We start from the raw sequence: 142,160 nt of genomic DNA, 5'->3' as shown, positions 1-142,160 counted from the left end.
AGAATGACAGGAAGTGAGTGGGAGAAAGAATCAGGGTGGGATCCAGAAAGGACAAGGGCAGGAATCGAACCCGGGTCGCCGGCGTGCGGTGCAGGTGCCCCAGCCAGTTGCGTCACGGCTGGGGCCTGGCAATTTGTTCTTTGGCAGGGTATATGTGACTGTCTTTGTTTGCAGCTCCAGTCCTTCTTCCACAAAGGTCTTGTACTGTAGTGCACCCAAGGACTCCACCCTCCTCACTGCATCTGCTACTGAGACATCCATGATCTCCTTGGAGTTAAGCACGAGAAGATCTTTGCTTTCTTCAAGAAAAGGGTTTCCCATCTCTTCAATCACAGCTGTCAGAGACTTAACATGCTTCAAAAAACGTTCCTGTGCTGCTGGATACTGTTCGTGGTGACTGTTTTTACATTGTGGGGAGTGTTCATTCTCAAACTCTTTAATTATTTGGGCAATTTCAGGACCAGCCACCATCCAGCGTCGCAGTGCACCAGGATTCTCAGTCAGTCCCACTGCTCCACCAGATCCTTTGATTAATGCATTGTTTTGTTCATGGCACTGGTCAATAGCCATAGCTGAGAACTTGTTGCTTGCTGGAAGGTTTGTTGTTCATAAAGAACAACAAACCTTCCAAGCACGGAATTCCTCCAGAATTGCTGGATGTTTTTCTGACAGGACCATCATGTCATGAACATGCACTGATAGCCACCTGGAATAGTGAGTGTGGTCAAGTGCAAAGAACCAAGGCAGCAGCTGTGTGAGAGTTTCTATATACAGCTGAAAGTTGCCTTCCCGAAGTGATCTCATGTACATAAGCATCTCAAGTGATAGGGATTTAAGCCAGTAGTCAAAATGAACACTTTCACTGACTCGCTGCTGGCACCATTTGTCTAATGTTGGAGGATCTTGTTCAAATTTGCAGTTATCATTATAGGCCTGGTTGAGTAGTTTGTACAGGCAAGCAGCTGTAATTTGGTGAGCATGACGGGTCTTCGTCACATGACTGGGCAGACTGGCATTGATGAAAGAATCTGCAGAGCCAGAGGTGGCTATTTCAGCCTCCACCAGAGCATTGGTCCATCCACTGTCTTTAAGCCAGTCCCCGAGCTGTAAGCACAGAGATGGAGTTCATTTTCAAATTACAATGTTACTGACCTACATTGACAAATGTTGTTACCCTTATCAGACATCCCAACCTGCAAAAAAACATTTCAGGGAGGTACCCCCCCCCCCCCCCCCCCCCAAAAATAAATAAATAAATAAATAAATATATAAAAAATTACTTTAGCCTTCTTAGATACTGAAATAGTGATGAATAGCCTATGTTTGTTAATTAATTGTCTCTACTCAGCACACCAAATAAGGAAGGCCTATAGTTAGAAATTGTGAGAATAAAATATGCAGATTTTGGTAGTTTGGTCTTGCCATGGTTTGCCTTGGCAAATATCCATCTAGTAGGCTAGTCTGGAATAATATGCACATAAAATGACACTTGTTAAACTCACCTCAACATGTCTTTTGCAATCATTTAACCCGCCATGGGCAATGCTAAAGTCACTGTTACAAACAGTGCAGCATGCAAGACTATTGTTATTTTGAACACTTATAAGACAAGGGTACACTTTCGTGTAGTCTGATGTGAAATGGGTCCTTTTTGGGGGGCACTCTGCCTCTGCCATGACGCTCCTGTTCCTACTGAACTGAACTGAAACAGGCCAATCAAGATGCTCTCTGTCTTGACAAGGCACACACGCACTACCTCTCTCTCTCTCCATCCCCGTTGTGTGCGCGCTACACTCAGATGCACACACGATTTGAAGTTTCGGTCCTGTGTGCGCGCTCTTGCTTGCTCGCTCTAGATTCCGGGAGATTTTATCTAATTTGCGGGCGTCAGGGAGCCGTTATCAATACGTGGGAGATTCCCGGAACTTCCGGGAGACTTGGGATGTCTGCCTTATATTGATATACATTTAAAGTTCCAATATATTTACCTTCAAGACAGCCATTTCGATGTGCAGCTGATAGCAATTATTTTAGGGTTTCAAAACTACTTTTAGTTAGCCATGTTCTTGGCATTAAACAAAGGCACCCTCCCCTCCCCCAATGAAATGCTAATGTCTGGTTCCAAGGGCTATCAGATCCACAAGACAAAGGAAGTTTACCTTGCTATACTGAATCCATATGTCATGAAATGTAAATATATTCATGTTTGGTATCATTATAATAGTCTCAGTATAAGGATTGTACACTGTAAAAAAAAATATGCCTCTCCAACATAAAAATTTCTAGTGACCCGTTGCACCTAAAATTTTTAGTTAGCCCAACTTAAGTTGCGGAAACCAACTTTTTTTTGTTGTGCTGACTATCCCTGCATGTAGACTGAACTTAAAATAGAATGTTGTGTCAATTAAATATTCTCTGTTGACTGAACATAGCTTGTTGGGCCAACAAGCAGACTCAACTTGAAATAAAATGTTGTATTCATTAAATATTTCATGTTGGCCAAAATGTCTATTTTTCATTATTTCAAATAAATTACACACTATGTTCTGATAAAGTACATTTTATTTATTTATTTAAATCCATATGAACTCATCTGTAAGGCTCAAGTGCAATATTACACACGTATTCAACCAGTGTCCTAGAAACAAGATCTGAGAGTTCAAGAAAGCATGGCATGTCACTCAATAGATGTACTGGAAAAACAAATATCTGCTTTACCAAATGAAACAAAAGTAAAACATGACAGCTTTGCCTGTGAACATCTGATGTAAAATTGGTTCAAAATGATTTGTGACATGTTCCAGAACAGTTACAAAAATCAAACAAAAAAAAGTCACTGCCATTTAACAGAAACATTTGCATGAAACCTTTGATACCTCAAAATACCTCAATGACTGGCAATTAACATGTACTGTAATGACCATTACACCTGTAATAACTCTTTCTTCAAGGACTGTATCCTTGCTGTGCACTTTTCCCCAGATTTAAGAGAATCGTCTGGACTGCCTCGAATGTGTACCTTAAGTCCTTAGGGTACTCCATATTTAGAGCATAAAGCAGACCAAAGAGCATCATGAGGGCATTTGGGAAGTCTCCCAGATTGTCCATGACAACTTCCTCCTCCAGTACTACAGCCACATTGACCACTGTGGGATATGGTCCTGAGTTGGTAGAACTGTCAGTTACTTCCAGGATCCCCATGTTCATGGCTTTTGTGTGTGGCCCCAGTGCTTCAGTCAATATCCTGTGAAAGACAATAAATGACACTTAGTGTCAGACTGAAAACATGTCTTAAGCAATCATTACTGCATCTCAAACAGTAATACCATAAAGTTTTCAAAATAATTACCTTAATAGTCTTTGAAATTGCAGATGGCTCTCTTAAGTACAGGGGAAGACCATGAAGAACAGCAGACCGTCTATAAGTAGTTAGATCTGTGGTCTGCAAAAAAAAGACAGGTCATCAGAAAGACATTATTAAGTCACCTAATGAGGTTACACACATCTACTCTACCATGCAACAGTTTAGGATCACTTACTCCTTTCACCATTGGGCTTCATTACAACCAACTTCATGAAATAGCTACCTGAAATGCATTAAGATTACAATCTGTGACGGATAATCAGCAACAAGTGATAAGTACGCAGATCCCTTAAGACTGTTAGAATAACATTCCCAGAGTTAAGTTAGATACTGAGAGTGGTTTTCTAACAGTCCTAAAATAGTTCTCAAACAATGCTGTGCACTTGTTGGCTGTTTTTTGTTCAGTCATATTATCCAAAAGCATGTCAGGTGACTTTCATGAGGCTGGTCAAGATGAACCAATGGTGAAATTAGTCAGTTTTGCACAGTAGTGTATGGAGGTGCCGGTCAATATGATAGGAGAAAAACAGCTTAATACTACACCAGAATCTTTCTGTGTAATGCATACATGATGTTGATCACAAGGTCTTGATCAGGGAAGTTGACTGCTTTGACCTGTTTTGTCACCCTATACCATCTCGTTCAAACAATAAAATGGCTATAACTTATAAGTATGTGAGGGATTTTTACATGTATTGTAGATCATCAACATCAGGTATACATGGAACCTTTTTTGACACATTCTGATTATATAATGAAATTGTATTGCTCACATAATGAGCAATGGATAAATGTCACAAGACAAAGGTATCAACTCAATTGACAGAGACATTGCAATTAAAATGTGTTGAGTTGAGTGAGATGAGTTTTACAGTAAAGTTTTTGTGGAGCAGTAAGCTGCTCTGAAAGTTGTGTTGTTGCTGCTAAAATCACAGTTGGAGAATGGATGCTCATGGTTTTGCAAATGCCTTTCTAAATGATTCAGAAACTGAGTAAATGAGCAAATATCTGAGAATTCACATAATTCACACTGAGAACTGGCATGGTCGGTGCATGCGCCTGTCTATTTTAGGATGTGCTCTCCATAAATGGGTTTTTTGTATTTTTACAAAAACTCCATAAATGGGTTTTTGTAAAAATACAAACACAGTCTGGATGAATGCAGGGGGGAAAAACATTACCTACTTGGCAATGATGAAGCCTGTAGTGCTTACAGTAAGCAGGATGTCTTGCTGCAGATGTGTACATTTACAATAGCGGCACTGCGTTTAGTTTTAAGCCTGAAACAACATACCTGAAATACAAACAAAACAAATGCATCAATAACTCATAATTCTATAAACAGGACAACCATACTAAACTATGCTTAAGTATTTTAGGGTATTCTTAAACCTAACAATGGGGCATTAGCCATCATGCCTCTTCTAGGTTACGTATAGCTGGGTACCAGGCTAAAAGGGCGTTTGGTGAGACAAATTGATTAGAGCTACGTCCAAATATGTTAAACAGCTTACAACTCTGGTAGCAGCTATTCGTTTTCGTGTTAGCACAACTGGTTATTTTTTTAATCAGACTGAAATGTTATTTCACTCTTGCATAAAGATGCTTTGTGCAGAGTACTAGCTGCTAACACGAGGGCACAAGTGCTTTGAATGCCAGCTAACCGTTAGAACTAGCCGACACTCTGTGATCGCAATAGCGCTAGTTGCCAAGACTAGCTGGCTGCAGCAAAGTCAATAATCATGCATATCATAAGCCAGAATGCAAATGGAGTTTGAAAAACTACTAAACGGTAACATGCCATGCAATATAGCGATACTTAACTGTTAGGGTCAACGTTAAAACCACATGCCAGTTGGAAAGGAATGCTAACTTTTATGAGTTAAAAATGTGATTTGCCAGCACTGCTATCGCTGTAGTAACTGACAATATAGCTATTTCAAACTTTGTTGATAGACAACAGATATTATTAACCTACATTTTCTGATTACCTCACAGCACAAAGATAGAGAGCTAACTTTGAAGCACTCACCACAAACAACGTTGTGACGGTCGTGACTCTTGGTGGGAAATTCCAGAGTAGTAGAACTCATTTGCGCATGCTTGGATGATTGTCGCTGGTCCCTCTTGCTCGGCCAACATAATATTTTTTGTGCAACGTTAAAAGTTCCGTGAACACAATTATACATTTTCTCTTGATGAATATTTTGTAGTAAAGTAATGAAAATCATGCAATCATTGACCAAACATATTTTTCTTTGTTTACACAACCATTATGTTGAGCCAACATGTATTTCCTCATTTGTACAACTTTTTGCATTGATCATTTTTTACAGTGTAATGATTTGATTGTGAGAATGTTTGGAACATTCTATAAGTGATATTTCTGATATATAAGATATCTCTCCTCATGCTATTCAGATAGGTGTGAAGTAGGTGTGAGTAGGTGTGTCTGATGCCATGTGGAGAACCAACCACGTGGGATTGTTTTGCCGCCAATTCTTTCTTTGTTTAACCCATACAAAAGTGGCTAACTTGCATTGTATGTCAGAAGAACTATGGAGAACTGAAGAAGAGAGAGAGAGGTTGATCCAGCAGAGGCCATGGCCTCTGTGCCATGGCCTACATAGACCATAGACCATTTTTTTTAAGCTCTCTGCTTGTAACAAAATAAACCTGATTCCTGAGTGTTCCTGAAGTTTGACAGTCTAAGTTAATATTAAGTAATTATTCACCACAATTACTTTCACAGCCCCTCGAACATGATCACAAAGTGGCTCTCTCCATGGCTGTCTGGCCACGTCCATTGGATTTCCTTGGCTAAGGCATAGAGAGGTTGGTTCATCTTTTGTTTTTGCTGAGATCAGGAGGTCAAGAGTAGAGATGCACCGATTGCAATTTTCTGGGCCGATACCGATTTCCGATTTTTCATAGAGTTTGACCTGCCGATACCGATTTTAGCCGATTCCGATTTCATTTCTTCTAACCATTTTACAGCACACACACAAATAGTTATTTTCTATCTTTTCTTTGATAGAACATGTTAATATAGACGTGTAATCAACTTATCAATGATGAAATGGCTGTTAAAAAAAATGGAACCGGTGAGCAGACAGATTCTTTTTCAAGTCTAACTTCAGATGCAGTATCAAATTATGGATTAAGTTAAGTTATGGAACACCCATTTTATGCTTCTCACATCCAATATCCAACTAAAGATTTAAGAACAATTTTCATGATACATTTGAACATACTACCATGTAACATATTTTCATATGCATTGATGAATTTATGGGAGGGCGAGGGAAAAGTGGTAGCAGCCTAGGCTATCACGCAGGGGAGAAGTGCTAATAGCGATTAGGTGCTCCACCATATGAAAACAGTGCACGTCTGTTTTGCGGTGAAAAAATTAAATCCAAAATCCGGTTAAATGCATCAATTAGGCTATAGAAACTTTCAGAGACGACTGATTCAGTATTCAGAGCATCAGTTTTCTTCATTGTAGGCTACTACGTCAAAAGCAACTTTAACGTTTGTTTGCCTTTCTAATCGTTTGTTCACTTTCACGACATCCACTTCTAGATCTGCTAGACTAGGGTATTTTAAGGCATAGCCCTAGTCTACGTGCAGTAAATAGAGTATTTTGTTTTTCAGTGGAGTAGAACTACTAGGGCTACTGTATGTCGCTGCTGGAACGACTCATCAGGTCAGTGAAAACCTGCCTGAGGAAAAACTCTAGGGCGAGCTTCCCTTAGCTTTGAAGAACTGACCACCATCCTGACAGAGGTGGAGGCCATCTTAAACTCCAGACCACTTACCTTTGTCAACAATGACCTAGATGAGCCACAACCGCTGACACCTGCCCATTTCCTTGTGGGAAAAAGACTAACCTCTCTGCCACCGAAGCAGTTTCCAGCTGGCAGTGGGAATGCAACACTGAACCGAGAGGAGATGTCAAAGAGATGACGCTACAGGCAACGGCTCATGACCAGTTTCTGGAGCAGCTGGCGAAAGGACTACCTCTTGGACCTGAAATCAGCCCATCGCTGTGACACACCGCAACCTACCTCGTTAAAGGTGGGCGACATCGTCCTCCTTGGAGATAGCAACATGCCAAGACAGACTTGGAAGCTGGGAAGAGTTGATGAACTATTTCCAGGTCGTGACGGGAAAGTGAGGTCCTGTGTGGTCCGCACATCATCTGGGACTTTACTGAGAAAACCAGTTCAATTGCTATATCCTTTAGAGACTTGAGTGATGAATTATTATTCATCGGGGGGGAGGATGTTGCAACTTAATGTTTAATGTTGTTGAACAATTTACGATTGAAATTGTATTTGAGTTACACAGTAATACTACATTACCCATAATGCAGTGCGTGTTACGTTAGACGTGAATGACGTATGTTTAGAGTGTTATGAGAGATGCTAAGCCTGTTACACGCGTGATTTCTGCAAGTAAAAAGAATCCTTGTTTGAAGCCGTTTCAGTTTGCCATTTATTTGCTGGCTAGTTAGAAAGACAGAACAGCAATCAGTGGTTAGGTCCCGCCTTGATGGGTGACTGACGTATTTATTATGACCGCCGCTAGCGAAGCGGTCATATAATGATTGTCAAAGTTTTTTTTTTTTTTTTTTTTTTTCCGTCATCTACTTCCTGAATTTTTGGTCAACGATACCCGGGACACCGAAACACCGGTGCACATGAAATTTGGTGGGTATGTAGCCCCACTAGACTTTTACGGATAAATTTCGTTTCATCCCTGGGGCCCCCCGAACCGCAAAAAAAGGCAGTTTTTCCTAAATAACTACCTGAACCGTGGCACTGAGGATGAAGAATCTTTTATGGTATGTTGGTCTCAAGGGCCCACATCAACCTGGCCCATAATCACTCATTTGCGATTTGTACCCCCCCGGTAAAAAATGAAAATGCAATATTATTCTGCTTTAATCGCCCCTATCTTCAGTTAAGATGTTCAGAACTGCACCAAATTTTATGTGTATGATTGACCTGGCATTCTCTGGGGGTATGCCAAGTTTCGTAGAATTTCATCCATGGGGGGGGGGGGCGTCTTAAAAAGTTAGGTTATGTGTACATTTAGTGACTGTACACTCATTGGCCTGTAGATGGAGGTGCACACATATATACACATGCACACACACACAGGCACCCACATACTATCGGTATTAGAACGGCCGATACATAATTACAAATTCAGTAGGATTAAAAGAAAGCCAAATATTCATCATCATCATCATCATGGCTGCATTTCCAGTATTGGCGATAAGTAGTCGTTTGTCCACTAGATGGCGCATCGTTGCAGTGAGACGTAATTTTGTTGGAAGTTAAAAGTGGGTTGGAAAAACAATGGACGCTTCCTACAAGGACTGTAGTTTACCGCAGAGAACGTCTAATAAGGATAGTACGATGTTCACATGAAATGTAATTCCCATTTCTTCTTGAAGCCGAAATAAATCTGAGGATGTTTATCGGACATGCTTGGTTTTTACTGCAGGTACGTTAATCTTATAATATCAATAAGGACCTAGGTAATGTTACCGTTAGCATTGGTTGAGTGATGGAGGCCAATTTGATTGATTGCATTTGAAACTATAAATGCGGTTATACCAAGCAAATTGATAGCAGCACTGTAATTGTATCTTTCGACTGTCATTTGTTGCATGTGCTACAAAAATCATTCTGTGCAATGGAAGATTTACCAACATTACACCGGTATGATAGAGTTTTGCCTATACATGCCTGAGACTGAGACGTCTGTTTATTTGTTTTAAGTGCGTGCAGGGTGTGAGAGGGGAATCGATGTGCTTTGATTCCAGCTTGGTAGTTGTAGTCTGTGAAATTAAAAAGCACGTGTGTGTGAAGTATCCAAACAATGACACCTTCATTTCATTATGGCTGCTTTAGCAACACACCTTAAGCTACTGTGTAGTATGGGGCGCCAAATGTAACATGCCTTATTTCGTGGACAGAATCACTTTCGTGTGACGAAATACATATATTCAATACGAAACCACGTTACATCGTAACGCCTTTTGTCCACGGAATGCACAAATTGGTTTGCATTGTGTCCACGAAACACTGAAGAGAGTACATCATTTCGTGGACGAAATTGACTGGTGGCCATTTCCTTTCGTGGACATAATGCTGAATGCAGTATTCACTGTCGTAGACGAAATGTTTGGTCAAAAGTAATTCTGTCTACGTAAATACGGAATGCACCTACACCATTCTGTGCATCCTTTTTCAATTTCGTCCACAGAAGTATTGTGTTGTTTCACTTGCACAGACACGCATAGACTTTGAATGAGCACTCACAGCCTAGCACTACCACCTCGGCTAATATTATGCCTCTATATTTGATGAATTAAGAAGTAGGCGTATGCATTGATCAGGGAAACATTTAGTTTCTTTTTCTTTCTGTCCACGGTTCCAGCAGTTGTGCCGCAAAATTAACAGACAGAAGCACCGGGCATAGACCTAATCTAGCCTAAATTCGTGGTCCAGTGGACCAGCAATCTAGGCTACTCGTCGAAGAGGCTCATAGTTTGAAGATCATAGACCATAGATAATTCGGAGAAAGCCTATGCAGTTGCTTTTCGCGGACCTAGGCTATGTCCAGCACGGCCTGGCACCGGTTCGCGGATTGCCAATCACACTGCCGTTGCAAAGCCTCTGAATGCAGCCAGCTGTCCCGTTTACCACGGAATTAAGCTGCCACCTCTTGGCGAAAAGTTGCAATACATTCGCAGCTCTGTGAATAACGGGAGGCAAGAGTGCCACTTCTAAATGGGACCCACTGGCTAATTCATTCCGCAAACTGCTGACTCACAAAATGTATTTTAGCAGGTTACAAAACTGATTTCGTCCACGTAATAAAATTATTGTGACACATAATTCATTTCGTAAACTGCTGACTCACGAAATGTATTGTAGCAGGTCACAAAACTGATTTCGTGATTCTTTTATGCATTTTGTCCACGTATTAATGAAATTATCCTGACACATAATTCATTTCGTAAACTGCTGACTCACGAAATGTATTGTAGCAGGTCACAAAACTGATTTCGTGATTCTTTTATGCATTTCGTCCACATAATGAAATTATCCTGACACATAATTAATTCCGTAAACTGCTGACTCACGAAATGAATTGTAGCAGGTCACAAAACTGATTTTGTGATTCTTTTATGCATTCCACAGAATGAAAGCATATGTCACTGAATGCATTTCGTAAGTTGTTAAGTTACTATTGCGTGGACGGAATGCCTTCTGTAACACAACACAATAATTCTGTGGACGAAATTGAAATAGGATGCACAGAATGATGCGTGTAGGTGCATTCCGTATTTACGTAGACAGAATTACTTTTGACCAAACATTTCGTCTACGACAGTGAATACTGCATTCAGCATAATGTCCAAGAAAGGAAAAGGCCACCAGTCAATTTTGTCCACGAACTGATGTGCTCTCTTCAGTGTTTCGTGGACACAATGCAAACCAATTTGTGCATTCCGTGGACAAAAGGCGTTACGATGTAACATGGTTTCGTAATAAATATATGTATTTCGTCACACGAAAGTCATTCTGTCCACGAAATAAGGCATGTTACATTTGGCGCCCCATAGTGTAGTGGGTCCCATTTAGAAGTGGCTACTTCATTCGCGCTTTCCTTGACTCATGGAGCTGCGTGAATTATATTCAACAACTTTTCGCCACGATATGGCAGTTTAAGTCCGCTTGATAGCCTACTGTGCTGGCTGCTGTACTGTAAGGCGTAAGCCATTGGTTTCCAAAGGAGATTTTATTTGTGTCGCCAGCATAGCCTGTTGACAATTTATGTTGTAAATAGGCCTACCTTATAAGCCTACCTGTAGCTTAGGGAAGCTAACAGCTTTCTTTTAGGATCTAGTTGGTTAGTTACAGTTTTGTCATAACTCCCAGATGCATTTTAGCATTTAGAATAGCCAGAGCATGGATATCTCAATCGGAAAATTAAACAATATCGGGTGCCTATGGACTAGGCTGGGTGAACCCAGCCTGATCTGCCCGCTATTTATTTTTTGATTTCCTAAAAGATTGAGCTTGATCTGGTGAAAGCCAGACTAGCCATGGACCTCAGTTACACAATGCAAGGGAACATGAATCAGCCTATATTTGCACGAACAATAACGGACAACAGCTCTTCAACTTTGGCCCGTTAAAATGTGTATGAACAGTCTAGCGACGCTTTTTAATCAAGGCCCATTTGGACATGTCAGTTATTTACACCACTTAGATGTAAAACAGCATTTCGTTCCAGACTACTGTGACTTAATTTGTGCATTAACAATAACGTTTCAGACTAATGTTACTTAATTTGTGCATTGACAATAAAGTATTACATGAACTAAAGATGACTAAAATCAGAAGTAGCCAGGCTAATGTAGAAGAAGAAACATTCACAAAAAATCCATCCATCCAAAAATGACCTTTGTTTTTGATAGCTGTTGAAAACGGCATGGAACTGACAGAGATGTTTTTGTTTATAAATAAATAAATAAATACATAAATAACATTATGCTGATACCTTTTGCTTTTCCCAAATACAATGTAGCCTACAGGTGTAAGTGACCTTTCATCAATCCAGTTGCAATGGATGAACTGTGATGAACTGCCCTACTTGTGATTGTTTAGAGATTTTAAAGGTTTTATAACAATGCTACATCTTCTTTGGCTATTCTACAATCTATTCACCTTTTCAGCACCAGTAGGCTACTTTCTGTGCAGCCGCACACACACACTCAGGCATGCCAAACAAGCATACACAAAAGTTTCAAGAGTGGGGGATGGAGTAAAATATGGAGACAAATTGAAGTGTGATTTATTTTTGCGGAACGGATGTACAGGACTGAGCGGCGGTCATATTTTGTACTGCTATGCGGTATATCTAGTTATATTTTATATTAGTAAAGCAGTACTCTGATGTGCATGTTTTCACAAACTTTTGTGAACAATCTTAGCACTTTAAACATTGACTGTTTTGAAGTGCATGTATAGCAATATAGTGATATCATTATGATAATTTGATGGGGGGTTGGAGGAGGGGGTGGGTTCATGTAGGTGGGCCCTATGACCCCAAAGTATGCCTTGACTGGGCCTCAGGTCAAAGAAGTTTGAGAAAGGCTGATGTAGACGACAAAGCAGCAAGGAGGCGTCGTATGATTATTTAAACAAGTTTTATGACAAGGTCGGTGAGGATGGGAAAAATCGTACATTTCTGTGCAAACTTTGCCCGCACTTCAGTCACATCCACAGCAAACCTGAAACGGCACATTGAACTGAAGCACCTGGCTAGCCTTTCAAGGTATGTGCAAGCCAATAAAAAATCAAAAGACTGTCAAGACAGATCCTCAACCCTAATTAACTGCATTCTATATGGGCTGTGGCAATAATTTTGAAAAATAATAGCTCGCAGCAACATATGAAAAAAAGAACTATGAACTAGTTCATTTTTGGAAAGTATGAACTTAGTTCAAAATTTTGAATTATAAAACTGAACTAGTTCATTTTAAAATTTGTGAACTGAACTTTGAACTAGTTCACATAGAAAGTGAACTTTCCCAACACTGACTCTAGTAAGAACACTAGGTCAGCCTATAGTAAGTAAAGTATACTTGTGTTACTGCAGTAAGATGTAGTGTTATTTTTTACAGTGTAGGATGCCCAGGCTGTAATCATGCTCTATCCATGCACAACTACACGCTTAACTCGTGTTTCGTAGTCTTTTGTGCATCAATGGAACTGTTACATGTTGGCCTTTGCACTATGTTAACCAGATTTACATTTTTGGATTTAGACAAGGCCCACCTCAAATTGAATAGATCATGGTTTCAGACCTGCACAAGTTCAGGTGCATATTCAGTGTAGCCTAGGCCTATTATTGTTTCTTGTTACAGTTCCAAAATGCTCTCTCTCTCTCTCTCTCTGTCCAGATCTGCTATTGCAGATCGTAATGTTTTGTTTCATGTCTGTGGTTGCAGATTGTAATGTAATATTTTGTTCCTTTATCCACTGATGTTTATGTGGTAAATGTAAACTGTGTTGTCAGATGATTTACCTTGTGTAAAGCAAGTAGGTTAAATGTAGATGTGTTTTACTCTGTAGCTTGAACATTCAAGCTTTACCTGAAGTATGTTCTCCATGTCTAGATTGTGCTGCGTGCAGTTACACCAGTGCAGTTAAATGCTCCTGCTCATGTGCTGCTGGAGAGGCGTTATGCAATCATGTGGTAGCACACCTATTTCTATAGGATTTTCTGACTGCCCCCTTGTTTGCTCTTTAACTAGCCTATTCCGAGGTGACTTCTAAACTCTGCAATTAAAAAATGTGGAGGTAATTGTCATGTGACGTTAATTATGTGATAAACTGTGATGACTTATTCCAGCAACCCTTTCACTTTGATAATAAACTACATTTTGGTACAACAAAATTTGGCTTAAGCATTGATGAGAAATTTTATGCAAAGTGTCAGCCCCTAAAACTGTGTCCCTTGCCTAAATTTGTGGTTGTTTAATGTCGAAGTATGTAGTGATACTCCACAATTTATAAAGGAACGAAGTTTAAAAAAAAAAAAAAAACACAATATATCAGATTATATATTTCATGCCACTAGATGGAGGCATTTCACTGCTCTTCTGGCCTTTTTTGAATGGAAAAGCAAGGAGTGAAATGGCGTCATCTGGTGGCCGTACAGCGCAATAGCGCCATGAAATATTTAATTTACTAGGAAATTACGGGAGGAAATCTTGTTTTTTCTTACTAATTATTCGTGTGATCCCTCTGATATATTGTGTTTTTCTTTTTAAACTTCGTTCATTTATAAATTGTGATGCAATATGAAGGTATTGTAGCGATCTCACCCGCACTGCCTTACAAAGGCTAAGAGCAGTATCTGCACTTAGAAAAAAACTTTTTTGCACAAATACGAAGTACATGGTCTGCTCTTCAATCTGTTAAAATTTCATACGGCTACCTAATATATTTCTTAGCTAAATTTACATTTTTAGTTTGCAGTTTGTATAGAAAAGTAGAGTGAAACCAAAGCAGAGTGCAGTATCTGCCCTTACTGCATTGATTTCACTTGCCATTACTGCATTCTGCCTTTGTTTCACTTGCCCTTGCTCTAATAGTGTGTGTGTGTGTGTGTGTGTGTGCACAGGGATAGACTGGGACTAAAAAAAGCCCTGGACTTTCTTCTAAAAAGGCACACCATTTACACTCACACACACATTAGGTGTCTATCATGATACAGTCTCACAATATTAAATGCCAGTGGAAGTATCATATTCATTCAAAATAGTCAGTCAGATTTTACAAAAAGTAATTAAAATATACTTTGACAAATATAAGCAGCAGTGTGCAAAGGTGTCAAAGGTTAGGTTTTGGTGTGCAGCAATGCAATATTGCTTGACATGAAAGTCTACAAGAATACCCGATTGATTTTGTTCCATTTTTACATAAATGTTTATAAATGACAGAGTTGCCATTGTTAAGGCATCAAGCAGAATATCTTCACTAAAAATGTAGTAAGTACCTCCTCAATTAATATAAAAACTGAGTGATTATGATCACTTGCTACACTTACTGCAAAATGTTATTGTATGGCCATGTAAGTATAAGCAGTAATGCAAAGGCAAAGCGCAGTATAAACTACCAAATTTTGCCTAAATGTCAAAAAACAAAATGTTTAATATTCACCTCACTTTGATCTATCTAATGATACCCCTTGTTGAATATAATTTGATGCTTATACTTGCTGTAAGGAAAACACAAAAAGCTGTTTTTCTCAGTTTGGCATTTTTGCAGATACTGCTCTTTGGCTTTGTAAGGCAGCGCAGACAAGGATCACCTTTGGCCAGGACGGCCATTTATTGGAACAGGCATCAAGGTAAACAGACACTACATAGGGCAACACAGGGGTAGTCTCAGCCGCACATGTAACACACAATAAGGGTTTACCACACACATCAACACGGGGATAAACACATGAGGTACAACCAAAGAGACTAACACGCTAACAAATACACAACATGGTAAACGTAAATTCTGTTATTTTTGCTGTATATATGTTGTACGAAAATGTAGTTTCTTATCAAAGTGGAATGCTTGCTGGCATAAGTCAGCGGCGTTAGTTTTAGCACATAGCCTAATTGACGATCTGTTTTGACCTCACTCTGACCGTCACTACGGTCTAAAAAAGGAATGATCACCTTCGTTCTGCCTATCACCGAGACCATATGTCAACAAAGTCATGCCCATGACCTCCGGAAGCAGAACGACTCGAGCTTGTAAATAGCGGAGATTGCTCCCGGTTCAGTCTCTCACCTTGATCGCCTCATCTGAGACCTGTGATACGTGAGTACGTACTTTCACTGCTTTCTTGCTTTGACTGTGTTTGTTAGTCTGCATGTGGCAGTAACCTGTGTTTTTTTCAGGAAACTTCGTTTAACTTTGTTTAACTTTGTTTAACTTGTTGACGCCTTTCCTGAGTTCACCCCATACCGCACGGCGGAGGGGCTAGTGTGAGCCTGCTGCCTGCGTTCGCACACTGCTGCGGGCTGCCGTTTCAGTGTTATTTTCCTTTTGTGTGTGCCAGGTTTCCGGGTTGTTGTTTGTTAACTACTGTGTACCTTATCTGGCTGTTCGCGGCTAGTTGGGCTTGGTGTGAGCCTGCTGGGTGCGTTTGCGCACCGGCGTGGGCCACCGTTATTATTTCTGTTTACTGCTCTGGCAGCCGGAACCTGTGTGGGCCTGATCAGCGCGTATGTGCTCGGCCGCTTAGGCACTAATGTTACTGTGTGCTTCTTGTTAGCTTTGTTGTTGTGTGCTAGGCTACTTGCAAAAGGTAAGTTTAGCTGTTTGTGTCTGCTAGGTGCAGTCTTGCACGAGGTGTGGGCTGCTGTGTGTCTTTTCTCCAGTTGTCCACTGGTGTACGTCGGCGCGTGCGTTCGCGCACTGGTGGCCGCCTTCTTTGTGTATCTGTTGTGTAACCCGTCGCTGCTGTCCGCATGCTGCTTCAGGCCACCCGTGTACTGTATTACACCACTGCTGTATCTCTTACGGGCTGCTGCTTGCAGACCCAGTGCGTTGTACGGCCAAGGTAAGTGCCTTATTGTATTGTATTGTGTTGTATTGCATTGTGTTTTTCTGTGGTAGGCAATGGCGGCACACTACTGCAGAGTCTGTAGGGCCACGATGGCCCCCAATGACGGGCATAGAGAGTGTCCCGCTTGCCTTGGGGCCGCCCACCTCCTAGAGGATGTCGACAGCCCCTGCAGCGCAGCCTGTGACCTTCCTAGGGAGAAACGGCTCCGCCGGGCTGACCAGGCATGTGGCCACGTGCGCGGACGGGACAGGCGGCGCTCACCCGACCGACCATCCCACTCTCATAGGCATGGCCGTAAGCATACGCACAAGCGTAAACGGCAACATGAGTCCCCTTCCAGGCATGATCAGGTGGAGGTCCCTGGACCTGCTAAGCGCTCGGCTCCAGCTGCCGTGACCGAGGGTAATGGCACGGAGTCGCTTCAGATTCTCTCAGCTCTCCAGGCTCTGGCTAGGAGGATGGACAGGCTGGAGGGTCTCCAGGGCACGTCATCCCCTTCTCTGCCCCCTGGCCAGGAAGGTCTCTCCCCATCCAGGCCTGAGAGCCATGGTGCGGATGTTGATCTGGGTGATGTGGATGTGCTGTCGCTCCATGCCCTTCGTTCTACGATCGATGACGTAAGCGGGGACGGCCTCCTGGATGAGCTACATTCAGACATGGTGCAGCCAACTGATGAATCCACGGTGCCAGGGGAGGTCCCCGTCGGCTCCTTGATGTCACGGGTCTTCAGGCCCCTATGCCAGACATGGCTTCCCTTGGGGGCGTCTGGGAAGGCGTCTCGCACAGCAGCCCACCACCCTGTATACCCGTGGCAGTGGATTACACGAAGGTGCTGCAGACGGCATGGGGTAAGTCGCTACAGCGCCCCCAATTCAATCCAGGTTGCCGTCAGCTGGCAAAGGCTGCCTATCCGGCCGACTCAGGGCTAGGGGATATGCCACCGGTCGAGCAGTCCATCGCCGCCTGGACTTCCCTGGGGCCTGCCAATGCATCTCCCAATCCACGCTGCCCGCGTAAGGAATGTGCCAAGACGGACCGTCTCATCAGTCACTGCTTTGACACATCAGCACGGGCAGCCCGTATGGGCAACGCCCTGGCCATCACTCTGGCGGCTCTGCGAAAAACGATGAGCCCGGAGGACCATGATGCAAGGGCCCTGGTGGATGCCGCACTGTCAGCCCACTCCCAGCTGACGCGTGATGTGGGGAGTGCTATGGCCTCTGCGGTGCTGTGCCGTAGACAGGTGTGGCTTGCCCAAACCTCTCTCCCTGATGCCATCAGGACAGACCTGTTAGGTCTCCCCGTGGTGCCTGGGCATGTGCTCCATCCAGACTCCCAGGGGGTGCTGGACAGAGTGGAACAGGCTGGCGCTTCTAGAGAAACTGGTCAGCGTGTGTGCCACAGGCGGGCTCCGGTTCCCCACAGGGCAGCATCAGGTAAGTATGGGCGGTGGCAGCCCGCCCAAACACCACAGGTAAGTATCAACTATGCTGCCCCACGGGACCGGCGCTTTCGTGCACCAGACCAGAGCTCAGCCCCAACTCCCTGGCCCAGAGGACAGCAAAGACCTCGACGGGGCGCAGGCAGAGGTGCAGGCCACGGTGGCGGTCCTGCCTAGGACTGGGAAGGGCTGCCCGTCGATTGCCCTTCCCAGCTGTCCAGGACCTCCTGGGAAGGGATTGTGCCAGACTCTTGGGTTGTGGCTACGGTGACTCACGGTTACCGCCTACAGTTTCGACGGCGGCCCCCTACGTTTTCAGGGGTCAAGATGACGTCTGTGAAAGACCCCCTTTTAAATTCCGTGCTTGTCAAGGAGGTCCAGGAGTTGCTTCTGAAAGGGGCCATCGCTGCACGCACGGCACACTGGGTTTTATTCCAAATATTTTATTGTGCCCAAAAAAGACGGAGGTTACCGGCCGGTCCTCGACCTCAGGCCCTTGAACCAGTACCTCAAGGTGCTGCCATTCAAAATGGTCCACGTTGGAATAGTGATTCGTTCCATCCAGGAAGGGGAGTGGTTTACGTCTCTGGATCTAAAAGTCGCGTACTTCCACGTCCCTATCTGCCCAGCACACAGGTCCTTCCTCCGCTTCGCCTTCCGAGGCAGGGTGTTCCAGTTTCAGGTCCTCCCATTTGGCCTTTCACTGGCCCCCAGAATTTTTACTCGCGTGGTGGCAGCCGGGCTAGCCCCCCTGCAGGTCCAGGGCCTAAAGATCCTACCGTACCTGGACGACTGGCTAATTTGTGCCCCATCTCAGGTGCAGGTGGTGCACGACACCAACGCGGTTCTGACCCATATCCAGGCCCTGGGTTTCACGGTCAACTGGAAAAAGAGCAACTTGCAGCCCCGCCAGCAGGCGGATTTCCTTGGTGTCCTCCTCGACTCGGTCAGCATGACGGCGTCTCTCACTCCACGGAGGGCAGACAGCTTGACCGAGGCTCTGACAGGCTTTCGGCTGGGCAGACTGGTCACCGCCCACAAAGTCCAGAGGCTGTTGGGCTTAATGGCCGCGGCAGCTGCGGTACTGCCATTGGGCCTGCTGAAGGCACGCCCCCTGCAGGGTTGGTTCAATGCCTTTCAGCTCCACCCGAGAGACGACAGGCATGTGAAGTTGCGGGTGTCTCCTGCTTGCATCCGAGCCCTGCGTCCTTGGACGGACAGGACGTTCTTACTCCAGGGTGTTCCACTGGGGGGCCTTCCTCACAAGAGGCAAGTCATCTCGACAGACGCTTCTCTGACAGGCTGGGGAGCTGTCTGGGAAGGGCTGTCAGCGAGGGGCGTGTGGCCTCCCTCCTGGACGTCAGAGCACATCAACGTCCTTGAGCTGAAGGCCATCCATCTCGCCCTGCAGAGGTTCCTGCCAGGGTTGCGAAGCCAACATGTTCTGGTGAGGTCAGACAGCACCTCGGCGGTGTATCATGTCAATCACCAAGGCGGCACGAGGTCCTGGCGGTGCCTCCAGGTGGCGGAGGAGTTGCTGTAATGGGCATGGCCGCGTCTGGCTTCAGTGAGGGCAGTACACGTTCCAAGTGTGGAGAACAGGGCGGCCGACATTCTCTCCAGGACCAGGCCACTCCCGGGGGAATGCCCTGCGCCTGTGGGTTTGGCCCCTGCAGAGTCAGTGTCATTGAACAGCTAGCTGAGTCTGTGCAGAAGACTCTGCACAGACTCAGCAACGCCAGGGCTCCTTCTACTAGAGCTTGCTATGCACTCAGGTGGAGGATCTTTTCGGATTGGTGTGCCAGCTTGGGTCTTGAGCCAGCGGTTTGCCCTGTGCCACAAGTTTTGCGCTTCTTGCAGTCCTATTTGGATCAAGGCAAGGCGGTCAGTACTGTGAAGGTTTATGCCTCGGCCATTTCAGCCTTTCACCAGGGTGCGGATAACAGGCCCTTGGGTAGGCATCCACTGATTGGTCAGTTTTTAAAAGGGGCCCACCGGTTGCGTCCAGTTCGCACTTTGCGGGCACCAAACTGGGATTTGCCCACCGTTTTAATGTCTCTTACTGAAGGCCCGTATGAGCCCATTTTAGATGCAGATCTGCGATCTTTGTCTCTGAAAACTAGCTTTCTCCTGGCTCTTTGTTCGGCCAGGCGCGTCGGGGAGCTGTGCTAAGTCATTGTCTAAGTCATTGTTACATGCGTAACTTTTTTGTGTTCAATGTAAGTCAATGGGAACCGGAAAACAGCGGTGACCAAAGATTATTTCTCTGGATGACGTGACGGCGGTTAGAGCAACCCGGTGCACTCATAGACAGTAAAAGATATGGACATCACATAGACTTCAGTCGAGACGGGTGAAGCAAATTTCAACCGTTTCCTATTGGTCAACGAGGCTTTCTGCCAGTAGGGGTTAAGTCATTGAGAGACCTCAGAGGAGTCCAGGAAGTGACGTCAATTCCAGAAATAAGTACATAATTTACTTTACTCTTTATGGAGAATACAGCGTACAACAATATACCTTTCTGTGCAGGCTCAGGGGACGTAGATGTAACATAGGCACGTAGTCTGACTCGTGTAACTCTTGTGATAGCTGCACCGAGAGATTGGGTATGTAGCCCCTTACTTCGTTACCACCACGTCCACATTTACTTTTCTTAAATGTCCTAGTTGTTCGTTAAATGTGATTTCATATAAACAGCACTTGCCACATTCATAGCATTTGAGTATGGAAAAAGTATGGAATTTCGAAATGGAAAATGTGTAGGAACCCTGTTTGTAACCTTTCCGGACTTTCATTTTTGGTTTTTATCAAAACCTTTGTTGGAAAAAAAACATAACAAAAAACTTTAAGGTGTCACATTGAGCTTCACAGAATGCTAACTGATAAACTGAATAAAAGCAGTGAAAATTAAAGACTGCAGTGTTTTATATAAAGTACACTAGTGTGTTGCTGCTAATCTGAAAGTGTATTCATATGATACAAGTGTGTATAATTTTGTCATCAGAGTAACATTTTGACAAAGGATTGTTAGGTTTTGATAGCAGAGTTTAGGTTTTAATAGTAGAGTTTCAATTTGACACAGATGTAAACAGTGTTGTGTCATGTTTAGGCCTACTTGTGTGTAGAGTTTTGGCACAATGAGCGAAGTTTTGCAAAATGTGTTCAAGCAACGGGCAAAAACTGTAAGTCCCATTGTACCGAATTTTGGTTGCAGTTCCACCAGAGTTCCTCTGGATGCGATCGCCATGAGTGCAAAATGAATGGGAGTCAATAGGCCTATGTCACAGTTCCGGTTTTCGAACGTTCGAATCAATAGGCTTGTTCGACTTCATGCAGATCTGTGCAGATCTGACTTGATGTGATGCATGCTTGGTTGAACACAATGCATAATGGGATGGACGCAATGCTTGCTGGTTAGAAATCCTGTCCGACTGCTGTCAGCCGGGGAGGGACTTACCACCGTGTCACCATGTCACATGACCTTAAAATATCACGGGAGTCTTAGCCTGCAGACAGATCTTGCAGTTGCCTTCCACGATCTGCACAAGCTGAAACACGCCCTCATGACATCAGTTCAAAGACGTGTTAGGGCCATTTGGGAGGAATCTCCTCATGACGATTTTGACTGGCGTCTCATGCTGCTTCCTTATGTTGGAATATGAGAAAATGATCAGAAATCGAAGGGATACCTTCTTATATGTGATTTCTGCAACAATGGTAGGCTAGCCTACTGAAAACGTTTGGATATTCTGTTATTTTCTGCTGTTAGCTAAATAGATAGACACACATATAGAGAAAACATTTGATATTGAATTTATGTGCTACAATGCAAGCATGTTAACTGTATGACAACAGTGGTTTATTTAAACTACATCATAAGAATTTATTTCGCCAGTCATCATGCTCATTTTAATGAGTAAGAATGAAAGTTCTGCTGTATTTATTGCAAACAAAATTCCGCAATATCTCCCGCGAGTCACGTCAGGCAGACTGTAGCCTGTCTGTCCGGGATGAGCTTCCCTCTGTTGTAGCTCCTCCCGGCTAGCCTCTGAAGATCACGTTGACATAGAAAGCCAGACAAAGTCAGACGCAGTTGATCTCAAACAAGCCTAACGAAGCAGTGTACAGTCGCTTCCTGTTTACATCAGGTGATCAGACGCAACATGGCCGCCTCCTGTCGCAGGTGTTATTGTAGTGTACCTGGCTGCAGTGTTAATTTTGACAGCAAATTCTGATTTAGTCTTAGTATTTAGAATAACACACCATTTAGTTTTAGTCATATTTTAGTCATCTGAAATCTTTTAGTCTTAGTCTAGTTTTAGTCGACTAAATATCATAAGAGTTTTAGTCTTAGTCTAGTCTTAAGTCTTTTAGTCTGTTCTAGAACAAATATTAGAAGATTTTAGTCGACTAAATCTGCAGTGGACTAAATGTTTCTCCAGAATTTCCGGTTATTGGAAATATCCATCAGTCTATATTGCATTAAGGTTTGAATATGCAATACAGACACAGATTTAACGGTTGTAATACAAAAGATGTATTTTATTTTATTCTTAATGTCAAAAACACTAACCGTACATACTCTGTGATGAATTAATCTAAATTAATCACATGCATCCATTTTTGCTATGAACATCTTTAAAACAAGTTTGGAAGATGAGTGAATTAATGAAGAGCCAAACCAACATTATAGACTAAAGTTCAACATCTCTCTTTTATTATAACTTTCTCTTTGGCTCAGGCATAAGCGTAGTGCCTGGTGTCAGATTTTTAGCATGATAAATGCAAATGACTGTAGTTACCAGTCACTGTCTATGACATGTGCAGCGTAGGCTACCCTAACACCAAAGTAATATTTGGAATACCCCCTATGATTTTTCCTTTTTTGGGCATTCAAACATAAATAGAGAAGTTCAAAACAGTAGGAAAACGAGAGAAAGAGCTTACAAGTGCAAACGGAAATGTAGTTTGTGAAAATATTAGAATGGAAATAAATGTAACCACCTTCAACATACTTTTGGAGACATTTTGTTTCAAGCTGCACACATGTAGAACACATGTAGTCAATTTATTAACGGGGTTTGTCTGTTGTTGTCTGTTTGTCTAGTTAAGGTAGGCTCAGCAAAATGTTAGCTAAGTTACCTTTGACAAGGCTGGCGGCTAGCATTATTATCATCCAGAGGTGTGCTAACTAGGCTATAATTATGACCGCCGCTAGCGAAGCGGTCATATAGTGATTCTCAAAGTTTTTGTTCTTCTCTCCCCCCCCCCGTCATCTACTTCCTGAAATTTTGGTCAATGATACCCGAAACACGAAACACCGGGGCACATGAAATTTGGTGGGTAGGTAGCCCCACTACACTTTTACGGAAAAATGTTGTTTGGTCCCCGGGGGCCACTCCCCCGTGCTGGACCCCCCCCCGAAACCCAAAAAATGCAGTTTTTCCTAAATAACTACCTGAACCGTGGCACCGAGGATGAAGAATGTTTTATGGCATGTTGGTCTCAAAAAATGAAAATGCAATATCATTCTGCTTTAATCGCCCCTCTCTTCAGTTAAAATGTTCAGAACTGCACCAAATTTTATGTGTATGATTAACCTGACATTCTCTGGGGGTATGCCAAGTTTCGTAGAATTTTATCCATGGGGGGGGGGTCTAAAAAAATTAAGTTATGTGTACATTTAGTGACTGTACACTCACTCCTGTAGATGGTGGTGCACACATATACACACGCACACACACACACAAGCACGCACATACTATCGGTATTGGCAATTAGAACGGCCAATACATAAAAATAAATCTGAGAATGTTTATCGGACATGCTTGGTTTTTACTGCAGGTATGTTAATCTTATACAAGTTGTATCAATAGCCTACGACCTAGGTAAAATAATGTTAGGCCTACCGTTAGCATTGGTTGAGTGATGGAGGCCAATTTCATTATTGGTGTATTTGTAGAAAACCATAAATGCGGTTACCAAGCAAATTGATATCAGCGCTGTAATTATCTTTCGACTGTCATCTCATTCTTTTGTTACCATAGCCTACAGGAGCTAAGTGAGTTAGCCACAACGCGTTCGCTAACGTGATGGTTTTCTAATGGAAAAGATAACCTGTCTATGAAGCATCCTAAACAGGCTGGGACATTTCTGCTGGCTAAATAGGTTTTTCTGCTGTTGATTCGCTCACAGTCCTTGGTGGCCCTGTTAGTGCTTTGTAAAATGTTGCATTAAGACCACAAAAAGTCTCAAAAAGCATCTCAGCTAACGTTCATTCCCAAACAATTCTCTATTTTCAAAGGTGTTTCAGTAACGTTAAGGAAGAGCATGGCTCAAAGTAAAGTAATAGGGCTGAGACAACGTAATTGACTAGACTACATTAATTCGTCAAAGTGAATCATTAACACAGTGATGATCTAGGCTACATCTCCATTTAAACCAAATTATTTCGAGCGCACTTTGAGAGATGTATCCAGGGCAGGGCTGTTGCACGTGCTACAAAAATCATTCTGTGCGATGGATGATTACCAACGTTACGTCTGATACAGTTTTGCCTATGGCTATACATGCGTGAGACTGAGGCGCTTGTTTGTTTGAAGTGCTTGTTTAGGGTGTGAGGTGAATCGATGTGCTTTGATTCCAGCTTGGTAGTTGTAGTCTATGCCAGTGGTTTTCAAAGTGGGGGCCGTGAGTGGGTGCCAGGGGGTCCTCAGCAAGTTGGAAGGAAAAATAAAAGAATAAATACACAACAAATAAATACATTTATTTTACATTTTTCAAATAAATACATTTGAAAAATGTAAAATACACCTATTACTATGAGGGTTGTTATACAATGCCATTAGAATAATGTGTGGCATATCTGAACATTATATTTTTCATGATAATGACTGGGAATAATAGTAAAGTGATAGCTCTCATATAGCAGAAAGCCCCAAATGCAATTTTTACACACTGTGTGCCCCATTGCAAAGTGCTTGTGGCTAAAATAATTATTAGGATTAGCTTATTGGGGGGGGGGGGGGGGGGGGCGTGTGCTGTAAGTATGTTGGGGATGTGTGTTGGAGAAGCTTCCTGATGAAATAATGTGCTGTGTATATATATCTCAGCTGATAATAAACAAACAATTGAATAATTGACACACAACTGATTTATGTTGGGTAAATTGGGCCAACCACAGCTGATTCCAGTCTGGCTTAGACTCAGTGGCAGGGGTTATTTTTTCTATTACATTAACTTATACAGTAAAAGGAGGACTTTGAGGAAGAAACAGAAAAAGAAAAAGACTAACACTGTAATGTCTGGACGAGGAAGAGGAAGAGCAAGGGGCCCAGGGAGAAGAGCAGGCCCAGTGAGAGGTGCAGTAAGAGATGCAGGAGCAGTGAGAGATGCAGTGAGAGATGCAGGAGCAGTGAGAGGAGCAGGGTCAGGGAGAAGAGCAGGCCCAGTGAGAGGTGCAGGAGCAGTGAGAGATGCAGGAGCAGGGTCAGGTAGAAGAGCAGGCCCAAAGAGAGGGCAAGGTAGAGGTGTAAGAAATGCGTGGTGGTGGCATTCCAAAGGCTGCAAGAACAGTTGCCAGTAATGAAATTCGTGCCACTATCATTGACCATGTAATCAGTGCAATGTTGATGAAAACATGTGGCCTAACCCTGAAGATCGCAGAGAATTAGATACAGTAATTTTGTGCTTTTTTTAGTTCCCCCCCTTTTTATCTGGCTTTTTTGCTGTTTTTTTGTTCAGAATGCTTTTGTGTGTTTCATGAATATTTTGTTCACTGTAAGCAATACTGTAAAACATTTTCTGTTCTATCGTAAACAGTATAAAGGGAAAAAAACTGATTTGCTTTTTACTAGAGTGCTTTTGAATGTGAACATAACATGTAGACATACAGTTCCCAACAAAGAAATTTAGTGTAAAAATGGCATGCAAATACCTGAACTGAAACATAAAAGTCTATGCCGTTTTTGTAATGTCAACAATAGCCAGTATTTTGAAACCTGGTGTGCTTTGATTGACTGCATGTACCTTGTGAAGTGAAAATAAGTGTTATTCTTTGACAGAATAATTTCATTTTGAGTCAGATTTACAGTGTTTTGGTAAAGTTAGTGTGTGCAGAGAAATATGTGTTAGTAATATATTTAACAAAATGTGTTTTTGAGAAGAAAATTATCCATGAGAGGGAGAGGGAAAGTGTTTTGTAGGTGCATTAAGTGTGTTAAGAGTTTACAAAAAGTATCTGGGTATGTGCTTGTTAGCGATTGAAAAAAACTGTAATCTTCATTTCAAGTATCTGCATTGGTTCTGAACATTTCAACCATAATCCTCTAGGAAGGCCTTGGGTTTTGGGACACATTCTTGATATAGACAAGGTCTGAACAAAATCTGAGATGGTGCAGCAACAACCGATTTGACGCAGATTGACCCATGTTTTACATGGACAGATCCCAGGCACTAAACATGCTCATTGATTACATAATCTATATACCAGTTATCTTATTAACCATTAGGTTCTAGTATTGTAAAGATTTCAATCAACCTTAATCATGTCAAATAAAATCCCGTTATATGCTTTTAGAAAATATATAGTTTAGGTAGTTGAACTAGTTGAGGTAGTTGAACCATTTCATGTTAATCAAGTCTAGCAATCACAGTGATTAACTCTGCCAGGTTTTATGAAAATCCTTGAAATTGCTCAGGAGATATCACTCAAGCAATGTAGCATTAGTGAAAACAGGAGGTCTGCTTTTTCATGAATATGAGGTCTACTTAAGAGGCTATAACATCACAAAGCTACAAGATCCAACTTGCTATCATGTAGAAATACACTTTAGACATATGTGTATATATGTATATATACTCTTTTGATCCTGTGAGGGAAATTTGGTCTCTGCATTTATCCCAATCCGTGAACTAGTGAAACACACAGTGAGGTGAAGCACACACTAATCCTGGCACAGTGAGCTGCCTGCAACAACAGCAGCGCTCAGGAAGCAGTGAGGGGTTAGGTGCCTTGCTCAAGGGCACTTCAGCCGTTTCTACTGGTCGGGGTTCGAACCGGCAACCCTCTGGTTACAAGTCTGAAGCGCTAACCAGAAGGCCACGGCTGCCCCTAAAAAATTAGTTTCCACCCAGTTTCTGGGGACCTTTTGCGTGTGAGGCGAACGTGATATAGCCTGACGAGCCAGACCCACATTAAAATAGGGTCTGGGCACACCCTTCGCAATGCTCAATCCGAGGGGCGGGATAATCGGTTGTCTTTCAAATTCTCTCTGCACACAATAGGACAGCGCTATGAGTCCCATGCGTTTCCCACCAGCGGAGCTAGTTGGCTAGTTCAAACTTTTTCCAACTTAATAAAAGCTAAACTCGTGTCACACTGTTCGCCAACAGCAACATTATCTTATTTGTTTTCAAGTAGCAGGGAATCCAAGCCAAACAGTTGCAACTCTGCCATCAATCATTATGTTAAGCCCGCCTAACGACTCTATACACGATTTGATTGGCCTGATAGAAGTTTAATTTTTCGAGCTCACAAGCCAACTGAGAGTTAGACTAGCCGCTAGGGTGCATCTAGATTTCTAGGCTAAACGTGATAACCACTACACTATGGAAACTTGTAAACTGGAAACTTGTAACACATAAGCAATAACACATAAGCGCTTAAACAACTAAGTACAACACATGGGAACTAAACGTGCATTACGAATATAATCAGTGGGAGCCCTGTGCTTGTTTCCCTGCAACAGGTTCCATCTGGGGGTGATGGAAGACAGTGACACCCTCAGTGTGTTTGAAATGTCCAGTCGATTGCGCAATTTGGTCTTAGTCGTAGTCATTGCCGAAACTGCCTCGCATAGATACGTGGTGGGAAATGGTAGCAACGTTTTCAGCGCTTTTACGGCTATCTCGGGATATTCTGCTTTGGTTTTCATCCAAAAACCCGCCAGAGAGGTTTCCTCATAGCCTACACACTCTTAAGACCACCGTCATTTGCAATTTCGATCAACTGCTCTTCCTCCTGCGCTAAGTTAGGACTATTCGGGATATTGACAAATGGGTTGCGGACCCACTCATTGGTTTGCCTTGGATCTTTGGAGGATGGGAAGTAGCCTAACGCTCAAACTCATTTGAAAGCGCAACAAGGTGATCGCGCACCAGCTGCGAGAGAAAGGGCCCTGCCTCAGTCTCTCCCAAAACCCCCACTACTGTTTGGAATATATCAAATAGGCCTACACCCCGATCCACTCGTCGTACCCACAAATCAAGCTTGGCTTTAAATGCAGCGACTTTATCTGCCAGTTTAAAGACAGTCGTCATTCTCCCCTGCAGTGACAGGTTGAGGTCATTAAGCAACCCGAATATGTCACACAGGTAAGCGAGTTTTGACACCCAGCCCTCATCACTACAATATGCAGCTAACGGTGACTTTTTTTCTGTAAGAAATCTCTGCAGCGGCTCTCGCAACTCAAACACTCTGGCCAGTGACCTGCAACCAACCAACTTGGATAGCGTACCACGGTGACCCATTCACCCTCTCTAACAACTGTGCCTCAATATCCTCTGAGATATCATCAATTCGCCTATAGGACAGTGCTTGCAGAAAGCGGTACCTGAGCTATTTTTTTTAGCTGCAGCCTCCCCAAGGAGTTCATTGCACATGCCTTTACCAGCAGGCAGAATTAACTCTTCCCCAATAGTAAAGGGTTTCTACTTATCTCAGTAAGGAAAATAAATCAAGAGCCTATGTTGAGTACAAATATGTCTTCTGAAGGCTTAAACAGAGCCCAGCCAAAAACTCCAATAAAATTTGTATCAACTTTGAGGGACAGCTATGACCATGCAGGATTATCCAGACCAAACGTGACGATTTTGCTACATACTATTCCTATGTATGTACCAGCATGCAAAATTTGAGCCTCCTACATGGTTTAGTTCTTGCGCTGTGGGCTTGTGAACTTTGACAAAAAAAAGAGGCCGAACAAAATCGACACCCCCCTCCCCCTGTAAAATTGGCTGTATCTTGGAAAGTATTGATCTTACATAAGAGTAATTTTACAGTGTGTCTCTCCTCAGAATTTTTTGAGACCTAAGTGCGTGGGCCCTGGTTGAATTGACGTGGAATGACCCTTAGAGTGTATAATTTGTTTTTCCTGGACTGTACATGCCAACATATATCCCCTTTACACTAGATTTGCCTATACAGAATAGAGGGCATTGTATTGTGCATTCATGGAGGAAGATGGGACATGTTTTAAATGGTGCTATATCTTATCTACAGATTATATGCTTTCAGAAAATATGTATTTTAGGGTGTTTCATTTGTTTTCCCTGGACTGTATATGCTAAAATGTATCGGTTTTATACTATATTTGCCTATACAGAATAGAGTATGTATTATGCTTGGTGTGGAGGAAGATGGAAATGTTATTTTGTTGATTAATGTTATATTTCATGTACAGGGTATATGCTTTTACAATATGTAGAGTAGAGTTTGCGAGTATGTGGCTGTTTTATGACTTTAATGAACCATGACCCATGTACTGTATAGGCATGCATTGTATATTTGTGTAGATCAATAATTGTTGGCATCTATCATTAGGGGGGAGCTAATTAAACTGAATCTTAAACTATATGCATAAGTAGATCAGAAATAATTATTATATCATTATTCATCATCCTCTGACTCCTCTGAAAGGAACTTGTGTGGATTGTCACATTGTTCATTTTGACACGTTCCACAGGCAGCAGTGCAAGGTAATCCATCTTCTACATGAACAGCGGAGTGTCTTGCAGAAATGGACACAATTAGGACAGTTGACTGTCTCTGTACTTGGATCTAACATGAAAGAGTATTTGATTGAGGTTGATTCCATTCCATTCGGTAATCAGTATCTGAAAGCTAAACTGAGGGAGCGGTACGGGAATGACATATGTTTCACAGAAGGGAAAGGTTTTGAAGGCATGGTGACACTGAGAGAGAAAACATCATGCATCCTCAGGTCCTACTATAAGAACACTAAAAAAGGTCATCAGTGACCTCTTAATCTGATAAAACATGAAAAACACTTTCCTAGGCTGAATAATGCTTCAGATATAGCCAAAATTAGCCTCTGGTGGCCATCTTGGACGCCATCTTGAAAATGACAAGTCTTTGAAAATGATGAACTGATACTTTAGTCTGACGTATATGAATCAGTGACCTCTAAATCTGATTAAACACGAAAAACACTTTCCTAGGCTGAATAATTCGTCAGATATAGCCAAAATTAGCTTCCGGTGGCCATCTTGGACGCCGTCTTGAAAATTCTAAGTCTTTGAAAATGATGAACTGATATTTTAGTGTGACATATATGAATCAGTGACCTAAATCTTTTTTTTTTTTTTTTTTTTTTTATTTGCAAACATCATTGACATTACAGAAAATGCAACACTACGACATGCACATGAATACTACATACGACAAACAGACGTACATTACATAAACACATACTAACTTAACAAGACATCACATTGACTTGGCTTCCACAAACATAACACAACATAACATTAATAACAGAAAGGCTAAGGATGATTTGCGTCCAGGATGATTACAGATATGATTATCAGGGATGAAATTGATGACCTGATGAAAAGAAGGGGGGATGGGGGTGGGTGCTGATGGTAGCTCTAAGAGTGTGAATGAGGTGGTGTTGGGATGGGGGTGGGGATGGGGGGTGAGGGGTAGTGAGTATGTGAGGATGTATGTGTGTGTGTGTGTGTGCGCATATGTATAAGGCTGGCTTGCTGTTGGGCCAGGAGGAGAGAAGCTGGAACATAGAGAGGGAGGGTTTCAGAGGAGAGGAGTTGTAATTATTCTATTAATGATAAGTATAATAATAGGAATAACTGATTGCCTGGTTGATTGCCTGACTGATTGCCAACCTGGGCACCCATTAATGGCCACAGTTCCACCCAGCCCCTGCAGTTATACTGCGACGAGCTGACAGAGGGGAGGACCTGCGTGCCACCCATCGCCCCAGGCCCCCAGCATATGCACACATCCCCCACTACCACGACCAACCACACCTCGCCCCCAGACCTTCACCCAACAGTGACCTCTAAATCTGATTAAACACGAAAAACACTTTCCTAGGCTGATTAATGCTTCAGATATCCCAAATTAGCTTCTGGTGCCATCTTGGACGCCATCTTGAAAATGACCCCTTTACTGGGGTCAGATTTTACTAGACTTTTAATATGTTATTAAGTACATCTAAAGGTATCATAATCAGTTGAAAAACCTTTTGTATCAATTTTTTTGAGGTTAGGTGTTTTTTTTGTTTCTTTTTTCATAGATTGACCCGCCTACTTCTTGCGGTGGTTACATTGGGACATAGGACTCTTATTTTGGCTGTTGTGGTTGCCAGTTAACCGGAAGTTGTTAACTTCACGGTACTGTATTTCATGTGCCTCATCTGCCGCCACTTCTGTAGCGGTAGCTAACGCGGACACAATCAAATGCGCGTTTTGGTGTTGCCTGAATCATCTGTTCTCCAGCGCTGCACCATTAAAATATCCAGTTTCTAAAAATAATCCAAGAATTGTATACCTGTTCCTGGCATCCTTACAATTGTAAGATAAATAGGGAGGCCTGGGCCCTAACAGGCACAAAGGACATGAAGCTCACGGACAATGTGTTGCGGAGTTTCAGGGTAGCTAAGGTGTTTCGAGAGAATTCGGACAAAATCAACTGTTTTGACTTCAGTTCGAATGGCGAGACGGTGATATCAAGCAGCGACGACGACTCGATAGTCTTATATGACTGTCAGGAGGGAAAGTAAGGGGGATTTTAGCTACATTGTGTTGTGAATCATAATCAGACAGATTAGCGTGAGGGCTAACGTTTGTCCATAGTACATGCAGGCTAACGTTACCAACCTTAGCTAGTAAACGTTAGCTGAGGTTTTCAGCTGGCGGGTAAGATAGCTAGCTAGCAAGCAGCCGTACTGTACATTTGTTTGACCCTAAACATCCTGTACTGTATGAAATTCGACTGACACCCTTTGCCAGTAGTGAGGGTTTTGCTCGAGAAGTGATATTTTATCAGCTAACGTTATTAAATTGGGCGTGTTTTGCCGTGTTCCATAGCTGAACCAGCTAGTGCTAGCTCATGAGCGTAAAGCTAGCTAGCTATTCAAATGAACATTTCCCATGAGCACGAGGATTTTCACAGTAGCTACGCAGTGGCGACCATTGGTAACTTAGCTGCCACACCTCTCTCCATAGTCAACAGTATGGTCCAAAGCATCCCATGGAGTAGTTTTTGACATTTCTCACAATGTACCAGTGGCCAGAAAAGATAGCTGCCCTGTGGGATATGCCCAAACGTTAACGTTTTACTTGTAATAAATACAGTAACGTTACTCAACGATATGATTAGTAATGTTGATTTCAGTGATTGTTCAGACTTGGAGTACTTGTATCTACTTGAGTCACTGATGTTCACTGTTGTCTCTGACTTAGACCAAAGCGAACCCTGTACAGCAAGAAGTATGGAGTGGACCTCATTAGATACACACATGCAGCCAACACAGTTGTCTACAGTTCAAACAAAATTGATGGTATGTCAACCTCTTATGAGAACTTTGACCATTTTTAAACATATCTAATTACTGCTGACTTCTCAAGGATATGTCATCTGATGTCTCCCATGTGTGTAGACAAGTGCTTCTGGAGTAGGCCTTATCATGCAGTATTGATGGTGGAGTGAGTCTGGTCTTACAAAGGTGCGCTGTTGTTGCCTTTGTTGGGAGCCTGTCCGTGCCCACCCTGGTCTGAGGTAGTTGTTTGTACAGTTTGAGGGTCTGTGATTCCGCCCTTTACTGGAGCTAACTGTACATGCTTCTGCCTTGCCCAGGGTGGAGCCATGTCATCTTCCCCTGCTCTGTGTGCTTCTCGCTAAAGTCACCAGGCAATCCAGATGATGCTTTTTGTTCACTGTGGATGTCAATAGTTCATGCTGCCGTAGTATGTGGTGCTGATTGTTTGTGCTAGTGTTTTTGGCCTGTTGTGTGTTGAACACCATTATCCTTTTGCAGACACTATTCGGTACCTTTCTCTACATGACAACAAGTACATCCGGTACTTTCCTGGACACAACAAAAGGTAAGGACTCACCAGATGACTAACTGGAATCTATGGAATGTATGTAAGGAGAATGGAGGATGGTGAATCTGAGGGTCTCTTTCTTCTGGCGGGGTCTTTCAGGGTGGTGGCGCTCTCCATGTCACCTGTGGATGATACCTTCATCTCTGGCTCGCTGGACAAAACAATTAGACTTTGGGACCTCCGCTCCCCGAACTGTCAGGTGAGTCGGTCACAGTCCAGACTGGCAGATCTCTTCATTGAGTGGAGGGCATTCTGCCACCAAGTAAAGTGATTTCAGAGAATTGGGAACCCAGTGATCAGGACATGCTTCCTTTTCTTCTTCCTCCTTTTTTTGTACAAAAAACATCCCAGAGTTTAGATGATCTTGTAGTGTTTGGTGAATGGCACAATTCCTTCTTATTGAAACATCTGCCTTCTGATGGTGAGTGCTCTGAACCTCCTCTGCCTACCCACAGGGCCTGATGCACCTACAGGGGAAGCCAGTGTGTTCCTTCGACCCAGAGGGGCTGATCTTCGCAGCAGGGGTCAACTCCGAGATGGTGAAGCTTTATGACTTGCGTTCATTTGACAAGGTGAGGATGATGGCTGAGGCTTATGGTGGGTCAGTTATGGCCTGACCAGATGCTTTAAGGGGCTAGTGTTAAGTGACTGCTTTATTGTGTTATTGTGTTAGTCTATTTCATACAGAAAAGATAAAACATTGAATACTGCTGACAGTGATCGACACACCAAATTGTCTTATTCTGAAGGTTTTCACAACTAAGTCCTCTTTTCCTGCAGGGTCCCTTTGCCACTTTTAAGTTGCCCTATGAACGCACGTGTGAGTGGACCGGCCTGAAGTTTAGTAATGACGGGAAGCTGATCCTGGTTTCCACCAATGGGGGAACACTGCGCCTCCTGGATGCCTTCAAGGGGGCTGTTCTTCATTCTTTTGGGGTAAGGGATGGAAATAGTATTCCTGGCAAAATTATACAGCTTATTATGAAAAATACATTCATGCTGTTCAACTGTATCAAATTCAGTGTTTTAAATTCCATCTTCATAATATTTGTATTGGTGTTTATTTGTTTCACTTCTGTAGGGCTACAACAACAGCAAAGGGGTGATTCTGGAGGCTTCGTTTACACCGGACTCTCAGTTTATAATGATCGGTGAGTCATCGATTGTTAATCTTTTGATGTGTAGAGCCACCTGGTGGCCAGATAAGCTCAGTGGAATATATGTTTGAGTTGAAGAACACAACGCAGTGAGTGGTTTCCTTTCTGTGCTTACCTTCAAGGCTCTGAGGACGGCAAGATCCACGTTTGGAATGCAGAGAGTGGGATGAAGGTGGCTTTGCTGGATGGCAAACACACAGGACCCGTCACCTGTCTACAGTTTAACCCCAAGTTCATGACTTTTGCCAGCGCCTGCTCCAACATGGTGAGAAATGTACTTTCTCTTGCATGCTCACATGGACTAGTTTATAGTATATCTGCTTCCTTTGCCATAGAAAACAATTTGTGAATAATGTTGTGCTGCGCAATATACGCAAACCACCTGAGTGCAGATGCTGTGGATGTGCGTGCTCAGTGTAGTCAAATCTTTGTATGATGTTAATTGTGTTGAATATAACTGACAGTTTATTCCAATAGCGCCAATTTAGTCCGCTTTTCAGCTTTTTCCTCAAAAAAAAAAACATTTACTAACGCAGCCAGCTGGTTTTTGCAATTTGTAAACCTTGTCACAATCACCTCCGTTTTAGTGAGGGTAAAACAAAATCGCTTAACTTTAACAGAGTAGTTACTGTAGCTGTGCAGCCAGATGATATAATCAAGGGTGATATCCAGGCTTATGCAGAATATACGATTTTATTAGTAGGATGACAATTTTTACTCTGGCTACTCTGTTTAGCGGAAAAACATCTGTCTATGGGACAAGGACATTTCAAATGACACAAGACTCCAATTAAAAATGTTGACGATAAAAATTACGGTACTAATTTCAAATATCATAATTATCACGGTTGATTATCACAGTGTGGAAACCTTGTGTTTAATCCTTCCCAGCTTCATCCGAGCCTGCTTTTGACATACAGTAGGCCTGGTACAATGAAACAAAACTGGTACCTTACTGATTCTGTTGTCTAATGGATTCAACTGCGATTCGGATTAGGCTACACATGATTTTAAAAGGCATTTTCATTTTCACCGCAAAACGTACACTGTATCATGTAGCCACTCTGCGTCTTTTTATGTTCGCGGCCGTCCACATTAAATCCATTCCACTCACGTTATCAGGAGAATACAATAGCCTAAAGTTTTATTTCAAACACTTTGGTCTCACTCATTGAATCCAAATAACAGAAATAGACTTTTTTGAAACCATTTTTTAGCTTGTATAGGCCTATCAGTGCTTTCTGAACATATTGAACACACTTTTAAAAATACCGCGATAATTCCGAAAACCGTGATCATTTAACCTCACGGTTTTAGTGACCAAAATTTTCATACCGTTACATCCCTACCACGTTGAACAGAAATTAATTTCATCCATTTAAAAGTTGCACGTATAGAGTGCAACTTTTAGAATAGAGTATAGAGTAGCAAGCAAAGCCTGAACAGCTCAGTCTGTGTGGAAATGGAAACTCCGAGACAACCATTTAAAGTTGCTCTTTTTTAATTTAACTGCAATTATTCCCATACTTAGGTATCATTATTACTGTAGTGTACTTTTAAGCAGAGGGGTCCTTGGCTCATAAAAGCTTCCAATGTGGGATCTGTCTGAATGTATGTGTCCTCTTCCTGCAGGCTTTCTGGTTACCAACCATTGACGATTAACAGCAGTTCAGACTGCAAAGGAGAACGAGTGCCACCTTACAATGGCTGAATACAGGATGTTCCACTCCAAGACAAGAGGGGGCAGTGTTCATGTGGCTTCTTTCCCCCTGGAGTTGCAATTCTCAGTTGGACTTAAGAATTACTCGCTTAAGGATGTAAATAGGTTATCATCAGGAGATTCATATGTTGTTTGATGTTTGATTATGTTCCTTTTTATATTGTTATCAATAAATCATTTAATCTGAAAGTGTATCAGATTTGTTAAATCCATTCTCTTCCAACTTGCAGATAAAACATTCCTCTAATAACTATAATGCAAGTAACATCATGTGTTCAGTTTACACAGTTTTTAGCAGAACATGTAAAGAACAGTTATAATATTCATTAAAGGATTTCATTCAGCAGAAGATGCACACATGAGCATCAGAGCACTTTAACGTATGAAAAGGAATCCTCCCTTTTCCATACAGCAACCATGCCTGTCATTGTGCTGCACTTCCACTGTAACTGATGGTGTATAAATTCATCCAGCTGTACCAAACACAATGGACTGAACTGAATGTTGAACTGAGGTTGCCAATTTTGAGAATACCTTACGGCAACTACTTCACAAGAGCTGTCCTCAAATATAACGCCTTTGTACTGTCAGTTATATTCAACCCTTTGGTCAGCCTGGCAGGTCCCTTCCGATACATCTCTGACTTCACCTTTTGCTATGGAAACTCATGACCTTCTGTAAGTAATACTATAGCAAAAGAAATGGACCAAGTGAATAGCTGCCGTGTTGTTATTAACCCTTAAAGGACGGGAATGTTGAGAAATGAACGTTCTAAAGAATATCTGGGTTCATTGAATTCAACATAGAATTTTAGAACCTTCAATGCGAATGCGGAATGCGAATTTTGGGCACATTTTCATGATCCTCAAACCCTTCTGACTATTTCAGGTACATTTTTAGCATTTTTGAGCATTCCAGTCTGGAGAAAAGCTTTGGAGTAACCTTTTGGCAGTTTGCAAACGGAGTGCATTACCACCATCTGCTGGACTGAAGTGGGATGGCAAGTGTACCCTGTAACCTCGTTCTGGCCGCCAGGTGAATGAGTCGAATAGCCAGACAATGTTTGACTTGTGCCCGGTGACACCAGTGTGGTCCTGCATTATTACAGTTTTTTCTGATTGCTTAAGCACATTTTTTGTAACTATGGCTTTTTTTGCAAAACTCTACACACAAATAGGAAAACCTTTCACCCAATCAGCAAAACATTGTAGTTCTCTTGCAAAAGCGAACACACCTTGCTTAACTCTTCACACCTTCGTAAAAATGGTGTTTTCGTATCAAACAGTAAACACAAGCCATCACAATAGTAAGCACACAATGTGCCAACTACACACTGATGGTATGAATAAAAAACACATCTGGCTTTTGCTTTCTCTGTGCACAAGGTAGACAATGTCAGTTTGAGGTCATACTTTTGTCATAGTTCTGTAAACATACAGGGATCCAAACTTCAAGTATTGGTGTTTATTTACACACATCAAAACAAACACAAGTATGTTTTTCCAAGTCAAAACACAAAATAGCAATTTCACTGAGACAAAACAAATCAGTCTACATCGTGTCGTTTCTCTCAAAATTTCGTCTACATCACATGCAATGTCCTAGTCCAAGGCACCGGGGAAAATATATTGTGGAATGACGTATCCAGGCCTGACATGACAATATCCCCACATGTAGACTGATTTCTTTGCCTGTAAAAGGGCTATTTCTTGCTCTTCTTACCCTTCCTCTTCCCCCTCCTCATCCTCCTTCTTACTCTTCCCACTCTTCCTGCCCCTCCATTGTACCCATTGTACATTACCTGTGGCTTATTTATAGTGCTTAGGCTGATTGCAAAGTGAACTAATTATCTAAAAAAGTTTTCACATGAGAAAGTGTGCCAGAGAGTTGGCAAAATAGTGAAAATAATAGCCATACATGTGTATAGATTTGCTAGGAGTGTGTTGATCATTTGGAAATTGAGTGTAAAGCATGAGTTGTGTTTACAGTTCTGCAAAAAGAGTGTGGTGCAGTGAATTGTGTCTACAGTTGTGCAAAGTGTGTGTTACAAAATTGCAAACTGAGTGCAAAGCAGTGTTTGTGCTTTTAGTTTTGCGAACTCAGTGAGTTCAGTTTTGCTATATGTATTAATAGTTTTAGAAATTGTGCTATAAGAATCACAGTTGTGTTTAAGCATTCAGAAAAAACTGTAAGCCTGACTCCCCAGGTCTGAGCCAGACACCATCACCTCAAACCAGCAGTGGAAGTGCACTCACTAGGATAAAATGCCACTTCTGAGTCCTGGCCCTCTCTTTCATTATTTATTGTGCTTATACAGAGAATTCAATCTAGTGAGCATTCATTATTCAATTGACACACAGTATTGCCCTGATGCATAGCATCTATTGTACTCTAAGGAGCTTGAGAGTTGAACTAACTCCAGAGATAATTCTGAGAAAGTACTAATTACATCTGTAAGATTACATGCACAAGCCTTTGGTCCAACAATTAATTAGCATACCAAAAACTCAAAACTAGTGTCTGAATAGGACGGATTGTGACCCTCAGCTGAAAGAGCCATGTGCCCCGTATCCGTGCTGTCAGATAGGAGCTTGGCAAGCGTGCTGCAGTGAGAGGTCATGAGTCAAGCTGCTTAGTCATCGTGCGTCCACACTGCTGTGTGGCTCCTCTCTAGCATCGATTACACACCTGCCAGCAATCAGAGCACAGAGGGTGTCTCAGTGATGTCATACACACACACACACACCTGTTTCCACTGCCTATATGGATCGGCCTACAGGGAGTTGTCAGTGACACTTTTTGAAGTATCAATTTCTCCGTTCTCTGTATGGCATGCATACAGTCTACTTCTTTTTCTTCTTCTTCAAAGGGTCTGGTGATGTTTGTGTGTTTTTTTAAATTAAAACTCACTAATACATATTTATAACATGATGACAAGCATTATACTCGGTACTTTAGTCAGGAGTTTTTGGCTTTGCTATTTATTTATGCACAAAGCTACAGAGCATACTCCACTGATGTCATAGATGAATAGATGTGTAGAGGTCATTAAATCAAAATATATTATGCCCTCTGTCTATGTGTATGACCAGACCAGACCCCTGTCTGGGGTTGTTGACATTGTTATGTGGTCAAAAGCAAATGGAAAATTATGGTTAGAATTGCTCTGGTTTCGAGTGAAATAAAATTACTAAGAAAAATCCTTCAATTTGACTGAATAAGTGAAAGCACAAGATTGCAAAAACCCAGAGGTTTTGTAAATTGGATAATCATTCTCAGTAACCATAAAGGAATCTTGTTCTCCTGCCAACATGGAGGGTGCACTGTGCCAAGTAACAATTTCTAGTGTCACATGGGTTTATGTATAGATAGATAGATATAGATCTATTTTATTCATCCCCAAAGGGAAATGACAGTGTTCCAGAAGCCATACAAACACAGTATTCACATATATACACATGCATACTGTACATACAGACACATACATACTGTACATACAGACACATACATACTGTACATATATACACATACATACTGTACATACAGACACATACATACTGTACATATATACACATACATACTATACATAAATTATTATAAAATTATTCCTCTCTCTCTGCACAGGGGGGAGTCATTATAAAGTGCTAGTGCAGTGGGTAAAAAAGTATTTCTCTACCTGTCTTTCTTACAGCTTAGTTGGCGTAGCCTCAAACTGAAAACACTGTTTTATTTGACCAGTAAGTTGTGTAGTGAATGTGAGGTATTGTCCAATATATTTAACAGTTTGTGCAGCATCCCTCTCTCCACCACCAACTCCAGAGCTTGGGCTCCAGAGCTGTTCCCAACACAAAGCCAGCCTTCCTTATGATCGTATTAATGTATGACTAGATCATAGTTAGAATGGTAGGTGATTTTATTATTCACAGTTCTAGAAGTTCTCTTTTTAATTTGCCTCCATACATAAAGCATCTCTGTATATTCCCAGATCCTCTCTTGCTTTTTTATTACATTTTCTCCAGGTGACTTAACACATTTAGCAAGTGGGCTTCTGTCTTGGTGTGGTGCTCGTGGAGGGTGCAGAGTTAGTTGGAGGGGAGGGCGTTATCTGAAGCCAGACAGCAGTCAGTGGCAGCTAAATTTGGGGCAGAGGGGATCGGGTTCCTGCTGCATACACACATGATCCTGTCCTAGTTACAAGACCCCCACCCCCCACCCCAACCACCGTGCCCTCTCTCCCTGTGTAACTGCTCACTCATTTGTGCACATGCTCCCTCAGAGATATCTCCCACACTCCAGTCACTGCTCGCTATCTCATCTGCCGGTGCTCACTTCTTCCCTGCCTCTACAAGACAATTTTTTCTGCCTCTGTTTCCAGAGCCCTCGATCTCGGCCTCTGTAGCGTGGTGCGGCAGCCTCTCCTCTTCCTCTCTCTCTCCCAGGGAGAGCCTCGCTCGACGGGTGGGCACAGGGGCCATTCGGGGGGAAACATGTTCTTGGTACTGGTGGTGACGGATGAGCTGAGGGAGTTCCTGATGCGGGCGCGGAGTGGAACTGCCATTCGGATCATCCAGGTGCAGATCCGAGACGGTGAGTGGAGTCGCCGGGGGGAGGTCCTGACGGGGAACTAAAGATGGGGGGGATTAACACTCGGACACACGGGTGGCAGAGGTTAAATAGCAAGTGAGATAGCAGGTGTACAATGCCAAATAACGTAGAGATAGCGTATTGCTTGCAGTTCCCTTAGAAGTATTTTAAGAACTGTGTATCAACACTGAATATAGTAGGCCTACCTGTTGTGCCATCAACCTATTTTCACAGTACTTTGTTTCAAAGCAAGCAACACACAGAGCAACATTTTTCATTGATAGTGGAATAGAGTTTATAATAGTTTTGAGTTTAAATAATCAGGGTCAAGAAATAATTACAAAAATAATAATAATTTTAATCCGTCCAAATAATTAAAATGTCTTTTAAACATACATACAAATTCTCTCAGCATGGTGTCATTCTCATTCACAGACTAAAAGCTTATAAAACTAAGGTCATAAGATTTCTTCTTTGTGTTGAAAGGTTTTGACTGGATACTGATTAATTGACTTTTCTGCTTGTGCTGACAGTTTAAAACAGAAGTGGGTTGGTTTGGTGCTATCACAGAGTTGCCAACTTTCAAGGCTAGATTGATGGGTGATTGATAAAGACTGACCCAAGTATGAGTATTTGTTGGCATGAGATGCATTGAAGTCAATAGACTTCATTGAAGTCAATAGAGACAGAACATAAACACATGAATCTCACACCAGTAAGAGTTGGCAACCCTGTTACCATCATGGTTTGGAAAAGGAAGTCACATGATGTTGTGTAACTCTGGTGCAATGGTTTTCCAGTAGCAGGAACCAAAACAAATTTCTGTTGTTGTGAAACATCAGGTGTCAACTTGACTTGTTTTTCAATAATCTGACCTGGATCAGCTGATAAAGACTATTAATATCTCAGTTATTTTCAGCTATTATTAATTATTGTGGATTTTGGTCCACAGAGGGATATGAAATGTGTGTGTGTGTGTGTGTGTGTGAGTGTTGGTATAGTGTATAGTGCATGGTGTCCTGTGAAATGTGATCCTACTATCAGTTGACGTGACCTCATTGCTCTGAATGAGGAAAACAGACAATCAGGCCTCAGTCAGGTAATCCAGCTAGCTTTCTTATATGAATCACAACATGCCTGGTACTCACATCTCCAACTATGGTCAACTTTACAATGTAGTGAAGGGTTAGAAACAACTAAACTATATAGGGTGACCAAACAAGCTTCAGATCAGTTCCTTCATAGTGAAAAGCTTGCTAACATGGTAACTGGTGATATAGTTAATGTTCTGCTTTGAAGGCTTTCTCACATTTAGTGCAGTGCTCAAACCCAGACCTCAGAGCAAGATAGCACATATCTGGGGGCAGCTAACGTTAGTGTGAACAACAGGTGTTTATCTGGCTTTTACATGAGCGTACACCATCAAAATAAACATGATACAAAACTTGTAGTAAAACATGCCTCAAAAAGGTGCCTCAAAATTGTTCTAATGTTGCTACAACAATGCCACCATTAGTTCTGCTACTGAACATGACATGGGAAGGGATTTTCGGCTATCCCAGTCTGTTGCTAGGGAGATGACTAGGAGTTGCTTAATGGTCGTGGGAGTTGCTTAATGGGCAGGATAGATAAAAATGTCCTCTCACTAAGCCACAGTGAAGTCAATATTGATTTGCTAACTGGCTCCACTGCAACAACAAATATTTTGATGCGGAAAATGATGTGGGTGTCCAAGCTAATGATGCAACCTGCTATCAGTTTAATCCAGCACCAAGTCAATAAACCCCTTGGACTAGATGATCTCCTCTCAGTGAACTCACTAATCAAAACTCTTTTGAGTCACAGCTCAATAAATAAATCATGGATAAATCATGTGACCTTTGCTGCTTATATACAGCTCTCTCACAAGCTTCCTCGTGTTCCTGTTTGGAATCAAACTGACTGTGTGGCTTCACTTCAAAGCCACACGGGCCATTTGGTCACGGGGTGTCTGCAGAACAGCACCGCATGTGTTTCTGGGCAGTTTCTAGGGGTCACTGAAATGTGCGGGATGTTTTGGGTACCGCCAGAGGTATGCAGACAGGACTGCTTTGGGTGAGTCTCTGGTCCAGTCGGGGGTTGTCTCTGGGCTGGGAAACATCCTGCCGTCTGCTGATATTTTCAGACTGATGTTGAGGGTTGACGTGGGGTAGAGCCACCGTGTGCACAGCGTTTCCTGTGAATGTCTTCATTTCCTGTCATTCACTTGTCTGTCGTCTGATTGGTTGACTACACACAGCACACATGTGTCTCCATTGTCAGGTTTTTGTTGATGACAAGATATCATTCTGTAAACAATGAGCAACGGGTAAGCCCACCCCAAACAACACCTCGCTTTCATCCCTATATTATTACAGGCCTAACAAGAAGAGAATCTGCCAATTGTGTACGTGCCTGTGGTTAGGTTTAGGTTGACATAGTAATTTATGTGCAAGTATATGAGTTTATCTGTGTACATTAGGGCAAGTGTGTGTGAGCATGGGTGTGTGTGGGCATTTGTGTGAGAGTGTGAGGATAGCCAATGGAAAGTATGTGTCTGTGCTGATAGCTGGAATGTGTGGAAGCTGAGAATAGCAGCTGCAGCAAAAGATGGTCAGGAAATCCCCCAGCACCATCCCGTGACATTGGAACTTTTGGAAGAGTAGTTTTGTCTGTGAACCCCATATTTGATTGGATTAGTGTTTTACATGGATGGACTAGTATGTTTGGTGTCATGAACTGAAGTCCTAATTGTCACGTCTGTTTCAGGAGGCTGTATTATGACTGATAATGATCCTATTATACTGAAAGCTATATTTAATTTGCAACAGTACTGAGGCTAATATTTATACCAATGGGCAAAGCTGGACACAACCATAGCCAAGGAGTTTATTCAGAGCCTGTAGCCTCCGCTCCCTGCTCTTTTAACAGGTCAAGCAGGGTTATCTGACGCTTTATAAATGGACTTGTAGGAACACTTCCATTCACATGTCTCACAGCCCAATCATTTCAGACATACATGTGCTCACAACAGCTGCCGTCCCTTTGAGATACTGCACAGAAGCAGTTATGAAATGAATGGGAACAATGGACTTTTAATTTGATGGAAGCCCTCTCGGAGTGACCGCTTAGGAAATTATCTGAAGTACTGTGTCTATTTAGACACATAACAGGATGCATTTAGTATCAGCTACCTGTGAACTACAGAACATCGAGTTCAAATACAGTTCAATGATAACATCACAGAGAAAATGAGATGAATGCAGAGATAGAGAGAAGGACAGAAAGAGGTGCAAATAAAGAATCGAAAGACTGAATGGACATTGGAGGAGAAGGCCGATAGAGAGGTGAATGAAGGCTGATACATAGTTAATGGGCACGTGGTGAAAGAGGGGGATGTCATTTAAGCCCCGTGCTGACAGACAGATGGTCAGAGGGTGCGCAAAGAAAGGAAGGATGAGTTCTGGTTCAAGACTGATTCAAGATTCAAGACTGCAGACAAGGACTGGATCTACAGGGCTGAAAGACAAGAACATACAAAAGTTTCTAGATATGAAGCATGCAAGAACACTATTGGTGGGAAGTGGACCATGAAAATGTGCACGCCTGTGTCCTGTAAGAAGTCTCGAACGTGATATGATCTGTGCATGAGACAGGCAAGGTGATCTGTGCGTCTGTGGCCAGACCAGGTGTGTTACAGAGATGTGGAATCTGAGCAGCCTGTTCTTGTTGAGTGTAATTTGAGGTGGCATGGTGGGTGGTGGCAAGTGTCACTCACATGACGAATGGGATGCAATCTTGATATTCTACTATTTAATCAGTGTTCTCAGGCTGCAGAGCAAGCAGAAGGGTCCCAGGTCAAGTCTGGCCCTCGTGGCAATACAGTCAGAAGGAAAATTCCATGACTTTTCCCTGGCAAAAAAAAAACTGAATTTCCATGACTTATACTATAATGAATGGTATAATATAATGATCAATAATTCCAGAGCAGCCGCAAAGTGTTAAAGAATCTTTTACTTTTTTTGAGCGGGAGATTAATAAATGGTCATTGAATAAACAAAGTTGGTCTACTCAAGCAAACAGTAAAGCTGATAACCAGATATACACCAATTCTGCATGGAAATATTTGTATTAATGTATTTTGGCAAGTAAATGTTAAACTGCTTCAATTCCCTGATATTCCATGACTTTGCCCCCATTTCTTTTTTAAATTTCCTGACTTTCCATGTCTGGAATAGACTTTCCAAAATTCCATGATATTCCAGAAATTCCATGAGCCGTGGGAACCCTGGCAATAACACTCTTTGAGCAAGACACTGAACCCTAGCATGAGCTGCTCCGTGCTCTTGGCAGGCAGATAAGAGACATGACAAAGCCGTTTTATATCAAATGCAGTCCATTTGTCAAATATATGCTGTTGTTACATGCACTCAAAATGTTATAAGAAGCAATTTTAAAGACATTGTGCAAAGGTAAAATTCTGTAAGAGATTTTAGAAATACAGTATATACATTCAACTTGGGCTCACAGAAACCACAACTTCAGTGAAACTGAACCGCAAAATGTGGGATGTGGAGCTATTATGTTATTTTATTGCTGGGAATTTTATTGCTGTCTCTACTTGTAATATGAGGCTTAATATACAGTGTGCAACACTGTATGTGTGGGTGAGTGTGCAACTATGCGCTGTTTGTTGTTATAGGGGATGTTTATGAAGACAGTTAAGGGGTCTGAAATATCAAGCTTACGTCTTTCAATGAAGCTGTGCTATTATAAGACGCATGATTTGTGTGGATGACATTTTTGATCATGTGGATTGTACTGTGTGCACAAGATTATTTTTAGACAGTGGGCTATGGATGGTACTTTGTATGTGTGAGTAAGTCATTGAGATTTTTACATAATGTGTCAAATGTGGTTACTGTTCAATGTGTCATTGTGATTATTATGGGGTGTGTGTGGTATGAGGTTATTATGGTCTGTATTGTAAAGTATAAAAAGCCCATTTTAAAGAGTGTGAGTATGCTATTTCTATAGGGTGTGTGATGGGAGTTATGCTCTGTGTTTCAGAGCAGCTGGTCCTGGGGGCATACAACAAGCCGTCTCAGAGCTGGGACCAAGACTATGACAACTTCCTGTTACCACTTCTAGATGATCAGGAGCCCTGCTACATCCTGTACCGGCTGGACTCTCAGAATGCACAAGGCTATGAGTGGATCTTCATTTCCTGGTCACCTGACCAGTCACCGGTCAGTATGTCCGAGTTCAGACCCAAACACATGAATAGAGAGAGGGATGCACACACAGGTACATGCAAACACTCATGCAGTAGGCACAGATTGGACTAATGTAATATGTTATTCCTCCACTTCCTCATAGGTTAGACTGAAGATGCTCTACGCTGCCACACGTGCCACAGTGAAGAAAGAGTTTGGTGGAGGACAAGTGAAGGATGAGATATTTGGCAATGCGAAGGTACAAAGCACTAATCCAGAGTCCAGTTCATGTGGGGCCTCCTTTTATTCCAGAGTTTTTTTTTCTATGACGGAATGTCTTCTGAATGCAAAGCTCAGAAATATCGCACAAATGGATCACAATCACATTTCTAAGAAATACCATGGATGGGAAAGAGAAAAATAATTGATTGTCATGAAGAGAGAAATGACCACCAGGAGAACTGTTTTCCCCGCTGAGGATTGATGTTCTCGAGCTCAGCAGAAGGGATTTCTGTCGCCTGACAGAATATGGTTTCTGATCTTTCATGTCTATAGGAGGACATCTGTCTTGAGGGATACCAAAGATACCTGAACTTATGCTCTGCCCCAGCTCCACTCACAGCGGCAGAAAAGGAGCTTCAGCAAATCAAAAGGACAGAGGTTAGTTAGGGGGAAGTCCCTGCTCACTATGTGAAAAACCCTTAGTCTGTAGACAAACACCATGATGTGATATCAATGATTTCTCACCTTTCCTTTGCAGGGCAGGGTTAAGCAGGTAAGTTCTTGGATATATATTTATACACATGCTACCTGACTTTTGTACCTTAATTGTTACTACTTTGTGTGTGTATCTACTGTATGTGCAGAGAGAATGACTGTGCATGTTCTAACCAAACGGTGTATGTCTCTCCTCATAGGTAAATGCAGACATGACTGTGGATTTGAGCAAACCACAGACAATCCAGGGTCTGGCTTTCCCATTACAAGATACTGCTAAGCGTGCCCTTCAACAGCTTTCAGAGAAACGCATCAACTACATACAACTGGTAAACGCACACGCACACGCACACACACACGATTTGATCTTGTGTCACTGTTAACAAGGCTGCATCCAGAGGATTCTGACCAATATGTGATAATGGGGCAGCATTAATCTCTTGCAGAAACTGGACACAGAGAAAGAGACCATCGGGCTGGTTCACACCAACCCAACAGAGACGCATGATCTACCCCACCGGGTCCCCACAGACACACCACGTTACCACTTCTTTCTCTACAAGCACTCGCACGAAGGGGAATACCTCGAGTCTGTTGGTCAGTCCACTCGCTCGTCCGTCCACAAGCTTGAAAAAGACACAGCCACAACCCCAAATGTCCATTCTTCTGACTTTCCCCCTCATGTCCTCCTCTAGTGTTCATCTACTCCATGCCAGGCTACAGCTGTAGCGTGAAGGAGCGGATGCTCTACTCGAGCTGTAAGAGTCGTCTACTGGACGAGGTGGAGAGAGACTATCAGCTACAGGTGGCCAAGAAGGTCAGCTCAATGCCGCACATTGGTGTAGACCAACACTGTGTTCAGTCCAGAGGGGTATTTCACAAAACCTAGATAAGGGATTAAGCTGGGATTTTTAGGTTATCCTGGATGAATTTAGCCTTGACTTGGTTTCACAAAAGAGATGGCACATAAGTTACCATGGGGATTTATTCTCTGCACCTAGCCTAGTCCCGACCAGGCTAACAGCCAAGCTAAGTTAATTCTATTGGTAATTATGTGGTCTTATTGGTTCAGCTAGCTGTCATTCACATCAGACCTCCGTGCTAATTTTAAGAAGCTTTATTCCATTTATAAACTATTTGCTAAATGTATTTGCTCGCAAAACAAAACAGATTGTCTGCCTACTACCATATGGTTATTATTTTAATTGTGATAGCCTTATAATTATTAACATAGGCCTAGGTACTCATTGTTTGCTTATTTTATTGATAGACGTTTGATGAATAGCCTACTGTAGTTGATTGGAAGTGGAGGGGCAAGTTCTGGGTAGTAGGTATTTTCAACTATAATATTAAGGTATATCATATGTGCATCTTTGCAGTGGCAAGCGCTTTCTTAATGATGTTGCGTGCCGAGACAAGGAAGCACTCACACGTGGGTGCATACGTAAATTTGCATTCAGTCGGTCTACCACGCCTACTTCTGCTGTTTTACAGAAATATCCATGATTCCCCATTCCAAAAAGGATAACTTTACTTCATTGTTAGTCTATATCAAAAGCGGTTGTTCACTTTGTGTGAATGACTCTATTTTCCGCGTCTTTTTTATTCCAACCGTGGGCACTTTGGAGCAGAAACGAGAACGCGCACACATCCTGAATTACTTACACCTGGCTTGACATAGTCGCTCCTACTCGTCCTGGATTGGCATTAGTGAAACGAGTTGAGCTAGGATGACCAGACAACGCTATGTCAAACCTCGCTTTATCACTTATCTTGGATGTCTTAATTCTGCCTTTGTGAAATACCCCTCAGGTTGCTAGAGGGCACATTAAAGAGCCTGCCTCACAAAATCTTGTTTTTATACTTTGTTTGTATACCTCTTTGTATAAACACTTTTCATACTAGATTATATACTTGCAGTGAAATTTGTATTGGGTCATTTACACTTTATAACCTTTCCACAGAATGTTAATAATAGATATCTTTTGATGACAGGCTGAAAATAGAATGACTGATTTTGAGTCAGTACAGTTGTGGCTGAAATTGTTGGTACCCTTCAAAGAAAAAAGAAAGAACAAATATTTTCTCTGAAATAATCTGAAACTGACAAAAGTGATCACCCATTCATCATCGTTTATTCCATGTTAATGCAAATTATACTTCGACTTGAATTTATGGTGTTCTTCACCTAATAATGTGCCTTGAGAGGTTATCACTTTCAACACTCTCTGTAGCTCTTAATGAGATTTCTGCATCTTTCAAATACAGTAATTTCCCATGTTTTAGTCGCATTGTGTCTAATCCTCTAAAACTGTGCTTTAATCGTAAAGAATAATGAAAAAAAGAAATGCATTTCAATCCCTGTGTATATACCTCATGGGCGAAGAATGAGGTATGCTGCAATGACATCATTTTTTCAATAATCTGTAAGGATGCCAACACATTCAGCCTCAACTGCACAATTATGTGAGTGTTGCCTCTACCATCCAGAACTCTAGTGTCTTGACAGTAGTTATTTCAACTTTTCAACTATGGTCTTGTTTGGTTTCAAATATTCTAGTCACAACTATGACTGCTATACCTAAATAGTTGTACTAGAAGTAACTGTTTAACAATGTTGGGCGATAAGGTAGGGCATCACCTCTGAAAAAAATGCCCCATCAAAAATATACACATAGCAACATTCATGTTGTAAAGTAAACAATAGCCAAACTATTATCATGGCATGTTTTGTTGACCAAGCAGCTGGTGCATTTTATGTATGTGTGTGTGTGTGTGTGTGTGTGTGTGTTTTCAGATGGAGATTGACAGTGGTGAGGAGTTGACAGAAGAGTTTCTTTACGATGAGGTGCATCCCAAACAGCATGCCTTCAAGCAGGCCTTTGCTAAACCCCGCGGCCCAGCAGGAAAGAGGGGTCATAAGCGCATCATCCGCGGGGGCGGTGGAGAGAACGCACAGAACAGTTAGGAGGACCAGGAGAGAAAAGTTGAGGAAGAGAGGAAGAGAAGGAGTTTATCTCCTGAAGTCCCAAAGCCTCTCCTTTCTCTCCTGAATCTCTGCCCAGTGTCTTGAGTTAGCTTCATTCTGTTTATTGGGAAACTGAAGGGAGGGATTTATAGGTTTCTCTGAGTATTTGTACTTTTTGGGTTTTTTAACTTTTCAGCTTGTGTTAACTGTTATCCTTACAATTATGTTTAGTTGTTTGTGAAGTGTTTTTTTTTTCATACACAGTGCAAACAGTAATACACATGACATAAAATAAACTCAGGAAAAAGTGGTTTATAGAAAAAGTATCCCTCTCCTTAGGACATATTTCGACATATAGCCGTCTACTCTTTTCAGACTTTAAAAAATAAATAGCCATTTTAAAATAGAATAAACAGCATTTCAGTCACATCCTTTGCAACATACTTTACAAACCTAAAAGCATACAGACCAACTAAGTACCACATTTTTGGCTGTGCACATCAACTGACTAGTATAATAATGTTAGCCGAAGGCAGCAATCTACATGTAGACACAAGCAATCTCTCAATGAGAGAAACGGAGAATAATTAACAAGAGTAGAGGAACAGAGGAATAGCAAAGCATACCACAATGGGCATTAGAAATCTTGTGGCTAGGCAGACAGCTGGGGATTTGCATGGATCGCATCATCATGATTTTCAGACTGAACACTTGTGGCGCCGTGCTAGCCTACCTCTTCACAGCCAACCCTCTGGACTAAGCCCTGTTGCCTGTGAATGTCTTGTGTCAAACATATCAATTGAACAGGTGATTATGTGTATCAGAAAAGGAATTCCAAATAAAGCTTCTTGTTTCTGTATGTTATGTGAACTTGTTACTGCCAAGTAATAAAGTGCTCCGTTTGATAATTCAGTACACACAAGACAAAGGTCACATGATAGCCAAACCTGTGTGGTTACACACTTCCACCCCTGAACAACCGAAACAACCTTAACAATGTACTATGACACACCAAGACAAATCATAACCACCACATGAATACCTCAACAGCCAACATCAACTAACCATTTATGGCAACATACAAGCCAAAAAACCTATAAAGACTTACAGGTTGTTGTTAACACCCAGGCTCGGACTGGTAATCTGTACAACCGGGCAAATGCCCGTTGGGCCGGTCCACATGTGGGCCGGTGACCTCCGGGATTTTTTTATTTTTTAAAGTTATTTAGCCTATTTGCGGCCCGTCGTGTAGGCCTAGGCTTAGCCAAAGCCCGTTTACGGAGAGCCGGATCACTCCCTATTAACTCCATTGTACCTGCAATATGTTGCAGTTCCGCTAGGGGCGATCACGAATAAATGCAAAAACAATGGGGGTCTATGGAGCTAGACGGCTAAATTTGTCTCTTTCACCTGGTTGTCGTTGAGAAATTGAGAAATGCAAGCTCAATATGGATTATAGGTCAAAAGTTGAATGAACGAGTAGTCACGTCCTTTCGATTTCTTACAGGTTGGGTTGTTGTTGCCCACAACACACTAGCTTTCTGCTAATGAATGACGTCATTGACACATTTGAAAGGCTTTTTAGAACAAATAAGTGACTCAAAAAATATAATACTCAGCGGTTTGTATTTTCTCTGCCCCCTCTTTTGACTGCAACATTCGAATTTCTGGGCAAAAAATTATATCCCGAGAAAAGTGGATTTGAGGGGTACAGCTCCATAGGCCTCCATTCATTCTGCACTTATTCGTGAGCGCCCTCATGTGGAACCAGAAAAGGAACTGCAACCAGTTCAGAAACCGGAAGTTTCCCGAGAGTGGCGGTTCTCTAGCCTGGGTGCCATTCCGAACTTAGTCCCGCCCACAGGTCGGGAAGTTCGGTCTGGCATTGCTTCAATGTGGTGGAAGTATGCTCGCCCTATATCGGGCGGACCAATCAAATCAGGCTTTACGATGATGGACAGGTGAGCAACAGCGCCTGGTCTATCACGTCATCTGAGCACGCTTAGATTATGCTTATGTTTGAAACAAAAACGCTGTGGCTAGAAGGATACATGACTTTTAAGACCCCATATTGAAAATTCATATTATTTAATGAGGTTGTATCACTGAAAACGATTATTTCTGAAAACTTTGGCAAAAGTTGAGATGTGGGAAAACTCGTGGTTTCACTTTCATCAAGGGAAAACAGCGCTGTTGCATTGCGACATGTTCCCTCGTTCGTTTGAAATTTCTGATTGACCACCTGTTCGAGGGATTTGCGACAGCTTTTCCCAGCTGTTTAACATGTTTGTAGCATATCACTGTTCAACAGAATTATTTTTAAAAACGGAGGGGATATAGGAAAAGAAGGATGGTTCGTGTGTTTTCTTCCTACACCTCACGGTAAGCTATTTTGTTGCTCTGATTGGTTAGGTCTATCCAATTGAGTGCAGAGGCATTCCCCCCCCCCATCGGTTGACACGCCCCATAATTACGTCCCAATGGAGCAGTATCAGACTCATATTCTGACTAGAATTGAGTATGACTACGTCAGGCTAGCGGTTCTCCCCTTATTAGACATTAGGCGTGTTCGACTTGAGGCAGATCTGTGCAGATCTGACTTGATGTGATGCATGCTGGGTTGAACACAATGCATACTGGGATGGACGCAATGCTTGCTGGTTAGAAATTCTGTCCGACTTCTGTCAGCCGGGGAGGGACTTACCACCATGACACCATGTCACATGACCTTAAAATATCGCGGGAGTCTTAGCCTGCAGACAGATCTTGCAGTTGCCTTCCACGAGCTGCACGAGCTAAAACACGCCCTCATGACGTCAGTTCAAAGACGTGATAGGGCCATTTGGGAGGAATCTCCTCATGACGATTATGACGGGAGTCTCATGCTGCTATGCGAAAATAAACAGAAATCGAAGGGATACCTTCTTATACGTGATTTCTGCAACAATGGTAGGCTAGCCTACTGAAAACGTTTGGATATTCTGTAATTTTCTGCTGTTGGCTAAATAGATAGACACACATATAGGGGAAACACTTGATATTTAATTTATGTGCTACAATGTAGGCCTGTTAACTGTATGACAACAGTGGTTTATTTAAACTACATCATAAGAATTTATTTCGTTAGTCATCATGCTCATTTTAATGAGTAAGAATGTAAGTTCTGCTGTGTTTATTGCAAACAAAATTCCGCGATGTCTCCCGCGAGTCACGTCAGGCAGACTGTAGCCTGTCTTTCCGGGATGAGCTGCCCTCTGTTGTAGCTCCTCCCGGCTAGCCTCTGAAGATCACGTTTAAGTAGTAAGCCAGACCAAGTCAGACTCAGTCCATCTCAAACAAGCCTATTCCCTGGCCTAGCCTATAACTGCAGTTGCATCCATTTGGCTTGGGGGGTGACAGGTCAATCATTTTGGCCTCTTCATGACAGGTTCAGTGTGTGTTACAATCGCGTAACCCTGCCCCACCCCTCAAGTGGATTTGTCTAAGCAGCCACTAGTTCGAGTGCATGGTAGCCTAGGCTGTATAAGTGCCCTCCTCTGGCTGGTGTTTACATTATCGCAGTTTAACCGCAGTGTTGCCAGATTGGGTTGAGTGAGTTCCGCCCAATCACGTTCAAAAACCCGCCATCTTCAGCAAAAAAACGGCCCAACAACGATTTTGTCATAGAGAACCATTCAACTCAAAATGTTATTTGCCCGCCTAAAGCTTATTTTCCCCCGCCCGACGAAGTCAAAAGAAGCCCAATTGCCCAATCTGGCAACACTGGTTAACCGTAAACAGCAATCAGAGGTCTAGTTTTATTCCATAAATATATTGTTTTTATAGACGTTAGTTGCACGCGCTACCAAGAGCTTCCATTTACTGCACCATGTAGGCTATAGTGCGGTTCTGTCAACATAAAAACGGGTAGCCTACAATTTTCGCACAACTTGGTGGAAAAGTGTAGCACAGGTTAAAGAAAACCCATTCATTTTTGGAGCTGATCCTACTCAAAAGGAACGTCAAAGTATTTCCCATAGGCCTAGCCTTTAATAGCTTCACACACAGTGAAAGTGAAACTTGGAAAGGGTCTCTCCACCGAGTGTTAACATTAGATGCACAATCTTGGGGCAGCCGTGGCCCACTGGTTAGCACTCTGGACTTGTAACCGGGGGGTTGCCGGTTCGAGCCCCGACCAGTGGGCCACGGCTGAAGTGCACCTAACCCCCTCACTGCTCCCCGAGCGCCGCCGTTGAAGCAGGCAGCTCACTGCGCCGTGTGTGCTTCACCCCCACTGTGTTCACTGTGTGCTGACTGTGTTTCACTAATTCACCGATTGGGTTAAATGCAGAGACCAAATTTCCCTCACGGGATCAAAAAAGTATATATACTTATACTTATACTACTCAATCAATCGCGAGTCGATGCAGGTAAAAAGTAGGCTATCAACTGGTAGGTTAGTAACGAACGGTTTAGTATACACTTGTGGTGATAGCCTACAGTTAATGTGAATCGCGGACTATAACCAAAGTAAAGGAGAAGATTTGCACCAAATAAAGGCTGTGTTTGTGTTTCTACAACATGTTGGCACAAAACGTAATTTCTGTCAACTATGACGATGTCCATGTTCAGTAGCCTATATTTTTCATTTAGTCAGACAGTGACATGTGGTTTTTAAAAATAAATGGTTAACAGCAGTGGTTCTCAAAGTGGGGTCGGCAGCACATTGTCAGGGGGTCCCTGACAAAGTTTGCTACAAAATATGAAATTGTCTTAATGTATCAGCAGATCAATTGGGCAAATTGATCTGCTGATACATTAAGACAATTTCATATTTTGTAGCAAACTTTGTCATCAATCAACATTACATCAATATGTCAAAACACTTTACTATTAATTAACCGCCAACAAAATTAAAGTTATGTGAAGCAAACACTATGTGTTCAATAAGCCTACATTTGACAAAGAAACAACAATCCTTTTTAAAAAAAAATCCTACATACTGTCAAAATGTGCTAACATGACTATTGTGGTATTGGCACTCTATGTTTTTAAAATCCATATAACATAAGCATAACAGAAAAAAAGCTATAGGCCTACAGCTACAGCGGGGAAAATAAGTATTGAACACGTCAACATTTTTTTCAGTAAGTATTCTTCCAGTGCATGAAATTTTCACCGGACATTAGGTAATCCACACATATATAAAAATCCAAACATTAATGTCAAAAAGTAGTGTTATGAGTAAAAAAGTGGAATGGCACAGGGGAAAAGTATTGAACACGCTAAGAAAAAGCAGTACACAAACGCAAAGAATGGCAAGGAACAAACTGGAATCTATAAGTAGTTAGAGAAAGTATCCCTCCTATCTGTACAAATTGATATAAGCTGGGTTAGTACACACTGGTGGGCTATGAAAAGGTTTTTGTTAGCAAGGTGTCACACAAGAAACATTTAATGATGGGTAAAAGCAAAGAGCTCTCCCAAGATCTTTGCAACCTTATTGTTGCAAAACATTAATGGAACTGGTTACAGATGCACTTCAAAACTTCAGAATCATCCAGTAAGCAGTATTGGAGCCATTATCTGCAAGTGGAAGGAACATCACTACATCATCAACTGGCCATGCACAGGATCTCCTTGCAAGATTTCTGACCAGGAAGTCAGAAGGATAGTCAGAAGAGTAGCCTAAGAGCCAAGGACCACTCTGAGAAAGCTCCAGAAAGATTTGGAGGCAGCAGGTACAATTGTTACAGAGAAAATCATAGGTAATGCACTCCACCGCCATGGCCTCTATGCACGCTAATCCCGCATGACTCTATTGCTGAAGAAAAACATGTCAAAGTTGAAAGTTTGCTACACAACATTTGAACAATCCTATGAAATACTGAGAGAATGTATTCTGGTTAAAAATTTAACTTTTCGGATGTCATACTACACACCATATTTGGAGGAGAAATGGCACTGTGCATCACCCTAAAAATACCCTACCAACAGTGAGGTTTGGAGGTGGTGGCATCATGGTGTGGGCTGTTTTTCATCTCATGGTACTAGCAGACTTCATACAGTTGAAGGAATGATGAATGGAGTCATTTTGTTCCGGAAGAATCTTTACATCCACCAGGATGATGGGGATGAGACATGTCTAGACCTTCCAGCAGGACAATGATCCAAACCATTCAGCAAAGGAAACTCTCAATTGGTTTCAGAGAAAGGAAATCAAGGCCCTGACTGTAATTCAATTGAACAGTTTTGGAAGTTAACTAAAGATCAGGATTCACAACAGGGACCCCTGAAATCTTCAATATTAAAGGACTATCTGTTTAAAAGAATGGGCCAAACTCACACCAGAATACTGTGACTGATTAGTTTCATCATACAGGAAATGCCTTAAAGCTGTCATTACGAATAAAGGCTTTTAAAGTATTTAAGAAATTTCAGCAGGCGTGTTCAATACTTTTTTCCTGTGTCATTCCACTTTATTGCACATAACTCTACCTATGGACTTTAATGTTTGGATTTTTTATATGGGTGGATTATCTGAGTTAATACTAATGTCTGGTGAAAATTTCATGCAAATAGCCTCATTGGAAGTATACTTACTGAAAAACATGTTGACGTGTTCTTTCCCCGCTGTACATAATTAACTTAAGTTTTATGTGTTGCGATTTTGAGGGGTCCGTGGAGAATATTCCACATGAGGGGTCTCCGGGCCACAAAAGTTTGAGAACCCCTGGTTTAATGCATGGGGTAACATGACGTGAGACACACAGAAGATAAGCCTGTCTTTAGTAGCCTATCCCTGAATCCTGTCCCTCTCAAATCACTTTAAAGACAGAGAGCCCCGGACCCCCGTGTTATTGTGATTAGGAATAGGTCCAAATCTAAATGTTTGGGTTCAGTTTATGAAGTGTTGCTACAGCATAATACTGTGTGTTTGTTATTTTTATTTGGGGGGGGTTGTCGATCCAGTGGTGGGCCGATCCAGGAGAAAATTGCTGTTAACACCTCCATTCATTGATTGGTCTGATCTGAAAATAGAGCCCAGGTCTGAAAAATCTGATATTTGTCAACCTGGGCCCTATTTTAGATCAGTTTAGGAACAAACTCTATGTGAATCAATAGCTACTGCTATACAATGCAATCTTGTGGGGACATGACTTACAGGTGTGGGTCATATAATTAGAATATCATGAAAAAGTTTATTTTTTTCAGTAATTCCATTCAAAAAGTGAAACTTGTATAATGTATACATTCATTCCACACAGACTGATATATTTCAAGTGTTTATTTATTTAAATTTTGATGATTATAATAACTGACAACTAATGAAAACCTACTGTATTGCTGTGCATGGGCCTGCAGTGCTGCATTTGTTTTGTCTTGTCCAGAGAGTGATGGAGCTAGAGGCAGATGCCATGGGTCATGAGCTGCTTTTTGTGGATGAGGCAGGTTTTACAGTAACTTCACTAAAACAAGGAGACGTGGCAGGAACATTACTGGACACCGTGCCATAATCAAAGTCCCAGGACAACGTGGTGGTAACATAACTATGTGTGGAGCTTTGAGTCAAAATGGTGTTGTTCACCATCAAGCAACCCTAGGCCAATATAACACTAAACACATTATTACATTACTGGACACCTTACATGACATGCTCACTAATGTTCAGAGACCAGAGCAGACCAGATACGTCATCATATGGGACAATGTTAGTTTCCATAGGGCTGCTTTGGTCCGCAACTGGTTTACAGAACACCCACTCTTCACTGTACTCAACCTCCCCCCATACTCTCCATTCTTGAGTCCAATTGAATAGTTCTTCTCTGCCTGGCGCTCGAAGGTCTATGACGGTCATCCCCATCAACACATAACCGTTTTACAGACAATGGAGGAGGCATGTGGGGATATTGACCAGGCATCATGTCAGGCCTGGATACGGCATTCCAGAAGATATTTTTCCCGGTGCCTTGGACTACAGGACATTGCTAGATGCACACAAAATTTTGTGTCCGGACCCAGGGAAACGACACGATGTAGACTGATTTTTTTAGTGAATAGTGAAATTACTATTTTGTGTTTCAACTTGGAAAAAAAAACACTTGTTTGTTTTGATGTGAATGAATGAGCACCTATACTTGATGTTTGGATCCCTGTATGTTTACAGAACTATGACAAAAGTATGACCTCAAAATGACATAACCTACCTTGTGCACAGAGAAAGCAAAAGCAGTGTTTTTTATTCATACCATCAGTGTGTAGTTAGCGGATTGTGTGCTTATTAATGTGATGGCTTGTGTTAACTGTTTGATACGAAAATGCCATTTTTACGAAGGTGTGAAGAGTTAAGCAAGGTTTATTAGCTTTTGCAAGAGAACTACAATGTTTTGCTGATTTGGTGAAAGGTTCTTATTTGTGTGTAGAGTTTTACAAAAACAGCCAATAGTTTAAATCAGAAAAAACTGTAAATAAGGCTTCGAAATAGCTTTTTTTGGCTAGAGGAAATATCTGTTGGGAACACTCATGGCTCAAATGGCTATGACTGCTCAAAAAAATTAAGGGAACACTTCAATCATACACTGGATCGGTACTCTGACACTGTTTGGTTCTGAGCACAAGTAAAACTTTTGAGGCAAGTGTTTTGTGAATGTAGTTTTCCACAATTGTTAAAACAGATTTTTTAAAAACCTTCCACCCTTTTCTCCATTCTCAAACTACATTCACAAAACACTTGCCTCAAAAGTTTTACTTGTGCTCAGAACCAAACAGTGTCAGAGTACCGATCCAGTGTATGATTGAAGTGTTCCCTTAATTTTTTTGAGCAGAATACGCCTACTTCTGAAGAGGAATCACAAGACCAGACCAGCAAAGTTCCGTATATGGACCCAAAGCTAGTTTGAAATGAAATCTTTGATTTAGGCTGATATTTTAGATTCAAATAAATTGAAGCATAACAAAGCAAGGTAAAGTTAAACGCATAAATAGCCTGGCTCCTGATTCAAAATACTTGCCTTAAATAAATAAGTGGCCTAGTTAAAAACATGGGGCCTTACTTTAGATTTCCTGTTTCTCTGGGCAACAAAGGTTCCCTGAGTGTGTTTGTGTATTTCACACTTATAATAACAATAATAATACATTTTATTTAAAGGCGCCTTTCTTGGCACTGAAGGACACCATACAGGGATGCATAAAACATTTAAAAAGCAGAGGAAAATAATAATAAAAATATAAATAAAACAGAAAAAAGGCAGAGCAATTGTCAACAAATGGAATAGGCAGTTTTAAACAGATGTGTTTTGACTTGTGATTTGAAATGGGGGAATGAATCAATGTTTCTAAGTTGGGGTGGTAATGAATTCCAGAGATGGGGAGCAGAGCAGCTGAATGCTTTGAATTGGATACGAAACTGAACTGGGAGCCAGTGGAGCTGTTGGAGGACAGGAGTGATGTGGTGGATGGAGGCTCGTTATGATGCGGGCAGCTGATTTCTGGACCAGTTGAAGTTTATGGAGGGATTTGTGAGGGAGGCCGAAGAGGAGAGAGTAGCAGTAATCCAGACGGGAAGTGACTTATGTCAGAATATTTGCTATGGGTATATGTCAGAAAGTGACTTATCAGAAGGATTAGAACAGACTGTGTTCAAGTTTTTATACTTAATGCAAATGGTAGTATCTTTTGACGCCAGGTGGTGGCAGTGTAGGCTAGTTATCTGACAGACAGGGACATGGTGCATATACATAACATTTGTGTAGACATGGGCTCATCTCCCTGGCACTATTCCAGAGCACGATGAGGTTAAATCGAGTCATTTAGAGATTGCACATCAATAAGGGTTGATTAGTTACTGCACACATTTTCTTTAATGCTGTAAACCTTTATATATATGCCTATTAACTCTTATGGCAAATATACTCTTAACAAATATTGTTTTATGACTTTGATTATATGTCGGTTTGGGCAATTTTGGGCAATTGAAAAGCACCAAGTAAGCGCATTCAAAATAACACCACATTTGTTCCCATTGTCGCGAGAGTAATTGTGTTGCTCGTGGTCCGCTTGCTCTCGTCGATCTACCCGGAATTCTAGTTAGCCTACATTACAGGCACATCGGGCGGTGGAGGCGGAGTTGCAAGCAGCGGAGTCGCGGATTGGCTGTTGCCCCCACCGCTTTCCTGGAAAGTATACACTTCTTGGAATCTATGTGCCGTTCAAGCGAATTTACTGATCCACTGGGACATGGAGGGAACGCAGGGGCAATTTCTTCCTCTACCCATAGCAAATCGCATGTTAAAAACTAACATTTTAATGTGACTAAAACGCACAACCCAGAATATGGTCTAATAATGTTGTTGTCCAAAATGTTGTCGGGCAGGCACACCGAGAAGGCTACATTTATGAAGAAGCGTCAGCGAGGCCAGTGGCGTCACCGAACGATTCTGAGAAATCTCTTCTTGGAACAAAGCTGAATTCGACAAGCCAAACCCACTAAGCCACATGAAGCAACCTGTTTTACAGCGCTGTCAACTGAGCTCGCAGCAATACTTAGACATTCACCCGAAAACAACATTAAGTGGGAGCTCGGTCTTTTAAAATTGTAGGCTACATTATCGTTGTCTTTAAACATTGTATCTTGGTGTTTGGAGTAGCCTATAGGTTACATTCTTGTCACTTACGACTCGGGTTTGCAGTTATTCTGCCAAGGACAAAGAATTTCTCAGTTACACATTAAATCCAAATTACGGAAAGGAGTTTTCGAAGAATACCCGGGGGTGTTTTTTTTAATTTTATTCAACCTTCCCCTTTCAAATGATGATTCTTTGCGTTCATAGGTAAGTTTTCTGCAACTATGCATTTTATATTCGTTAACTGTTGTTAAACTCTGTCTTTAAACTCGTTGAAATGGTATGAATATGCTTAATATTTTCTAAACATAGCCTACTATTTAGTCTAGCATTTGATATCAAAGTCACTAAGTCATTACATTTGACTTGCGCTTTTATGGTTTCTTTGTGTTGACCATATAACGCATTGAGCGCATATAACGCACAACATGATTATTACTCTGTTGTGCCACTTGGCCATAGTTTTAGGGCAGTCAAAGTGTGGACGTGATTAATTTAGAGATTACGGTTAGACTTCTGTTAGTTACAACAGTTCCTTTTCAAGTAGATGAAGGTTATAATTTCGTGCTACAAAGTAGGCTAAGCTTATTATAATAGGCTATGTACATTCTATGTAGCCTATTCAACGAGAAAGGCTGCTAGTATCAGTAAAACCCTGTCATTTTGTATTGGGTAAAACCTTTGTTTTGTAAGTGCACCTTTTAACAAAAGTCTTTTACTCTCTAGCCCTAGACCGATCCCCACGGTGATACCGCTGGGTATGCCGACCCCGAGCTGCCTCCACAGCGCACCCCCACAGTGGGACCCTCGAAAAGATCTACAGGCCATAGCAACCACCTTCTGCTATATGGAAATCTCAGGTATGAATTTGTTAGTCGCTGCACATGGTTAGCTAGTAGTGATAGATATTTTCAAAATGCCTGCCCTTTTCTTTAAGAGAACTCTTTGAAAAAGGATAACGTGGACTAACAATGCCATTGTGTCTGTTGTTGTTCACAGGCTGGTACTGGGGTGGAATGACCGCAAGTGATGCCCAAGCCGTGCTGCAAGTGGCATCTGAAGGCACATTCCTGGTGCGGGACAGCAGCCACCCTCTCTACATGCTCACGTTATCGGTGAGAACGAAGCGCGGCCCCACCAATGTGCGTATCGAGTACAGCTGCGGACGTTTCCGGCTGGACTCCAGCTCGCCAGCTCGACCTCGCCTGCTCTCTTTCCCAGACATCCCCAGCCTGGTGCAGCACTACGTGGGCTCCGGGCGCAGCAGCACAGCCGAGGAGGGACAGATCGGGACAGAAGAGGTGGCGGAGCAGAGAGACACGAAAAAGAGGGGGGAGGACAGGGACAAGGCTGATGTCGAGATCTCCCCTCTGCCAGAGGCCAGAGATGCCGTGCTGCTTAAACTCAAAAGGCCTCTCTGCAGGCCCCAAGCCTTTCCCAGCCTTCAACACCTCACCCGCCTCGCCATCAACAAGCAGGTGGCCTGCCCTGCTCAGCTGCCCCTACCGAGGCCACTGCTACGCTACCTCCAGCAATACCCTTTCCAGCTGTGATTGGTCTTGGGCCCCATGACAAGGGGCCAGTGAGCAGAAAGGATTGGGGGTTTTTTTATTCCCGGAGGCAGCAGGTACTCTGGTGCAACGAGTTGATGAACGCCATGGAGGCTCGCTCAGCCCCTGGGTTTAATAATGTCAACACTGTGAAAACCCCTCGGGTGACGTCATGAAGCCACGCTGAAGGCAGGGGAGGCGGTGGGGGCGGCATGAGAGCATGACAAAGCAAGCAATGAACAGAGAACAGATAAGAAAGAAAGACTATCCTGTTTAAAGAGAACTCTTTGAACTGTGTGAGGAGTAACCTGTGAAAGCACATGCAGCAGTGACACAGTAGGACTGGTCAAATTCAAGGAATTATAGCCAGCTGCTCCCTTCTACCAAGACCTTAGGAGAGGTGTAACCTGAGTCAACACTGGTTTTTCTCCCTCCTTCAAATTGAAATGTATGCATTTCTATTTTAAAGCAAAGGATTCACATCCTTTTTGTTAAAATATTGCCACCATGTGGATTGTTGTACATATTTACAAAGAGATCCTTGTGAATTGTAATAAAACTGTCTGAAACTCTACAAATGGAAGTCGTATATATTCATCCAGTTGGATAACTGACGTAAATGACAAAAAATTACTTCAATTTCTTGTGGTCCTTTAAAAATAACATCCAGGTAAAAACACAAGTTTGTCTATCTATTGAAGCTTAAAGAATGTATAGGTTTCATCTCACCATAAACCTTCATTCTACCTTAAATGAATTCAAGTAAGCAAAATACACAGTAAAATATAGTTTAGTAAGGCTGTCTCTAAGAATTTAGAATTTGAAAATAAAAAGCTATTATTTTAATCTTACCAATATAAAAAACTGAAAAGTGGGAGGTTTCCTTATTATTTTATTTCAGTAAAATAAAAAAAGAATAAAACTGTATTTGTAAATGAAAAAATCTGAAAGGTTACATGAAACTAGATGATGCATTAAAAGGCTGGATAGGAGTCAGTATTGATGAATTTTGGTGTGTGATTGCAGGCCCCATGTTGTGCGTCACAACAAAATGTCAATCACATTTCTCAGAATTAGAATTTCAGGTACTGGACATTTTAACAGACCTGGGCTATATATGTGATTTTTTTTATTGGCAAATATTACAATTCCTCCCATATCCATTTTGGATACCGACCGCAGCAGCCATGTTTCATTTGACATTGAATACAGTAAATACTGTTCAGAGCTGTTTGTATATGTACATATGTACAAAAGTACATATTTGCAAAAGTGAGATTTTTTGCATTGTTATGTAATTTCAATAGCAGATATTGTCCTACTTTGGACCTCCCACATTATCTAATCACTAATTCTGTTTGTTTTACGGCATTTTGTGTGCTCACATTTCTTAAACACGTGAACACATACAGTAATGGTGAAAATGTGTTTGTGGGAGTATACAACATAAAGAATATTAAATGAGTGTGTGAACAGCAAGCCAATGTGAAAGTCTACATTGCTTTGAGGACGGCTGCATTTGTGTATTCATGCCAGCAAGCCAATGAGCAGTTTGCCAGCTGGTTCTCAGAAGAGGGCTACACTTCCAGGGACCATGAGAGGTACTGTACTAAGAGGGACAATTCTGAGAAAGGCTGCAGTAATTACCTACAGCCTAGTGCTCTCTGACACACACACTCACATAGACCCACACATAAAGAATTATCTAGACACACTTCCAAACTCAAAACAAATTGGTAACACTCTGTGACGAATCAGTTAATGTATTGAGAGAATTGTAAACCTGCCCAGAGCCGGGCCTGGTACAGCATTCTAAAGTAGCTTTCCGGACCTCTCTTAGCACCCTTAGGATAAGTACGTGCTGTATGAGAGATGCTTTATGAAGGATCCTGGGAGTGAGATTGCATTCTGAATTCCTCCACAGGCTAAACACACACACCCTAATGCAGCAACCCCATATCTCCTCGGGCTTTCCATCTCCCCTCCTCTTGATCATGCTCACCGCCTGATCAGCCGCCGGTCAGCCTGCTCCTCGTCTCTGTAGGATGCAGAAGCGTGGTCTGTGGAGGTCAGGGAGAGGGAGCAAGATGTTATGTCTTTGCATGAAGCCTCCCAAGGCTGGGCCAAGTGACTCACTAGAGAGGATTGTTTTTTTTCCATCTACACGTCTCCTTTCTACGGTTCTGGTGTTTAATGTAATATGCTTGTTTTTTTTGCTCTATCAAAACAAAATTTCACTCAAAAAAAGCAAGACGGGATAGGGTGTTGTAAGTGCATGTTTCTACTGAAAATTGTATTTCTGTTTTCCTTTTCCCATATAAACAATATCTAAGTGTGTTCTGCGTTTAAGAAGGAAGGATGATGGTGAGAGGGCGAGATGGCTATTGGATCTTAATTTTCAGTGGAACTGTATAAGATAACAACATCACATTCTCTCTGCTTCCAGGCATTTACTGGCTTTTTGTTTCAAAGAGGGACATTTCTCGGAAACATCCTTTTCAAGAATCTTGTGTGCAGCTGCCATGGATTTATTAGTCAGCATGGTGTGTTTGGGTTTTAGCGTTCAGTGTATTTCATGGTAAAAGTGCATAATGATAATCAGCAGTTATTGCTGTGCAACAAAGAATTAAAACAGCTTCAAATTAAGAATTAAGGTCAGTTGGAAAAGGCACATTATAAAAATGCATAACTGAAGCATTCTGTTAGAAGGCACAGAGTTTTGCCCCTTGGTAATTCTATACTCTTTGTGTGAGTGTTGTATTAAAAAAAAAACCAAAAAAACAGTTTTCTCTGCTGAGGTCTGGGTTCCTGGTCACTGTTACAATACGGAAGTGAGAGAGTGCCAATTAGAACAATAATTTTTATTTACATATAATATTATATTACATATATGTATGTGCATGAGATTAATTAATTTCTATGCTAGTATTTTCTACCATTTTATTTTCCATTTTTGTGTATATTGTGCCTCATAATTAGTAGGTTGAAACTGGTGACTTCCTGTATCCTCTGATAGGAGTGGGATTTGTTATCAAACTGTGAGTCTCCTACAAGGTCACTGAAAGACTCTTATTATGTGACCAGATAGTGTAATGTTAACTTCGCTGCCACATACATATTCTTATTGAGTTGGACTATTGATTGACCCCCACCTTTCCTGTGTCTCTGACCAGGCATAACATAACATTCTCTTACCGATTTGTAAAATCATTTTGAGTCTTCACATACTTCAATCCCATCACTTTTTCCTTCAGCCTGGTCTGGATGAGGTCGGGATGTCGAGGATCCACCTCAAGGTAGACTCGACTGGGTGTAACAAAAGGGCATTGATACTGTTAGTGGCATCACACTCTGTGCTGATGAACAAACAATCCTGCTTTTCATCTCAAGATAATAATCATTGTTTGCACTGCTTGACTAAATCTTTACAGCATAACAAAATTGGTGAAGCTTGTGTCTCTCCCTTGATGCGCATAATTGAAAGAATAAAGCCTGTTTCCTGATTAACTGTCATCCTGACGGAGTTTCCAGATAACTGTGGGACTAGGAAATTTACCATCAGGCCTATGCTACACATTTCTTCTGTATTTATCTTTTTAAATATGAATACAAAAAAATATCATTGCATTTTCTACCCTGCATTACATTTCTAACAAAATCCAACAACTTAAAATGTTTTATGGGACTGTGATCTACTTGTTAACAATAGCAAATAAGACATTTTAAATGTCTTATCTTCAGTACATTCAGTACATCACTACTTCTTCAGGAGGTGACAGCAGAACTTTAAAACTAATGTTGAGCAAATCCATGTCCATGTCCTCACCCCCACCCCAAGAAAGGGAGATCTCCAGGCATTCAGACTATTCCTCCTACTCTGCCTTCTTGACTTTCTCACTGATTTCCTGGAACAGACATCTTTGAGATGTTAACAATTTATTAATGTCAAGTTGAATCCTACTTCTTGCATGGTATTGCTGCAGGGTGCTCGATGGGGGGGGGGGAGCAAGAGTTTTTACATCATGTTTACATTCTGTTTCTGAAAAAATGACTTGTTTCTCTTTTCAGTTTGTTCTCTTGTTTTACATAGTGCTCAGTTTTGGCACAAAAGATGTGGACTACACAGATCAACCGATGCACTACGCTGAATAGCCATATCATGCTCCACTCCCTTTAACAAACAATCTTGTTGGCAACAAAATAGCCAGTGACTAACATTACATTTTATTTCATAGTTGTTTGATGACTCATACAAGGAAACATAAATCTTCTAAATATGCTTTAAGCTGTAAGCAGTTAGTATAATGTTTCGAAAAAAGCAGGGGGGGACAACATAGGGCTCAGTCTTCCAGCGAGATTACACTAGTTCCTGTTTATTTACAAAATTCTTTTAAGGATATCACCCACTTATCTTTCCTCCCACCTACTTTTTTACACAGAAACCTTGAGCATATCAGACCTTCAAGACTGCTATTTATTACAGGCCCCTAGACTAAATACAAAGCTCAGCTAAGCTGCTTTTCAACATAACTCTGGGTTCCTGGAATTAATTACAATAACCTTGGAGCCCGTGGTAAACCGAAAAGTTGTAATCATGAAATGCTTTGCTGGTGAGTATGGTCTATTATGTTTTGACAGAATTTGTATTTATAGCTTTTGTATGTGGTTGTACTCTTTTTGGTTATCCTGTTCCTGCTATTTTTTTTTTTAATTGACTTTAATTCTATATTACATTTCCTATCTGTTGTGCCATTTGTTTGTTTATTTAGTTTTTGTATTTAACTTGTTTGTTTATAACTATATTTGTGTGCACTGTGCCCAAGGTAACTGAGCACATTTATTATTAATAGTTTCTCAGATTAAACACCAAAACCTATTAATTAGGTTTTCTTTAGGTGACTGGTAACAATATACTTTGGTTCCCTGTCTTTTCTTAGTGGTTCCCAAAAGAGAAGAAAGCTGCTCGACTGAAGTGTACAGCACAAAATCACTGCAAAAAAACTATCTCTGCCACACAGCCTATGGTAGATATCACGGATGCCTTGAATTAGTCTATTAGATTCCTTGAAGTAGGCTGGGAATAGTCTGGCATATGTTCACTGGACTGATTCCTAGGATCATGGGCGGACTGGCCATCTGGCATACCGGGCATTTTCCCGGTGGGCCGACGCACCTTTTGCAGGCTAGCATATGTCAGCAACATGTTGAAGTTCGTTGAGTTTGAACGAGGATGTACTGTAAGCAAGCATACAGAGGGACAGTGAGCAGGTAGTGGAGCCTAGTTGAGGCTACATGATAAGAACTCAGTGGTGGAGCAGGTAGGCTGTGTGTGACATGCCATGCTGACGATGATGATTATGATGACTTATTAATTGCGATAATGTAATGATGTGGTTATGATAACGTAAGGCCGTGCTGTGATTATAATAACAAATAGTGCAACTTAAATGTTCTAAATGAATGATTTGCAACCCCGGACCAGGGGCGATTCTAGACCTAGAGCTTTGACCGGGGCACAGGCCCCCAACTACCAATACATAAAAAAAATAATAAATGTGCGCGCAATATGAAATAAATGGCTAGCCTACGGGTAGGCTACAAGCTTCAAAATCATTATTGTCACTGTCATACTGTAGGACCAGCACTCTCTCCCTCAATTGTTGTAAGAACCACTATCCAGCAACATCCAAACACATAGGCATAAGTAGGCCTATACTCACTGCATGAATTTAATAGGCTTTCCTACTAACACAAGGGAAAGCTTATTTTTTAGTCAAAATTGAGATATACTTCCCTCCCAGGCAAGGGTCCTATAGTCATCCTGGCAATACTGCAGTTCTTTGTAGCTTAAATAGCCTACTAAAGCCTTCATATTGACTTTTGGTGATAATTCATCATCAGCACTGGCACTTTAACATAAATGTTAATGTTACCGTTAATGTGGGCAATTATCATACCTATCGCACTATAAGAACTCAACTCCCTGCTCTACAAGATATCTATTCCAGAAGAGTACTCACTCCTAAGAGCCCAAAAGATTCTGAAGGACTTCTCATTCTAACAATGGATTATTCCTACCGCTGAAATCAAGAAGACGCCTATGTAGTCACAAAGCCAGAACTGAGAGACTCAGGAGAAGTTTTTATCCCCAGGCCATCCGAACTCTGAACTCACACTATACTGACTTTGCACTCATTCACTCCTCAGCACTCATGCCCCCCCCTCACACACACACACACACACACACCTACATGACTTTTAGCCCTTTTACATCCCTCTCTCTATGCTACAGACCTTTTATTTATTTTCTTATTTCATCACATGTCAAAACACACACACACATATCTCCAACTTTTGCACATCTCCATAGAACTTTTTATTTATTATTTTTGATTTCTCCTCCATCTATCTACTCATGTCCTTGATTGCCTAGCCTTTCTGCCCCCCCAACACACACACAAAAAACACACACACTTACATCATCACCGTCATCACCTCACATACATACAGCACACTGCTTGCTACAGTAAGCCTCCTCTACATACTTGCTGCACACTGCCCCCCCCCCTACATACACAGCACATTGTCTTCAGGATCTTCTCCAACACACATCCTCTACATACTTACAGCACACTGCCCCCACCTACCCACACACACACTACACATACACACACACACAGTCACTGCTCCACTCCCCTCCCGCCAACACACATACCAAGACCCCTGGCAGTTGGGTTAGCCCCTTGAGCCGTGGATCTACCCAAGGTTTCTTCCTTAGTAAGGGAGTTTTTCCTTGCCCCTGTTGCTCTTGGGTGCTCCTTGTTGGTGCCCCCCCCCCCCCCCCAATCCCAATCCTCCCCCACCTTTCTTATGCAGCCCTTGCCACTTAATCTACTAAACCCCATTTCTACCCCCCCCCCCCATAAATGCACAAATAGGCTATCACCAGACATAATTTCACTGCATTTCTTACATCCAGTAACTATATGCATGTGACAATAATCAACAATCCTTGTACCTCCCTCGTCCTCCTCACTGTTCCTCTCCCTCTGCCTCTGTTCAGGAAGAATTTTCTGATGTCCATCTCTGAATAGTTTATCAGAAGGCTATGTTTAGTTTTACAGTAGGACAGCTTCACAAACAGTGTAGGCTACTTTTACAGGAAGAATTTTCTGATGTCCATCTCTGAATAGTTTATCAGAAGGCTATGTTTAGTTTTACAGTAGGACAGCTTCACAAACAGTACAGGCTACTTTTACAGGACTCTCTCTACACTATACGTAAATCATTATTAATTGTCCGCATGTGTGCATGCAGCCTACGCATGGTGTGAGCGTGTGTGTCAGGGAGAGAGCACAAGCTGGTAAACTGTTGCTAAATTTAGGCTACAAATTTGACGCTAAGCATTGAAAAACAGATGCTCTAACATCGATCAACTTGTCATATTTTCTGTCAAACAAGTTGTGAATTTGTTGTAACATTAAAACAGGAGACGACTTACTCAAAGTGATGTGATGAGCTCCAGCAGTTTCCACTGTACAACGAAACACTCGGAACAATCATGTGAACGATTTTCATTGGTTGTTGCGTTCAATCTTACCCAGCTACAGAGGTGCTATTTCCTGATTGGCTATTATGGCCCCTTTCTTTTTTTCCTTGTTTGTTTTTTATTGGCTGGTAAGTGACAGGCTCGAGTCATGACTAAAGCAGGCACGGAGATGCGCTCATGAATGCCGTTTCCAGCGAGAGCAGCGCTAGAATTTTACTGGGGCACTGGAGACTTTTACTAAGGCACGTGCCCCAGTGAATAAGGTCTAGTGACGCCCCTGCCCCGGACAGCAAAAGAGTGTCAAATCGATGTTAATTGTTGGTCAGATTGATCAGTTTCCGTCAGACTCCCAAAATTCAACATCGATGGCATGAGTGGTGGTTGGTCTCTCAAAGTAGAGCGTTGAAAGGGTTCTATCTTGGAAGGGTTAATTATCATGGTAAAGATGGGCTAAAAGACTGTAGACGGAACGGACGGAAATGTAGGCTACAAAACATCAAGTCATATTCATGCACAAGCCAACTAATATACAGTAACCTATACGATAGGCTACTGGAAGACATTAAAGATAATTAGTTAATGTAGCTATAATGTTCCAAAATGTACCAGCAATGTAGTATAGCCTACAGGAATAAAATATTTCCAGCAACAGCCCTGTTTATTTCGTGTTGTTTCAGTTGTCCTACAGTGATTAACGTCTATGACAATCTAGGTAATTTAGCTCTTTACACATAGGCTTCAGTAACTGTTTGGTGCTGCTGTCAGTTGAGCATTGTATAGTTTAAATGTAGCCTATTGAATAATTTGAAATGATACTTTGATTTCAAGCAGAAACTCTTCTTTAATAATTGCTTGTATATCCTAGACTACTTGAATATGGAGATCATGTACTCCATGGCTACCTCTGATCAGTCAGAGTGATAGCCAATGAGGCCTAGGCCCATCACTTTCAGTGCTCCATGACAGTTGAAAATATATGCATATTTAAGGGTAATGCAAAGATTTTGTATTTAATTAGGTGCGCCCGACCGATTTGAGGGCCGCTTGGGCCAAATATGCCAGGGCCGATTTATGGTCCCAGTCCGCCCCTGCGATAGTGACTAAGCGGGATTAGAATGTCCTGTTTACACATCACTGGAGTGAGTCAGTGAGATACAGTAGGTACACAGCAAAGAGCATTCATAGAAATACTAGCGCACAATCAGGAATGTAGGCGGGAGGAGCATACGCTCATGCTCAGGCATGCATCCCAAGACACAAGCTCACAAGCTCACAGACTCACACAGACACACCCAAAAGATGACCCAGGGCTTACCCGTTATCAGTTAACAGCCTCGGTGCAAGCGCCAGAATCTGGTCTATGACACACATTCCTTCCTCTCCTCCATCTAATGCAGCATGATCCTCAAACCTGGAATATGCATAGTATGTTTTGTCTGTGTATAGGTGGTCAGATATTGTCAGATAAAGCTTGTGAGTGTGTATTAGTGTTTGTGTGTGTGTGTGTGTGTGTGTGTGTGTGTGTGTGTGTATGTGTATTTGAGGAAATTACTCTGACACCTTTTCATCTGATGTCATTTTTCTCACCAAAATGGTCCTTATCTCATACATTGTTTTTGCCAAAGAAATGTATATCAGGCTTGGCTTGAGTGTATGTGTGTGTGTGTGTGTGTGTGTGTCTGTGTGTGTGTTTACAGCAGGTGTGTACATGAGTAGGAGGAGGGAAAGACTGGTTGTGGATTTGAGTGTCAGTGCATTAACCATCTGACCTTTTGACCTCCGGCTCCAGTGAGTCGAGGTCTTCAGTGAAGAGGTAGGGAGGGTTACTAACAAGCACCTCCACGGGGCTACAAGTTCTCAGAAGCCAGTCTGCATCTGTTGCCAAGAGACAGACACACGTGTACCCTTGTTAACATCTCATTAACTGGTTAACTCATTTCCCACACTCCCATGGTTATATTCCTGTGAACGACGCCTTTGTTGGGTATTTAAGGCCAGGTGATTGAGATGTGCTCTAATAAATATAATATATATTATTAGTTAAAAAATATCAATAATATAATGTGTGCATTCACACTGGGCAAGGACCTTTGATTACACTTTGATTCACACCAAGTGAAGAGCTTTGGCTTTTGATAGAGACTAACAAGGATATTAAGTATTACATTTTTGAATGGGGAAACATGGCTTTTTTTTGTAAACAGTGAGTGCAGGTGTGACAGATCAACTGAATGCACCCGTGTGTGGGTGCTTCCTCAACTAGGCCTCATCAAATGTCTATTAACAAAAGAAGCAAGCAACAGAAAACTAGAAAAGCATTTCCTGAAGGAAATACAGTGCATAAAAATGCAAAAATATGATGTAAAATATCATACAGAGTAAAAACAAACTATATTGGTTGCTAGGTAGATGAGATTTAATATAGTTGGAATGACTGAACAGTTAAATAGGTGGATAGTTTAAATGGTTAAATGATTTGCTAGGTAGATGAGGTTTAATATAGTTGGAATGACTGAACAGTTAAATAGGTGGATAGTTTAAATGGTTAAATTATTTAGGTAGATAGTTGACGATAACTGACAGTTGGAATGGCTCTAATGTTTGCTAGCAGTTATGCTAACTATGTTAACAAAGAAAAAGTTACTTAGCTAACTTAACTAATGTTTTCTAGGATTTTTTCAAAAAATATTAATAATGGTAATGCTGCTAACTATGCTAACTATGTAAACAATATGACTTAGCTAACTTAGCTAATAATTGGTAGCAGTTATGTTAAAATGCTAACTATGCTAACCATATTACTTAGCTAACTTAGCTAATCATTTTTAACAGTTTTGCTAACAATGCTAACATGCTAACTATAGTAACCATGTGACTCAGCTAACTTAGTTAATGTTTTCTAGCAGTTTTGTTAAAAATGCTAACTATGCTAACAATGTTAACTATGCTAACCATGTGACTTAGCTAACAATGCTAACATGTTAACTATGCTAACCATGTTACTTAGCTAACTTAACTAATTATTTTAGCAGTTTTGTTAGCATTGCTAGCATTGTTAGCATTTTTAACAGTTTTGCTAAAAATGCTAACAAGCTAACTAGCTACAGTGGGTAGGAGTCATAGTTGATGACAAGTAACAGTTACAATGGCTGAACAGTTAAAAAGTTCAGTAGTTTAAATTATTTAACAGTGAAATATTGTAGTGAGGACTTTTATTTTGAAACAGTTTTTGGCAGAGGAAACAGTTGAACAGGATGTGTAGTCTTAATAGAGCCAGTTTGTATGCTTAAAGCCTGAGACTGGCAGTTGATCCAGGTGGCCTGACCACCTGGCATAGGATTCTAATTGCTTAACGGCTCTATTGTGATGTCATCAGCCCAATGTTAAGTCTATGGGAAAATTTTGAGTAGTTTTTAATTAATAGTTTAAAAAGTATAAAAGTTACAAAGATGAAAAATACAAAGCCCACATGTCCTAAGTAAGACCTACGTAACATAGTTTGAATGAAGTTTCTACGTTAAACGGTTGAAGCTGCATTAACTGCGTTAGAAGAAGAACTAGAAAAACATTTCCTCAAGGAAATACAGTGCATGAAAATGCAAAAATATGATGAGTTTATATGGTTAAATTGTTTGCTTGGTAGATAAGGTTTAATATAGTTGGAATGACTGAACAGTTAAATAGGTTGATAATTTTTAAATGCTTAAATTATTTAGGTAGATAGTTGACGATAACTAACAGTTGGAATGGCTCCAATGTTTGCCAGCAGTTATGCTAACTATGTTAACAAAGATAATAATGTTAACCAAGTTATTATGCTAACTAGCATGTTAACAATGTTAAAATGCTCACTATGATAACCATGTGACTTAGCTAACCTAGCTAATCATTTTTAGTAGTTATGATAACTATGCTAACTAACATGCTAACATGCTAACAATGTTAACCATGTTACTTAGCTAACCTAGCTAATCATATTTAACAGTTATGCTAACTATGCTAACTAGCATGTTAACATGCTAACAATGCTAACCATGTTACTTAGCTAACCTAGCTAATCATTTTTAGCAGTTATGCTAACTAGCATACTAACATGCTAACTGGCAGTTGATCCAGGTGGCCTGAACACCTGCCATAGGATTCTAATTGCTTAACGGCTCTATTGTGATGTCACAGCCCAATGTTAAGTCTATGGGGAAATTTTGAGTAGTTTTTAATTAATAGTTTAAAAAGTATAAAAGTTACAAAGCTGAAAAATACATAGCCCACATGTCCTAAGTAAGACCTACGCAACGCAGTTTGAATGAAGTTTCTACGTTAAACGGTTGAAGCTGCATTAAATGAGTTAGAAGAAGAAGAAGAAGAAGAAGAAGAAGAAGAAGAAGAAGAAGAAGAAGAAGAAGAAGAAGAAGAAGAAAAAGCCTTGGAATAACAGTACAGTGCATTTTCATGCACTGTAATAATAAAATGCCTAGGAAGAACAGTACAGTGCATTTTTATGCACTGATATTAAAATGCCAACCATATGACTATCTGTGGTGTTTTGCGAGTAAATAAAAATTGCAAATAGTATGCATAGGTACATCTAGATAGAAAGATCTAGAAGATCTAAAAGTAAAAAAAGCCTGGCTGTTAGTCTTGTCGGGCCCAGGCTAGCTGCACATAATAAATCCCCTTGGTAGCTTATGTGCCATTTATTTTGTGAAACCGCAAAAGAAATACCCTGGAAATCCAGAGTTCTCGCGAGAGCACAATAGAAATGTCTCTGCGAGACACTCTGGCAATGAGCAATGATGCACGTTACCTTTACCCCAACATTCCAGGGAACAAGCTAAACTGATGAAGACAGCGCTGCAACGTTGGAGGACAGTACACATTGGTCGTAGTGTTATCCGATTGCGTCGAAGTCCGAAATCATTCAGAGTAAACATGGTCTAGTGTTATCCAATTGCGTGCAGTGAGATTTTTAAATGCATGCGTGTTGCCGCCCCTCGAGTTGGGCCATTAAATTGTTCTTGGCCAGACCCTTAATCTTTTTAGATTATCAGGATCTGGATTTTCCAGGCTACAAAAGAAACCAAGTCAATGCTAAATTCAGCCAGGATAACCAAGTAATCCTAGCTTGATCTGTTATCAAGGTTTTGTGAAATACCCCTCAGATCAGATTTCACACTGGGCTAATGTCAGTGATCCAAACAGTGTGAGGCCAAGGCAGGGTCGGACTGGGAGCAAAATTCGGCCCTGGCAATTTTTTCCTGGATCGGCCCACCACTGGATCGACAACCCCCGCCCCCCCAAAAATAAATAAATAAATAAAATAAAAATAAATAAATAAAAATAACAAACACACAGTATTATGCTGTAGCAACACTTCATAAACTGAACCCAAACATTTAGATTTGGACCTATTCCTAATCACAATAACACAGGGGTCCGGGGGTCTCTCTCTTTAAAATGATTTGAGAGAGACAGGATACAGGGATAGGCTACTAAAGACAGGCTTATCTTCTGTGTGTCTCACGTCATGTTACCCCATGCATTAAACCAGGGGTTCTCAAACTTTTGTGGGCCGGAGACCCCTCATGGAGTGGAAAATTCTCCAAGGACCCCTCAAAATTGCAACACATAAAACTTAAGTTAATCATGTAGCTGTAGGCCTATAGCTTTTTTTCTGTTATGCTTATGTTATATGGATTTTAAAAACATAGAGTGCCAATACCACAATAGTCATGTTAGCACATTTTGACAGTATGTAGGATTTTTTTTATTGTTGTTTCTTTGTCAAATGTAGGCCTATTGAACACATAGTGTTTGCTATAACTTTCATTTTGTTGGCGGTTAATTAATAGTAAAGTGTTTTGACATATAGATGCTTAATGCTGATACATTAAGACAATTTCATATTTTGTAGCAAACTTTGTCAGAGACCCCCTGACAATGTGCTGCCGACCCCACTTTGAGAACCACATTTATTTTTAAAAACCACATGTCACTGCTTGACTAAATGAAAAAGGCTACGGAACATGGACATCGTCATAGTTGACAGAAATTACGTTTTGTGCCAAAAACACAAACACAGCCTTTATTTGGTGCAAATCTTCTCCTTTACTTTGGTTATAGTCTGCGATTCACATTAACTGTAGGCTATCATCACAAGTGTATACTAAACCGTTCGTTACTAACCTACCAGTTGATAGCCTACTTTTTACCTGCATCGACTCGCGATTGATTGTGCATCTAATGTTAACACTCGGTGGAGAGACCCTTTCCAAGATTCACTTTCACTGTCGTTGTGAGCTATTAAAGGCTAGGCCTACTATATGGGAAATACTTTGACGTTCCTTTTGAGTAGGATCAGCTCCAAAAATGAATGGGTTTTCTTTAACCTGTGCTACACATTTCCACCAAGTTGTGCGAAAATTGTAGGCTAACCGTTTTTATGTTGACAGAACCGCACTATAGCCTACATGGTGCAGTAAATGGAAGCTCTTGAGCGCGTGCAACTATGTCTATGAAAATTATGGAATAAAACTAGACCTCTGATTGCTGTTTACGGTTAAACTGCGATAATGTGAACACCAGCCAGAGGAGGGCACTTATACAGTCTAGGCTACCATGCACTCGAACTAGCGGCTGCTTGGACAAATCCACATGGGGGGTGGGGCAGGGTTGCGCGATCGTAACACACACTGAACCTGCCATGAAGAGGCCAAAATGATTGACCGGTCACCCCCAAGCCAAATGGATGCAACTGCATTTATAGGCTAGGCCTACACGACGGGCCGCAAATAGGTTGGTTATAGTCTGCGATTCACATTAACTGTAGGCTATCATCACAAGTGTATACTAAACCCGTTACTAACCTACCCGTTACTAACCTACCAGTTGATAGCCTACTTTTTACCTGCATCGACTCGCGATTGATTGTGCATCTAATGTTAACACTCGGTGGAGAGACCCTTTCCAAGATTCATTTTCACTGTCGTTGTGAGCTATTAAAGGCTAGGCCTACTATATGGGAAATACTTTGACGTTCCGCAAATAGGCTAATAACTTTAAAAAAAAAAAAGAAAAAAAGTTTTGACATGTGGACCGGCCCACCGGGCATTTGCCCGGTTGTACAGATTACCAGTCCGAGCCTGGGCCAAGGTGAAGAATACGGGGAACTGGACTACCGCAGTACCTTTACAATTTCAGCCTCCCAGTTATCTGGATGAGAGGAACACTTATGAAGTTAATCAAGGCATAAATAATAACCATATAATAACCAATAACTCCACAAACTCATCTCTTCATTAGTCTCTGTAAACAATGAGTAAAAGACCGCCGTCTGTGCGGCTCCCTACCTATCAAACTATGTACATAACATCATGGCTTCTGCACATGTGCGATGCTATTCTCATACAGCAGGCACTGCACCATCTATACAGCACCATTTCTACGAAATGTGTGCCAACTCATTACACCACATGACCTCTTTGCCTTATATGGACCTACTGTCAGGACCTATCGTTTCATACAGACCTCTTAAAAAAAAAAAAAAAAAAATCATATCTGTCTTTTGATAAGACACTCTTGTGATGGGTCAAAGCCACATTTCAAAGGGCTATGAATGAAGAGTAACCTTTTTTTCCATTGTCTGAACGCAAATGACACAATGTCATGTTGGGACTGGCATACTAATGCCACCTAGTGGAGAACAGAATTCTGTGTTCTGATGCTGCAATAAGCAACTTCAAATCTTGACTGATAGAAGCACAGAAAATACTGCTATTTCCTCACCTCTCATCACATCCACTTGACTGACTTTAAGTCTGTCATGCAGTCCAAGGCTGGAACATGAAATATATGTTACCGCACACTGATAGACATGCAACAACATACATATTTTGAGTAGAAACACACATATTTTGAATAGCAACACAGCATACATATTCATGAAAACAACTGTCAAAAAACGTGCTTTTTAAAAGTTGTTACTCAACCTTAGCGCATTCTCCCTGGTGAGGGCCACAGCCTCAGCACTCTGGTCCAGAGCCATCCCCCTGACCTTAAAGCCAAAGTGAAGATCATCAGAAGTAGAATTACAGTAAATACAGTAAACCTTTTGACATTTAGAGATATTCCCAAAAATTCAATAGAATTTCAATAATATCCCCAAAATGGTGAATGTTTGGGCTTACACTTTTAGCTAAGCCAGAGAGTATTTTTTTTCTTTCCGTTTTTGACTGACAGACAGACAGACAGACAGACAGACAGATACTTTATTGATCCCCAAGGGGAAATTCAATATTTTGACAAAGGCTAATTGATAAGAAACAATGTAGTTTCACAAAGGTGATGGAATTACAAAATAATACTATTTTATATATAAATATTGTATATTGAATAATCAGACAATTAAAAGTCATTTTCACCTACATCTGAATCATCAGTCACAGTCACTATTGTCGGTGTTATTCTATTACTGTTGTTTACTGCTGTCGTCGATTTTGTTTTGTTATCTTTCTCTTCCAAAATCAACTTCTGATTCTTCACCATCACTGCTATCATTAGCAGGTTGGCTGTTGCTTGGTGAAAATTGACTACATGTGTATACCACACAGGAACAATACCATGTTCTTCTTCTTCCCATCCCCATGTTGCATTCAGTGGTGGATAATCTATCATCTGCTCTGCGCACTGATGGTATATGCATGCCTGATAACAACTTCGCTTTAAATTTTGGATTGTACTGTTTTCATCTGGAATTATTCCCACACTTGACTTGACTTTCTGCTTTTCATACATCCGAATTCTGGTGTCAACATGACTTTCACCTTTTTTGGCAGCAGTTTTAAAAAACTCCTTAGGCACCAGACAAATACCCTATGAATGTCAACGTGGATCCAACGTTGTTAAGTAAGATGTAGCATTCCAAATTCACAATCTTTTTTCATGGCTTCAATTTTCCAATACCGAATGGAAAATATGTTGTATCGCAACCCGTAATGCAGTGGTATGCTGGAAGAACAGCACCAGCTTCCAAACCTATTTTTGCACAGATTAACTCAATATAAACTCATAAGAACCGCTTAATTAACTAAGTGTATGCTGAACAGATTTGTCTTGAGACCCCTCTTGAAAGACCCAAAACTATCACAGGAACGGAGAGCACTGGGCAACTCATTCCACCAACGAGGAACCACTGAGGAAAAGAGTACTGAATTTGACCTAATGTTTATGGCTGGTCGACGCAACAGATGCTCATCAGATGACTGCAGTGGGCGGTCGGGGATGTACAGCTGGATCATAGAATTGAGATAGCAGGAAGCAGGATCCAGTAAGTGTTCTATAGGCCAAGGAGAGAGATTTAAAATGTATTCTGGTCACTATAGATAGATAGATAGATAGATAGATAGATAGATACTTTATTGATCCCCAGGGGAAATTCAAGGTCTCAGTAGCATACAGACATCACACACACATTCACATTCACATTCAACAGCAGAAAAAAGTAATTAAAAGTATATAATATAAAATGCGAAGTAAAAAGTAAACAAAAGACGTAGAAAAAAACACAAAGACACGGAGCTACGTCGACATGCTGCCACTCTTGTCGGCGCAATGGAGAGGAGAGGAGTTACGTGTCCTCTTTGACTGATTGAAGACCAGGCGTGCTGCAGCATTCTGAATCATTTGCAACGGTCTACGCAATCAGGCAGGCCAGCTAACAGTGAAATACAATAGTCCAGTTTAGAAATAAAAGGTAGTAAAGGACAAACTGACATGATTTTGCAATTGAAGCTACTGTACATGCAGAGAAATTAAGTCGGTCATCAATTACGAAGCACAAGTTACGTGCCGATCTAGTTGTGTTCAGTGAATGAGTCAAGCTGGATGTTAATGTGTTGGGGAATAGCCATTTCAGCTGGAAACACCAAAAGCTCAGTTTTGGGGAGATTAAGTTGAAGGTGCCGCTCTTTCATCTGGACTGAAATATCCTCAGTCCTCAGGTGGGAAAAACAGGTAAAGTATGAGTATAATCCGTATAGCAGAGGGACTAGTCCATGCGAATGGTCTCACCCAAGGAAGTGGTGTAAATAGAGCCCTAATACTGATCCTTGAAGCACACCTGTAGTGAGGTCATGAGACTTTGATACCAGTTCCTGCCAAGACACACTGAGAGAACGCCCTTTAAGGTAGGATTCAAACCAGTCAAGATCTTTCCCAGAAACTCCCAGTTCAGATAGTGTAGAAAGGAGAATGTCATGGTTTACACTACAGTATCAAAGGCTGCAGGTAAGTCTAATAGAATTAATACTGATTATTGAGCAGAGGACTTAGTGTAACGGATGCCAGCTAGCATAGCTGTGTGTGTGGAACGTTAGTAAACCTCACTCCCTGACGCCTCAAGAGTAGTCCTGTCATGAAAGCTAGTAGCCTGAGCTTTCAGCTTGATTGTCAGCACGCTCGACTCCCGATCCGAGATGCTGCTGTTGGCGGGCTTGAGTCGGGGCGTGTGCACGGCTGAACCACGCAGATTCAACACAACACAGGTTACATTACCTACAGTACTATCAATGTTTCAGTCACAGACAGAAGAGCAGTTTCAGTAGAATGGCCACTCTTGAAACCAGACTGCATAGGGCCTAGCAGGTTGTTCTGATATAGGAAGTCACAGATATGCTTGAAGACCACTTTCTCCAAAACCAACAAGAAAGGAAGAAGAGAGACCGGTCTGTAGTTCTTCACATCAATTGGATGAAGCGTACCGGTAATTTTTTTTAGCAAATGCGTAACCCTTGCCTGTTTAAATAAGAAGGAACTATTCCAGAACTGAGTGAAGTATTAAATGCATGCGTGACTGCCGGCAGAACAGCAGGTGCTATAGACGTGACAGGATCCAAAGGGCATGTTGTTGGATGACTTCGCGGAAGCAGTAGAGAAAACTCTTCATCAAGAGGAGAGAAAGAGTCCAACAATGCACAGGGAAAAGCTCTCCTTATAGGCTCATCAAACTAAGCACTTATTTTAGCAACTTTCAGTGAAAATGTTGCAAAGTCATCTGCTGACAGTGAAGTAGCTGATGGTGGTGGGGTGGAGGATTGAGAAGAGACTTGAAAGTTGAAAAAAAGTTGTCTACCGTCAGTCAGTGGCGCTCTCAATCTTCCTTTGATATAATGCCTTTTTGCAAGAGTAACAGTGAATGAAAAAGATAGCAAAGACTGGTAGTTACTAACATCATTTTCATCTCTGGATTTACGCCATTTCCTCTCAGCAGTTCTAAGTATTACTATTATTAATAAATTAATAGTAACAATACATCTAGCTGAGTGCTAAAATAGTATTTTTTGTAATTCCATCATCTTTATGTAACTATATTGTTTCTTATTCAATTAACGTTGGTCAAAATGTGTTTGAATAGAAAGAAAACCTCTCTACTTTAGCCGAAAGTGTAGGCCTAAAAATTCACAATGTTTCGAATATTATTGGTTTTATATTGAATTTTTGGGGAAATGTCTAAATGCCAGAAGTTTTCATCTGTTTCAGTTTTTGAACTGTATTTAACCTGTAAGAGGTTTATGTTCAAAGGAAATTTGATTATTTCTGATATGACAAATTTCTGACAAAATCATTGTTTTTTGACTGATTTAAAAAAAAGTATGTTAAAAAACACTTAGGGTTTTAAAATCATATATATTTGATAGAAAAGCACAGTTTCTTGCTATAATGACACTGTTTTGACTGGAAATGTCCCTTTAGCATAGCCAAAAGTTTGTAAAAATGTGCCATTTTAGACTAAGGCCACCATGTTAAGCATAAAAGTGACCAAGACCACAGAGACATGGGAGAATGCAATATTCACGTGACAAATACAAAACAGAGCTGCCAGAGTGATTCGCATGGCATGTTTACAATGCATCTCATTTCACATTTGATTCACATTTCAGCAGTAGTGGTGCAGTTAGGGATTGAGAGCTACTACAGCATATAAGAGGGACACAGTAATACAAACACAAATACAAAAAAAAAACAGAAACAGAAAAGAGAGAGGGGCTCTAATTTAAAAGCTGCTCAAAGTGCAAAGTCAGTCTATGACTATGTTTACATGCACAGTATCCACTTATAGGCTTATATTCAGCTGTCCAAGTTTTTCAATGTTCTAACATTTGTATTAAAGTTTAGAGGTCACAACCAGGAACCAGCTCATCTTTGACTATTTAAATGGAATACATAAATGGGTAAGATTACCTGTGTGAGACTATGCAACAGACTCAGGGAGATTGCTCCAGAGCCACAGCCCACCTCCAGGAAGCTCAAAGTGTCCATATCTTCGCTTGCAATGCCACAGTCTTTGAGGTCAGCCAGAATGAGGCCCACCAGCTCCTAGGACACACAAGTGCAACACTCTCCTTAGAAAGATACCTGTGCTCCTCCATACACACCAACACAAGCGTAAGTCCATTTGGGAAAATTTGTGCAGGCCTACTGGCTCTTTTATGTCTGTTCTCACATGCACATGCGAGACCATGCACTTATGTGTCACGAGTCTATAGCCTAGTATCAAAATTTCAATGCAAAATAAATTGGTTAATCAATGATATCACAAGTGTTAATTGCACAGGCAAAATGAATACATGGCACTTTAGATTTTGAGGAGCAAATATGTCGTAGGAGTTTTCCCCCTCTGTGAGTGAGTTATGCCATCCTTACACCAAAAGACTTTAAAACGATTTTTGAAAGACTGCAGTCTCAGACATTCTCACATCTAAAGACAAGTCTTAGAGTTTTTAAGTCACAGACTAGTCACAGACTATGACTTTACAATGGCTAGGGGTCTTGCAGGGTCACTACGTATTTACAAGACTGCAACTATCCCTTAAAATTATTTCCCATCGTGCACTGGATATCAGGAATTCAATAACCTAGTCTACTCATATCAAAGTCACATTTTCGTGTTTCTGCAGCATTGCTTCATGTGTGACATCCCTAACCGATATACAGACATAGTTAGACATAGTGGTGTCCGATACTGCAAAATGTGGTATTAAAACCTCACTCACCGATGTCTTATGGCCACCTTACACCAAACAACTTTGACAAGATTTGGAAAAGATTCTTGAAAGATTGTAGTCTTTTGACTAATGCCCCCCATTCTGGCTTTACTCAAAAGACTCCAATCTTTCCCAAATCTTGTCAAAGTTGTTTGGTGTAAGGAGGCCATTAGGAGTAGTGCTGGCAAGAGAGCTAACAGCCTGGGGTTTCAGCTCGATTGTCAACATGCTCAACTCCCGATCCGAGGTGTTGCTGTTTGTGGGTTCGAGTCCAGGCGTGTACAGGGCTGAACTGCGCGGTCCAACAAAACACAGGTTGCATTTGCAAGATGTGAAAGGAGTGGTGTTTGCACGACTGTAGGCTAGACCTTGGTGAAACAGGAGCAACGCATTGTGAACATAGACGAGATAAACTGAAATTAAATTATACAACAATTGGGTTCTATGGAACTATTTATTTGTTTCTGATTGGCCGAGAGACGTTCCATGAGTTGGAATATCCCTGGACATTTCAACTCAGACTTTGCACCAACGATTCTAGTGTTCTACAATCTTTGCTTTGCACAGCTAATAATAAATCACTCCGCGATACAATGCAAAGATTTGACACAATGTTCTCATCCCAGCTCTCCACTATTTTAAGCAATGGGTTACTCCTTAGCAAACCATAACGAAACAGTGCTTCACCACATCTGTGGATTAAGCCACACAGTCAACTCAATGTAAGTACCGGTAAGATAAACGAGGATGCTAATTGTTCTCAGCATTGCCAGCATTGTGTAGGGCCTATAATATGATTGTCACTTGGAGGAGACTTGTAGATCACTAACGTTTGCATAGTTAGCTAACCGCTGCTAACGTGCTAGCATCGTGTCAGAAAAACAGATGGGGCTGTGAACAGTAGTGTAACTTATTCACCATAAATTAATAAAGTTGAGTGGTTCTGCAATGTAGGCTATGTTTCCGTTTTTTTGCAGTACCATGTCCCTTACATGACATGGCCCAGTGTCCTTGTAACATGCATGCAGCAAAGCTAGATATGAATGTGATTTCAGCCCGACTTTCAACATTTCTTTCAAGATGTGTTAATTACTTACAAAGCTCTGTCAAGATATGTTAATTACTTACAAAGCTCTGAATGGCATAGCACCTTCATATATCTCTGAGCTTTTAATATCTTATCAACCACAAAGGAAACTTAGATCATCCAATTCTAATATTTTAATCGTACCCAAAGTGCTCCACAAACAAAGTGGAGAAGCTGCGTTTATCCATTATGCCCCCAAACTATGGAACACCCTGCCTCTGTACATCAAGCAGGCGAGTTCAGTAAATATTTTTAAAAAAGATCTGAAAACATACCTGTACAGGAAAGCTTTTAGTTAACTCATCTTATCCTGTAGACTACATTTTCAGATTATTCTACATCTGCTACTATTGGAGGGCGCAGCCAGCCAGAAGCAGATGGGCTCCCCCTATTAAGTCAGGTTCTGCTCAAGGTTTCTTCCTGGAATATGGGAGTTTTTCCTTGCCACAGTTGCCATATGGCGTGCTTGTGGGGGGTAAGAGGGTTAAGGCTGCCAGTCTTATGACGTCATTTTCTATATTTTTGATATGTTGCTGAGATGATCATAAACAGCAAAGAAAAGTGATTGATAATGACTGACTGACTATTATTGTGTTACATGCTTCAAATGTAAAGCACTTTGAGCTGCATTCTGTGTATGAAAGGTGCTATACAAATAAAGCTTATTATTATTATTATTATTATTATTATTATTATTATTATTATTATTATTAAGACACGTAAACCACAAAGACCCGTAACAAGGGGTTTGGAATGTTGGTTACCTAGCAACCAAGACGCTGTCTATAGACCCTTTCAAGAGAGTTCCATTATCAGCATCATAGTTGGCCCCACAAGACTTCCTTTTTAACATTCCATATGTTATCTTAATGCAGAGGAAGTAGATTGGGGCCCAAATAGAACGTTCAAGCATTGTTTTTGTTTTTATTGTTGAAAAGGGAACTATTTTTGATGCGTAAGAACGATGTCGAAATTAACATGTTTAAACAATAATGGGGTGTTTTCAGATTATTTAGTTTGTGGTAGAATTGTTGTATAAAAGCAATATAGCACTCGTGATCGTGGGATTGGTCATGGATATTCCCACGGCTGTTGTTGCCTACGGCCGAACAACACCCGTGGGAATATCCATGACCAACCCCACTCTCACTCGTGCTATATTGCTTAAGTATCCATCTCATCACGCTATTATCGATCCGATACCAATACCAATGTTGGTATTAACACTATCTATATTTGGATCGATATACCCACCTCTAATCTGAAAGCTAGATTGCTAGACCGCATTGTCCGTCGAGTTCTATTAGGTAGCATACGTGAACACGACCACTATATTGATGGGGGCAAACACCTTACTGTATATGGGCAACACTTGCCAGCAATCAGAGACACCTATTTCTCCATTGGCCTCCAGTGATTGTTGCCCACCATGATGGCGGCTTGACGTATATTTACATTCGATCTGGAGCCCAATGCAGTATCTAGCTTTCTAATAGATGTGTAGGACAGTTGAAGCGTGGCTTCAGCACAGCCAGCAGACCTGCCCACACAGTTGCTGACTGCGCTGTACCAGAGATTTAGGGTGTACTTGTTGCTTTTTTCATTTATTCAGATTTTTGAGTCCCTTTTCTGTGTTCTGACAAACTCAAAACACATATTCCTTTTGCTTTACAAGAAACTTTAAAGTTACCCTGACTGGAATGGCGAGATGATGCTTCATGAACCTTGAAGCTTTCCAGCAAGATGTGTTGGAAAGTGGTTCATTTTGAGGCTTTAAATGCACTCTAGGGCCACCTGCTGGTCAATGAAAATACAATGCAATGCTTTGTTTTGCAAATTCATTCATATTAAACATTTGCCAAATTTTGAAGTACTCATGCGCAGTAATTTTATAAAAATGTCAGCTCTGTAGGGCATTTTAGTGAAGAATATAGTACCAAAATCACACTAGGCTACTGCACAAAAAGAGTTTGAGAGGGGACATGAGACATCATAGCATTGAAATGCTTCGTTTGAGATGAACCAGATGAACCACTTCTCAAAGCAGTGGATTTAAATGAAGCTTCGGATGTAATCTGTGACGTATTTTCACTTAAATGATACAAGCCATATATCAACCATAACATCAACTCAGACAACCTGAAGTTTTGATCCAACAGCTGCTCTCAACTTGATAGCAATTATTTTAGGGTTTCAAAACTACTTTTAGGCTACGTTTATACGGTGACGATGAAAAGAGAAGACGCAGAAGTGGCGTCTCGTCTTCATTTTTTTATTCGCGTTTAGACGAGCATTCTCAGGGGGAAATCTTTGTTTATATGAAGACGCAAGAGTATGTGATATTCGATTGGATATGCATTCCAGACCGCTGGGTGGTGGTGTAATAGAACCCCGGTACGTCACGCGCAGACATTCTAATTTGACAGTTTAGCCCAAAGATTCTAGAACAGAGCTCTGTTCTAGAATCTTTGGTTTAGCCAGAGAGGTAATCAAGGATCTTTGGTTTAGCCTTTTAGACGGAGACGCAACCCGGGTCGTCTTCAAAACTCTACACTCTGGAAGGAGTCTTCAGATTTTTGCGTCTTCAAGCCCCGATGGCGGGGTCGCCGTGTAAACGAAAGGCACTTATGATAAAATATTTTGTCGTCTTCCTTCGCAATCGTCCTCGTATAAACGGCCCCTAAGTTAGCCATGTGGCCCCTCTTGGTATTAAACAAAGGCACCCTCCCCTCCCCCAATGAAATGCTAATGTACTGGTTCCATGGGATCCACAAGACAAAGGATGTTACCTTGCTATAATGTATGTGTTATGAAATGTAAATATATTCATGTTTGTCATCATTGTAATAGTCTCAGTACAAGGATTGTAATGATTTGATTGTGAGAATGTTTGGAACATTCTATAAGTGATATTTCTGATATATAAGATATCTCCTCATGCTGTTCAGATAAGAATGCATAGGTGTGAAGTAGGTGTGAGTAAGTGTGTCTGATGGCATGTGGAGAACCAACCAAGTGGGCTTGTTTTGCCGCCAATTCTCTCTTTGTTTAACCCATACAAAAGTGACTAACTTGCATTGTTTGTCAGAAGAATGATGGAGAACTGAAAAAGAGAGAGAGAGGTTGATCCAGCAGAGGCATAGACCATAGACCATTTTTTTACCCTCTCTGCTTGTAACAGAATAAACCTGATTCCTGAGTGTTCCTGAAGTTTGCCAGTCTAAGTTAATATTAAGTAATTATTCACCACAATTACTTTCAAACTCCAGTATCCCTTGTGTTGCTTCAATATGCTTAAAATATGAGTTAAAGGTAAACACAGTTTGCGTGTGTGTGTTTGTGTGGCTAGGTGCCAGAGAGAACTAGCTTGCCCACCTCTGTTTCAGGACGTGGTATAAACACAGGTGGTTTCATTTTTAGAGTGATGTCTCTGAAGTCCCACTCCTCAATCACATACTGCACCGGCATCCTGAAGCACAGACATTGTTATGAGGTCACAAGCATACTTTCACAAGTCAATGTCTTAAAGCACTCCAATGCTGAAATGTGTGGCTGCTTTGTAATGGAATGGTTCTTCTATGCTGCTTTGAGCATGTGAACAAGTCAGAGCTGGTACCTAGTGAGCCGTTTATGACAAAGTTTCCAGATCCTGTCTAGCTGTGCTTGGGAGAGCATCTGTGTAAGCCCCTTCCTGCTGAGGCTGTTTAGCTAGAGAGAAACAGATTGAAAATGAATCATCAGAAAAGACAGGACCAAAGTACAACGAACAGTCAACAGAAACAATATATGATATAAGACATTATATTTTCTTCACTGCCAACTCCAGTAGGGCAGCAATTTTCTGCTAATCTATTTATTGCACACACCCTGTTTTCATGTCACAATTGAGCTGACAGATACAAACCAAGTTAGGAGGACTTACAGTCTTGTGGCCTAGCACGTGTGAAATTATGTATTCACTGGAAAGGTGAGGTTCAGGGACTCCGGCCACCTGAAAACGAGCACCCCATTTGGTCAGAGCCTGTTCCACTGTAAATCCTGTTGATATGGGCGGAGTTACATCTCCAACACCACATGCTGTTGACACCTGTACAAGAAACAAGGTTCTGATCAAACCAAGGAGTGTCACAGTGCAATGGCTAACCCGTTTACTTTTTATTGAGTCTCTAGCTAGCCTAAACCAGAAATGTCATGTTGTCTCCCATGTAGGTCTAAACTATGTAATAGTAATGCCAATTTTTGGTGTCGTCTCTACTTCTCAGCAGCAGCACCACTCCCTCATTCATTCATTCATTCTTCAGTGAAGATTCAAAGGACTGACCTGTCGCGATACAACACTGTTTCTTTGGTGAAGAAATCTGCCAAAGTTTTTAAGTCTGAACAACATTATGGACGGTTAATAAGTACTGAGATACATCCTCAGCTCAAGGTCGCACTCTTCCACGAATAACCTGTGGTCGCATCAAACTGCATATGTTTATTTTGGGTCACTTTCTTAATCATTACACGCTGTCAAAATAAAGGTCGCTAAAACTTCTTTCTATCTCGCCCGCCCGCTTCTTGACAATTTTTTGCTCCCTTTGGGGCAGGCTTTTTGGAGTCCTTAATGCATTTTACTGTCATCAATACACGTTAATTTCATACAAATATAAAAAAAAAACCTGATGAAATGTATCTCAACCAAACGGCAATATTTCGTAGGATAAATACTTTGCCATGTTGAGAACTTCCACATTCTTTGCTTTATGAAAGCTACTTTTATTTTTACAACGTCGAAATTTGAACCGGAAGTTAATGTCCTTGTTATTATTTTCTAGCAATGTACATTAAAACATGGGTACAAAAAGTAGGATCGAGTGCATCTTCTTCAGTGAATTTCATCCTACTTTAGGACCGAAGATTACATACCAGGTAGGCTTTGGCACACCTCTTTCAAACCACCACAATAAGAAACTCCTTTAGCTAACGTTAAGCTTGTGACAGCTCCGTGGCCACGGATTGACTGGCTGGGGTTTGGTCAATGTCAATGTATGAGATGTTCTGTTAAATATTGTAATGTCATTATTTAGTTTTGCCAACTAAAACGCTTACACTGTCCACAGGTCCCCGAGGAATACATTTCAAGAGAGCTTTTTGATACTGTTCAGGTTTATATCATAACTAAACCAGAACTGCAAAATAAGCTCATCACAGTGTACGTATCCTGGGTATTTGGGGTCACTTCAAGATAAACTTTTGTCACGTTGTTCTTTCATTCCGATCTTATTTTTGTTTCCTTATACAGCACTGCAATGGGGAAGAAGCTGATTGGTTGCCCTGTTTGTATTGAGCACAAGAAGTACAGTCGCAATGCTCTTCTCTTTAACCTGGGCTTGGTGTGTGATGCTCAGACAAAGACTTGTGCCCTGGAACCTATAGTGAAAAAGTTGTCAGGATACCTCACTACCCTGGAGGTATGCATGATTTCTCAGAAATGTTAGTGTTCCTTGAGTTAGCACAGAATACCAACCCTCATGCCACTCAGATTGATGGCATACATTTCAGCAGAAATATCATTTTCATGGTCCTCTGGCACCCTTTCCATTTACCATCCTCTCTTATCTGCTTAATTCAACAGCTTGAGAGTGGTTTCATATCTAATGAGGAGAGCAAGCAGAAACTGTTACCAATTATGTCCACGCTCCTGGAAGACCTCAATGCCGATGGCTCCTGCACTCTACCCATTGGTATTTATTGCGGTACTTGCATGCATGGCAGTTTGTTGTTGCCTATGCCTCAATGTCAGGTTTACTCCTTACACCCCCCCCCCCCCCCCTTGTCTTATTGTCCTTTCCCCTCTTCCATGGTAGATGAATCTAACACAATCCATCTTAAGCTAATTGAGCTGAGGAAGGATCCAGTCATTGTGCAGGAGTATGACGTGCCTGTATTTACCCAAAACAAAGATTATTTTATCAAGACCCAGTGGGATCTTACTACTCAGCAGGTCAGTAAACGACTGTAATGATTATGAGGAAACAAACTGGAAGAATAGATGGATTACTTTATCAATATAAATGATTAAATCTAATCTTTGAAGGTGTCATTATCTTGTGATTGTTATAGTATTTATAATCATTTAATAACAAAATAGTAAGAGAAGGATTGGTTCATGACGAACTTGAACAAGTCACAAGGTTGTTGAATTTGCCATAGATCTTGCCTTATATTGATGGATACAGACACATCCAGAAGATCTCAGCAGAAGCTGATGTGGAGCTAAACCTGGTTCGGATAGCAGTACAGAACCTTCTGTGAGTACTTCGTTATTCATGCCACACACCATTGAACTGATCACTTTGACCAATAGCACAGTAATAATATAACCATGTATATGTTCATCTGTGAGTGGTAAAAGTGTTCTCTTTCTCAGGTATTATGACGTTGTCACCTTAGTGTCAATATTTCAGGTAAGGTGAGAGTTTTATTGCATTTTCCTAGATGATTAAGTATTCGGTGGAGTTGAATCCTGCCCAGCCAACACACATTCTCTTTTTCTGCAGTATTCCAATGTGTACTGCACCACCCCTAACGTCCAGACACTTATTGATGACAAGTCTCTTCAAGAGGAATGCCTGGATTATGTCTGTAAAGCAGGTATGCTGAGACCCAAGACTCTGTATACCTATATGATCATATAATTTAAATAAAGAGACAGTATGCAACATGTTTTTATAGGTGACTAGTAATGGTATCCTCCTCTAATCCATTTTCCTGGTATGTAGTCATGTGCAAGACACACCTGTTGTTCTCACCCTCTATGCTTTACACATGTGTTTGTGTGTTTGTGTGTGTGTGTGTTTGTGTGTGTGTGTGTGTGTGTGTGTGTGTGTGTGTTTCAGGACAGCGGGCTAGTCTGAGGGATGTGTTTCTGTTGTATTGTGGTCTGACTCCTGGAACCACAGTTCGAGACCTTTGCTCACGCTATTCTCTGCAACTTCAAAGGGTCGATGAAAGGTATGAAGGCCATTCCTTGTATTACCTCCTTCTCTCTCTGTGTCTGTTTCCTGACTCTGTGTGTGTGTGTGTGTGTGTGTGTGTGTGTGTGTGTGAAATTACCAATTAAAGGTACACAATGCAATATGTTTACCTTAAAGGAGAAATTCGGACGATTTCTACATGGATCTTGATCACTAGACGTCGCCGAGTACTGTCGATAGAAATAAAAAATGACCAAAATCGGTGCTACTGAACTGGAGTAGCTCTAGCTAATGGCCAGTACTTCCAGTCAGCTACAATGCTAGGTCTGGGACATCATCTAAACGTGCCTTTTTTGCCTTTTGTGACAAAACAATGCATTTTCTACTCATTAGCTGTGAAGAAACCGCCTACATGTAAATTCAAAGTTTGTGCTGAATACCTGAAACTGCATAGAATCCAAATGAGAAGTAGCCATGTGTAAATGTTTTTCAGTGTAGTGTATTTGTGTGTTTGCATATAGGAAACTGATCCAATTTGGGTTGACCAAGGGTCTGATTCGCCGCCTGCAGAAGTACCCGGTGAAAGTCATTAGGGATGAGCGTAGTCGCCCTCCACGCCTCTACACTGGCTGCCATAGCTACGATGAGATCTGCTGCAAAACTGGTGAGAGATTTTTTGTGTTGTTTTGGTTTTAGAAGCTACCAAGGTCAAGATAAAGGGAGCAATAATTGTCACCCCTTCGAAATAGATTAGTTTTGCAATAGATTTTAGTAAATTATTTTCCTTCTTTGTAATGACTGTGTCAACTATGTTTTCCTTCATGTTAAAGTCCTCTATGCGTATTCTTTTGTTGTTGATTTTTTCAGGAATGAGCTACAGGGAGCTGGATGAGCGATTGGAGAATGATCCAAACATAATAATTTGCTGGAAATGAGTACTGACGGGATGTGTTCACCAATGGGGCCTCTTTATTGGTCTGAAATGAAGTCTGATAGCTCTCTCAGCTTTCATACACAGTGAGCGTCAGCCGAGGACATGAATCTGTGTTTGGGTTCTACCAGCATTGCTGCAGCAGGATGGTGGGGAACTGCAATTGAATGGCACAGAATGTGGCACTGGTCCTCGCACACTAACTGTTTTATACTGACAATTTTATGTGACCAGGACGGTTAAGAGTGGTCCATTAAAGATTCATGTTTGTGCATGACAAACCCCCGACACAAAGCATATTGTCCTGGAAACTTTGAACTCACCTACAACATTGCAGCAGGCTTTTTCTGTGTTGTTGCCCACTGTTTAATTAAACTGTTAATTAAAGTGAGGATATTAATAATCAGGTTTACTGTGTGAACTAAAGATAGGCTGTCACCAAAAGAATCTAAGATGTATTATTCAGGAAGACTGCCGTCTCCGTTCAGGGAGAGAGAATGTAGACAAAAAAATGATTAGGAAGTCGCTTCAGTGAATTATAACTTTGAGAAGCAACAATGTACACAATCAATGAGGCACGACTCACGAGATTACAATGTAGCTGACTTCTTGAATGTTACTGCGCATGACCTTGTGTACGGGTTACTATGACAACAAGCTCTGATGTTGTGAAGAGTTCAGCCACATGCCCTCAATCACATTAGTCGTCGGAGAAGATATCTTAATTTACTAAGATAGCTTCTAATCAGACAGAAATTGACTCTGATAGCAGTAATGGACCCAGTTGTTCTTCACGGAGAGGCCGAGGGCTACGTCAAAAGCCTGGAAAAACTGCCTTTGAAGGACGTCGGTTCTCCAAGGTTAGTAAGATGTGACTGACGTTAACAGTTAACGTTACAGTAACGTTAACTTTCCGTGTGCTTCTACGTGAACGTTAATTTACACCTGAGTCGACGTAAGATAAACGTTATTTTCAAAGGTCCAAATTGTCTGCGCAAGGAAGCTTGTCGTTAGCAAAGATGCGCCTGTTCGCAAGCGTTATCTTTTTGAATGAAAAACGGATGATATTCATGACGTTAACGTCAGCGGCTTGGATTTTTTATATATTTTTTGTAATTTGAATGGCAGGTGGTTCCGCCAGCACGAATACATTGAGAAACTGAACATGCAAGCTATTTTGAATGCCTCTGCCACTCAAGAGGAATTCGTCCAAGAGCTTTTTGTTTCATTCGGAAAGGTAAGTTTAGTGATAACAACTCCAGTGACGTCTTTGTTTTGGCGTACCATGTGACGTGTAGGCTAATGTTATGCACAGGACTGGTATAGAGACAGTAGCTGATCCAGACCCTAAACTAGATAAAGCTGGATGTGCGAAAACAGCCAAGTCCATAGCATCTTTATCATCATTAAGTACATGGAAATTGTGATTGTACTCAGATCCCAACGCTGGTGCATGAGATGATTCTCATCGAGGTTTGGAAGCAGAAAGTTTTCCCCATTCTCTGTCAGCTACAGGACTTCACCCCCAAAAGCACATTTCCTTTGTACATGGTGGTAAGTTAAGGCGGCCACGGTTTTGTTTGTCATATTAAAGGTTGTCAGGTATTGTGTCATGTTCAGAATGTTACTGATTAGAAAACTGATGGTCTTGCATTCAGATTCACCATGAAGCCACAGTCATAAACCTTCTGGAGACAATCATGTTCCACCAGGTGAGTGCATGTGCATGATTCAGGCCAGATAGTAAATTACACTTGGGGTTGTTATCAGTTATGCATCCATTCCTTCAATTTGATCAATGTTGCTCTGTTCTGTTGTCAGGACTCATGTGAATCGGCAGAGGAAGCCGTTCTAGACCTGGTGGATTACTGCCACCGCAAGCTCACTCTTCTTGCTGGGAAATGTGCTCGTGGAGACATGACCCCTGGAGACCGCATCACACATAATCCTGATGCAAACCAGTCCTCTATAGAGGTTACTTTGCAATTAAGCAATTATAATATTCATTTATTACAGATAAGTACACAATAAAATCAAAGACCTACATTTCAACTGTGTTTTGTGGGAAATCAGCTCCAGAGTTACAACCATGTGTAACCGTAACAACCATGCACTGCTTTTAACTGTCCTTCTGGTAGGAGTTGCAGAATCAGAGTGTGAGGTTGGAATTTGATATCTCTCTTAAGGCTCTGTCTGTGTTACGCTACATCATTGGACATGTCGAGAGGTAGGTGCTGTAATGATTTTACATGCAGACTAAAGGCAGATTTGGCATGGTTCAGACCTTGTAGACTCCTATTGCCAGTTGTATCAAGATCTAACAGCATATTTTCCCACTATGACATTATTACTGAGTGGAATTGTAATCTTCTTGCAGCTTGAGTGTGAGCGTGCTCAATAGACTCCTCCGTACGCACAATATGCCATGTGTGCTGGTGCAGCTGGTGGACTATTGCCCCTGGAGCCGCTACACTGCAGGTACGTCTCTCTTTGATGATGTCATCATATGTTGACAAATGCAAAGTTGTTAACATGATGGGGAAGTTGACCCTGTAATATTCTGGAACCTTGTGCAAGGTGTATTTATTAAAACATCCAGGTTGTGAAAGTAAACAGTGATCTACAGTGTTGAACATACTGTACAATCATTCACCTCTTTTGAACAAAAAAAAAGATGCAAAGTGGTAAGATGATGAGGTAAGTGGTGTACAGCATTTGCTACCCCTAAATCACACTGCAGCTGTGGTCACTCTGTCTGTCTCTCCCCTCAGGGAAGGTGGAGAAGTATATGGATGGGAGGTGGCAGGCTGTGGCCCCTCGGGACCAGGTGAAGATGACCCCGCAGGACGGGCAGCTGTGGATAGCTCTGGTCAACCTCCTGCTCAAGCCTGAGTGCCAGGGCAAATACGACTATAATAACTTCAACAAGAACCAGGTGCTGAAGGTGAGCTGGTTGACGCCTCAGACCCTGTTGAGATCTGTCCAGTGGTGTAGACTAGTTAGCTGTAGTGGGTATACTGTGGTGTAGTCTAGTTAACTGTAGTGGGTATACTGTGATGTAGTCTAGTTAGCTGTAGTGGGTATACTGTGTAGTCTAGTTAGCTGTAGTGGGTAAACTGTGATGTAGTCTAGTTAGCTGTAGTGGGTATACTGTGATCAGCCCCAAATGTTAATACGTATCCTTGCCTATTTTAAGTGGGTATACTGAGCTGGTGATGCTTTTGACGTCAGTATACTGCGTAGTCCTGCGTATCACGGATCTGTCTTACAGCGGGGCTACACCGGGCACAGTAATTAGCCTCCACTATAATCAATGGAACTACATCATGACATGATAGCGGAACTCAAAAAAAATTGAAACCAGTTTTTTTATGATCCTCGAATGTAATGCTTCAGTTGCATGCCCAGTGTAGCCCTGCTGTTACAGAGAGGCTACACCAGGTCCACAACTGAAGCGCTCCGTTCATTTTTTCATTGTACCAGGCCTACTGTATGTCAAAAGCAAGCTCGGATGAAGCTGGGAAGGATTAAATACATGGTTTTCACACCGTGGTAATCAACTGCGATAATTGTGATTTGAAATGAAAACGGTAATTGTTATCGTCAACATTTTTATCACGGTTTACCATTATACCGGTAATCGTTACATCCCTAGTCATGATATAGGCCTAAGCAGGTTGTTGAATGCTTGTTGAAGAAGGAGGTTACTTTGCTCATGTCCATCGCACCTTTCTCACATCACAACTGTTAAAGGGGAAGGCAGTAAAACAAAGTCTGACAGATTCCAACAATGTTTCCATGGATTCTTTGTTGACTTTTGTTTATGAAAGCACAGGGCCTACCAACCAGTTGCTATACATAGAGCTTCATCTTTTGACTCTTCTGGCTGTGCAAACATCCCCCTCCCACTTACCCATCTACACACACACACACACACACACTCGCACACACCTATACAGAATTAAGGAAGTGGGTGCGTGCCAGATCATTGTTCACTTATCAGCCCCCATCTCTCTGATGAGAATGCCGCGCTTCTACTCACATGGTTGTGACTGCAGCTCTTCCCCACTTTTCTCTGTTTCTCTTTTCCCTTCCCCCCTTTCTCTTACAAAGTATTTTTTCCTCTTTTGTCTCAAAGCACCCCATGACTGCACACGCGTGTGTGTGTGTGTGTGTGTGTGCACGCTTGCATACCACTCATCAAGCTTGAATGCATCTGCACATGTAGGTTATATGTATGTTAGTATTTAATTTATGCGTGTTTGTGTGTGTGTGTTTGTGTTCACAGCTGCGAGGCTCTCTGAACGAGGTGCTGATTGACCAGTTACCCATCCTGGGGGACCTCCAGCGCTTTCTCAGCCAGCTGGCGCTCACTGACCCTGCACCCCCAAAGAAAGACCTGATCCTCGAGCAGGTACACAGGGTTTAGGGAACACAGGGAAGGTTTTGCAAATTTAAAACACACAGGCCTTGTACACATAAGGTAAATGTGATGACACTTGCACTTGGTTGGGGGAAAATAGTAATTAAATGTACACTCAAACTAGCATTACTGTATATGTCACTGTTTATAAAAATGGTAAAATAATTTAAATAACTTCAAAACAGTTCATCTATTCTATCATACAGAAATACATTTTGAGGTCATCAAGTGAGTGATGAGTAACAGATGCTCTGTGCTGACAGATCCCAGAGATGTGGAGCAACATTATGGATGCAAACTCTGGGAAGTGGAAAGGCATCGCCAAGCATCAGGTGAAGACCGCCTTCAACCCTTCAGACAGTGACCTGAGAGTGCAGGCACAAAGGTCAGACAAATACACCAGTCACAACGCACATGCACACAGAGAGAGAGAGAGAGAGAGAGAGAGAGAGAGAGAGACATAAAGAAGACATAAAATTGGCAATATCAAGGGGGGTGCTGTAGCGCAGCAGGCTACAGTGCCCGTACCATATACGGGTCCGAGTGCCCACGGGGACCCAGGTTCGAATCCGACCTGCGGTCATTTCCCGGTCCCACCCCATCTCACTCTCCACTGTCCTGTCCAAATAAAGGCAAAAAAGCCCCAAAAGTATACTTAAAAAATTCTGCCTTTAGTACATTAAACTTCCTTTCAGAATGGGACTCTCTCTGCTGAGCTCAGTATAATATGGGACTACAGTATAAACTACAGCACGTGGGTGGGAGAGGTCAGATGTGAGATTGGAACTCTTGTGGCTAGGCGATGTGTGTGGGATTACTATACAATCAACTTTTCCAGTGTAAGGGTGTGTGGGGTATTTCCAGACTCTCTCTTCAACTTCCTCTGCCGTCCCATTGATGTACAGACACAACGCCTGAGTCAAACTGAAACTGTTACAACATCACTGTACTGAACTGAGATGTCTAGCGCCTGCGTGTTTGTTTACTGTTATTAGAAACTACCCGGAATCACATGGGAAACCTATATTTAAGGAATTGTTGTTGTTCAATTAAAGATGAATTCACAATTTAATCGTCTCGTTATATCCTTTGCCTTGTCATTTTTAACCCAGGTTGTCCCAGACGTATAACTTGGATGTTCTTGAGAATCTTATTTCAGAGAAGCCCAAATGTGGCTTGTGTGGTGCTGAGGCAGCCAAACGCTGCTCCCGCTGTCAGGGGGAATGGTACTGCAACAGGTTAGACATTTTTTACCTACAGAGTTTTTAGAACAATTGAAGTGCTTCCAGATGGAATTGTGATCTGTGTTGTGAATTGTGATCTTGCCTCTCCTCTCGCCTTGCAGAGAGTGTCAGGTGAAGCACTGGCCGAAGCACAAGCCTGCATGCCAGCTGATGGCCGAGGCCACAGAGAAACTACAGAAGGAGCTCAGCATCAGAGCCTAGGATGGGCCTTGTGGCGTGTTTAAGTGCATGCCACCCCATTACAGACAAAGCCAGAAAGACATGGGACCATCTAACCGTGAACCTATGAACCCAGACCGCCTCATGGACCGGGAGGCAACTATTTGAGTATGGAGGAGAAGAATGAAGTTTGCAATGCCATTTTTCCTGGACTCATCGCTGCTCAGTTCTGTCCTCAAGTCTGTCAGCATGACGTTCATGAGAAAGAGAGCCCTGATGACAGGCCACTATCTGTCATCTCAGTCACAGCAGCAGTGGTGGGAGCCATTGGGAAGTTGACACTTCTCTTTTGGACGAGTGATCTCAGATGATAGTCGTGGTGATGGTATTAGAGGTTGCTGAACTGTTGGGAAAACGAACTTCCTCATTGCACACTATTTTCAGCTCTATCTGTATTCTGTGTGTAGCGTTGTACCATTGTAAAATAAACAAAAACATTTCACTGGAAAATATCTGCATATCTGTGTGCTTCCGAATAATAGAACCTCTGTTTGTCTGTTTTTATCAATCCAATCCATTTCAGAAACAAGGAAGAGGTTACTGGACGTACAATTTATGGTTGGTTGATTGATCGTCTCAGTAACACACACATTTGCAGAGGTGGAAAAGTTCAGCTTCAGAAAGTAAAAGTCCCATCACATATCTGTGCCAACCCTTCACTTAAACCAGCTAATTCTAATTAGCACAACTCTTCAGCCAGGTAGAGCAGCTAATTGGTGAGATCACCTGTGTTAAGTCCACAGGTAAATCCAATAAATGGTTAGACTTTTACTTTCTCAAGCTGGACTTTTCCACCTCTGCACATTTGTTAACTTTTTGTTTCGTTTGTTAGGGCTGACAGGTTTTGGTTAAATGAAAAGTTGCAGAAGGAGGTAACATTTTGAGGATATCATGATAGCTTAAGATAAAGTAGGCTTCCCGCTTGAAATCAATTAGAAAAGAATTCACAGTATATCTTGTGCTTCTTGAATGTAAGGTAAAAGTTGTAAAACTAGTAAATGCACAGCAGGAACATTGTGTATTTTATTGTGAGTCACCCAATTTGACCTTTAATTCACACCCAAGATAATTTCCACAAAGTTGTAAACAGAACAGTAGCAGGAAAGGAAATCATTCTGTATGAATGAGTGGTTAAGGATTTTTTCATAACCTCAAAGGAACAACATAGTTCCACGTCAAGCACGCTCTTGAATAAATATTTAATATAAGAGATACATTTTGGGCGTTTAAAGGGTATGTAACTTGTTCAGATCCACTGTTGCAGTGGAGAATTGTCCACATGACAGTAGTTTTTTTCGCATGTAATGCTTGATCGGAGGAGGGATCTCGCAAGAGCTATCCCGCTCAGAAGGGGAGAGGAGGGCTGTAGGACAGCACGGGGTAGACCTACCGGAAGCGACCGAACGCCTTTAAGACTTTCTGGACCGTTATGTCGATTAGCTTAACCTGTCAGCTGCAGGGTGTTTTAATGTGGAAGGGCGCATTTGCTAGCCCACTATAGGAAAGTATTCCTACGAGAATCCGCGGGTTTGGAACTTATGCAGGTTAAAGAAACTTTCTGAAGAATGATCAGCGGAGGAGAATCATTTGATGCAATTCAACGGTCAGTTCTGTAACTTGACAAGAACATAATTTCATTGTCATAACCACATGGACATCAGTCTGAGTAGAATGTCCGAAAGACATCAGTGTACGAATTTGTGGACGTTTGCAGGACAATTGAAGGATTCGTAGATTATCACAAATAAGTTTTACTTTCTCTCCGTTGGTGCGGATTTTCCGCTTAGGCTACGATACCTGGAAAAGACCTGTTTTTGTAAAGGAGGGCGTCTTCCATTTCTTGTTTCCCATCAAATGCAAATGAGGACTTGCACCTTTCCACCGCTTAAAGTTCCAGGGTAGCCTAGTTTGACTACTTCCACTGCACGAGCTGGCGCAGGATGAGCATGAAACTCCTTACCTCTCCGCATCGTTCCCGACTCTCTGCAACAAGACCAAGGTAGTGTCTTTCTTTTTTGTGAGCATTAGGCTACGATGTCAGCGTCCATGAGGACGACTCAGGGACTCATGTTTGTGTGTTACTCAGATTTTAAACAGTGCGCTTGCAAAGTGCGCTGTGGGCCCCCAGGGTCATTGACACGCCAGTCATGCCGGCCACAAGTTGAGCTACATTAAGTTCTATGAGTATTTAGCCTTCATTTTTTTGGCTTTTCCTTTTCGGCAGCCAAGACCAGAGTAGAATAGTGATGCAGAGTAGCCTACATATGGTTTGGTAATAAACAGCACAACAATGTTCTGGACATGTTCACAACCACATGGTTATGGAACATCCTGTACTCAATATTCAAAGAGAACCACAATTGGTAGTGGAGTGGTTTTGTTAAGGAGATAATCATGTAACCACAAATACAATATGTGGCATCATTGTCACATTTTGCAAACGTAGTCTTGTATTTATCCAGAGATTCAATGTACTGACTCAATTAGACTACTCAAAGAATTAACATAATGTGTTAGATTACCCACTGATAATGTTAAAAATGTTGTAGTCTTACTGAGACTTGGGTGTCTTTTTCCCAGGGCATGAATATGGGTACTTCAAGTCTATGTAAACACAAGGTCCTGCGTGCATGAGGAATCAGCACATCTCGTGAAACACCATGTCAGCAGGAGAGCTGATTGAGTTGCAGGACCTGAGGGCAGACGACCGCATTGAGCTGACCCTGCCTTCCACCCCACGCACCGCGCGCCTGGAGCGGGTCAACGCCGTGCGTCTGAGTCCCGGCAGGGTTCCGGAGCTCCTGAGCCGTGTGCGGATCATCAGGCTGCTAGGGGGCATTGCTGCAGACCCCCAGCCAGAGGAGGACACCCAGGTCGAGATCAGGGTAGCCGATCCGAAGTTAGTGGAGGAGGTTGGGGAGGGCCATGACTTCCAGCCATGCAGCCACACACAGCCCACCTGGTGCGACCTGTGTGGAGACTTCATCTGGGGCCTGTACAAGCAAAGCCTTCGCTGTGTTAGTAAGTATCCACCAGAAAACTATGAGTGTGGCTTTGTCCATTTGTATGTGAGGTATGGTGTACAGACAGACAGAGGCTGTATGTTTTCCTCTGAAAGAAGGCATTTCATATTTTATAACTAAGAAGAATTGGGAAAAAAGGACCAATGTCAAGAGTTTTGTCATTGTTTTCATACCTGGCATGATGGCAGCTATGGTGTTGATGATGGTTCACATTTACAAATTGATCAGGATGCCTCTAAATGAATAGTTTACTAGTAAGCACATTTACATACAGCATGATAACTGTGGATCTTCTTACTACAGTTTTATCACAATGTCGGTATAGCGCTGAAAGCCTTAGCTTTGCCGCAGCACCCACATCTATTTTAGATAAACCTGAAGAGAATGCAGCAAGTGTGTACCTAAGTGACTAATCTATTTGTGGTCTGGTATTGTTTCCTCACATAGCTGTGTTAAAGAGGTTTGAGCTATTTTATCACAGGACAGAGTCTAACCTGAATCTAAACATGGCGTCCAGCAACAGCATTGTCAGGAGCAGCAACATAGACTTGCACAAAAACTATGCTGGATGGGTTTGAGGTGGATGTATACTGCTGGCCTCCTCTTTTGATGGACCCCTGCATGCCATTGCGTCCCCAGCAGGACTCAATGGGTTTGTTGTGCGGTGGCCAGCATTCATGGGGGAGGCCCATTCATCTGCTGTGAATAGTTTTTAATGAGGACTGTATGGGCATCTCCAGGGCATGACTGCAGGTTGGCAGAGGCCCTGCAGGGGACTCACTCACAGGCTCGCCATTGGTTGTGCATAGAAAAGATGGCAAAGCAAGCCTGCCAGGATGGGCACTATAGGATCCTGAGCTATGCTAGCTATGCACTGGGCATACCATTAGCGCCTGTCTGCAATTGGGACTTTGCAGACACGGCAGAGAAATCGTAGATCGCAGATCGCTAAAGCCCACGCACCGGAGGGAGATCGTGCAGCGTTATAGGGGGCAAAAAAAAAGACCACTGCCGTTGTGATTCGAACAGGCAGTCTTACTGGCATAATTTCTCTCCTGTTTGGCAGTGCAAGGGCTTGTCTGTTGTGCTACGCAGTCCGGTCACCGCTGCATTAGCCTTAGCCTAGTGACTGGCACACCTTTCTCTACTCTTTGACAAATGCACTGCATTTTTATTGTGATTTTCAACTAGTACTCTAAAGGGCCTTTGCATTTCCTTCCTCTAGTTGAGGGCTTCATCATCAGACCGTATATCCAGCCACTGGGAACCATTTGTTACTCAGTGTACCAATTACTGGCTTGCTGGTATACTTCTGAGTCGTTCATTGACTTCCAAAACGTTGAACTGAATGACCTGAGATGATGTTACTGTAGTCTTCTCCCAACATCCCAACAGTCTTAAAGATGTCAAATGCTTCTTCTAAAATTGTACTACAAAGGTAAATTAATGTAGAAATCCTCTTTAACATTTAACTTTCTCTGTTAAACATTAATTCAAGCTGTGCTGTCCCCTGAAACAAGCTGTAAATTAAATAAACACCTCTGCTAGCTACATATTATTTTGGTTACTGAAATGTTATGAAAAGTTCCCCTTTGACCCAATTATATTAACATTACCCATAATTGCCTACACATGAAAAAAGGAAATTTGTCCAAAGATTCCAGTACAGAGTTCACAGAAACCTTTAAAACCAACAATGGAGATAAGTCGGAGATCTCTGATTGTCTATGCCAGGCCTGAAATACAATCGCCATATGGGTCTCATTGAAAGTGTACAAGTTTTGGACGAGACCTACTCTGAGCTGTGAGTAAGATATTGGCCGTTCCTGTCTACAGCTGCTGCTTTCCCTGTTTGGACCTCACAGCAGTCTTTATGCTGAGAGAGCATATTTCCCACCTGAACTCTGAGGCTTATGAATCATGAGACATTATTTCCAGTCTGTCCCACAGTGAGACAGGTTTTCCATGATGTTTATGTAAAACAGCGAAAGTTCTGTGTCCTCATTAGGATGTTGACTTTTACACTTATGAAGAGATTTGCTGTTAAATATTAAGTTACCCAGTCAGTGAACTAGTAAGAAGAATACATTGTGTAGACTTACAAAAGCAAACTTCTGTCAAGTCAAGTATATTGGTCAGTTAGACCATTTAAGCAGTTTTTCATTGGGCAGTTATTTTATTTGGCCTTCCAGTTAAGCAGGCTAGTGTTCATTGGCACCCATATTGGCGTGTCAGTGTCAACGTGAAGCACCTGCAGTGTTTCCTGTGAGCAGTAGAGGAGCGGTGTGCTGATGAACATGCTCTGAGGACGAGGAGTTGTGTGCGTGAGGGGTGCTGAGGTGGGGGAGGTTCTGTTCTATTTTACCACACTTTCCTGCACAGTCAACATGCATGTCAGTCAGGTTACACCCACCCTGTCACGAGCTCTCGCTATTATCCTCCTATCAGCAACCACACATTCTTTCTTTCTTTTCTTTTCTTTTCCATCTCTCATTAACACACTCACCAACATCAACCACCCTTTCTTTCTTTCATTCCTTCTCTCTCTCACACACACACACACATACACACACACACACACTCACACACCAACATCAACTACTTTTTCTTTCCTTCCTTCCTTCCTTTTCTCTCTCTTTCTTTCTCTCTCTTTCTCTCTCTCACTGACACACACACACACACACACACACACACACACACACACACACACACACAACATTTAATTTCCTTAGTTCCTTTACATAAGATCTCATTTTTCACATGACTGAGAATTTTTGCTCACCATTCTGCAATGCTAGTCTGGAGGATGTTTTTAAGAGTGGTTGTCTTTCCTGCATATGATTTTGTTTAGGAACTTTGTGGAGGCTCCTTGGTTAGTGGGTGTAAATATGAAACAGTCATACATTGCATAACGTGACCTGCATATTACTTTCAGTATTCCTGTTTAGTCTTGGTGTCAAGCTGTATTGTGTGTGTGTGTGTGTGTGTGTGTGTGTGTGATTGTGTGTGTGTGTGTGTGTGTGTGTGTGTGTGTGTGTGTGTTGAAAGGCAAAAAAGTAAGTTTGAAGAATATGTCTCTTATGGATATGTGCCATATTGTATTGTTCATTAGACAGAATTCCTCCCCAATTTACGAATTTGTCATCTTGTGATAGTGGACGACATGCTCATACAGTATGCAACGTGTGCAGCTCACATGTAGAATGTGAACAGGCATCACAGATGGTGGATTTCCAACTTTATTATGGAGTTACTTTATTGGATCAATGCTTATGTTTACACAGGTCTCTAAGCGTATGACTTGAGGCCAAGAGGATAGTGGTGCAATTTTTTTTAGTCTATATTGCCCATCCTTAGTGTCTTTATACATTAGAGAAAGAGTGGTGCTTTACATTCCATGTTGTGGTAAATTAAGATGCTTTATTCTTCAAAATGTCCACATAAAATACATATTGTCTTCATATACCACAATTTGTTAAGTTACTGAAATATGCCCTAATAATAATTAGATATGGTTATAAATAACTTTTAGTATTTTGTTAATCTCTCACTGAAGCCAATTTAGCACACTTGCTATGACACTGGTACTCCACGAGATGTCAGTGTTGTCTCAAGACGTGTTTTGGTATATGTGCAAATGGCTGATGAAGTGAATTCTGTATGACAACTGTCTGAAGAGTTCATATATATATACAGCTCTGGAAAAAATCAGAATCAATGAGTCATATTCAAAATTAAGAGACCACTACAAATTTGAAAATGACCGTCGACTCGTTCGAATGTCACTCAGCAACCATAGGGTGACATCAGATGTATATTGCAAACTGAACCTTCAATCCATCAGATATTTTCATCAATCATCATCAAAGTTTTTTCATCAATCATCATCAAAGTTTTTTATTGTGCATTCCAGGTTATATCAACCAAACCAACCAACCCTTAATATAAACCACCTCTACCAAGGTTGGTTGTTTTGAGAACATATACTTTGTTACTGACTGTTACTTATTGAGTACACAATAAAAAGTGTTTTTATAGATTTCATACATGAAACTTCATATTCTTTTTCTGAGTAATTGTAGAAGTAGATGTTTATTCCTGTGTGTTTGGTTTCAAAGTATGAATAGGTTTTTTTGTTTTGTTTCTCTGAACACAATCAGTAGAGGTGATAGTTGTCCCGCTGTACAGAGTTTTCTCTATTTGAAGGTGTTGTTGCATCTCTGTGTGAATGCTGGTTGAGCATAAACATGGAACGTATTTAGTGATTTTACTGTTGTGATAAAGGTAATGTGTCAAAGTACATAATGCAAGACACCAAAGCTGCAAAATCAGTGACATAAAAAATATGTCAGGGCTCAATCATTTCATTTCCTTTCATATTATTTTTATTCTAGTTTTGTCAAACAATTTCTGATCATAGTCTGGCCGGTGATGGGCATTATTACCGTGACATAAGACATAACAAAAAAATTAGAAAAGTTTGGGTCATGAACACCAATTAGACCTTATCAATTCACACATCAAAAGACACATTTTCAATGGTTTTGAAAGGAGCTGACAAGAAAGAAGGAAACCACACCTGTGCCAGGGGAACTGAACAGATACACAACACCGTTCTGTACCGGAGGGCTCAAAGACACGCCCAACGACTTCAAAGGGCAGCCGGTATTACCCCAACATCAGGGCTCCCTTGCCCCGCCTGTGGGATAGAGTGTGTGACTCATGGATCGGCCTCCACAGCCACCAACAGACACACACACACACACACATACTTCCTCTCCTTCATGATAACAATTACTCCTTTCAAAGATTCATGTATTCATGTGAAGAAGACATTCTTTAGCAGTGACAGCATGGGTGTCACTGTAGATGGGAAGTGATAGCTGATAGAACTGATGCAATTCTGTGGTTTCGCCTTGTCTCAGATTGCAGATTCACATGTCACTACCGATGCCGCGCTCTCATCAAATTGGACTGCAGTTTGGATGAGGGTTCCGTGGCTGACCAAACAAGTGTGACTGAGGAGGACACCATAGAATCAGACACGAATGTGGTGAGAAGACAGATCATGTTGAAGAACACACACACACACACACACACACACACACACACAATGACACGCACACAAACATTGTATATACTTTATTTGATTCCACTTTACAAGTCAAGTTTCATTAGTCAAGTCAAGTCAAGTCAAGTTTATTTATATAGCACATTTCATACACAGAGGTCATTCAATGTGCTTTACATAAACAAAACCAAACGATAATAACAAATAAAAGCATAGAAGGGCAATATAGTCAAAGAATAGTTAAAAGGTAAAGATCATAATAAAAGGAAAACATAAAACACAAGGTAAAATCATTTAAAAATAAAGAATAATTAGTAAGCAAAAACAAAGGCAAAAGTAGTAAAAAAAGTAATAAAAGACAAAGTAGAATAATTATCGAGGCAGATTCAGAATTTGTAACTCGGCACAGTTAGCAGAAAGCGTCTGAGAACAGTTTGGTCTTAAGTCTAGATTTAAAACTGGCTACAGTTGGGGCCTTTTTAATGTCATCCGAAAGTCGGTTCCACAGCTGAGCCGCATAGCAGCTAAAAGCTGCTTCACCATGTTTAGTTCTAACTGTAGGTTTTACTAGCAGGTTTTTCACCTGGGACCTGAGAGGACGAGAAGGTGTGTACTGTTGAAGCATGTCTGACAAGTATTTAGGTCCTGCTCCATTTACTGATTTATAAACAAGCAATAGTGCTTTAAAGTCAATTCTGTATTCATTCATTTCATTAGGAATCATTGTCTGAAAAATCCAGTAGATTGAAGCAGTTCAGAAATCTATCATGAGTTTTTACAGGTTTAAGGGTACAAGAAAAATAGTCTCTTCCAAATAAACATGCTTCCTAAAACTGCTAATATGGAACAGTACTTGGAACAGCCAACTGTTTGGCCTAATGGCCTTTGTTTTCTATAGCCCATCATTGCGAAGTCCACAGACTGCCCAGCGGTGTAGTCTACGTGATACGCAGGACTACGCAGTATACCCACTTAAAAAGCATCACCATCTCAGTATACCCACTTAAAATAGGCAAGGATAGGTATTTACTTTTGGGGTTGATCACAGTATACCCACTACAGCTAACTAAACTACATCTCAGTATACCCATAACAGCTAACTAGACTACACCACTGAGACCGCCAATCTATGTAAATGATCTATGCTCCAAAACACTAACACAATGAGCTGGCATTTGCATCCTAGGGTCTCAATGGCAGAAGTCAAAGGCTGTCACTTTATAGTTTTTATAGTATATAAATAGCTCAAAACCACATGACATTTCAAATATTTTAACCTTTTTGTTATTCTGAAAAATAGAGGTAATGTCCGGTGTGTTTGCAATTACAGAGAAGGTGTTTGTTTGTTAATTAAACCATTCAGAGCGGACAGTGGTGTGTAGATCTGCTCATCCTCAGTGCATGGGATCTGAGCAGCTATAAGGTCCACAAGTCTGTCATGTCCGGCAGTATCGCCTTTAAGAGGGCTACAGCTGTACATGATGTTGGCTCACACACACACACACACACACACACACACACACACACACACACACACACACACACACACACACTCATTCTTACCTTCACTTAGCACATGTTATTTTTTATTTATGACTGTGTTTTGAGTATGAGGATATTTTTACTCTCTCATACTGTATATTGCATAATGAGATGTAGTTAGTAATCACAAATCTTAAATCTTGAATATGCATACATTAACACACACATTGTCTCATCGAAATTTCCCCTGGGATGATCCAATCTCATCACCATAATTACAGATTAATTAATCTTCACATAAATTAATTGGTTACGTAAACTCCTTCATATCCAGGAGTAGACCTTATTATTGAAAGGTATTTTACTCCTTTTATGCCTATCGTTTATTATTGTTGCCCGTTGTACCTCCCCATCACAAAATACTATCAGTCTGTGACTTTGTAGCAAATGATAGAAGCTTGTTGCAACCGGGAAAAAATGGTGGGCGCAGTCCAGGCGCAGGCATCGTCAGCACTGTCGAGTTGGAAGTTCCTCTCTCCAGCCAATCAAAACAGGCCTTTGCTGGGTTTGTGTATTTTCCAATCCCAACGGCCGGGTGGGGCGAACATCCTGTATGGAAAAAAAAAGCCGACTACACAGCGTGGGTCAAGGCGTTTCGTTTTACATTACGCACGGCGATTCAAGAGAGAAATCGAAGTTCACATAGATAATTCGAATAGCTTAAAGGGACATCCTAATTTGTTGAGACATTTAGGACATTGTTTCTTGAATATATTGTTGTATACGAGTAGTAAAGCTAAAGTTTGGTCTTCAAACTAAATAGAAAGTTGTTGGATTGCGATTCGCTACATTAAGCGGTTGTCTCTATCATGTCTTCTTCAAAAATGAGTGAGACAAACAGGACAGATCAGACCCCATCTTTCGAGAAGACATGGGGTAGCTCCACGAGCAGTGGATACTGCAGTGAGGAGGATTCGGACTCGGAATTCGAGCAGTACTACACTGCACGCACATCCTTCATACGTAAACCCAAGAAAGAGCAGGTGAGAACGTTCATGAGTGATACATTTGACCAGCATAATGCATCACTTGTACTGTGAATCGCTACTTTGTAGCTTGTAACGTTTGAAATTGAGGCAATTTGATTGTAGTTTTTGCGCACGTGGAGTGAGAGAGTGACACTTTTTCAGCTTCCATTAGTAGACCTAATGTTTCTATTTTAAAATGGGAAGTATTAATGCAATATTCAGCTACATACTTGACAATTGCATAGTTGAGTAGCCCTACCTCTACCTGAAACATTTTAGCTAGCTGTTAAAACAATGCTGAATGGTGAGAACATCCTGTTGCCGCCACCACTCCTCGAGGTTGGGTGGAGTGCCATCTTGATTTTGAAACGCCAGCTGTTTGTAATGTTTGCATAAAAGTTGAACTGCACAGTGTAGTGAATCAAGACGGCCCAGACGTTACCATTTTCGTCGCATACATAACAGTATAGTTAATGTCACCACTTTAAAGGAACCTGAAACTTTAGGTGCTGTATACTTTGTTTACAAATTTGAACGCCCATTTTCAACTCATTAGAATCTATTTTTTACTGCTGAGGGCATAGGTCGATGACATTCTCAGTTATTCTTTTAAATCTTACATAACGTTTCCATTTCAAAAAGCATGGTACTCTTGTCAACCACAATGTTTGGAAATCATACGTTTCACAATGACACAGGCCTGTGGTTGGGGCACAAGATGGAAGACTGTGAGTCACAGGAAATGGTCGTTTTTTTGTGAGTTTGTCAGCAATGAAACATTCATATCATCATGATAATCTACAGACTTGGATAGCCTACTTATTTTGTTTAGGCTACCATGAGATTCACACACTGATTAGGTATCTGTTGACTTCCCCTTGAGAAAATCATTCTAGAGAACAAGAAAAAACCAATAGTAGGATGACGTGAGTTTTTTATTTAGCAGGAAGTCTTTGACTCTAAGATTTAAGATGATGGCCAGTGACTCTCTGACCCCATTTCCAGGTAGTGAATCAGTGAATATCATTTCAGCAAACAGCCAACTGATTGTCTTACGTACTTTTCACTGTCAGGCTAAATGGATTTCACTTAATAGATCGTGAGTGAGTGTGTGTGTGTGTGTGTGTGTGTATGTGTGTGTGCGTGCGTGCGCGCGCATGCCTGAATGCTCCCACATGTGATCATTACCCTCTTTCAGTCATTAACCCCCACCTGCACCATCATCTCTGGTCATCGATTTGTTAACAGTTAACCGTCACCGACTGCATTTAGGCTTATTGGTTATTGATTTAATACCATCAGCCCGTCGACATGACCCTCAGTCATAGCTGGACCATAGGTCTGGAGCAGACATGCTTTATGGTATATATTGACATTTAAATGCTCCCTGTACCCATTCAGCATTTATATGTTTATGTTTTAAGTACAGTGCATTTATCAAGCAGTATGTAGGTATAATAACGCGATCAAGATGTTGTAGGTCTATATAGTGAAATCCTTGGCCATGAATAGTGTGAGCATCACGCTTCTTAGGAATTTCATTTTAAGGTTGCCCCTAAACTCTCATTTGATGATAAATCCCCAGAATGTCTGGCAATAGTAGCCTAGAAATCTGGACGCACCCTAGCGGCAGCTGCCAGGGCTAGTCTAGCAACTCTCCGTTGGCTTGTGAGCTCGAAAAATGAAACTTCTATCAGGCTACTCAAATCATGTATAGAGTCGTTAGGCGGGCTTAACATAATGATTGATGGCAGAGTTGCAACGGTTTGGCTTGATTTCCCTGCTACTTGAAAACAAATAAGATAATGTTGTTGTTGGCGAACAGTGTGACACGAGTTAAGCTTTTAATAAGTTGGCAAAAGTTCGAACTAGCCAACTAGCTCCGCTGGTGGGAAACGCATGGGACTCATAGCACTGTCCTATTGCGTGCAGAGGGAATTTGAAAGACAACCGATTATCCCGCCCCTCGGACTGAGCACTGTGAACGGTGAGTGCCCAGACCCTACATTTTAATGTGGGTCTGACTCGTCAGGCTATGGCAATAGATAATTTACTGAAGTTTGGTGGGGACTGGGAGGAAGTGTAGACTCTACTCCCACGTGAGAACGCAACTGAACAAGGGAGCAGTTTTCCTGAAGGGAAGTGGGAGGAGGAAGATGAAACTATTTTTAGCAAATGACCACAAGGTTAAGGAATGCTGGAGCCAAATCCTGACGGACAGCTGCAGTGGCCCAGTAGTCACCTCCTATCCTTTGGGAGGTTAAACCAAGGTCTGTGATTGGATATCATTGACGTCACGGCCTTCAGGCTAGCCAAGCGGACAGGACGTTGGAGGGCTGATGCAACAGGCGGTTAACACCAGCAGAGTCCCGTGGTCCATGATTTTCATGTGTGCACGGTACACATAGCGGTGTCGGGTTACAGGGTACTGCATCTGCCTAAACAAACTGGCACTAAAAGCAGGGCCAGGAAACTGCAGCCCTGTGGTGGGAGCTGGGAAGTGGGGGGGGGGGGGGGGGGGGGGGGTGTAGCGAATGGAACAGTAGTTTCCCACGGGTCTTCCCTCGTGCCATACACGATTAGCGTTGATGTGAACATGCTGTCCACTTCTCCCACTCCCCTATTAAGAACAGACTTGCCTCATAAAGCCAATCATTAATTCCAAATGAAGTTCCCTGCCATGTCAGGTATTGGGGTGTATTCGTTTTCACTTGGATGTTGCCTTAGCTCTGCTCACACTAGCTCTCTACTGTGAGCAGACCTGTTTGATGACCAGCATAGAGAGATTAGATCACATTAGATTTGGTGAGTCAGTGAAAGGGGGACGTCACAAGTGTGTAATCCTGTCTTTGTTTTTCTGCCTACGTGGTGAGATATCAGATGACGGTCTGAATCTCCACCGTCACTGACAATGTGGCTAAAGTATTATAGATAGTGATAGAACTTTTTAACACTTTCTGTTCTAACTATACTAGACTTTTTCTTTCTTCTCATTTGCTGACATCTAGTGGTGAAGTAGTGCACATGCATGTTTCAGCCAAATTTTCACAAATGAAAATGTGTGTGTGTGTGAAAGCTTTGATGAGAGAGGGTCACTGTGGACGTGACCCTTTCTTAAGCCCAACCCACCCACCGGTATCGAGAATTCCATCTGACAGCAATCCAATTGAACATCTTCCTCTCTTCTCATTTTAAGGATGAGCAGACAGAAGGATTGGGAAAGCAGGAGTTGTCTCCTGCAGAAATCCAAAAGAAGGTGAAGGAGTACAATGCCCAGATCAACAGCAACCTCTTCATGACTTGGGTAAGAGAATAGTAATGCACACACATTTTCATCAATAAATACTATCAATTTTACCACTAATTCTCAGCATTAAAGCATTGCTTTGGATTTGTTTATAAATGTCTTCTAATACATACATACAGGCAGATATTTAAATACTCTTCCCCAATTACAGTGGTGCTTAAATGCCATTTGTCCTCTTTCTCTTACATAGAACAAAGATGGCTCCTACACAGGCTTTATCAAGGTCCATCTGAAGCTGGTACGCCCAGTGTCTGTGCCCCCTCCCAGGAAGGGCTCGTCTGCTCAGGATCCCCCTGGCCGCGGTAAGCCGGCCGCTGGGAGTGCCCTGAAGCGCCGCACCTCCTTCTACCTGCCCAAGGACACGGCCAAGCACCTGCACATCAGCTCGCGCACCAGCTCCCGCGAGGTCATCCAGGCCCTGCTCAAGAAGTTCACTGTGCTGGACAACCCGGCCAAGTTTGCCCTGTTTGAGCGCAGTGAGCGACATGACCAAGGTTAGTCCAGTACAAACAAATCACTGGCAATAATATATTTTCAAAAAGCCCGCTTTAAAAATATAGTGTAGGGGGTTGGCAGAATGGGGAGTTTAAACATCTGACTGGCCATTGTTATGATATTTGTCTTGTATAGGGATTGGATTATTTGCTTTAAGGAGCATCTTCTTACACCTTTGTCCTTGTCTCTGTCTTCATTTTAGTGTACCTGCGTAAGCTGTCAGATGATGAGTGTCCTCTTCGCCTGCGTTTGTGTGCCGGACCCAACGAAAAGGTGCTGAGCCTGGTGTTGAAGGAGAACGAGACTGGAGAGGTCAATGTAAGTACACACATACGGACTTGAACCAGCCCTTCTGTCTCGGATGTAAAGAAAAGGGCCTTGAGTATATACACTCTTGATGCTATGCATTTAGGATTTGAAATTGATTGCATTTGTTCATTCTACATTCTAGGTTTCTGATTGTATTACACAAATATATTTTAAGATGTATATGTATGAATATATCATCACTCCTTATTAATATCTCCAATCTTTCCCTAGTGGGATGCCTTCTCTTCTCCTGAGCTCGCAAACTTCCTCCGTATTCTGAAGCGCGAGGAAGAGGAGCATGTAAAGCAGATTATACTGCGCTACAACCGAACTCGCCAACGCCTCCAGGAAGCCCTGTCCAGCTCCACGCCAGGTTGATGGGCCCCCTCCCTGCCCATCCCAGCTCTGCCTGGGACCACCTGCACTGTTGACCTGCGGCCACTAGGTGGCTCTTGTGTCACCGCTGCATCCAAAGACCCCGGCGACGACGTGGACAGGCCTTCACTCCCCCCCCACTCTCTGTCAGCAGAGAGGATTGACAAAAACGAGGGAATGCATGTGTGAGTGAACAAGAGAGCGAGAGCAAAATCAGTTGTGCCTTAGACCTAGTGAGAGTGAGTTGCGCCTGGAGAAGCGTGTGAATGAACGAGTGACAAAGAACGGATGGGAGAAGAAAACAGACGTCTCAGAACTGAGCCTGTATGAACGGAGAGCGTGCAGTGAGCATGTGAGAAAGCAGCAACGTGAGGGACTGCTGTTGATCTGGTCTGATTGGTGATGGAGTCTATCCACCCTATCAGCTTTGCATAAATGTGTCATTTCCTAATTGAGTTGTGTGCTCATGAGTGGATGGCTTGTTTGTCAATGTATATGTTTGTTTGTCTATTTTACATGTTAAGTATGTGTTACTTTCTGAATGATTGGGATTTTGTATTAAAAATGTTAATACAGTTGAGGCAAGTCCTTCTGTTAAGATTTTCCTCAGTACACAGATTACATGGCAGCCTTTTACACAATTAAAAACAGACACACTCATTGGAATAAGTGAACGCATTAAAATACATTCCACAGATTCTTATTTTTGTTGACATAGGTAAAATTGAGGAGTTGCTAAGAAATACATTAAACTGTTCAATAAAAAATACTTGTCATAGAATGTCTTTCTGTGTCTGTGTTTGTTTATGAGAAATACTGATGTATGCCTACTAAAGAATGACCTGTAGACTGCGGAGCTACTTAATGGGTCTTGAGGTTTTCGTGCAGTAACTGCCTGAATTCAGACATTGGCCAGGCTATTTAACTTTGAAGTAGATAATAGAATGGCTTTGAAAGTCTCTGATAACTTAAGACACAGAATGGTTACTTACTGTAAGCCCTGCACTACTGTGTAACAACTGTTCAAATGCAGTCGCGTCGTCTGCGCAATTGAAGCGTGTACTGTCTGTTCATGAAGTGTCTGAGCACAGCTGATAAGAGGTAACGTTAGCAGGCTGGTTGTTGGGCTCAGCATCTCTTCGTGACGCAAAAACCTACCTGTCCAAAGCTTTGACCCGTGGAGATGATTTTTATACAGTACGTATGTCAATTGTAGATCATCGAGGGGAAATATTTTTGAATATTGGCTTTGAAGATAGTCTTATCCATGTATGTTTCTTAGCCAGATTGTCAAACAAAATAAGGTGATTCAGTCCTAGCTAGCTAACGTATTAACATTGCTAGCGACGACTGGAAGACTAGAAGCTAGACAGATTTAACCAGTTGATGTTGCTTATTTTTGTGACGTTTATTATTTATTTTATTAAGGTTGCACTCTGGTTCGCGGAGACTTTCATAGATTGGAATAACGTTATAGGTTTGCATGTCATTGATGTTGATGCTAATTTTATTTGTTAGCTTGCTAGCAAGCATAGGTGAGTTAGCTTTTTGACATTTAATCCCCCAGATCCCAGTACCAAGCAAGCTAGTCAGTGCTGGGTACTCTGAGGTCCCTTTCAGTGAAATGTAATTGCAGAGAAACAAATGCCGCCATGCCCACATCACAACGCCGACTGAAATTCTAATTAACTGACATCGTAAAATGTAGGCCATCTAAATCTGTCTGACGTATTAACATGGGTGAGCTAGCGATGTAAGGCTAGGCTATCCATCAAGTTAGCTGAATACGTTGCGTTGAAATAGCTGATCCTGTGTAAAGATTAGACAATGTGTTATCCACCAATGTATTGACAATGGTAAGAAGAAAGTAAGGAAGTTGTTCTGGAAGCTAACGAGAGCTCACAAGAAGGCATTAGAAGTTTGATCTTGGGTGGTTAGAGAGCTATGTTGTGTCAAAGTGGAGATTGTTATGAAGGCAGTTATCCTAGTTCAAGAAATTACTCAAATAGACTGTATGAGTTAGAACATCTAAGCAGATTTTTATCAGATTGATACCCATGCTCAATTCTTTATATGGGTCCTGCAAATGTGTAACTCAATCCATTTGACAATACTTGGATGCAAGGCATAACACGGGTCCTCTGAAACATAGATGGAGAGAAGTTCTTTAGAGTTTCGTCTGTATAATCTGCAGTTTATAATAAATATAGTGCGTTTAGATGTAAAGATGTAAACATAGAAGCCTAGTAAAACAATCAATATGAAATTATATATTTAAGTTTTGTTTGAAAAGAAAAGAGAAGAAAAACAGATGTAAAACCATAGATTGTTGCTGTATACATTTTGCCTATGGATCAGCAATGTGATCAGTGTTAGTAACTACACCTAGGCCTATGCTTACACAACATTTATGTCACCTCAACTTACATCAGCACTTGCATTTATGGTCCCTCTCTCCTCTTCAGGTTTCTTGACTGGTAAAAGGTTAAGCTCAAACTTCCATTGACGAGGGCATTCGCACCTCTGAGAATAATGTCCCGTCGTCGTTGAAGATGGGTGGGAGTGGATCGAAAGCCAAAGGTGTTTGGCCCTTTGGTGGGTCAGGAGCGGCAGGGGATGCTGCTAGTGATGTCAGTGAACAGTCTTTGGCCCGACTACGAGGGTTAAAGAATGCCACTCCATTCGTCTTTACCAGGAGGAGGTGAGTCCTGTGTTTTCTGTATATTCCTTTTCAGGGTGGATTATTTTAATTTAGTTGTAATAATGGTCCCATGACAGAAATCTAGCTCCTATATTTGAGCCATGATGAGAAGAATTTTAGGGAAGATGGGTCGTGGTGCAAGCTGCTGCAGCATCTGTTGAAGTGCTCACAGGGACCTGGGTTTTAATCTGACCCATGGTTATTTCTCAATCCCACCCCATCTCTCTCCCTCTGGCTTCCTGTCACTCTTCACTGTCTATCTGAGTAAATTATGGAAATTATACGAGAAATGTTGCCTGTGTAGAACCTGGGCAGGCAGACCCAGAAATGTTGGAACCCTCACCTAACATGTAGTTCCAGAGAGTACAGTGTCATTTTAGTTTCGCTTGTCAAATCAGCACTCATTCATTACTCCCTATCTGGGACTGTGTGCTTCCATTATAGTTCTCTGTACTATGACGAGGATGGAGACCTGGCCCATGAGTTCTATGAGGAGATGGTGGTGACGAAGAATGGGCGGAAGAAAGCCAAACTAAAGAGGATTCAGAAGAACCTCATACCTCAGGTAACTCCATCTTGTTTCTTTTATTACCATAGACACTTGTGAAAATGTCTCTGGATTATGTTTGTAGTTTCCATATTGATTGTGGACACAGAGCTTTTTCTGACTGTTTCTTTGTAGGGAATGGTGAGGTTGGACCACCCATGCATCCATGTTGACTTCCCCGTTGTCCTCTGTGAGGCATAACTCACACAGATCTGGAACATTCTGGAAGATTGCACTCTCTAAAGTGTCGTACAGCAGCCACCATCCTCTCCCCTGTCCAACCCGAGTCTCACAAACCTCCACGAAGCCTCCACTTTCACCTCACTGTTCCTCTGAGAGGACCAGACTGCCCTCTTGTGGCAGGGAGGAGCAACTACACACAAGGAGGTTTGACAGTGCTGACCTCCATGTGGTAACATGTAGAGGTCCTGAGTGGGCAGGGCTGATCTAATGGTAAACACTTTGGCCTACGGGTGGACCCGTAGGTAAATGTTCTCTGGTGTTTGAAGATGTACAGAAATAAGTGCGTGTGTTTGTGACTTTTGCATACTGAAATATGGACAGTGTGTGTGAAGGGGTGGAGGAATGGCCCGCTCCCCCTATTTGTCTGTATGTCAGCCAGGTGCAGCATGTCCTTGTTGAAATATGATGACAGAATTGGAGTTATCTCTAGTATTTCAACTGCTCTCAGACCTGCACTTGTAGTCTTGTTGTAAGTAAAGAATTGTTCCATAGATAAGTGTAGCAATGCTACTTTACTGCACATGTCTATGGGTTGAACATACTTGAATAAAATGACTTATTGGACAATGGATTCTTGTTACTGTGCAGTTCATTCTATTTATAACTTCTATTTATAATAGTACCCCCAAATCTTTCAGTGAAATACTGTAAGGAATTAACCGAGGATATAGATATAAGCCGTGGCCCACTGGTTAGCACTCTGGACTTGTAACCGGAGGGTTGCCGGTTCGAGCCCCGACCAGTGGGACGCGACTGAAGTGCCCTTGAGCAAGGCACCTAACCCCTCACTGCTCCCCGAGCCGCCGTTGTAGCAGGCAGCTCACTGCGCCGGGATTAGTGTGTGCTTCACTCACTGTGTGTACACTGTGTGCTGTTTGTGTTTCACTAATTCACCGATTGGGTTAAATGCAGAGACCAAATTTCCCTCACGGGATCAAAAAAGTATATATACTAAAAAATACTAAGTTTATCATTATTATGTTGTATTGAATATGATACACAGCAAAGTTTTCATGGTCATTCCCTCAAAATGAATCCACATCACTGAAGATTGTTTTTGCGTTTTGCCTGTTTAGGGACTAAACTTAAGCAAAGACCTTTTAGGCAAGTCCCTCCACTCGGCGGCCATATTGCAACGCTTTTTGGGTACTCATCGGGCATCCTATTCAGCAGAAATGCGCGTGCGCAAGGCTTCACGACACCAACCTGATTTTTTTATTTTTCTTTTGATTTTTTGTCTCCACAGACATATCCTATCTTATCCTTATAAAAGTACGAGAGTTTTCAGGTGTTCTATCCTTAAAATATTGGGTACATTTGGTATCACAGAGAACATGTGGACTGAGGTTTTGTTTTGGAATTCATGTCAGTTTTGTGCTTCAGTAGGCGTTCTAGCAGTGACCTAAATTGCGCTAAACACGTCTGTCTGTCTGTCTTCTCCGCATACCTCTCAAACTGGTTGCCCGACCGACTTTGTACGTGTCTTGCTAAGGGCACGAGTGAGTGCAGAATAGAGATTGACGTGTGGATTAGAAGTGCAAACGATATCATTAAAATAAGCACATATTGGCTCTAGCTGCTCCCCTCTCCCTTCTCATACACAGCACACCACTCAATCAGTGTACAACAACAATACAGAGACCGCCTCTGGATGCGGTTAGCTTACATAAAAACATTTAGCAGATCTTGACCTCAACAACAACAAGTCAGCCGACACCGGAATGCAGTGTCTGTTCAATCATATTTGAACACTTAGGATTGACTTTGGACTAGCGACCTAGAACCTAGCGACACTTCCAACTGCACAGTTCCTAATTTAAAGACTGTTACAGAGCGTCACACTCATGAAGAGCATTCAGAGTTGGGCTAGTCTACAGACAAGAGTGTGATGTCCCTTATCCCAGGGAAAGGCACATTTCATCTGACAATGAATCATTCCATAAAATCATGGGCAGATTATGAACTTTTGGGCCCCTGGGCCCAGATGTATTAAGGGCCCCCCACTTATTGTCGTATATGTGGGAGGGGGGGGGTTTGGGGATCCTCCCCCAGAACATTTTTAATTTGTTTGATGTGATTTCCTGTATTCTGGTGAATTTTGGGGATGGCCAATACTAAATTCAATCAGATTCATAGCCTACATCCTGATTTGTTGATATTGAGGCAATGATTCCATGCAAAGGCTTGGGCTTCAGGGCCCCCTGACCCCTTGGGCCCCTGGGCCTGGGCCCAGTAGGCCCATGCAGTAATCCATCCCTGCATAAAATGGTGTCCATCATCTTCTCTATCATCAAGCTCTAGAATTAAACATAACCTTAACCATACGTACGTCAAAACAGCTGTTAATGTTAGGCCTACCGGTATGTAATTTTGATCTATAAAAAAGGCCAAATGAAATTATGCTTACATTTTTGCATTATTATGGAATGCTTAGTTGGAATTCAGTTTCTTCCAACCATCATCCTATTCTAAAAGAAGACCTACCCGTGGGCATGTAATTGGGATACGAGTTGCCCAATTAGACTGCATCTGTTACAGATGGTCCTGTTGGTCCTGTAAGCAGTGGCAACACAACAGCTGAAAGGGCAGAATAGCATGTGGTTCCTGTGCATATCCCCATTATCTGGGTAGTGTGCCGAGTTTCTGCAGTGGAAACCTGGCTCTAGTGTCACGCATGACCATTTTCCAGCTTGAGTAGAAGGAACAAAATAACTTGGGCTAATTAAAATAATGCAAGGCACTTGAAGTTGGTACCTCTCCAACATTTGCTATTTAACTTGATGTTACTTTTATTGTTTTATTTTTATTTTAGATGGTGACTGTTAAATGGGATACTGTGTGAAAGTGTTTTTCATTAGTCTTGAAATCATTTGTATTATCAGGCCCTGACATCCTCCTTCTGGTAACTGCAAAGTGAACAAACAATTTTAAGAGGTCAAAGGGTAAGCTATCTGACATGTTTCCATGGTAACAGTCTTTGAAGTCCATCTGCTCATCTGTGTCCCTGCAGGAGGGATGGGCTTTGAGACTGTTCCACTTGATCACCATAACAACAGCAAAAATCTCATTATCAGGGTCTCATTGGAACCTGAAAGCACATTCCATCAGGATCAGATGACTGGGCAGTAAAAAGGGTGGGGGTGGGGGGCAGAAAAGTACAATCACCTCTGCTGGGTCAGTCCTGTGGACGTACACCGGAAGCCCCAAGGATCTGGAAATTTCAGTACCCACCCATCCGGGCTGGAAGCAGGAAGTCCCCCTCCCCTGCCACCACATGACACCACCCTGCATGTCGCCTACACTTATTTTACCAACACAAGTGATGTGTGCTGAGAACAGTGTCGGCTACAATGGAAATATATGAAGACTCAGTAGAGGTATGGGAGGTAGTTGACATTGTACAAAGTGGCAGATGCTACCCATACAAACATAATTCTGGCAACGTTCAGTGACACCACAGAGGTCTGCGATTGCACATTGGTGAGGCACATGCATGCCAGACAGTAACAGATGTCAAGGCTGCACCATGTCAAGGCTGGACCTTACAGATCAGTTGTCATGAGAGCCAAGTGGGGAGGTCAGTGGACAGGTCCTCAGAAAAGAGGTCATGGGAGTCCTTAGCTGATCAAGAGGTTGCAGTTTAGAGGTGCAGGGCGGCTTCCTCAACTGAAGTGGTATGTGCGTCACCGGGAACTATGGTTTGATTTATAAGAGTGAAATGAAAGTTTTTGAAGGGGTGATGGGTGAGCGGATGTACCGGCATTCCAGTGTATGGGCGTGGGTGAGAGGGTGTGAGATGGGTAGCGGTAAAAAAGGGTGTATGTTTGTGTGCGCAGTTCCTCTCACATTGTTGAGCCTTCCTGTCCCGGCCTGAGTCGAAGAAATGATGATGTAAGGAGCAGGGGTCAGGGTGAATGGGACATGGCCTCAGGAAGGAAGCGTCTTCCTCTGTACACGCGTGCTCTTTCTCCCTCGCAGAGCAGCAGGTGAGTGAACAGCAGGCCCCATGAAGTGCCGGAAGACGGCAAATGAGGTGAGAGCTGGGCAGGAGAATATCATGTGGAGTGGGCTGCCTCTTGACATCCATAACCTGAGAATGTATTGTATCTGCCTCTCACATCACTAAAGTAACTGAAAGAAGAAGTGGTGAAGTAATCATGTATGGAAATGCAGTTGAACCTCTTTTAATGTTTCAGTTAAATAAGTTAACCGTTAGTATATTGTTTAAAACTGGGTTGGATTCAAGCTTACACTTTTCTTTATGTTCTGTATTGTTTTGTAACACCTAAGGAAAAGTTGTTTAAATTCAATCACTCATTTAGGTAAATATTTACACTTGATATGAGAGGTTCTAGCTAGGTATCTGTCAACATCTAAGAAATGTTTCTCCTGCTGAAGCAACGTTAGACTGTCGTTTAGCGAAGCAGGCTCCTGCTGTTGACTGGGCATCTGATTGTAAGCAGCGCTCCCCATCTGTAGGCTACCCTGTAATTACACCGCAAGCTTTCCTTGCCAGTAAACTTTGGGACCGACTTAGATGCCTCCAAACGGGGCACACTTAGGGAGTTATAATTCCGAAACGTTTTAAGGGCATAACAATAAAGCCATGACACCCTTCATTTGACTGTTTTGGTGGGTGTGCAGTTGGTCTTATTAGACTAGAAAAGTCAGCTACCGGCAACTACGCGATTGTGGTGTGGACGTTTGACCACTCCCTCCCTTTCCGAGCAAATGGAACATGCCAAAGCGGCAGCTCACTCACTCCTGCGCCTATCTTTAGCCCCACGCCGCTTTCATTGCTCTGCTGTGGTCTTCACCAGATTTCATTAAATTAAAGAAAATGCTATCATTGTTCAGACGTCCTTATAGATATGTTGCGCAACTTTTATAAAGTTTCCTTCAAACTTTTGTCGACATGATTTGGTAAACTAACTTAGAAGTTTCAGAGGATCAACGCAGCTTGTAAATTGTCATTCGGGAATGTTTATTATTTTTCTGGAAAAGGTAAGTGATATCTATTTTCTTCCTTTTTCAACAGGGGAAGTTATATTAAAAGGTAAAAATGTATTTGACAGTCTGTGCTCTGATTTTGAAACTTGGTGAATGAATTTGCTAGACTTGGAGAAATTTGATCTCTCCACTGACATCAACATTGCTTATTTACTGTAGCCCTAATGAAGAGACATCATGAATGGGCATGGCACAAAATATCCTCTGGCTAGTACTCTAGCCTCACATTAGCCTAAATTCTCAATAATGAGACCCTAACTACCATAGTTAGTATTGCGTGTAGGGTCAGGACAGAACCATAGCATTTCACTGTAATTACACATCTGAAGTACATCAGAGTTTTCAAAGACTTTTCTGTTTGGAGCCCTAGGGCAGTGTCATGTCAACCATTGTTTTGGAAACATAGTCACTTTATTCTTTATGTTTTTTCTCTGAATATCACACAGCCTTGTCACAGAGCTGTAATGTCAGTGATTTTTTAAAAACATTTTTTAAATATATTTTCACTTTTCATGCAGAAGAGCTGAAGGAGTCCCTCTTGTTTAGTGGTATGCCAACAACATCAACTATGGCCCAGTGGCTGCTGAACATATGGGGAGTTTTCTCGCTGCTTCTGCTCATGGTGTTGGGAGAATCAAAGGATATCCATGTGCTGAAGTCTACAATATGGCCTCTGTATCCTCACAAGCCTTTGCTGCTGGCTTGGAATGCCCCAACGGAGGATTGTAAGCCCCGTCATGGTGTGGATTTCCAGCTTGACCAGTTCCAGATTGTGGCATCTCCCAATGAAGGCTTCACTCGTCAGAACCTGACCATCTTCTATAAGGACAGGTTGGGTCTGTATCCTTACATCGATACCGATGGCCAACTGGTGAATGGCGGCCTTCCTCAGAAGGCCAGCCTTACACAGCACCGTGAGAAGCTTCCTGAAGGCGTTGCCTACTACATCCGTGACCCGGCTGCTAAGGGGCTGGCAGTCATTGACTGGGAAGAGTGGCGCCCTCTCTGGATCCGGAACTGGCAGACCAAGGACGTATATCGGGAGCAGTCCCGCAAGATGGTGTCGCAGAAGAACCCCACGTGGCCCAGCCACAACGTCAACAAAGTGGCCCAGCAGGAGTTTGAGATGTCGGCGCGGCAGTTCATGCTGGAGACCTTACGAATGGTCAAGAACCTTCGCCCTGGTCAGCTGTGGGGCTTCTACCTCTTCCCTGACTGCTACAACCACGACTACCAGAACAGTCTGGAGAACTACACGGGCCGCTGCCCGGACGTGGAGGTGGCGCGGAACGAACAGCTGCGCTGGCTGTGGGCAGAGAGCACGGCGCTCTTCCCCTCCGTCCACATGGGTTCAAAATTGCGCGCCTCGCCTCTGGCCCGCCTCTTCGTCAGGAACCGTGTGCGGGAAGCCCTTCGATTGGCCCAGGGTGGGGAGGGGGACGGCCCCACACGCCCCGTGTTTGTGTACGCCAGGCCTACCTATGCCAATGATCTGCAGCTCCTTACACAGGTGAGAGGGAGGAAGGGGGTCGAGGGTAGAGGGGACTCCAGGAAGGGAATTATTTTAAAGAGAAAGTGAAGTCACTGGCTCACAAATTGAGCAATGATAATTAGCCTAGAGGAAGTTAGAAGGGAGCATGTTCGACAACTTTGATTTGACAGGCTTGTTGAAGAGCCTTCCATATCTGCAGTGGTTTAGTGGTAGACGCATCACTAGGCTTCAGACGCTTCCTAATCCCTTTGCTGGTATTGAGATCCACTTCTGCATCATGGAAACATCATGATTTTTGTAATATAATGAATCGTTTCATCAGCATAGTCTTACAGATGAACCCTTAGGGGCCAGTAAAAGCAATGGTGTGTATTCCCTCCAATAGACAATTACACCCACCTGAGTTTTTGAGTGGGTGGAAAACAAAAAGTCAGATGTCTACAGATAACAAGAGGGATGCTTGAGAGTGTGTAGGCAAACATTCACAATGTTCCACTGCAACAGCTTGCAAGTCTAACAACCAGATTCCTGGAACAATTGCACGCAGCAAGGGGGACACCACATCACAAAGTGGCATGAAATATGAACCGAACATAAATCATTTTTTTAGCAAGATCTGGGCAATTTATTCTTGCTAGATGAATCCACCCCCACTGAAGTCAAATGAAATCCAAATGACTGTGAGTGTGGTGAAGGAATGTAAATTCCTGTCAGTCTCCGACCTGTCCTTTTGTGTGTGTGTGTGTGTGTGTGTGTGTGTGTGTGCCTCTGTGTGTGGCTCTCTCCCTAGTCCCATGCTCTTTAACCTCCACCTTCACCCTTTATCTTTAGCAGCAGGCTCTTCCTGCCACAAAAGCCCCCTACTGCGCGTGCCTCGCTTTCCGAATGTAAGGATGTGTGTGTGTGTGTGTGCACTGCAAACAATGGTTATCTCATCAAGTGTTATTAATCTTATATTAAGAAGATTCAAAGAGTATAAAGAGACTTACCTAGTGCTTTCTTGTAAAATCATTTGACTTAATTTAATAAGAGTTTGATTTATTTTCACAATGTCTTATCAAGAAACAAAGGAAATTTGGCTGCCAGTGTGTTAAGCAAATTTGTTTTGATAAGACGCTTTAAAATATGTCAAACTCTTATTACATTAAGTCAAAATTATATGAGAAAGTGCAAGGTAACTCTCTATCTAAAAAACAATACCAACTAGTTTTTTTACCTTTATATAAGATTAATCACACTTGGATAGAAAAAACAGTTTTGCAGTGTGTGTGTGTGTGTGTGCGTGCGCACGCTTGTGTGGTTAATATTATTTTTGTTGCACAAACATGTGTTTGAGTAACTGGAACAACTGATCTGTGCAGAGTGACCTGGTCTCTACCATTGGAGAGAGTGCGGCACTGGGGACAGCAGGCATCATACTGTGGGGAGATGCCACATATGCAGGGAACAAAGTGAGTGGTTGCAGTGCATTCCTACACACAAACACACACACACACGCACACACACACACGCACACACACACACACACACACACACACACACACACACACACCCACACACACACCACACACACACTAATCCTAGCCTCTCATTACATTGCATGGCTACAGAGTAACAGATGACATTGGACTACTATCATAGCACCAAAATGAATGGAAATCTATGTGAGCATGAATATGTATTACATTATAGGCCAGCCTCTCCCCTTCACATTATATTGGCACCAAAGACGTGGATGCATAATGCAGAGCCCGTCGCAATCATTCAAACATTCAGAATCTATTAATTTACAGCTGTTGCCATCTTTTGGGGAAAACCCCAGATTAAGCATTGTGCTGGGAAATCCATAGCTATCTGTCTACATTGCGTGGATCAGTAAAATAACACTGCATGACAGACCAAACAGAACTGGAAATATACAAGAGACAAAATGAACAAAAACCCTTTGCCCCAAGGAATGAGTCACATTCAGGCTTTTCTATTCAACCCCACAATGCAGGCCATTCTGTTGACCAAGCAACATGGTTTGATTTGAGGAGGAAAAGGGTTGTTGGCCTTCACTGTCCTCCTCTGATAAGGGCTTGCTTGCGTGAATGGAAAACTGCATATTCTGGTGACCTCTCTCTCACTCCTCCTCCCTTCCGTATGCCTTATCAATATCCTGGCCACCTCATTTTTCTCAGTCTTTGGCCTTATGTCTCCATTTGTCTTTTGAATTTGCAGATAAGTTAGGTTATTTATGGAAAAATTGTATTCCCTAGTTCAAAACAAGCGCGCTTGTGCATCCACAACTAAGAAATAACTGTCAAAGTAATGTTTAGTTGTTTAGTTTAGTTTAGTTTAGTTTAGTTGTTTAGTTGTTTAGTTGCAAAGTAATGTTTAGTTACAGATGCTAACTATTGTCATTTGTTTCTGTTTTGCAAGGACACGTGTGTCGAACTGAGTGAGTACCTGCGTGGCCCACTGGGCCGCTACCTACTCAACGTGTCCACGGCGGCGGAGCAGTGCAGCCAGGCGCTGTGCGGGTGGCACGGCCGCTGCCTGCGCAGGATCGCCAACACGGACACCTACCTGCACCTCGACCCGCTGACCCACAGCATCCAAGAGCAGGGCGGCCGGCTGCGTGTGCTCCGGACAGGGGGAGAGCCGGGTGCGGGGGAGGAGAGGAGCCACTGGGCCCAGGACTTCAGGTGCCAGTGCTACAGCGGGTATCAAGGCGAGGACTGTGCCATGCAGGACCCCCAGCAGCAGAGAGGGGGCGCCGTGTCCGCTGTCGGGGGGTCGGCCACACAGCGTCTGCTCCTACTGCTGATGCCAGTGCTGCTGATGCTGCCGTTGCTGCACTGAATAGACCAACCACATAAGAAACACTCACACAAATACATGAAACACTCACACAAATACATTTCCAGGACTCCCAGGGTTCTGACACTCCCCCTAACAAGCACTTACACTTGTTCAGTGAAAACATACAAATCATACTGACAGAAACACAAAAAAGGACATGTTTCCATGACATCTGTCCAAAGCACCTCTCACTGCAGGATCTGCTCCTGAGGTAATTACTCACACTGCTCTCTGAACACACATTTGTCAAGCGCAAACACACACACACACACACACACACACACACACACACACACACACACACACACACACACACCCCGGCCCATACCTGAGTCAGATGTGCTTGTGGAAGATTAGCAGTAGACAGGGGAGCTCCAGTGGAATTCCTGAGCAAACACAGTACTTATGTTTAAGTCAGGGACAGTGATGAATTTTCAGGTGGCAGCTGTGCTTAGATACCTGAAATACCATAGCTTAAGCGACCAGGGTGTACCCATGTGCTGTGCATGCATAACCTATGGAGTAGAGAATCAACTATGGTAGCATGCATGGCTTAGTGGATTTGTTAAGTTATTTGACCATGTCGGTATTGTTTGAGAGTTATGTTATCAGATGAATTAAAAACTTTGGAACTCATGTTTTTTTCTTATTGCAAGTAAAGGTAAACCAAGAAGCTTTTCTTTTCTCAGTAGAACACTGCATATTTGCCAGTAGAACACTGCATATTTGCAGTAGGCCTATGCATGTCTAGACTGTGTGTTTGTAGATGTAGAAATCTGTAGAAGAGACAAGTATGTCATGTTGACTGTTTGTTACCATAGTACTGGACTACAAAAGTAATGGGCTGCTAGCAGTTAGATAGTACTTCTTTCCTTTTCATGCAACTCCTGTGTTTATAGTCAGGCTAAAGTCACAGCCAGTTATGTATGTTGCAGTGCCATAGTTTGCCTTAAAGGACAACTCCGGTCTAAGAATGAGTGAATGATTTGATTTATTACGCAAAGTTTTGTTTAAGACCAGTGTCATGACTTAGCTACTGTCTTATTGATGAAAACAAAATACATCAGAAACATTGAACAAAAACACACATGCACATTCACCGTCATGTAATCCACACAGTTTGATGGACTCCAAACAGGAGCACTTATGTCTCATTATTACTGGAAAGGAAGTCGCTTGAACTCTAAAAGTGGAGGTTGTTTATGGTTGTGTGTTTGTTTTTGCTGGAAAAGGACAGCGTTTAGCCTCTTTCTGCTTTCCTGTGCATAATTTTCCCATGATCCCAAAGTTTGAGGACAATATTTTTACTTGTTTGTGTGAGTTTCTGAGGAGGATGCACCAGATATTGTAAATGAGCTGTTATGATCTGTGGTTCAAACAAGTTTGCCCCATTATTTTTTACAATTTTCAGAAAACAATGTATGTGTTTGCCTTTTATGACTTGTTTGTGTATGTGCTAACAATGAGAGGGAATGAGCAAGAGTGGTGATCATTGTTGAATATTTAATATTATGATCAGGGCATCGTAAGGTTTAGGAACTTGTACTGTTTTTGGTACACCAGATGTACACTGGAAAAAGAAAGATTTTTAATTAATTTTAATTGTATGGGTGATAGCTGGAACATGTCAATAAATCTACATTTTTGATATGCTCTTGATCTTGTATCCCCTTGTTGTAAACTTTCTTTGTCACAGTGTTTTTCTGTGGAAGGTAAAGAGTGCTAATGCAGCTGACTTGGCTGTGTGCACTCTATTTGAAATGAGACCATTAAGTACCTTTGAGCAGACAGGATGTGTAATGCTTAGATCACTTCCACTAAAATATGAATGTGAGTGGATTTGCCTGCTACCGGATGACCTGTTCTTTGTTGATGTTGGACCTGCACCCTCTGCTGTGCTTGGCTTTCCGTTACGTCTTTGTTCATCGGTGACATTCGCTTGCACTGTCAGCAAAGCCCTGCTAAGGTTTTGGGTAAGTGTCTCGTGTCATGGTTCAGATCAGCATTGAGGAGGTTAGAGCCTGTGTGGTGATTTATTTTGCTCATGTGCCCCCTTGGTGCCACGAGGGGAAGTACGCCTGGAGAACCACATGAATGGTCCACTGAGCAGGGCTGGTCAGTCATGCCCTTGGGAGACTGTCTGCCAGCTCACTTCCTCTGGTCGTCTTTAATATTCAGGAAATGGGTTTCCCTTTGTGCAAAAGCTGGCTGTAAACACTTCTCTAATTAAATTACGATATTCTCTCTCTTCTGTCCACCTTTTTACTCTATCTTTCATAAGTTTTTGTGGTTCATGCAGATAATGTGCAGATTGTTTACTTTTCTGGTTTCTCTGAAGTGGTGAGCAGCAGCAGGCCTATTCACATTCCTACATCTGTGGTATTTGGCTTAACACGCTGTTATCCATCTTTATTTTTCTGAAATAGGACATTATAGCAGAATTGTTAGAAAACATCTGATCTGTAGATTCGCATACATATTGTTAAGGTTACAGTGTAACCAAAATGAAACTGGCTACGTCTTCATCATTTGTTGCACAATACACGCTGTTTCAGTTTTAACCTTCAGCAATTAGTAGAAAATGAAGAGGGCAAGTGCGTGTGTTTGCGTGTATGTCTCTCTCTCTCTCTCTCTCTCTCTCTCTCTCTCTCTGTGTTTGTCTTTCCATATCTACATCACTGTTTCTCTCTCTCTCTCTGTTATTCACCATAGTCTTCCATAGGTGTGATAAATAGGCATTACATTATTTTTCATCATTTAATTTGCTTGCATGTTTTATTTCACATGAGATACGATTTACTTACACGTGAGTTGTCAAGAACCATGCGCTCTGAATTTATTTTGCTCAGTAATGTGCGTTGATAGTGAGGTATTGGCTGAGGAGATAGCGCCATCATGTGGGAATTATTACTGATTATGAAGAACTTTGACCGCGGCGCGCTGTAAACCATAGATATTTTGCCCGGCGGCAAGCACAACTAAAATCTTTGGGACATTACCTCAACCAAAAGTAAATTAAAGGCGAGCGCAGCGTATGCCGTGTGTATGTCAACCCCCTTCTAATTACGCCAATACGCCAATATGCACTTAAGTGACCAGGCTGTCGATGGCTTTTCTTGTCGAGTTGATAGATAAAGTTCAACTAATTTCTAATTACCTCTCACAGTTTAAACGATTTTAGATAGCTTGTTGCATTGACTCCTGATGCGGTTGATGCGCCCTGGTTTTCTTTGGTCTTAGGTGGTCCGTAGGCCTAGCTTACACATTCTAGGCACACGAGGGCCAGAGGATACGGACACGATACTGTAAAATAACTTAGGCTAATATATTCGTTCGAAAATTTGAGAACGTTCTGCACCCGATTCTGTTGGCCACTCTTCCTTACTTGTCATGAACGCTCTTTCAGGAACTCCGCCTTTCTCCTGTTGCGGATTGGTGCTGCTTAGTAGGCTACACAGAACACGGTTTTGATTTCTTCCTCTTTCTAATCACGAGCTGCAACTGCAGCTGCATACCAGTCCATCGGAATTTCCGACGAATCGACATGTTCTAGCTCTAAACACAACGATGACACGTTTCATGGGTGAGTGCGATTTTTTACTTTAAAAAAAAAACTATTTATCCTATTTTAACAGAGGTGACTTGGCATTTCCATTTATTTGAGTTTTAATGTCAACGAACGCACGCTGGCCAAATAACTTTGTCAACAACAGCTACCATTCATGTCACGATACAACCAAATGCTGAGAAACTGCTCTAGCCTGTTTGAGTTAAAAGGAATTCCTTCAGACAACGTCAGCAGACGTGTAGGCTAGATTAGACGAGAGCCCATCTACATTTTAAGTGTGCGTTATGGGGAGTCTGTTCTTCCACTGTTCTCCTTCATGTTCATTTTCGCAACATAACCTGTTGGTAGTGACGGTCATAATAGGGACGAGGTTCCTCTTTTATATTCCGGTTGTGGCAGATATTTTGACACCCGCCCACCCATATAGACACACACACACACTCACACACACAGATTATTAAGCACAATGAGATGTTCAGGCAATGGCGCCCTTTGTTCTAAAAATTGCCTCTCATCATAGAAATTAACTTTTTGAAATTAGACTGGGCGTCCCCCTTCATTTCCATTTAGATTGGCTTTGCCCATAGAACACCCATGGCATTATTTATTTATTTCAAAGCAGTTTCGAGTGTAGCGACTTCTCCATAATTGGGTGATTAAATCCCTGCACCCCATCTCTGCCCGCAGGTATGGTGCATCTACTCTGTGTGGCCTGGCTGCTGGCTATCCTCCCTGCTGACCCAGCAGCTGGTCACCCAGGCAGTGTACGACGTGCACTCCCTCCTCTCGATAAGCTCCCCTTTCTGACAGTGTGGAACGCGCCAACGGCCTCCTGCAGCAGCCGCTATGGCGTGGACCTGGACCTTAGCGTCTTTGACATCGTGGCCAACCATGACCAGATCTTCATGGGAGACAATATCACCATCTTCTATGAGAGCCACCTGGGGCTCTACCCGCACTTCACATCCCAAGGAGAGGCCGTATACGGCGGCGTCCCTCAGAACTCCAGCCTGAAGGAGCACCTGTGGCAGGCCGACAACGACCTACGCACCTACATGCCTGACCGGTACTTCCACGGGTTGGCTATCATCGACTGGGAGCACTGGCGACCCACCTGGGACCGCAACTGGGACAGCAAGCGCATTTACTGGGACGCCTCACGGGCACTGGTTAAGGAGCGCCACCCGGACTGGAGCCCAGAGCAGGTGGACCGGGAGGCGCGGGCCCAGTTTGAGGCCGCAGCGCAGGCCTTCATGGGGGACACACTGATGCTGGCCGCCCGAGAGCGCCCTGGTGGCCTGTGGGGCTTCTACGGCTTCCCCAGCTGCTACAACCACCAGTACCACAACCTGACCGTCAACTACACGGGGGAGTGCCCAGAGCTGGAGGTGAAGCGCAATGACGGCCTGCTGTGGCTGTGGAAGGGCAGCTCGGCACTCTACCCAGACATCTACCTGGAGCTGGGGCTACGGGGCCGGCCTAAGGAGACGTTGCTCTACGCCCGGCACAGGGTGCTGGAGGCCATGAGGGTGCGGGAGCAGGTCACCGTGGCCCGCCCGCCTGTATTGCCCTATGCACGCATCGCCTACACCTACTCTCTGGACTTCCTCTCTGAGGTAAGCATATGATCTATGCGTGGTGCTAGTCAAATCAAAGTCATGGGTGCATCTCAATGAGCAAATAAAAGTATGATAAAATGATGCCTTCAGTTGAGTATTAGGCACCTTGCTCTTTGGATCAAAGCAGCTTTTACTTGAACCTCAGAGGGTTTATTTTGAACTCTGGGAATAACCAAGACTATTTAGGAGAATAGCAAAAAAAGTGTTTTACCACAAGACTATGTGTCAGGGTAAAAAAAAAGAAAACTGTAGATGGTAAAATGATCAATCAAGTCAATCAATCAGTTTAGTTTCAGAGAAGATGTGCTGATAGTAGATAGAAAGACATTTATTGATCCTTTCGGGAATTCGTCTTGCATCATACAGCTCGTCAGGTAGACAGACAACAGACAACAACAGGACCACTAAACCCTCCCATAACCCCACACAACAATACACAGCACCAAGTATCTCTACTAGGGATGTAACGATTACCGGTATAATGGTAAACCGCGATAAAAATGTTGACAATAACAATTACCGTTTTAATTTCAAATATCATAATTATCGCAGTTGATTACCACGGTGTGGAAACTATGTGTTTAATCCTTCCCAGCTTCATCTGAACCTGCTTTTGACATACAGTAGGCCTGGTACAATGGAAAAAAATGGTACCCTACTTATTCTGTTGTCTAATTGATGGATTTAATTGTGATTTGGATTAGGTTACACCTGATTTTAAAAGGTGGAACATTTTCACCGCAAAACGTGTACTGTATCATGTAGCCACTCTGCGTCTTTTTAAACCGCAATAATACCGAAAACCGTGATCATTTTGGTCACTATAAGCGTGAGGTTAAATTTTCACACCGTTACATCCCTAATCTCTACATTATAAAATAGTAAAGTGGAGTATCATTAGTACCAGTAGGCTATCAGTAAAGTGCAATATCATCAGTGACATTTTAATATTATACCAAAATGCAGTATTAGTAGTGTTACATTAGGCCTACATAACATTTTGATTATTATGTAACATTTTTGTTTACTTCTTACTATTATTTGTTTCTAAATATTATTTTAAAAAATCCGGTATTTAGCATTTTGAGTCCCTTTTCTGGTTTGTTTTGGATGAACTAGAGTGGTGGACACCGAATTTTTTACAATTGGTCCTGTCTCGACTTTTCTGACTCGTTTTGAATCGCCTTTGACTACTCAGAGTGGCTGCCAACAGGCATGCTCAAACATCAAGTCAAGTCAAGTCAGTTTTATTTGTATAGCGTCCCAGCGCAATTGACTTTGTATACTCGCGCTTTTGTCTTTCCTATTTTGCAGTCAGCGCATATTGGAATTTTCCCTCCACAGGTACGTGCCTGTAAATTAGGGAATTCGATTGCGCCCACCGGGGCGGTTCAGCGAAAAGACGGGGCGTGTTCCGGCGCAAACGTTCACTGTTGATATTTTGCAGTTTCAGAAAACAATTCCGCCACAGACCAGGAACTCTCTGGTCTAAAGTATGTGGCACAAATGCAGATGCTATTTTGAGGGCCTGCGTGAATGAATGTGTTGCACACCAATCTACAGACACCCCCGTGATAATATTTGTCCATTTCCCGGTTTTGTTCGTGCATTGGTGACCTAAAAAATTAGTAGCCTACAACATCTACATGCAATATATTTACAACAACAACGCCTAATTATGACCTATTAATTTGGACAACGTTATACAGCCCTATAAAGGCCAAAGTTACCTTTAGTTTTGTTCCAATTTACCGTTATGTATGGCTTTAAACATCGCGTGCGCTTTAACATCAGCCTAAGCATTATTCCAGCTGCGCTAAGGTTTTAAGCACCAGAATTTTGCCTACCTTGTTGTAGCCCATCTGAAATAACTCCAAGCTTTATGTTCCCTCCATCCTTTCGTTATTTTCAAAAAACGTTTTATATCCATGATGGCCTTAAAGTCTTGAGTTAGTGAATTAGCTTAAATCAGCTTTTATGAGCTGTTAACCAGCAAATAGTACAAGAAAGCAGCAAGTATGGCTACAATTTCTGTAGTTGCTGCACCCATTCATTCTCTCTCCTGCTCAAACGAATGTTGTGCGTGCATTAAGTTGATGATAAAGTGTTTACAAACTCTACTTAACAGAAAATATTGTAAATAGCCTACTGTCATGCAGTTAATGGGATATACTGTGCAGAGTTGAAAGTTAGGTCAACTTGGAAACTGTTTCTCACAGGCCGCCTGTGCTGCGCAACGCACACTTTGTTCCACTCATCTATACAACATAGTTCCCATTTCGGTAAACCATACATAATTTCAAAGAAACATATTACCACTCGACGGAAATCAGTGTGGTGTCCATTAAGATGTGAAATCTAGCGTACACATTTTCACGAATCACGGATGTGTTGATGACATAAATTAGGAAATATTAGATGACTTAAGGAGACGTGATGTTAAATTGCATGCCGATGCCATTTAACCCAAATGCCCCAGCGGCAGCACGGGAGAGAAGAGATTAACTGACAGAAGATATGCATTGTCTATAGAGAGGTAATGTTAGATTACATTGTACATAGCAAAAATATCACCATGCATTCATAATCTCGTGATTCAGTGAGAGTGATCCCAAAACATCGGAAAGTATGTCTTTGTGACAATTCTGTATTACATTTTGTCAAGAGGAAAAATCAATAGCTGACAGTTCCTAACTGAACAGTAAAATTATAGCGCTGTGAACGCTCCTGGCTGCGCCTGGCAAATACGCCACCATAATAGCAATCAGCTATGGAACAAGCGTGCCTGTTGTTAAAGGGAATGTGAGATGACGCCCTGATTGGTTTATTGCACGTTACGCCCAAACCACACCCATGATTAATGTAGCTACTTCAGACCACCCCATTTTAGATTTGCGCCTGGCGCAACAGTCAAATATCCCGCTGGTAAAATAGCATCAGCGCCCAAGATCCGCCCACAAAGTGACTTGCGTTTTGCGCAAAGACACTTCCGTTTCAGACCGTTAAAATATAGCCCATAGACTAACAAAGACAATAGTGGACGGAGCGGCGTAGTCGCCAGCGTATCCGTGACACCAAGACATAGAACTACATTTAAGAAATAACAAACGCAAAAGATGCCGGACAGAGCGGCGTAGTCGCCAGCGTACCCGTGACACCAAGACATACAAGACAGACAACAAACAAATTAATAAATAAAATAAATTAAAAATAAAATTAGTCCAATTTCCAACCGGCTGAAAATGTCCAAGGGCAATGATGACTCGCGTGAAACTGCGCACAGCTGTGTCTTCACAACCGATGCATGCAACGCCAACAAAGTTCTTTACACTCACTGGCAGTCTGGAGATAACGTGAACGTTAGGCCTTGTTAAAGTCTGGATATCACTGGAAGCATAACAGTCCGAAGTCATGGGCGATCTTGTAGATCAGCAACTCGGTGGACTTTTAACAGCGACCGTTTGTTGGTCCGTAATGCAGAGTTCTTCAACGTTAACGTTAACGTTAGTCTGCTCAATCCAGACTCCAGGCAGTTGGCATGGCAGCTCACTGGTTAAAAACAGCTCGGCGGCCTCAGCAGATCTTTCTCAGAGTAGCTCCAACTGCTGTCCCGAGAAATCCCCTTGACCAGACAGTGAAGTGCAGCACCGGCTCACAGATGGATGGGAAGGATGTAAGAGGCCCAGGGCAAAAGCTAGCCATAGCAAGCTCCCAATGGACAGACGTTAACAACATCAGCCGACTTGAAAGCAGTAAAAAGGACTAAGAGAATAACACGAAAACGATCAAAAATAACGTAAATAAAGAGAGAAAACATTTAACTAGACAAATCAATACAAAAAATAAACGTGACATTACATAAAAACAAACAAAAACATGATGCCAGACGGAGCGGCGTGTCTCGCCAGCGTTCCCGTAACCTAGCAACGAAACATGTCCTAAATCAACCCTTAACGTTCGTTTTCAAAACTGTGCAACTCACCGAGTGGTTAGTGGTGTTCGTTGATTATTAAAATAAAATATATTTGCGCAATGTATGATTTCCAGCTGTCTTATTTGCTATTGTGGAACTATTTTCTCAGACACCTCACAACCGCGTATAAACTTCCGCTCAATATTTTAACCTGAAGCATAGACGGTGGCGCAGTAATATCAACGTGCAATGAGTCTTACAACAGAAATCAATGGGATTTTACAAAAGGCCAAATAAAACACGACAGAAACTGTATTTCGCTATGCTACTTGTTTTGGAACATCAAGAAACACCACTAACTACTCGGTGAGTTGCACAGTTTTGAAAACGAACGTTAAGGGTTGTTTTAGGACATATTTGAGCATGCCTGTTGGCAGCCACTCTGAGTAGTCTAAAGCAATTCAAAGCGAGTCAGAAAAGTCGAGACAGGACCAATCGTCAAAATTTCGGTGTCCACCACTCTAGTTCATCCAAAACAAACCAGAAAAGGGACTCAAAGTGCTAAATACCGGAATTTTCCTTTAATATGTCAGCCACATTGCATCTGGTTGAAATAACTTTGAAAGTTCTGACTTAGATATGGTTGTCTTCAGTTTTGTCAATTTTGTTTGTTTGTTTGTCTTTATTTGTGATGTACCATCACCAATTCAAAACAACATTCAACCTTTTTCTTTCACATCTTTGGCCTTATGAATTTAATATATTTGCAATGTATCTTGCATGCAATTGAGCATTAAGGATCTCAGTTTTTATATGCAAGGGGTTTTGGCCTAAAAGTAGCAATCTACTTGTGTACTTGTTCTGTGCAAGAGCCTTTCAAACACAGTCAACAGCCTAGTTATAACATGATAACATACTAACTAGACACGTTTGACAATATTGTTGACAATGCTGATAAGTTCTTCCTTATTTCATTATGTTTGGGTTCCGAACTTCACCATAAAACTACATACTACTGGTCGGTGAGTGGGAGTGGTGTGTGTTTTTGAAAAAAACCCATTTCAAAATGTAGTTTGGAGTGCATTACTTGAAATAGCCTAATTCTCATTTTACAAACAGTTATGTTTGGTAGTTATTGTCCTAGTTTTTGTTATCCTTTGTGGCCCCTACCTGCTTGTGCTGACTCTTGGATGGTTGTTCTTGTGTTCTTGTGCCGGTGTTGGCTCTGTGGTGCAGGTCGATCTGATTCATACGATCGGGGAGAGTGCCGCCCTGGGGGCTGCTGGAGTCGTACTGTGGGGAGATGGCAACTATGCAGCGTCAAAGGTACACACACTCTCATGGTGCACGGAAACACAATGCACAACTCACTGGTGGTCAGAACACAAGCTGTTCTTTCTAGATGTGTTTGCTCAAGGCGTGTGTAGAAACTGCAGCACCCTCCTGCTGCTGCATTTGACTCAGAGACAAAGACATGCTGCAAAAAAAAAATGCTGTCCCAGGAAGATTGACCTTTCTGTGCTTTCCATCATCTTCAGGGGGAAATAATAATAATATTTTTTTTTTAGTGAAACTGTCAGTGGTGCATGGTTATAAACACCCTAATAGTCATACAGACATTTACACTTTCACATTCACACACACACACCCAACTTCTTCTTTCTACTCTCACTGACAGATGTCTTGTAACACGGTGAAAGCCTACGTGGATGAGGTGCTAGGTCGCTATGTGGTGAACGTCACGACGGCAGCCTATGTGTGCAGCCGCGACATCTGCCACAGCAATGGCCGCTGTCAACGGCGAGACCCCGCATCCGGCGCGTACCTCCACCTTGACCCATCCGCTTGGAGCATCATCCCCAGGAGCGAGCATGCCAGCGCCCTCCGCCAGGGACCAGCTTTCAGGGCCCAGAGGAAGCCAGGGCTCTCTCAGGACAAGGCAACCAAGGAGCAGTTACTACCTTTCAAATGCCAGTGCTTCCCAGGATGGATAGGGGAGCACTGCTCTGTCAAGCAGAATGCCTGACTGACTTAGACTACAGGTGGTTAGAAATGAGAACAGTGAAAGTCATAGAAGATTGCTTTATACTAATGTGTAAATCTTTATCTTACTCAAATCCACAACGTTTACACATAGCCAATCTAACTGCACTTGCACTAAGAGTTTAACGATCTCTCATTTCAATGTTTCTGTAATCTTAATTTAAGATTTTGATCCAGTTGTTACTGTATTGGTAAATTAAAATTTAAATCTAGTGATATTCAAATGATACACAAGGTATCCTTGGAGATATTTGTATTCAAAATGTGGTAATTCCCTAGTCAAACTGTCGCAATGACTGAATGGGTGGAGTGCTGAGGCTTGTAAGAATGAATGCGTTTTTCAGAGCACTAACTTACAGTGATCTTAACTTGAACCTCCAGGAATGTTTTTTTTTTACCAAAGGTAGCGCTCTAGAATCTTTGATTTTTACTGTACTGGTAACTGGTTGGAGCTGGTGCTGAGTTACTGAGATAATTCACCACCTGATCTGCATCAGCACTATTAGATATGATTAAAAGGGCACAGCCTGACTTTGGTTAGGATAATTAGAAAGGCTTTGGATAATTAGAAAGGCTTTGGCCATCATTAGTGTCTCCAAGATATTTCTTTTTTTTTTTAACTGATACTCTTTAACTTTCTTTATGTGCCATCAATGTCATGAAGATGTTGATTGCCAAATAAGCACACAGAAGATGATGTTCCACGGTGTGCTAGTAATGGGCACTTAAAGTAGCCTATAGCCTACTATTATCATTTACTTAAATCAGTGATTTTGAATTTTTTTAAAAATGCGAGTCACCTGAACTTTAATCACGTCTCATGGCGTACTTCAATATAGGCTACACTGAATCAAAGATCCTTGATAACCCGCTCTGACTGGAATAGTGTAGGTCCATCATTGTGTTTGTGCAGTGACCAATAGATGGCGGTAAAGAAACGCCAATAGTCCATCACTAGTCACTAGCACATGCAGCAGAACTTCAGTGAAGATGGGGCGAAGGACCCTTAAAGGACAACGCCGATTCTCATCAGTGGAAGAGAGAGGAAGCTATAGGTCCATCTAAATACTACTCTGACATTTCGAGGTTTTCCAAGATGGTCTTGTATGCTGAATTTCACAACTGGAATAACTGTAGCCTACCGGCTTGCCTTCCCTCTGTGCAGGGAATTTACTACTCAAGAGATAAAGTTATTAAAGTGTTTTTTTGTTGTAAATGTTTGTCAAGGTAGACCTATCAGAACACACTTTGAGTAGGCCTGCATTCTTGTCTATTTTTGCTATCAGCGTTGGTGATTTGTGATTTGCAAGTATTTTAAAACATATTGAAAATGTTTAGATGTTGCGTTGAGCACCTGACCCACCGATCCCTGAATATTCAATGTCTGCCAACAAAGCAACCCCCTTCGAGACCTTGGTCATGAATTTATAGATGGACTTGCCAAGAGTCCCACAAATAAACCTAAAACTGAAATCCCATCATCAAATGCAGTTTGGGAAACTTTCGGGTAGAAACAAATGGAGCTTAGATAAAGAATTCCCAAACATTGTCTGTAAAGTTAGAGTTCATTCACTCTTCTAAAAGACCGACTGAATTGACCCAGGGACTCGTGGAGGCGCTTTTACGAGGAGATAAGCTTCTGCCGAGCCTGTGATAGTGGACAGCGAAGTGGGATTCTCTTACACTTATCAGTCTCACCAGGAAAATCTCCTTCCCTGACGCGTTGTTCCCAAATCGCCACCCCCCCCCCCCCCCCCCCACTGGTCTCTCTCTATTCCCCAATCATCCTAAGCGTCTGCTCTTTCCTGCGCTTTGACCTAAAACCTTTCCACGGTAACGCGCCCGGCGTCCTTTAGCAGGTTGCCTTGAGGAAAGCAAGTGGCAGCTTCTCTCTAGCGGGTCGTCACGCTTACTCTCTCTGTGACACTTTCTCTGTCTCGTTGTCCTTCAGTGGAGTGCACGTCTTCACACCAGGCTGGCGGGTCTGAATGTCGGTCTGGGGCTGGCTTAAAAACGCCTCATATGCCCGTGCATGGTTTTGTTAAGTGATTACAAGGCTTGGATTTTCTGGATAAGCTGGAGTAGACCTTTGCCTCATTCTCTAATCCCCCCAACCCCCATACTCTATTCAAGAATAGTTTGACGCTCAGTAATGAATGACAAGCGGTATTTCCTCTCATGTCAAAATCAGGACCTGCTTGTTCGCACATACACTGCAACATAGCTATATCTTGAGTATTGGATGTTGTAACTTGACTTTAGCAGTAGACCTACTGAAGCGGTCAGGGATATAGTTTAGCTACAGATGATTGGAATACATCCCATCACATAGGCTACTGAAACTGTATGGAAACCTAAACACACTTTGACCCTCCAGGGTCGGCTAATGTGACCCTGACAGTTTTGTTCAGTATCTCTTGCAATTCAGTGTGTGTGATGCTGTCAACCTGCAGCTCTTCATGGTTTGAATTTGTAGTTTTTCATTAGACAAGCAAACTTCTGAAGAATGCCTTTCAGCTCTGATTCCCATGTCATTAGCAGAGCTGTGACATGAACATTGACTCCTGTGTGTGTGTGTGTGTGTGTTCTCAAGATTTGCTGTCTTAGCTGTTCCACTGCTGATGAGAGGTGACCTGACAGGCTGTCACATGTGACTTATCCTCCGATGGGCAGCTTCTTCACCCCCGCCAAAGCCCATTATAAGTCTCTGAATAGGAGGTAGGACCGACTCAGACACACACACACACACACACACATACATTGAAGGTGTGCACAATGACTGTCTGATTTGCCACAGCAATTTTCTCCCTGGATGACTACCAGTCAATCATCAACACAAGGCCTCGCCTCCTAGCAATGACCAATCAATGGCACACAAAGGGTAATCTCCTCTCAGCAATGGCGAATCAATTGCTCACAAAGATACGTTTGCCTTAGATGTATTGTATAGAAAGGAATGTGATTATGTCATTGTTTGGCCATTAAATAACACCATCACCTTTTGAAAGAAAACAAAAAATGTATAAAAATATGTGAATGAGGCCTGTGCAACAGAGAAGAATGCAATTATGTCATTGTTTGGCCATTAAGTAACTTATGAGTCAAAGCAAAACAAAAACTGAAGAATGTCCTTGAATGAATCCATTCTATACTTGGCACCATTAGATTATGGAAAAAAGTCTCTAATGCAGGCCTCTCTCCATTCCTTTCATGGTAGTCTGCAGTTTGTCATTCATTTCTAAAAGATTTATTCTTCCACTTTTTGGGGTCTTCTTTCTTCTCATTTCTCCAACTGGCAGTTTGAATAAACTGTCAGCACTCTTGGCTAATCTATCTAAGAAATTGGCTGGTGGATGAGAAAGGCCTTCTCTTTAGTGAGGGGTCCTCAACTGTCTCGAGGTCACACAGGAAACAGGCAGGGTGGAGAAGTGGTCAGCTTGCGGGCAGGTAGGTATGATTGCGTTTCATAGGTGAAACCCAATTCTAAAGGATTGTAATTTATTTGTGGAAAGACAGGTCAGTGAAGGGAGAGAGAGTCTTTATTGAAATATTTTCAGATTCTACAAATGAATTTTCAGGTCCTACTACTACTCTACGAATCCATGTTTACTCCAGTTTTGGGGGCATAGGCCTAGACACTTGCATCCATAGACATGATCACATATGCACACTCGGTCAGTCTGTGTGAATGTGGTCTCATTCCAATCAGACCAGTTCAGCTATGTCCCTGGCAGCCCCTTGCAGAAGACAGACCTGTCACTATGAGGAGAGCTGGACTTCCTCACAAAGGCCTGTGTAAAGGAAAGTATGTAGATATTAGGATACGCTACCTACTTTCCACGTATCTGCTTTATCTGTTAGACTCTACACACTAGGCAAAAACACCTTTATATACACAGACCTCAACATAAGGTGCAGAGGCCAACCTCTTTCCTATCCATGACTTTTTGCACCTTAGCACCCAAGGGGCCTCTCCTTAGTGAGCTAAGGCCCTTACCATGGTGTCAAACAGGTTTGATGTGCCATGTTTGAATTAGAATTAACAAAGCACATTTACAGCATTCAGTCTCCCAATTGCATTGCATGACATGGCTGAATATTGAATATGTATTTGTTAACTGTTAGGCTTTACGCATAGAGGTTTGTGTCATCTAGGATAATGTCACTGCTGCAGTTTTTTGAGAGAGTTTCAGGGAGTTAAAGACATGAAGTAGGAGATAAAGGATGAAGCTTCTCTGATCCTATTGTGATGAATAAGCTGAGATATGATGTCTCGTTATGGAATCTGGTTCAGATCTAATGTGATTTGACTCTATGCTACACACACACACACACACACACACACACACACGCAGAGACACACATACACACAGAGATTAGACCATTGTCATACTTCCATCTGCATCTGCATATTTCTCAACATTTTATTCTATTATCCAGATTTCTTTCCAGAGATGGTTTTCCAGCCTCCTTATCGTTCCTCTCCGTTCATTCTTGGAGATTCCACTTGGTCTACTTCTTAATTAACTCTGAGCCCCTTGAAACACGAGTCCCACTGGGTTCCCCCCAGATATTCACTGTTGTAGTATATATCTTCCCTATACTCTCTCAACCTTCCAAAAAATGGTCTTTGAAAGTGAAGTGCTGTCCTCTCAAAAAGATGGATCCCCAGGATTAGCCCCAGGATTCCCCAGGATACATAGCTGATACATGGATTGTCTCTTTTCCAGAGTCTTCACTGCCTCTCCATCTCTGTCCTTGTTTGTGTTTCTTTGACTTATTCACTCCATTTCCCTCATCTCCTCCTTGTCTTTCCCCATTTTTGATCTGAAAATAGCCACATTAAAAACAGCACAGGTCTTAGACACACACTCACACTTACTTGTTTAGTGCACACACACACACACACACACACACACACACACACACACACACACACACACACACACACGCCATACTGTATATAACTTGCTTTGGATAAAAACATCAGGCAAATGAATATGTATATATAAGTATACACACACACATCCATAAATGCATGTTCTGTTCCCCCTCTCTCTCACACAAACACACACATACACACCTTTGCTCTCCTTTTAAACATTTACACAGTGGCAGATCTGGGGTGGAGCTATCAGGTGGGCAGGAGTTGTTGGGTCTCAGCAGAAATGTCAGCTTGTACGGTAACCTTTTCCTGTGAGTTATCTGCCCTGATAGCGGGGCTGGGCAGGGGAGGGGCGCCAGCCATGCGATGGGATTTGAAAGGTCCCCGTCTGAGCCTCACCCCAGGGCTATCTCCCCTCAGCAGTTCAGTGTGTGCGGCACACACACACACACGCACACACACACGCACACACACACACACACACACACACACACACACACACACACACACACACACACACACACACACATACACACATGCACTCCATGGAAAGTTTTGAGGATTCAATCTGTCTCTGTGCATCTGTATTGCTGTTCTGTTAGCTCACCCACACTGGTATTTGTATTCCATTGAGAATAAAGAAGAAGGACAAGAACACAAAGACTGAGACAAGTAGGGATAGAGAGAGCATGTTGATGAACCACATTGCTGGTGCAGAACATTTCAGAAGATGAGATGTATGACACAATCTGCCTGCATACACATTTACTACATTTTGCTACACACACACACACACACACACACAAACACAAACGCATCCATATGCATACACACTATTTTCAATCCTGTTCAAACAGCATCAATCCATCACAGGCTGCTGATGTGTTTGGAGGCGATGGCGGTAAAACTGCCTACTCCTCGCCTGCGTACCTCCCAAACGACTCCTCTCATTAACATCTCCGTGTTCTCCTGCTTCGTCAGTGTGCCTTTGGGCGCTCGTGCCATGCGAGCAGCATGGGGCTAAACGGTGGAGGATTTCAGGACGAGCCATATCTGTGACAAGAGCCCCGCTGAACCGATCAATCACAGCTCCTCCATTATCC

General features: G+C 42.1%; 10 protein-coding genes and 1 long non-coding RNA gene across 18 annotated transcripts; 9 read left to right on the top strand and 2 right to left on the bottom strand.

Moving 5' to 3' along the window:
- Positions 1–2,583: 2,583 nt before the first annotated feature.
- Positions 2,584–5,442, bottom strand: LOC121707929. Its single transcript, XR_006031428.1, has 4 exons — positions 5,397–5,442; positions 4,550–4,658; positions 3,350–3,442; positions 2,584–3,244 (listed from the first exon to the last, which is right to left on the bottom strand). It is a non-coding gene; the product is annotated as an uncharacterized LOC121707929 (long non-coding RNA).
- A 25,969-nt stretch (positions 5,443–31,411) lies between these two features.
- Positions 31,412–36,185, top strand: wdr82 (WD repeat domain 82). Its single transcript, XM_042090916.1, has 9 exons — positions 31,412–31,788; positions 32,475–32,572; positions 33,050–33,116; positions 33,219–33,318; positions 33,575–33,691; positions 33,900–34,055; positions 34,201–34,270; positions 34,399–34,541; positions 35,909–36,185. The coding sequence occupies exons 1-9, from the start codon at positions 31,628–31,630 to the stop codon at positions 35,936–35,938; spliced, it is 942 nt and encodes a 313-aa protein (XP_041946850.1). The 5' UTR covers positions 31,412–31,627; the 3' UTR covers positions 35,939–36,185.
- A 4,066-nt stretch (positions 36,186–40,251) lies between these two features.
- On the bottom strand, positions 40,252–87,882 carry hemk1 (HemK methyltransferase family member 1). 3 transcript variants are annotated; one of them, XM_042090908.1, is made up of 12 exons: positions 87,645–87,882; positions 87,246–87,410; positions 86,940–87,031; positions 86,699–86,792; positions 81,434–81,568; positions 77,185–77,249; positions 76,982–77,031; positions 70,969–71,074; positions 70,515–70,610; positions 64,846–64,956; positions 63,653–63,710; positions 40,252–40,642 (listed from the first exon to the last, which is right to left on the bottom strand). In XM_042090908.1, the coding sequence occupies exons 1-11, from the start codon at positions 87,708–87,710 to the stop codon at positions 63,671–63,673; spliced, it is 1,020 nt and encodes a 339-aa protein (XP_041946842.1). In that variant the 5' UTR covers positions 87,711–87,882; the 3' UTR covers positions 40,252–40,642; positions 63,653–63,670. The 3 variants fall into 3 exon arrangements, with proteins under 3 accessions (XP_041946842.1, XP_041946841.1, XP_041946843.1); XM_042090907.1 differs by having other exon boundaries at positions 40,252–40,620; XM_042090909.1 differs by lacking the exon at positions 40,252–40,642 and having other exon boundaries at positions 62,308–63,710; positions 87,246–87,361; positions 87,645–87,879.
- Positions 40,450–50,358, top strand: LOC121707912 (twinfilin-2). 2 transcript variants are annotated; one of them, XM_042090898.1, is made up of 9 exons: positions 40,450–40,583; positions 45,669–45,847; positions 45,978–46,073; positions 46,370–46,474; positions 46,575–46,589; positions 46,732–46,860; positions 46,978–47,128; positions 47,227–47,348; positions 49,329–50,358. In XM_042090898.1, exons 1-9 carry the CDS (start codon positions 40,484–40,486, stop codon positions 49,497–49,499), a joined length of 1,068 nt encoding a protein of 355 aa, XP_041946832.1. In that variant the 5' UTR covers positions 40,450–40,483; the 3' UTR covers positions 49,500–50,358. The 2 variants fall into 2 exon arrangements, with proteins under 2 accessions (XP_041946832.1, XP_041946833.1); XM_042090899.1 differs by lacking the exon at positions 46,575–46,589.
- cish (cytokine inducible SH2-containing protein) lies at positions 59,690–62,224 on the top strand. Its single transcript, XM_042090917.1, has 3 exons — positions 59,690–60,307; positions 60,827–60,960; positions 61,100–62,224. The coding sequence occupies exons 1-3, from the start codon at positions 60,285–60,287 to the stop codon at positions 61,651–61,653; spliced, it is 711 nt and encodes a 236-aa protein (XP_041946851.1). The 5' UTR covers positions 59,690–60,284; the 3' UTR covers positions 61,654–62,224.
- A 225-nt stretch (positions 87,883–88,107) lies between the features above and the next one.
- nprl2 (NPR2 like, GATOR1 complex subunit) lies at positions 88,108–91,616 on the top strand. The gene is made up of 11 exons (XM_042090893.1): positions 88,108–88,234; positions 88,426–88,517; positions 88,608–88,776; positions 88,941–89,049; positions 89,173–89,309; positions 89,519–89,616; positions 89,736–89,772; positions 89,866–89,959; positions 90,205–90,319; positions 90,804–90,946; positions 91,150–91,616. The coding sequence occupies exons 1-11, from the start codon at positions 88,157–88,159 to the stop codon at positions 91,215–91,217; spliced, it is 1,140 nt and encodes a 379-aa protein (XP_041946827.1). The 5' UTR covers positions 88,108–88,156; the 3' UTR covers positions 91,218–91,616.
- A 123-nt stretch (positions 91,617–91,739) lies between these two features.
- zmynd10 (zinc finger, MYND-type containing 10) lies at positions 91,740–97,549 on the top strand. 2 transcript variants are annotated; one of them, XR_006031425.1, is made up of 12 exons: positions 91,740–92,073; positions 92,342–92,450; positions 92,651–92,767; positions 92,872–92,925; positions 93,035–93,187; positions 93,352–93,440; positions 93,591–93,691; positions 93,985–94,157; positions 95,502–95,627; positions 95,900–95,968; positions 96,749–96,874; positions 96,982–97,549. XR_006031425.1 is itself a non-coding variant. In XM_042090888.1 (12 exons), exons 1-12 carry the CDS (start codon positions 91,988–91,990, stop codon positions 97,079–97,081), a joined length of 1,356 nt encoding a protein of 451 aa, XP_041946822.1. In that variant the 5' UTR covers positions 91,740–91,987; the 3' UTR covers positions 97,082–97,549. The 2 variants fall into 2 exon arrangements, 1 of the variants encoding a protein (XP_041946822.1); XM_042090888.1 differs by having other exon boundaries at positions 95,900–96,021.
- A 357-nt stretch (positions 97,550–97,906) lies between these two features.
- On the top strand, positions 97,907–112,977 carry LOC121707907 (ras association domain-containing protein 1-like). 2 transcript variants are annotated; one of them, XM_042090891.1, is made up of 7 exons: positions 97,907–99,098; positions 99,680–100,120; positions 105,048–105,175; positions 110,900–111,007; positions 111,201–111,504; positions 111,708–111,823; positions 112,046–112,977. In XM_042090891.1, the coding sequence occupies exons 2-7, from the start codon at positions 99,760–99,762 to the stop codon at positions 112,190–112,192; spliced, it is 1,164 nt and encodes a 387-aa protein (XP_041946825.1). In that variant the 5' UTR covers positions 97,907–99,098; positions 99,680–99,759; the 3' UTR covers positions 112,193–112,977. The 2 variants fall into 2 exon arrangements, with proteins under 2 accessions (XP_041946825.1, XP_041946826.1); XM_042090892.1 differs by lacking the exons at positions 97,907–99,098; positions 99,680–100,120; positions 105,048–105,175 and adding an exon at positions 107,271–107,718.
- Positions 112,978–113,237: 260 nt separating this feature from the next.
- Positions 113,238–116,249, top strand: tusc2a (tumor suppressor 2, mitochondrial calcium regulator a). 2 transcript variants are annotated; one of them, XM_042090927.1, is made up of 4 exons: positions 113,238–113,386; positions 114,655–114,890; positions 115,335–115,455; positions 115,573–116,249. In XM_042090927.1, the coding sequence occupies exons 2-4, from the start codon at positions 114,742–114,744 to the stop codon at positions 115,636–115,638; spliced, it is 336 nt and encodes a 111-aa protein (XP_041946861.1). In that variant the 5' UTR covers positions 113,238–113,386; positions 114,655–114,741; the 3' UTR covers positions 115,639–116,249. The 2 variants fall into 2 exon arrangements, with proteins under 2 accessions (XP_041946861.1, XP_041946862.1); XM_042090928.1 differs by lacking the exon at positions 113,238–113,386 and adding an exon at positions 113,706–113,724.
- Positions 116,250–119,501: 3,252 nt separating this feature from the next.
- hyal2a (hyaluronidase 2a) lies at positions 119,502–126,693 on the top strand. Of its 2 annotated transcripts, none has more exons than XM_042090884.1 (4): positions 119,502–119,713; positions 121,209–122,200; positions 123,544–123,633; positions 124,607–126,693. In XM_042090884.1, the coding sequence occupies exons 2-4, from the start codon at positions 121,241–121,243 to the stop codon at positions 125,027–125,029; spliced, it is 1,473 nt and encodes a 490-aa protein (XP_041946818.1). In that variant the 5' UTR covers positions 119,502–119,713; positions 121,209–121,240; the 3' UTR covers positions 125,030–126,693. The 2 variants fall into 2 exon arrangements, with proteins under 2 accessions (XP_041946818.1, XP_041946817.1); XM_042090883.1 differs by lacking the exon at positions 119,502–119,713 and adding an exon at positions 119,770–120,684.
- Positions 126,694–128,247: 1,554 nt separating this feature from the next.
- hyal1 (hyaluronidase 1) lies at positions 128,248–137,388 on the top strand. The gene is made up of 4 exons (XM_042090885.1): positions 128,248–128,612; positions 129,285–130,213; positions 135,366–135,455; positions 135,808–137,388. The coding sequence occupies exons 1-4, from the start codon at positions 128,597–128,599 to the stop codon at positions 136,153–136,155; spliced, it is 1,383 nt and encodes a 460-aa protein (XP_041946819.1). The 5' UTR covers positions 128,248–128,596; the 3' UTR covers positions 136,156–137,388.
- The last annotated feature ends 4,772 nt before the right edge of the window (positions 137,389–142,160 follow it).

Source organism: Alosa sapidissima, chromosome 4 (assembly GCF_018492685.1).
Source record: "Alosa sapidissima isolate fAloSap1 chromosome 4, fAloSap1.pri, whole genome shotgun sequence".
NCBI classification, from domain to species: domain Eukaryota; kingdom Metazoa; phylum Chordata; class Actinopteri; order Clupeiformes; family Clupeidae; genus Alosa; species Alosa sapidissima.
Note: the sequence above shows the minus strand (reverse complement) of the source record. Positions and strands in the feature narration are given on the sequence as shown.

Coding starts and splice junctions, on each gene's coding strand:
- nprl2 (XM_042090893.1), top strand. CDS start 88,157: ATGGGTACAAAAAGTAGGATCGAGTGCATCTTCTTCAGTGAATTTCAT. Junction 88,518..88,607: donor CAAAATAAGCTCATCACAGT/GTACGTATCCTG, acceptor TTCCTTATACAG/CACTGCAATGGGGAAGAAGC. Junction 88,777..88,940: donor GATACCTCACTACCCTGGAG/GTATGCATGATT, acceptor TTAATTCAACAG/CTTGAGAGTGGTTTCATATC.
- wdr82 (XM_042090916.1), top strand. CDS start 31,628: ATGAAGCTCACGGACAATGTGTTGCGGAGTTTCAGGGTAGCTAAGGTG. Junction 31,789..32,474: donor TATGACTGTCAGGAGGGAAA/GTAAGGGGGATT, acceptor TCTCTGACTTAG/ACCAAAGCGAACCCTGTACA. Junction 33,692..33,899: donor ACTTGCGTTCATTTGACAAG/GTGAGGATGATG, acceptor CTTTTCCTGCAG/GGTCCCTTTGCCACTTTTAA.
- hemk1 (XM_042090908.1), bottom strand. CDS start 87,710: ATGTTGTTCAGACTTAAAAACTTTGGCAGATTTCTTCACCAAAGAAAC. Junction 87,411..87,644: donor ACAGTGTTGTATCGCGACAG/GTCAGTCCTTTG, acceptor TTTCTTGTACAG/GTGTCAACAGCATGTGGTGT. Junction 77,250..81,433: donor TGTTGCATAGTCTCACACAG/GTAATCTTACCC, acceptor TTTGGCTTTAAG/GTCAGGGGGATGGCTCTGGA.
- tusc2a (XM_042090927.1), top strand. CDS start 114,742: ATGGGTGGGAGTGGATCGAAAGCCAAAGGTGTTTGGCCCTTTGGTGGG. Junction 114,891..115,334: donor TTCGTCTTTACCAGGAGGAG/GTGAGTCCTGTG, acceptor CTTCCATTATAG/TTCTCTGTACTATGACGAGG. Junction 115,456..115,572: donor AGAAGAACCTCATACCTCAG/GTAACTCCATCT, acceptor GTTTCTTTGTAG/GGAATGGTGAGGTTGGACCA.
- LOC121707907 (XM_042090891.1), top strand. CDS start 99,760: ATGTCAGCAGGAGAGCTGATTGAGTTGCAGGACCTGAGGGCAGACGAC. Junction 111,505..111,707: donor CAGTGAGCGACATGACCAAG/GTTAGTCCAGTA, acceptor TCTTCATTTTAG/TGTACCTGCGTAAGCTGTCA. Junction 111,824..112,045: donor ACGAGACTGGAGAGGTCAAT/GTAAGTACACAC, acceptor ATCTTTCCCTAG/TGGGATGCCTTCTCTTCTCC.
- cish (XM_042090917.1), top strand. CDS start 60,285: ATGATGATTCTTTGCGTTCATAG. Junction 60,308..60,826: donor ATGATTCTTTGCGTTCATAG/GTAAGTTTTCTG, acceptor TTTACTCTCTAG/CCCTAGACCGATCCCCACGG. Junction 60,961..61,099: donor CTGCTATATGGAAATCTCAG/GTATGAATTTGT, acceptor TGTTGTTCACAG/GCTGGTACTGGGGTGGAATG.
- hyal2a (XM_042090884.1), top strand. CDS start 121,241: ATGCCAACAACATCAACTATGGCCCAGTGGCTGCTGAACATATGGGGA. Junction 122,201..123,543: donor ATCTGCAGCTCCTTACACAG/GTGAGAGGGAGG, acceptor TGATCTGTGCAG/AGTGACCTGGTCTCTACCAT. Junction 123,634..124,606: donor CCACATATGCAGGGAACAAA/GTGAGTGGTTGC, acceptor CTGTTTTGCAAG/GACACGTGTGTCGAACTGAG.
- zmynd10 (XM_042090888.1), top strand. CDS start 91,988: ATGGACCCAGTTGTTCTTCACGGAGAGGCCGAGGGCTACGTCAAAAGC. Junction 92,451..92,650: donor TTTTTGTTTCATTCGGAAAG/GTAAGTTTAGTG, acceptor GATTGTACTCAG/ATCCCAACGCTGGTGCATGA. Junction 96,875..96,981: donor GGGGAATGGTACTGCAACAG/GTTAGACATTTT, acceptor CTCGCCTTGCAG/AGAGTGTCAGGTGAAGCACT.
- LOC121707912 (XM_042090898.1), top strand. CDS start 40,484: ATGTTCTTGGTACTGGTGGTGACGGATGAGCTGAGGGAGTTCCTGATG. Junction 46,074..46,369: donor AGATATTTGGCAATGCGAAG/GTACAAAGCACT, acceptor TCATGTCTATAG/GAGGACATCTGTCTTGAGGG. Junction 47,349..49,328: donor AGCTACAGGTGGCCAAGAAG/GTCAGCTCAATG, acceptor GTGTGTTTTCAG/ATGGAGATTGACAGTGGTGA.
- hyal1 (XM_042090885.1), top strand. Junction 130,214..135,365: donor CTCTGGACTTCCTCTCTGAG/GTAAGCATATGA, acceptor TCTGTGGTGCAG/GTCGATCTGATTCATACGAT. Junction 135,456..135,807: donor GCAACTATGCAGCGTCAAAG/GTACACACACTC, acceptor TCTCACTGACAG/ATGTCTTGTAACACGGTGAA.